The sequence below is a fragment of the Canis lupus genome, chromosome 4 (genome assembly GCF_003254725.2).
Source record: "Canis lupus dingo isolate Sandy chromosome 4, ASM325472v2, whole genome shotgun sequence".
Lineage (NCBI taxonomy): Eukaryota > Metazoa > Chordata > Mammalia > Carnivora > Canidae > Canis > Canis lupus.
The window spans coordinates 37,352,384-37,496,562 of NC_064246.1; the positions used below are offsets into that span (position 1 = coordinate 37,352,384).

The 144,179-nt window shown below is 39.7% G+C and overlaps 2 protein-coding genes, 1 long non-coding RNA gene and 1 other non-coding gene across 7 annotated transcripts; 1 reads left to right on the forward strand and 3 right to left on the reverse strand.

Annotated features, from left to right (window-relative positions):
• Positions 1–6,098: 6,098 nt before the first annotated feature.
• LOC112652038 (U6 spliceosomal RNA) lies at positions 6,099–6,204 on the reverse strand. The gene has a single exon (XR_003131207.1). It is a non-coding gene; the product is annotated as a U6 spliceosomal RNA (small nuclear RNA).
• Positions 6,205–9,014: 2,810 nt separating this feature from the next.
• KIAA1191 (KIAA1191 ortholog) lies at positions 9,015–23,508 on the forward strand. 3 transcript variants are annotated; one of them, XM_025435211.3, is made up of 10 exons: positions 9,215–9,412; positions 10,466–10,573; positions 10,831–10,915; positions 11,633–11,769; positions 13,314–13,492; positions 16,343–16,469; positions 19,459–19,583; positions 21,496–21,602; positions 21,794–21,936; positions 22,044–23,508. In XM_025435211.3, the coding sequence occupies exons 5-10, from the start codon at positions 13,343–13,345 to the stop codon at positions 22,250–22,252; spliced, it is 861 nt and encodes a 286-aa protein (XP_025290996.1). In that variant the 5' UTR covers positions 9,215–9,412; positions 10,466–10,573; positions 10,831–10,915; positions 11,633–11,769; positions 13,314–13,342; the 3' UTR covers positions 22,253–23,508. The 3 variants fall into 3 exon arrangements, with proteins under 3 accessions (XP_025290993.1, XP_025290996.1, XP_025290995.1); XM_025435208.3 differs by lacking the exon at positions 11,633–11,769 and having other exon boundaries at positions 9,015–9,412; XM_025435210.3 differs by lacking the exons at positions 10,831–10,915; positions 11,633–11,769.
• Positions 23,509–23,602: 94 nt separating this feature from the next.
• SIMC1 (SUMO interacting motifs containing 1) lies at positions 23,603–100,937 on the reverse strand. Of its 2 annotated transcripts, XM_025435207.3 has the most exons (10): positions 100,666–100,931; positions 70,033–71,484; positions 66,596–66,828; positions 65,775–65,844; positions 54,824–54,978; positions 48,877–49,029; positions 46,888–47,016; positions 34,053–34,209; positions 33,863–33,947; positions 23,603–24,440 (listed from the first exon to the last, which is right to left on the reverse strand). In XM_025435207.3, exons 1-10 carry the CDS (start codon positions 100,792–100,794, stop codon positions 24,178–24,180), a joined length of 2,826 nt encoding a protein of 941 aa, XP_025290992.3. In that variant the 5' UTR covers positions 100,795–100,931; the 3' UTR covers positions 23,603–24,177. The 2 variants fall into 2 exon arrangements, 1 of the variants encoding a protein (XP_025290992.3); XR_007410194.1 differs by lacking the exons at positions 23,603–24,440; positions 33,863–33,947 and adding an exon at positions 38,838–39,021 and having other exon boundaries at positions 34,072–34,209; positions 100,666–100,937.
• Positions 100,938–112,130: 11,193 nt separating this feature from the next.
• On the reverse strand, positions 112,131–115,093 carry LOC112651662 (uncharacterized). The gene is made up of 4 exons (XR_003130952.3): positions 114,563–115,093; positions 113,205–113,230; positions 112,716–112,759; positions 112,131–112,488 (listed from the first exon to the last, which is right to left on the reverse strand). It is a non-coding gene; the product is annotated as an uncharacterized LOC112651662 (long non-coding RNA).
• Between the last annotated feature and the right edge of the window lie 29,086 nt (positions 115,094–144,179).

Here is a 144,179-nt window from a genome sequence, read left to right on the forward strand (position 1 = left end):
TCTGGTTCTGTAGTTGGTTCTTTATGATTTCTTATTTCTCCCTTCATATTTCCAAAATCCTCTTTTCTTTTTTAGAATAATATTCAAAATGCTTATTTTCATTTGTTGTCCTGCCAAGTCATTAACTCTGGTGTGCCTGGATAAGGTAGTCTTGTATGTTGTCTTTTCTCTTGTTGGGTGTGTGCCTCTCAGGCATCTCTTATCTGCTCCTGTGAGCTCCTCTTTCCTTGGGCCCAGGGCTAGTGCCTGGGGGAGGTGGCATAGCCCAAGTGTAGCTTGAACTATTCCTGGTAAGTTAGGAAGGAGACTCTCTGGTGTCTACACAGTCTACACCTCAAGTTGGTACTGTTCTGAGCAGACAACTGTATCTCTGGAGAACCTTTTTGTACCTCCCTGGACCCAGGTAAGATTCTTACTAGAAGTTGCCATCACCTGCTCCCTGCCTCCCAGTTGCTATAACTTAGCACTTAGGGTACAGGGAGAGGGAAGAGGAGTGGTAGAAGAGAGGCTGCTGAGGTGCAGGCCACTTCACTGCACTGTAATTTGTTACTGACTCCCCCCACTCAGCCAGCACCTTCTCAGCTTATGATAATAATGGTGATAGGAGTGGACAAGGTCTGCCCAGGGCAAGGTGGGGAAAAAGAAAGGGTACATTTGTCTGAAAACCGACAGGGCCTGATTCCCTTCTTGGAGCTCTGTCTTCTTCTGCTCTGGGTTGCCACTGTCTGTATTCAAGCCAGCCCATTTCTGATGGCCATAGGGCTGGCCTCTCCCATCTGCCAGCTTCCCTCTGACTCTCAGATATCTCTCAATCTGTGGCTGGTTTGTGTTGTCTGCCATCTGGTCAGCTTATCTCCATCTCACAAAAGAGAAAATAAACTTGAGAGAGGAAGTGGTTTCTCTAAGATCATATAGTGAATAAATGAGGCAGCTATGATTTGAACCAGATCTGTGTGTCTTGAAAACTATGCTTTCAATATTTTGGATCTCCCTGTACAGATCCTGGAATCTAGGTACACTCATTCAATCAAACTTTTCTTCCAAACAAGAAGGGAAGCTCAAGGGATTGGCTTCGAAGTCCCTCACATGTGTTCTCAGTTGGATTTTAGGATATCTCATTTTCACAGATATAGACAAGCTCTTGAGTTCTACATCATTTTAATTAATCGGCTCTTAATGCTTTTAAATTTAAAAATTATTAAATATGTAAAATAAACCTGTTCAGATATCCAAGTATTGACCAAAACTTGAAGAATTAGCATTTTTGCCATGTTCTTTTTTATTAAAAAAAATTTTGAAGTATAACTAAGGTGCTATTCCTATCTCCAGAGATAACCATTATCCTCAAGTTGATGTGTATCATTCCCACTTATGTTTTTATACTTTCATTACATACATATCAAAACTTTTTTTTGTTTAATAATTTACATAAATGGTAGTGTGGCACCTCCTGATCAGATGGGGACTGGCATGGGCAGTGAAAGGATACACCCGAGGCAGGACAAAAGAGATAAAAGTTTATTGATACACTGCAAGGGAGCAGCAGGCAGGACAGCAAAGGAGAGACTGTCTGCTATGAGGTGGTTGTAAGGGGCTATTGTTATAGGGTAGAGTGAGAAAGTAAGGGACTGTATGGAATTTTCCCTTTTTTGGTAATCTTTGGAACTGTGCCTGGTTGTAATTGGTCAGCTAGGTCCTATGGCTATGTCAAGGTGGGTCGCTTGATTAGCCTGTTTGCATCAGCTCTGTGGTTACTTTGGCCCTCTTGCCTTTTCAAGTTCCCATTGCTCAAGCCTGTTGCCTAAAAGTGTCCTCTATGGGGATGCCTGGTGGCTTAGTCAATTGAGCATCTGACTCTTGATTTTGGTTCAGGTCATGATCTCAGGGTCATGGGATTGGCCCCATGTGGGACTCCTTGCTCACTGTGGAGTCCGCTTGGGATTCTCTCCCTCTCTGTCTGCCCCTCACCCAGCTCACCCAAGCACATGTGCACCTGTGCTCTCTCCCTCAAAATAAAGAAATAAAATCTTAAAAAAAAAAGTGGCCTCTACAGGTAATGTACTATTGTTATCTTTTTTAATCCAACATGATGTTTTTGAGATCAACCATGTTGATACATAGAGATCTAGTTCATTCATTACAAATGTTGTGTAGTATTCCTTTGTGTGAATATATCACAATTTATTTTTTTTTCCTTCTGTTGTTGAAATGGTTGGGTTGATCCCATTTTTGCTATCACAGTGATGTGATTTTTGCGCTCACAGTGATGTGTGTTAGAGGCATCTCCTTAAGCACGTTTGTGAGAACTTGTCTAAAGTATCCTGGGGAATAGAATTGCTGAATTGTTCTTTTTGTGCATCCTCAAAGTCAATATTGCCAATTTGCTCTCCAAAACGGTTATCCTAATTTATAATCCATAATATGAAAACATATTCAGTTTCCATTTCCCCATAACCTTGCCAACATATAGTATTATCAAATTTAAAACTTTTGTAAATCTGACAGAAATGAACTTATATCTCTTTGTTTATTGTTATTTTTCCTATTTGGAGTGGGAATGAGCAACTTTGTATGTGTTTTATATATTCACCATTCAGTTTTATTCTTCTGTGATTGTTCATATCCTTTCTCCATTTGTTCAATTAGTAATTTGGATGAGTATCAGTTTGCCTGTCTTCTCTGTTAGAAGGTCCCTGAGGGCAGGGACTGTGTCATTGCTGTACCTCCAGCACCTAGCATAATTCCCCTCCTTTCAGTATTCATCAATCCTGGTTGAGCAGTTACTGATTGCACCTACTATGTGCTTTCTGTCACCTCCCCCTTTTCCTGTGGGAATGTTTCTTCTATCCCAATCACAAGATTCCTAGGGAAGCTAACATTTTCTTTTCTTTTTTTCAGATTTTTATTTATTTATTTGAGAGAGAGAGAACGCACAAGCTGGGCAAGCAGCAAAGGGAGGGGGAAGAGCAGGCTCCCTGCTTAGCAAGGAGCCTAATGTGGGGCTTGATCCCAGGATTCCAGGATCCTGACCTGAGCCAAAGGCAGATGATTAACGGACTGAGCCATCCAGGTCCCCCAAAGCATTTTCTTTCTTTCTTTCTTTCTAATTTTATTTATTTATGATAGTCACACAGAGAGATAGAGAGAGACAGAGAGAGGCAGAGACACAGGCAGAGAGAGAAGCAGGCTCCATGCACTGGGAGCCCGACGTGGGATTCGATCCCAGGTCTCCAGGATCGCGCCCTGGGCCAAAGGCAGGCGCTAAACCGCTGCGCCACCCAGGGATCCCAACATTTTCTAATGTAACATGCTCCTGACCACAGATGATTGATTGCAGTGGGAGGAAGCACTGACCTAAGCCAGGGCAAGTGTTTGAGACTTTCAAATTGGATTAGAGAAATAGCCATACTCTGGGACACCCAGGTGGCTCAGTTGGTTAAGTGTCTGCTTTTGGCTCAGGTCATGATCCGGGGGGTTCAGGTCACGTTCCCAGGGTATTGAGGTTGAATCCTGCATCAGGTTCCCTACTCAGCAGGCTGCCTGCTTCTTCCTCTCCCTCTGCCACTCCTCTGCTTGTTCTCTCTCTCTCTCTCTCTATATATATATATATATCCAATAACTAACTAACTAGCTAACTAGCTAACTAACTAACTAACTAAATAAATAAATAAAATATTATAAAAAAGAGAAATAGCCATACTTTTCTTGGTGGAAATAAAGCTGGAGCGCTATCAGCATTCATGTTCCCTATAAACGTAGAATAAAGATAACCTGAAGGTTGAGAAAATTTGAGCCTCTGGTTTCAGGTATTCAAGAAGGATTGTGTGAGCTAAACTGGTGGAGTTGAGTTTCTCTCCATTTAACCTAGTGAATTCTGACTAAAGCACTTTACATTTGGATTTTTCCCAATTTTTTTCTTTCAAAAAATTTCAAACCTATAGACAAAAGTTTAAAGTATAGCTTAGTGAATGCTTGTAAATCCTTCATCTAGATTCACAAACTGTGAACGTTTTGCCTTATTGGTTTATCTATTTATCTCTTTCTCTGTGTATATTCAGATACACACATAAATGCACAGATACACACAAAATCTTTGAGAATTAGTTGCAGACATCATGGCATTTTAGTATCAAATATGTCAGAAGGTTCCTAACAAGAACATGCTCCTAGATAGGATATTAGAAGTATCTGGTTGACTGCCCAGGTTCAAAGCCTACCTCCACCACTTATTAGCTGTCTGGCTTGAGCAACTTCTCCAAGTCCCAATTTCCTCATACGTAAGCCAGATGTTATCAAAGAACCTATCTAATTGAGATATAGTAAAAGTAAAATGAGATTAACGCATGTAGAGTGCTAATCATACTGCCCAGTACATCACAGGGTCTGAATAAATGTTGCTAAAGAGTATAAGCAAATCAAAAGGCAGTTCCAATACAAGACACTGTGATAATGCAATGATACGAGAAAAAGAGCACATATGAGGAGAGGCATTAATTCAAGCATAGGGGGCTTACCGAAGGCTCAGGAAATAAATTAAGCAAATTATGCATTGGCATTTGCTGGCTAGGAGAGAGTAGTCTACATTTAAAAAAAAATATTTTATTTATTTATTTTTTCATGAGAGACAGAGAGAGAGAAGCAGAGACGCAGGCAGAGGGAGAAGCAGGCTCCATGCAGGCTCCAGGATCAGGCCCTGGGCTGAAGCAGGCTCCATGCAGGCTCCAGGATCAGGCCCTGGGCTGAAGGCGGCACTAAACCGCTGAGCCACCAGGGCTGCCCCCCAAATTGTTTTCAAATGTAAATGCCATTTTTATGAACACTAAACACTGTCATAAAAGAAAATTGACATAATAATCTCTTGTTTAGGCACTTAATTAAACATTAACATTGATTTTTCATGGTTTAAAAAAAATTTTGGAGGCAATGATTTTACTTTTAAGCACTCAGAGATTTTCTTTGTAAGTCCCTGAAAAGCTCATAGGCCCTAAGTAGTTTACCAAATCCCTCGGGCCCCTTCCTGATTCCCAGGGCTCTAAACCCCTCACTCACATCTTCCACACCTCCCTCTCTGCTTGATTCTTTCCCAACTGCATTTAAATGCGCTAATTTCTGCCATCCAGGTAAGTGATTCTAGCCTAACAAAAATCACACCAGGGCACATTGCAACTAACCTTTCTAACTGTCCCTTTCCTCCTCACCAAAGGCTGACATTAGAGTTGTTTACACTACATCTACTTTGAGATGGCCACTTCCTCTCTTAGCTTTCAGGGAAAAGACCACATTCTGTACCTTGGCCTATGAAGCCCAACTGTATTGGGGGTGCGGACTCCCCCACCCCCCAGCTGTACTTTCTCTCAGTTCTTTTTTTTTTTTTTTTAAAGATTTATTTATTTATTCATGAGAGAGATATATAGAGAGAGGCAGAGGGAGAAGCAGGCTCCATGCAGGGAGCTCAACGTGGGACTCCAGGATCGTGCCCTGGGCCCAAGGCAGCGCTAAACCCTGAGCCACCCGGGCTGCCCTCAGTTCTTAAGACACAGGCTTTCTCCTACCTTTGAGTTATTGCCCTTACCCTGTTGCCTTACTTGGAGCACCGTCTACCTATTTATCTGCCTCTACAACTTGTATGTCTCTGGGCAACCTCCCCTGATCTTCCAGAGTCAGCCCTTCTATTACATAGCACCTGGTGCTATTGCTTCATGACATTTGATTTGTAGTTATTCATAACCATTTATTCATTGTCTGTTTCCTCATGTTAGTTTGCTAGTGTTGCCATAAAAACCGCCATAGACTGGGTGGTGTAAACAACGGAAATTTATTTTTTCACAGTTCTGGAGGCTGGAAGTCTAAGATGAAGATGGTGGCAGGTGTGGTTTCTTTTGAGCCCTCCCTCTTAGACTTACAGTTAATTGCCTTCTCACTGGGTCCTTACATGGCCTTTCCTCTATGTGTGTGCAACCCTGGGGGTTCTTCCTCTACTTATAAGGACACCAGTCTTATTTTAATTTAATTATCCTTTAAAGACTTCATCTCCAAATACTGTTCTGTTCTGAGTCACTGGGTTTTGGGACTTTTGGGAGGACACAATTCAGCCCATAACAGTCAGGGACTGTGTCCTCCTTCCCAGGTATCTCTCACTCAGGGGCCACACTAATCTTCTCTGTATCATTCCAATTTTAGTATATGTGCTGCTAAAGTGAGCACATCCTCACCCAGCTTGGTGTCCCCAAGCTCTGAGCATCATGCCTGACATTAAGTAAAACACAAGAACACATTTTCTATTTAATTAACTGCCCCGACTAATGGTGTGACATTGGCCTGGTTCCTTCTCTTCGATGTACCTTAGCTGCGCCACCTGTATAATATCAGGCTGGATAAGTTGGTCTCTAAGGACAGCCTGACAGTTGGCCCAACTGATCTTTTAATTAATCTCTTCAGGGATCCCTGGGTGGCGCAGCGGTTTGGCGCCTGCCTTTGGCCCAGGGCGCGATCCTGGAGACCCGGGATCGAATCCCACATCGGGCTCCCGGTGCATGGAGCCTGCTTCTCCCTCTGCCTGTGTCTCTGCCTCTCTCTCTCTCTCTCTCTCTCTGTGACTATCATAAATAAATAAAAATTAAAAAAAAAATAATTAATCTCTTCAGTGAAATCTTTCCCCCTCACCACTAGAGGGAGATGTTACTTCTTGTTTTGTTTTGTTTTGTTTTCCTCTGTGGGAACGTGCCATCAACCCTCTTGCCCCAGGGGTATTAAAAGTGGGGTAGCTGAGGCCAAGGACAGCCAGCGGCCAAACTATCAGCAGGGCATTCAGCCCTGGGCTTGAATTTCAACTCTGCCATTTCCTGGCTGAGATATCTTTGCCAAGGTCCCCTTGAGAGTGTTAGTTTTCTCTGCAGCTGAGTGGGCAATGGAAATACCTCATCCGTGATGATATATGGGGCAGGCTTCCAGATAGAGCTCTGAGTCTAGAAACCCCAGAAGTGCTAAAATGCCCCACTTGCTTCCTTGTCAGTAAACAAGTTCTTGTCTGCTGACGGGTTGCTGAGAATGTTGGCAAGTCTATGGAGCGGGTTTGGACTGGCCAGAGAGCGCAGATGTCCAGAGGAAGGCAGGTAGGCAGAACTCTGTCCTGCTGCCTGCCTCCACCCTCATGAAGTAGGAATGTAGGATGCTTTGGGGCATCCAGGGTGGATGTACGAGAGATCCTGATCAATTCTAATTTTTGAGGCTCTAAATTTGTTAAAGTATGAGATGTCCAAGGAAGGGCAAAAAGGCAATTCAGAGGCAAAAGGATTTAGAAAATTAGTTTCATACTAAGTGTATGTTTAAACATATGTAAGAAGGCAACGGGATTCCCTGGTCAGTTACATACAGGGACCCTTGACTGTTGTCTGCCCCCAGACACTTAACCATACAGTCAGACCTCAAGGACCAACTTCCCAATGATGCTGCCACCCCTGAGGAAAAATGTGGCTGTGCATAGAAATGGAAGCAGGCTTGCCTATGAACCAAAACCAGCGTCAGAAGAAAGCACAAAAGGGGATAAAGGGGAACCTTTATTGCTGTAAGAAATCCATCCCAAGAGCTGCAAAAGATGGCCTGAGCTCAAACAGCTCAAAACATACCCTTCTTGGGCCTTGTGGATTCAGTTTTGACTGAATCCTCACCTGTGCAACCAAACCCTTTCAAAAAGTGTACTTGCAAAGAAGGCTTCTAAGGGACACCAGGCTTTAAAATAATCTGCTCCTCAATAAAAAATACAACACACACTTAAGGGGGGAAAACCCTATAAGATTGTGAAGGTTAAAAGTTTAATCTGTTTTTTTTTTTTTTTTGGTGGGAAACAGCCATTTTCTTATATGATGATGATCAACATAATGCATAGGTTCAGAAATTTGTATTGTTAAAGTCAGGGATAAAGTTGTTTTACTTAGGAAATACTTTAGTTTTATTTGGTGATAAAAAACAAGCTGATGCTTATTATTTATGTAATAGCACTAAGTCCTGTTTCTCCCCCCTTTACTGAACTGTGCCATGAAGTCTATCCTCTTGATGGAGGAGGGTAAGGTGTCAGCTTTGCTTCTGCAGAATGTAAAAAATTATATAGCAATGTTTTAAAAGTTCCAAATTAACAGATTCATTTTTTTAAAAGATTTTGTTTATTTATTTGAGAGCAAGTGAGCAAGCGAGCAAGTGATGGGGGTGGAACAGAGGGAGAGGGACAAGCAGACTCTGCCCTCACTGTGGAGCAGATAGGAGGCTCCATCACACAACCCCGAGATCATGACTTGATCCCAAATTCAGACTCGGCTGCTTAACGGACTGAGTCACCCAGATGCTGCCAAAGTAACACTTTTAACACACACACAAATCACACTGCAATGTAATTGTGCTATTCATTCATAAGCTAACTATAGAATCCACAAAAGGCTTGAATTGGTGGCTCACTTAAGCACCATGGTAACAGCACTCAAAGTTTAAAGTTGTAGGAGCGGAGCCTCTCCGGCCAGTAGGCCTGGCAAAGGGCAAATGCAGAACCTTGCCCTGCCCTCAAAGATCCACTTCAGTCCTCAGAGCCCTCGAGATGAGCCTTGATGGCAAGCTTCGGACTTTGGGTAGAAATGGGAGTAGATTTTTTTTTCATCTTCTTTTATTTCCTCAACTTTGTTGCTTCATGATATTTATTAAAAAAAAAAAAAAAAGGAAAAGGAAAAGAAAGAAGTTTTCCTTCAGGGTATGACATTTGACCTGGCACCTCTCCAAGTGTCACGTTCCTTGGTGTAAAATGGAAATATTAGGACCACCTTACCGTGCAGAGAGTAGGGGCTCCTCGGTTGTGCCGTTCCTAAGAACCCTGCCCGACGTAGCTGTTTCTGGAAGAGGGTGCCGGTTCCCTTCACCTATTAGTCAAGTGATTTCCCATCTCTCTGGGTCCCAACTTCGCCTCCGCCCAATGGCTTTGCGGACGTCACTTTTCAATGCTATCTCCATCGGACTCCTCAGCCTGTCACAGACCAATGCACAGGGCTGTGGTAAAGGGTGGCTTTTCCTCAGGGAGATGGCTGGTTCTGCGGACAGAACTGTGGTTCCTCCGACTCACGCTGCCCGGGAGGTCGTGGGGCCTTTCCCACCACGGACTACAGGTCCCAGCAAGTCCTAAACGCCTCTCGGGCCAAATCTCGCGTGATGCGACGAGACCTCGGAAGGCTTTACGGAAAGGCCGCCGGCCGGCTCGGCAGCCCGAGTTCCCCGGTCAGTGCTCGAGGCCTTCGGCGTCGCCCCGGGCACAGCGCCGCTCACACCATGGCTTGGGTTCCGACTGCGCCACAGCGTCTCGTGAGACGTGGGACCTCAGAGCCTCTTTAGTGCCGCAGCTTCGGCTGTAGGCAGCCCCGCGGCAGCGGAAGAACAGGTAACTAGAGGGCCCGGGCCTGGCCCTGTTTGGGGACGCGTCCTCCTCGCATCCGAAGGGGCGCACCTCCGGCTCCTCCACCTCCACCGAGGCGCTGACTCAGGGCCTCTCGGTCCCTCTCCCTTCACCCCTACACAGGCGCAGAGCTCGGTCCGACCGCCCCTTTCCTCTCCTGCCCCGTCTTCTGTGAGGGTCTCCCAGTGGGACTTCTCTCTGATGGCCCCGCGGCGTCCCCCGCACCCGCCTCGGCTTCCTCAGACCGGCCTAGCCCGGGACCCGCACTCCTCGCTCTCACCCCCACGCCTCCGCCTTGCCTGCCCTCGGAGAACCTTTGGCTTGCCCCAGGCCCCGGCCTTAATCTCCTTTTCCTTAGTCCCACGGGTTGGGAGGGGGGTTGGCTCAGACCTGGCCTTTCAGATCCTGGTGGCTTTGTTCTGTATCCCGTGAAGGAGTTGCGTGAGCTTTGCGGGGGAGTGGAACGCGTTAAGGGAAGTGGAAGGGGATGAATGTGGGTCGGAAAGCTTCCTGGGCCCGGAGAATGGCTGAACTTTGGTTTCTTTGATGGTCTTTAATGAAGAACAAACTCGTCCTCTGAACTTAGGTAGAGGGGCAGTGTAGCAAGTTCAGAGTAACTGGGCTTTTTCAGGGCTTTGTTTTAATTCCCCTGAAAATGGAGGTGAAACTACCTGCCTTGCAGATGGGCCACTTATCTGTGACCTTAGGCAAATCACATATACACATCTCCGGGTTTTTAGTTTCGTTCTTTTAAAATTGTAGGGGATAAATAATGCCTGCTTTGCAGACTTGCTGCAAGGGTTAAAACACAAGATAAGCGTTGTATAAAACCTTTATGAATATTAGTGTTAGCAACAGAGAATGAGTGTACCTATTATGGTAAATAGCCCCTTGCTGTTGGTTAAGTAAGTCCTAATTTACTTAAAATGATGTGTGTAATCACTCTTGCAAGGTTGTTGTGAGGAATACACGAACGTAGGGGAAGGTGTTTGGCAGACTCTGAAGGCTGTACCAATGCTGGTTGTTTGTTATTCTTAGAACCTCTGAAATGGATGGACTCTCCTCAAGCAGCTTTGCTAATTTGCAGCCGCTGGACAATGTTCCTCATTAATACCTGTCTGTCAGCATAATCATCATTTCACTCTGGTAAGGTGACCTTTTCACTACGTATAGTGTCTGTCATACCACATGTGTTAAGATCATCCATGGATGAGACTTTTGCCTTTATCCTTAAAAAAATTTTTTTTAAATCTCCTTTGTCGTGTTTGTCACCTATTGGCTCTTTTATGTGTGCTCCAACCTTGTAAACAAGCTATAAAACTCTGTGTGCCTGTCAGAAGAACAGCTTTAGAGCTATTCTTTGGTGTTCACTGTAAGAACATGCCCTTTGTTATTTTTATTAGGTGGCAGGGACTCAGCTCCGAATTCTATATAGAAAACATCTGGATCCCAGTCTTTCAATGGCTTCGAGACAACCAGAAGTGCCTGGTAAACTTAATTCTTTTTGATAAAGTCTTGTTCTGCCCTTAATGTTTTAAGCTAGATAGAAACCACTTTTTTTTCTCAACCATATACTAATAGTTACTTTCTGTCACCAGGCAAGTATTTAAACTTGGTATCATTTAAATTTAAATATTATTAGCCACCCAGCCAGCATATGAACCCAGACCCTAACTTGAAAGAGAACAGTCATTTCATACCTAAGGGTGTGCCAAATTTGTCACTTTCCTGTAGATACCAAATAAGAATTCAGAATAAGTTGTGTAGTTCTTGTAATATGCACCAAAACGATGATACTTATTCCCCTTTTTGGAGATGATAGGGAGTGGGCAGAATGGAGGTCTGGGCAAAAATGACACCAGCCTGATTTAAAGGCATATTAAACCTGGGCAGTTAGGAGAATGCTCACAGCAATGTTTAATGAGTCCTGGGCCTGTGTAGGGCAATACTTTCTGGGTTACTAAAATCATTTATCTCTTTAGTGGGAAGGGCCAGTGAGTTTTAATCAAATCTGAATCACTCAAATTTTGATTCTCAGTAAAGAGATAGTGCCTCTCTCAAGGTCGCTGTGAAGATTAAATATAACATGTGAAAATGTGAGTTAAAAATTAGTGATGAATATATATTTGCTGCTCAATTTTTTGGTCTCTATCTGTAGGAGTATATTTCCTACTAAATTTTAGCTGACTTTATTATTATTTTTAGGAAGGCTGTTGGGATGGCTGCTGGGAGGAGTCTTTAAGATGTTTTGAAATTGCTCCCAAATTAAGTGGATTAATAGAGGAGTTTCCCCCATGTCTCCTGATGTGGATCCATCTCTGGATGTCTCTTACATCATCAGTGTGCGTTTTAGTTTGTCTTTGATTGTTGTTGTGATTACCATAAACTCCCTGTAACCATCTGGGCCATAGGGTTGCACTCATAAGGGTAAAGCTTTGTAGCATGGGGAGCACGGAGTGTTGCATGGAGAGTGTGAGCACTGGCTTAGATCTGTTCTGCAGTCTCCACCTTGCTAACTGGGTGTCACTTAAGACCTATACCTAAGTTTCCTGACCTGGAAAATGGGAAGAATATCTGCTTAATGAGGATTAGGTAAGATGAGGGATGTAGTTGCCCAGCAAGGAAGGGTATTTGGTAATCATTATTTGCTTATGTGTTTGTTTTAATTAGGAGAATACACATACCATAAAATTCCTATTTAAAGTGAACAGTGTCGTGGTGTTTAGTATATTCACATGGTTGTACGACCGTCACCACCATCTAATTCCAGAATATTGCATCACCCTGAAAAGAAAAACTTGTACCTATTAGCAATGACTCCTCATTTGTTCCATCCCAGTCCCTGGCAACCACTAATTCTTTATTTATATGGATTTGTTAGTAATTATTATTAATAGTAATAAAAATGACAACTGCTTGTTCTCCTTTGCTGTTTAAATGAAGTGTTTTTGCCTGATTGGGACTTAATGCCATTGAAGTTTATGTCTTAGAGAGTGATGGTATAATTTTAAGAAGGAAAATGTCATGTTGAAGGCAGGATCTGGACATTGGTTCTGCTGTGAAAGGATTAGGCAGACAAACAAAATGAACTTTGCTCTCTGGTCTGGCAGAACTGAGAGTGCCCTTGAAATAGGGTGCCTGCGTCACTGTGGGACATCCTGCCAGTCAGTTCCAGTGAACAGAAATGGCAGCATCAGCTGGCAGTGTCTTATGAGAGTGATTGTCCCTCACAGTTTCTGTGATGGAAATTGGCTCTGCTGTCTAAGTCATACAGAGTACTTGAAACTAGAGGTGACACTGGATAGCAAATTGTTTTATTAAATATTTCTTGTAACACCACTCTGGTTTTCTTTGGTAGAGCAGGAAGGGATGTCAGAAGATCTGCAGTTGAGCCCCAGCTGGCTACTTTGTGTATGAGCTTTGGCAAATCACTCTACCACTAGGCCTTAGTTTTCCTTATCTATAAACTGGGAGCAAGAACTTCCTATCTTCAGTCCTGCATGAATCGAGAGCCTTGGCATTGCTGTGCGGTGGCTTCTGTGGCATAAAGAATGTAAGCTTTGAAATCAGAGGTTAGGATTTTGATTCCAAACTGTACTTTGAAGTTGTATGACCTTGCTCAGGTAAATTTAAGTTGAACTTTGTTTTTTCTACTCCATAAAAGTGGATTAGGGCTTCTGAATGTGGAAAGCAGAGAATTCAAAGTGTCAGGCAATAAAGAAAGGACTTTAGTCCTGTTACCTTTCCTTGAATGGATTAGCTATCCAGAACAACCTATTGCTCTGTCACAGAAGAGTGTTTCAGAGCTTTCCTGCCTAGAATTGAATTTAGAGATACTAGCATGTTCAATTGCCAAACCCATCCTGACAGGTATCTCTCTTCTTAGCTCTTGAGCCTAGTGGGCCTCTAGGCAAGATGTCCCTGCCTATTGGGATGTACCGCCGGGCCTTCAGCTATGATGATGCCCTCGAGGACCCTACACCCATGACTCCTCCTCCATCGGACATGGGCAGCATCCCCTGGAAGCCAGTGATTCCAGAACGCAAGTATCAGCACCTTGCCAAGGTATCTGATTCCACTGACTGCTTCTGGCAAGCCCAACCTCTTCGTTTTTCTTCCTCTGCTCCAGAAGCCTTCCATGGCTCCTGACACCTATAGAATTGGGCAATTACCAATCCCTGTATGTTTTTAGTGCCTCAGCTGGAGTTGGTGGGCCTTTTTATTCTTGTGAATTCAAACTAGAATGGCCATGTCTTTTCCTACCTGAGACTCTTCTGTGTCATCCCCCCTGTCCCGTGATCCAACCATGCAAATTATTTAAGATTTCTTCAGTGGGTATCTTATGCTTCCAAGTCTTTGTGTCACACTGCTCATTGCCTGAGATGTTTACAGTCCCCATCCTGTTCTCCCTCCCCTGTTTCCATTCCCACTGCCTGATAAATGGTATCCTTTAAGTCTTAGCTCAGACCTCTCTTCTGTGAGGATTTTCCTCCTGTCCCAACACCTCTCCCTTTGAGCTCTCCCCTGTACCACGGACCCCTGTCATAATCCCTACATTATTTTATCACCTCCCATTAGCTTTTTGAGGTCAGGGGCCATGTCTAATTTTGTACCCTCATCTGCAGTATCTAGCAGAGGACCTGGCATAAAGTAGGTTCCAAAAAAATGTTCATTGAATGATTAAGGGAAAAATTGGCTCTTTTGTGAACACATGCTGTGCTTTTCCTCATGCTGTTCCTCCTGCCTCAGATGGCTCTTCCATTGCCATCCTCCATAAAAGATGCCTCCTTCCTAAGCCGCCCCTCCCCCCGCCCCACACACACCTGTTCCTCATTGCACCTTGATCTGCTCTTCAGCCCTTTTGTGCAGTTTGGTTCTCACATGCTTGTAGCAGACATGTGTCCTGACTGCAGGGCCTGTGTCTCTCTCACTTCTGACTCCAGTCACCAAGAATGCAAGAAAGTTGGCACTGTTTGTTGCCCAAATCAGCTAGGCCTGCCAAGTTCTGGTGAGGCCATTTAACCTGCAGCTAGTTTCACTGAACTTTGAACTGGTGACAGCTCAGGGCATGGCAGAAAGTGCACAGTAAGCAGCTGCTTAAGCTGACTTAGATGTGAATCCCTTAAGGGTCTGTGTACTAGCAATGACTTTGAGGACACAGCTTCACGCCTCAGTTACAGTATCTCCCACCCGAGAGATGAAAATACTTTAGATCATGGAGGTGTTAAGTGGGGATAACAAAAGAGGATTAAAAGGCTTGACACATTGGGTGTCAGTAGTGTGACTCCTGACTCCTTGATTAACTTTCACTTGGTAGAGCTATATTTAATCCTTCCTTTCTAGTGAACCCCCTTGGCCTTCCCCACAAAGCTCTCAAAATAGGGAGCTTCTTTCTATGAAAGCATCCCCTACAGCTCTGGGGGGATTCCTTGGGTCAGTTATCTATGGAAATCTGACCTAGTCATTTGTTAAAGAGAAAATATTTAGTGTAGAAAGTACAAGCAGTGCTAGGGGAAAAGGGCTCAGCAGCCTGACTGTGAGGCCGGAGCAGCTGACTCCAGGGACAAGGGCAGAAAACAAGCATGGCTTCTTCTTTTTTTTTTTTTTTTTTAAGATTTTATTTATTTCTTTAAATAAATAGAGCCTTTGGGAATGTGCACAAATGAGGGGAGGGGCAGAGGAAGAGCGTCTTTCAAACAGACTCCTTGCTGATGGCCCAACTTGGGCTTTGATCACATGCCCTTGAATCATATGACCTGAGCCTGAACTAAGAGTCGGATGCTTAAATGACTCAGCCACCAGGTGCCCCCAGCATGGCTTCTGGTAGTGCTTTGAAGGGGCACACCCTTTTCATCCTAAAGGCTGCTGCTTACTCCACTGGGCAAGGGGTGGGCTTCGTTTTCTGGCAAGCCCCAGCTGGAATGGTTGACAGCTTGGAACAACTGCTGTCTCATAGGAAGGCTTGGCTTGACTCCTTACACGCATTCTCTCATGTGTCCCGACTGTCTGTGTCCGGACCGTCAACTGCGCTCCAAGTAAGGAAGCAGAGGCCCCTCTTGAGTCGGGTTATAGCTAAAAGATGCAGATCTTATTTTGTAACAAGGATGCAGCCTTTCAGTACTTTCTTCTGCTCTCTTTCTGTTGGACCATCTTTCTCCTCAGTTTCTTTGGAGAAGCAGAGAACAGAATAAACACAGTTTTCTTCTCCCCGCTCCACCGAAGCATAGTTTCTGGTGTTTAGATTACAGAAGGCGCTATGTCTCAGCTCTCTCATGTGAAAGATGAGGAGCTACTTAGATTTTTTTTTTTTTTTTTTTTTTTGGTTTGACTTGAAAGACTATTACTTGAACTTTTAGAGCAGCAGGCATCAAAGTATGGTCTTGGGTACTAGCAGCATTAGCATCATCTGGGAATTTATTAGAAACATGAATTCTTGAGCACACTCCACCCCTACCCTTCATCAGCTCTGGGGTGGGCCCAACAATCTGTTTAACAAGTCCTCCTATGGGATTCTGATGCTCAGCAAAGTTTGAGAACTACTTAGCAAATGTAGTGATTAAGCAAAAGCCAGCATAGTGCCTGATACCTGGTCGGGCTTAGTAATAAGAGTTTCTTCTACTTTCTTAAGGACACAGTAGCATAGGATAGTGGACAGACAGAGGCTGGGCAGGTAGTAGACCTCACAGCTTCAAATTCTTGCTTTCCCACTTGTACAAATTCATATTGGCATATAACGTCTTTGTATATTGTCACTATGGATAATAGCTATGTCACTGGGCAGAGACAACCAGCCCCCTCCTTCGGATCGTTACGTATCAAATGAAAAATATTTTAGCAACTTCTTCCCCCAAAGAGTAAATTTTGGCATGTGACTCCTCTGCCCTGCTCAAGCGCCTCCTTACCTCTCTTGAACAGGCGGAGGAAGGAGAGACCAGTGTCTCCTCCCCTGCCATGACCATGTCATCGGCCACTGACAGTGTGGACAAGGCCCCTGTGGTGAAGGCTAAAGCTACCCATGTCATCATGAATTCTCTGATCACAAGTAAGCACTTTTCCTCCTCAGAATAGAATGAAGTAAGGGTGGGAAAAGTTTGGGCTTCCTGTAAGCTAGCTGTGGGGGATTCTGCAAACTCCTGTGCCTTAGCAGGCCATGTCCTGACTGTCCTGGCACTTGTCAGCTTGGTTGATGATGCACTGGTGTTGAAGATCCACTTACTTGGAAGATTTGCCAAATATTAAGTATCTCAGTTGATTTAGGTACACTCCTGTTGCTTTGTTGATACAATCTTATTTTCTCACATCATCAGTGTGGCATTGAACAGGTGACTTAACTCTCAAGACAGTTTCCGTCTCCATGAAATGAGAAATCTGGCTGGCAGGCTGAGGGGAGGTTTAGGTGGCCCCAGTGCTTGGTGGCTGGGAGCTGCTGCTGTGACTGTCTCAGGCTCTCCTGGAGAAGGTGACACATACACCAAGGCATCTCACACCTGCCCTGCACTACTACTACTTTTTTTTTTTAAATTGTAATGCTCAAAGTTGTTTCTTCTCTTGGACCTGAGGCAAGTTTGGTGCCTCAAGCATTTTTAGCCTTTTTTTTTTTTTTTTTAAAGATTTTATTTACTTATTTATTCATGAGAGACACACAGAGAGAGAGAGAGAGAGAGAGAGAGAGGCAGAGACACAAGCAGAGGGAGAAGCAGGCTCCATGCAGGGAGCCTGACGTGGGACTTGATCCCGGGTCTCCAGGATCACGCCCTGGGCTGAAGGTGGTGCTAAACTGCTGAGCCACCCAGGCTGCCCCATTTTTAGCCTTAAGAGTGTGTGGTATGTGGCTTTAATGAAACCAGAAATGAGAGCTTGCTTTTTTTATTTTTTTAACTTTTAAAACCTTGTAACAAGTTAACTAAACTTGTTGGTTCTGGAGGGCCCTTCTAGATGCTGTGGGAAGTTAACATCTATTAGAGGCACAGTTCTGCTTGTCAGCGGTAGCTCTGCAGAGCACATAGAGGTTTTCCTTGGTTGGCTCAGTTTTGAAGTCGGGAGCTCTTGTTTATTGGCTCCGGGAGGGCATCAGCTTGTCTTGGGCAATTCCTGGAGAATTCACCTAAAAACCCCAAGTCCAAACTCTTACTTGGACTCTTTTTATTCATACATAAAGGCATTGTTTGACTCAGCAGCTGCTAGCTTGGGAATGTATCGTGGCAGTGTTAGAGAGCTTAGTCATTGTTCACAGTCATAGCACAGTATTAACTTCTTCATTGAAAATATTGTTCATCAGCAGTACAGAATGCTGTAATAGCCCAGTGTGCTACTGTCACTCAGGTACTTGTCTGGTCACTTCCACTTTGATGCATATCTTTATATAATCACAGGTGTAGTAGACATGCCATTCTGTTTTTCTCAACTAATACTACCATGAACTTGGAGGTTGCTCTAGTCTTAAAGAACCAATCACTGCATTTAAAATCCAGGTATTTGTGTACTATAATTCATTAAATTCTTTCCTGCTTTTTAAATTTTCAGGTGGCTACCTAGTAATACTGGAAAACATCTTTACGTGCTTTTTTTTTTTTTTTGAGATTTATTTATTTATGCATGAGAAACACACCAAGAAAGAGAGAGGCAGAGACCCAGGCAGAGGGAGAAGCAGGCTCCATGCAGGGAGCCTGATGTGGGGACTCGATCCTGGATCCCAGGATCACGCCCTGAGCCAAAGGGAGACGCTCAACTGCTGAGCCACCCAGACGTCCCTACATGTTTTTTTCTTTGCTTCTGTTTCTTTTTTTTTTCTTTCTCTCTCTCTCTCTTTTTTTTTTTTTTTTTGCTTCTGTTTCTAATGACAATGAAATAGTTCCTCAGAAGGGGATGACTAAGTCATGATGGACATCTGGTGTCCAGGCTTTTGGTCCACAGCTGCCGCATTCCTGCATGAAGGGGTGCATTATGTAGTGTGGGTGCAGATTAAGCAAACATATAGCTGTCAGTCAGTCCACAGCATGACTGACTTACTGATGTCCGGTCATACTGCCCTAACCTTGAGTTAGGCCTGTCTTTCATGCTAGGTGCGGTTATGGCAGATCTTATACACGAGAAACGTGGGATTGGTAGACCTTGTCTAGTTCACTGCATGTGCTTTGTGGTTTGGATCTAATTGGTATCTCGGTGCCATCCAGCCTAGATGTGACCCGTTTCTCTCTGGCAGAAGTCTTTGTGGAGAATGAGTGTGGTGAGTCGGGCTGAGGAAGCTTTACACGTGGAGAACTTGCACTGTTTCTGAATGTCAGCTGCCTTCTCCATGTTGTATTTCTTTTTTTTTTTTTTTTTTAATTTTAATTTTCGGGATCCCTGGGTGGCGCAGCGGTTTGGCGCCTGCCTTTGGCCCAGGGCGCGATCCTGGAGACCCGGGATCGAATCCCACGTCGGGCTCCCGGTGCATGGAGCCTGCTTCTCCCTCTGCCTGTGTCTCTGCCCCTCTCTCTCTCTCTCTGTGACTATCATAAATAAATAAAAATTAAAAAAAAAAAAGGCACTTTAATTTTAATTTTAATTTTTTATTTTTTTTATATTTTATTTATTTATGATAGACATAGATAGAGAGGCAGAGACAGGCAGAGGGAGAGAGAGACAGGCTCCATGCCAGGAGCCCGATGTGGGATCGAGTGGGATCCCACCCTGGGCCAAAGACAGGCGCTAAACTCTTGAGCCACCCAGGGATCCCCTCCATGTTGTATTTCTAAATACAAAGAAAATGTCAGGGTACAAACAAAAGGAAGGGAAGGAGTGTTTCCCTGGAGGATATTTGTTGCTTTAGGAGTAACCTGTTCTGAGCTTGGTGTGAGGGAAGCTTCCTAGTTAGAGAACTTTTGTACAGGGTTCAGCATTATTGCTGTGATGCTTGTCTGGGGGACCCCTCTTCCTCAGATAGTCAGTGTGGTCTTTTGCTTCTGTAGAGAACCATGAATGTCTGTGTTGACTCCCTGTTTGTGGTAGGAGAGGGGAATGGGCATGACTATCATCTCCTCTGTTCCCAGAACAGACCCAGGAGAGCATTCAGCGTTTTGAGCAGCAGGCAGGGCTGAGAGATGCTGGCTACACACCACACAAGGGCCTTACCACCGAGGAGACCAAGTACCTTCGAGTGGCAGAAGCGCTCCACGTAAGCTTGTTTCTTAGGAACTTTAAAAAAGCCCTCCTCATTCATAACTTAAGACATGCTGTGGCTTAGAAGTTACTGGCTCATTTAGGTGAGGATTGTGGAGAGCAATGGAAAGATTTAGGTGAGCAGTTCAGAACTGGTTTAGTCCCACCATGGTGGCACTTTCTTGAAAGCTCCAGAGCTCTTAGCCTGGTGGTTTCTGCGTATCCATCTACAAAGTTGGGGGTATCTGCCTTATGTCCTTATGGTTAGGAGGAGCGGCTGAGACCCTGAGCTTACACATGTGATGTTTGTGAGCACATTACAAACAATGAAGTGGGTACTTTGTGTACCAGAGTGACCATCTTTGAGGGAGAGAGGAGAATCGGGCAGTCTTAACAGAAGTAATACTTTAGTGGGGAAGGAATATCATGTTCTATGTTTAATTTTTATAATATTAAAATCAAATGTAGAATTGACATGTTTCTGCCTTTCCATTTCCAAAATTGGGATGAGTGAAGAATAATTTTTGATAAAGCTTTATAAAAGATTTTATTTATTTATTCATGAGAGACTCAGAGAGAGGCAGAGACATAGGCAGAGGGAGAAGCAGGCTCCATGCTGATGCGGGAGCCTGATGGGGGACTCAATCCTGGGACTCCAGGATCATGCCCTGGGCGGAAGGCAGGCGCTTAACCACTGAGCCACCCAGGGATCCCCAATTTTTGATAAGGTTAATGATGACTCAACAGTTGTATGAATGACATAGTTTCAAGGGATTTTCTGTAGGAATGGCAGTTGGTACTTAATAGTGCCCTTTGACCTACGAGACACTTGGTTTACTTAATCTTTATGTTAATCCTTGGAGGGCAGGCCGGGTGCTATATAGTATATAGAAGGATGTATCATAATACAGATCTGGTGGCCTGTGGGCAATGATATAAGCCATTGTGGACTGTTTGCTTTTACAATGAGCATCCCAGATGATTCTTTGCATCCTAAGTTTAAAAAAAACACTGCTGTCGGGGATTGGGTTGGGGTTGGTGGCCAGTTTAAGCTCTCAGACAAGACATATACTTCTGGAGAGAGGCACTGTCTTTGATAACTTCCAGGATGGGTGTGAGTTGAATTCTGCAAGTGAGCAGTTCACTCTGTATAATGGTAGAGTTGACTTTGGGCCATTTTCTGCATCTCAGCCACATAAGTAGAACATGAGGATGGCTGAAATCCCAGCTTACATAAATTGATATGTTGAGTATTTGAGAACATGCACATTTGTTTGAAATGTAGCTTGGGCTTACTAGACATGGAGCACACAGACAGTGGAAGGGCCTTGATCTAGAAGAACTGAGAAGGAGATTTGTCTCTCCTCTCCTAGACAGCTAGTCTGTATGTTAGAGGTGTATTTACAGTGCCCAGGGAACCCAGAGTGACTGGCTATGGGAGGAAAAGGGCGGAAAGGGGACAGGCTCAACAGAGAAAGCATTTAGCTGGAGAGGAATAGCAATGCCTGAGTCTTAGCCTTGAGACACCACGAAAGGCTGGGCTTGTATCTGGCAGGAGAAGCAGCTTGAGAATTGGAGGCCCTACCTGAAAGGCCAGGAAGGCCAACAGCTTGAGTTCTGGTTCTTCCACTTATTGGCTGGCTGGGCAAGTGTGGAACAGACGTTTCCGAAAGTAAAAACTAATGTGATATTTAGTACAGAGCTGTTTGAGATATGTGGTAGAAGGAATAGATTTTCTTAAAGATAGAATTTTGTCTAATATGGCAAAATCAAAGGAATATCTGTTCTGTAATCCAAAATTATTCTACCTACTAATGGTTATCCTTTTGCCTGAAGTTAAAGTGGGAACCAAGTTTTTACACCCTAACTAGCTGTTTGATATTAGCTCTCATTTTTGAAAAGTTTCTCTTCTTAACCCATCTGAACAGAAACTAAAGCTACAGAGTGGAGAGATAACAAGAGAAGAGAAGCAGCCAGCTTCAGCCCAGTCTACCCCAAGCAGCAGCCCCCACTCCTCCCCTAAGCAGAAGTCCAGGTAAGCCCTTCCTGTGAGCCTCTCGAGCTGCAGTGTGCTTCTAGGAAAGCGAGGGCTGCATACAAAATTGGAATTTAAGCCTGTGGTTTCAGGGAGCAGGGGAAGTTGACAGTTCCTAGTCTCTTGGCATGAGATGCTTCTAGAGGTGTAGGAAGAGGATATAAGGGTACGCTTTGTTCTTTCTCTTCCAGAGGCTGGTTTGCTTCTGGTTCTTCCACAGCCTTACCTGGCCCAAATCCTAGCACCATGGATTCTGCAAGTGGAGACAAGGACAGAAACTTGGCGGATAAATGGAGCCTCTTTGGACCAAGATCTCTTCAGAAGTCTGATTCAGGTTAAGCCAACTCCTTCAAGAAAACCCATGTGGATGGCATTTTACCATGTATACTGGGGGCTGCCTACTAATTTTGAAATAATTTGCTTTTTGGTTTGCTTCTGTAGGAGGTTTTGCCACCCAGACTTACAGAGGAGCCCAGAAGCCTTCTCCAATGGAATTGATCCGTGTCCAGGCCACCCGAATGGCTGAAGATCCGGCAACCTTCAAGCCGCCCAAGATGGACATTCCAGTGATGGAAGGGAAGAAACCACCACCACGGACCCATAATCTCAAACCTCGTGACTTAAATGTGCTCACACCCACTGGCTTCTAGAGCTCTTTGTATTTCAGGGACTCTGGATAGAGGGTATCTTGTACCCAACTCCCCTTTTACCTTGGCTTTGACATAGGAAAGTTATTTTTGTTTTTAAAACCTCTTAAACTGAGGCTGGAGCTAGAGATATGATTGGCTTTTGAGAAATGTTAATGCAAAGCTTGTCCTTGTTAGAAGAAGCCATTTTGTGTGGTTTAAAGTTAAATAATCCCAGCAGTGATGTATGGGGGATCTCATACCCATTTTTGTATCATTTAACCTTAGACAAGAACTTTGATCATTGCTTACTAGGTAAACAATGTGTTGTTCCAGAACTGAGGCTTCTTGATTTCTTTACCACTGTAAACATGTGCATGGACAAATCATGGAACACAGGTGTTCCCAAACTAGTTGAGACTTTGGTCCTCTTGATTGTACACTTCTGTGTGCTCCAGCCTTGTCAGTTGGGGGACCTCAGATCTATTTGAGATCTGGGTACAGTTAACAGCCAGACTTGGCAGGGACCCCCCCTTCCTGTGCTGAACCAGGGCTGTCCTTGTGTTTTGGTAGGCCTTACAGATCACTTCATCCTGTAGCCACTTCTTACCAGAGCACCTCTTTGGCTGGCGCTGTTGGAGGGATGCTTCTCTTTTATGTGTCACAGAACAAACACTAGTCTTGCATATCCTTTTTTGCACTTTTAAAATTAATTTAACTCCAGTTTGGTTGAAAACTTCCTAAGGGAGAAAATTCAGTGTACTGGTTTCCTATAGATAAGTGGATGTCAAACTTTAAAGTACAGAAAAGGTGGTACCTACATTTAGATGATAGTCTTGAGGTTCATGTGAAACTAGTGTCACCCCATTTTGATTTTTTTGTTTGTTTTCTATTTTGATTTTCTTGTTCAGGCCAAGCATAAAACCTTTTTTTCTGGGAGGTGGAAGAATTTAAAATTTTTCTATATGAAATCATTGTCCCCTGGAAAGAGCTGCATACTTTTATAAATATATAAGTTACTAAGGAAAGGAACTAAGGAATCCACTTTTTAATTTCTCCTCTCACCATGTATATGGTCAGTTACTGTCTTAAACACTGGCTCAAATTCCCACTGTTTTTTTGTTCTGGATAATATCGTGTCTACATGGGAGCCGAGCGGACCTTTCATTGGAAAGCCCTGGAGTCTAAAATGATCAGAATAATTAATTTATTTGTGTCTTCTGTTATGCTTGTATCTCTTATTTGTTTTGACAATAAACTTCTTAAACTGCTTTCTCAAATGTGGATAGCTTTTTTTTTGGGCGGGGGTCTTTTTAAGAGTTCTTACATCTTGCCTACTTAGAGTCATAGAAACTAAGCATGGTAAACTTGGCATTTTGAAAAACCATTGCCTTTTTATTGTATCCTTTTAACATCAAATTATTTGTAACACACTCCATTCCTTTGTTTCTATCCCCCACCCCCATTACGTTAGATCTTAACAGACTGGCCACAAAGTCAAATTCATAGGCAATAGAACAGCTCTACTATAGGATGTTTGTGTTCCATCAGGGAGAAATGAGTCTTTCTCTTCCGAAACAGGTTGTTGGTACCTTGAATGACATACATTGATGTCCAGAATTTGTTCAGCAGAGGGCTTCTTGTTTCACATGTTGAATGGAAATGTTAAACATATAATGCATATAGTAATACCTGTTTCCAAAAAAGTATAAATAATTTATTAAAAAATATATACACCTTGTATATTTAAGCCATATTAGAGAACAGGCTAGGATAGAATATCAAAAAAAGGTATTTACTAAAGCATTAGAAAGTCATTATAACCTACAGATAAATAAGATAGGTTTGGTCCTGTAAGATTTTTAACTACTTCAGCTACTTTTAGAACTTGCAAGTAGTCGGAGATAGAATTCAAGAGGTATTCTTGGTGTTCAGTGCTTAGCAGGGCCTCAGGGGCTGCTCCAGTTCTTGGGCGAAGGCTCTGCATCAGGGTTCAAGTCAGCCGCGTAGAAGAGCAGGAGCTTCAGCAAGTGCACTTTGTCTTGGAGCTGGGGCGCGAGCGGCTCCCCCAGTATCTGGGTCAGGCGGCTGCGGAAGGCCTCAATCTGCCTCTCCACGTCCACCGCTGTGATGTCATCCCCTTGCTGGGGCTTGGGCTTAATCCTTTTGATGATTAAGTCTTTTCGATCAATCACTGAACTCCGTAAGTGCTCTGCAAGAGGAAAAAGTCAGTTGAACTCTTCTGAACTGCTTTTTTTTTTTCCTTTATGACTTAAGTAGAAGTCCAATTTTAGTAGGCAGGGTCTGGGCAAAGACTTGACTGGTGGCTACTGGAGTACAAGCCAAAGGCCATTTAAGTATCTGTGGTCACTCCATTTCTCAAAAGTCCTTTGTTCTTGGCTTTCTGGTCCTCAAATTTTGCATACTAAAATTGTACAGATTATCATTGTCTTAGTTTTTCACCTTTGTGGATTTAAATAATGACCCTAGATTAAACAATGCAACTATACTTCAAGTTGATATAACCATTTGAAAAACACTCATGTGATTTTTTAGTATCTTCAGGGAGATTGATTCTAAGTATAAAAAGAATTGCAAAGAAATATTGAATTAGTTTCTTAGCTTGCTGTAGTGTTGGTCTGTTGTAGTAATTGTTTAAAAAAAACAGTTTTGTATATGTTGTATGATAGATCAAATAAATATATTCATGTTCAAAATAAGGGTATATATATATATTTTTTCCAGACAGCAGGTACTATTTTATTGGGCCTTGAAAGCTTTAAATACAGAAGTGGGGAGGGCTGGCAGGGGGCAGATATGGACACGCTGGCATTTGAGAATGGGCTTATCAGAAGAATCACATAATCAACAGTTGGACAGAGAGCTGGGGAGAAAGGCAATCTGGGATAGAAGTGGGGTGCCAGCTGGCAGCTGGCCTTGGGTGTCAGGATCATGCCCTACATTAGGACAAAGTCTTTCATGTTTCTGATTTGAGGACAACTTAAAAAAAAAAAAAAAAACCCGCCAAATAAAAACACAAAATCAGCTGGAACAAATTGTGGACAGCAGTGCCAGTCATCTCAGAAGACAATGGCCTGCCCTTTGACAATGGCCTTCTGCAGCAGCAGAAGAGTGACTCAGTTACAGAATAGGAAGAGAGGAAGAATTCTGAGGGAGTGGAAATTGAGGTATTGGTATGAACTTGTTTTTTTTTTTTAAAGATTTTATTTACTTATTCATGAGAGACACACAGAAGCAGACATAGGCAAAGGGAGAAGCAGGCTCCCTGTGGGGAACCTGATGCGGGACTTGATCTTAGGAACCTGGGATCACGACTTGAGCCAAAGGCAGAAGCTCAACTTCTGAGCCACCCAGGTGTTCCTGATTGTTGTTCAGGAACAAATTGTTGTTCTAAAACAAATTATGTAATTTACTAGCTCTGTCGTCAGAAGGGTCTAAAAGCTGGTACCCCAGTAGTAATCAGCATACTTAGCATCCAGATCTTGATTTCTTAATACTTTCCCTCATTCCCTACCAAGAGAAACCAGAATTTTTTTGGGAGGAGAGGCTGATTCTAGGACTATGGCAAGGAAATTACAAGGTGAACCTGGAACATCTTTTATAAGAAAGTAAGGGAGTGCTTAAAAATAGTGGGGGGAAGCACTTCTGCGCACGTACACACACATACACACAGGGGTACATGTCAAAAGAACAAGCCAGCCTGAAGAGGCCTCTTATTGGCTACATTTTGGACATGGTCATAAAAAATAATGACAAAAATGGATTATACACATTAAATTTTAAAAAGTGCCCAGTCCATAGTAAATAAAAAAGGGGAGGAAGAAGGGAAAGATCCTTTTTGCAGAAAAAGGCCAGTTAATAACTGTAGAAGCAGTGTATAACTAGAAAGTAACCACTTTCTAATTTACTCTTGGAATAACTGATTCAGGTAAGAACCATCATCAGTGGGTGCTAAAACTCTTAAGTGAAAGGCTGAATAGGATATTCACAGTCTCAAAGTTTCACTCTCTGGACTTATTAATAACGGAAGACAGCAGTGGGGAAATCTGATAGACTCTACCTTAACCAAATGATCACATTTAACATCACCAATAAGGGAACCAAACTGATATTACTGCCTCTTGCTGTCATGTACTGGGAAGGAGTGTAATCTTCAGAGTTCCTGCCGATAGGATTTAACAGGACTCTGATCACAAGAAATAATTAGACAACCCCAATTATGGGATAGGCTACAAGACAACTGGCCTGGATCTTCAAAAATGTCTGTATTATGAAAGACAAGGAAAGGGTGGGAAGTGTGTAAAAGACCAAAGAGCGTACAACAACCGAACACAATGTGTGGTATTTGGAGCCTGGCTCAAAACAAAACCAGCCACCTATAAAGGATATTACTGGGACATATTAGAGAATATTCTATGGAAGATAAATTTGTTGAGTGTGATAATGAATTGTGGTTGTATGGGAATATCCTTATCCTTAGGCCGAAGTATCTTTGGGCATGAAGGATTATGATGGTACAACTTACTCTCAACTATCAAAAAGAAATTATTTAGGTGGATCAATATATAAACCAAATGTGGCAAAATGTTAGCCAGTGAATCAACATAAAAGGTAAATGGGTGTTTACTGCACCTCTCGTTCAACCTTTCTGTAGGTCCAAAAATAAAAATACTGGGGAAAAGTAAAAGAAGTTACAAAGGTCTTCATCCAAATCCACAGATCAGCTCCAATAGGATTCTGGAAGTACAGGGAGTTCAGGCAAAGAAGCACAAGTCATGGAGAAAGCGAACGGATGGAGGAAAGCTCCGAGGACCTGCAGACTCCCAGATGCACCAGCATTCGCTAGCACATCACTTTCTTCATCTCCTCATTTATAACATGGGGACAATGGCACCTCTTCTAGCACGGTTATTAGGACTGAACTACATCTTGTCCAGAAATATGGGAAATACAGAATTAACTTATTTTTAAGCAATATGTAGTAGGTTACATTTTCAAATAATATGCTTAGTATGTTTTTCTTCAACCTTCAGGTATCTTTTCAGGTAAAGTCCCTCTAAATTCATAGCACTGGGCTTAACGATGAAGTGAAAAAAAAGTATAACAAATACACTACAGTGTCTGAAAAGGAAACAGGAAGCAAGACTGCCTTGAGATGTCCTATCAGGGCCCCTTCAACATTCAATCAACAAAAATTCCAGTGAGCACCTACAATGCATCTGGAAGTGCTCCAGTCTCTGAGACCGGGGCCCAACCCTGATGAACTGACTCTAGTTGCGGGAAGCCTAACAGTTAATTAGCCAGCAAAAACAATTACAGTTTTGGTGAGTACAATCAAAGAAATAAATCGGATGCTGTGGTAAACAGTGGTATTGGGGGATGAGGGAAGCAGCCCACTCTAGTCAGGGAGGGTCTCTGAGCTGGGACCTGAAGGATGAGAAGGAGGCAATTGTGCAAAGGTCTAGGGGGAAATGCAGGTAGGTAGTGAGAACAGCAAGTGTAAGTGCCCTGAGGCAGGAAAAAGCTTGTTTTGAGAACTAGAGATACAATGTGAGTGGTAAGGGAAAGCAGTAGCAGATGAGACTGGAAGATAGGCTGGCCGCAGGGCCATGTGGAGTTTGGCCTTTGAGAGCAAATGAAGTATCCGGAGGGTGCCGAGCCTGGAGTGTGCTCTGCTTTACTCTGCTGCTGCTGGAGACTGGGTGTAGGGGGACAAAAACCCTTCAGTAAAATGGAGTTTCTTAAGGCATATGCTACTCTGAAAAATACTAAATGACTTTGAGGAAATGGAAAGAACTGGCTGAAGAGAGGGAACGGGGAAGACTTGGGGTGGGAGCAAAGAAGGATCTGGAGTTTCCTAATGTAATAGGGGACATTCAGGCAAGTGGTGGTGGTTTCCATCCAAGCCTATCCAAGGGGAGGAACTCCTGGCCAGGGGACCTCAGCCATTTTGGTCCAGTTGGCAAGGCCTTGGATTTTCTGCTTCAGTAGGCATGAGAGGTCCTACGTCAGAGGCTACTGTGAACACTGCACAAGGCGATTTATGCAAAGGGTAGTTTGACACAATGTCATGCAAGATGTCAAGATGTTTTGCTTATTATTATTATTTATCAGGTTCCTAGGCATAACTATGATTATTATTATATTTAATTTTTATTTTAACTTAAAAAAGATTTTATTTATTTATTCATGAGAGACACAGAAAGAGAGAGAGAGGCAGAGACAAGCAGAGGGAGAAGCAGGCTCTACGCAGGGAGCCTGACATGGGACTCGATCCCGGGTCTCCAGGATCACGCCCTGGGCTAAAGGCGGCGCTAAACCGCTGGACCACTGGGGCTACCCTAACTATGATTATTATTTTTAAAGATATTTATTTATTTATTTAGAGCAGGGGGATGAGGAGAGAGGGGCAGAGGAAGAGGGAGAGAAAGAACCTCAAGCAGACTGCACGTTGAGTGTGGAGCCCAACGCAAGGCTCCATCTCACGACTCAGATCACGACCTGAGCCAAAAACCAAGAGTCCCACCTCAACTGACTGAGCTCCCCAGGCACCCCCTAAGGGAACTATTATTATTTTATCATCATCATCATCACTATAGGAATCTCCAACCCAACAGTTACACTGAGCTTTTTATCTTCTCAGCAGATTTTTCTCCATTTATGTCCGTGCCAGCAATGGCTGAAGCCTAGAGTCATACTTCAGACTCAGCCACCCAAACCCTGACAAACTGATCTTCAAAGTGCTTCTGTTCCAACCACTACCTTCCCCACTGCACTGCCCACATTCAAGCCACCATGACCCCTCCCAGGACCTTCTCAGTCCTCTGCAAAACTAAAACTACTTGCCATACCTCGGGCAGAGCAACCTTATGCAAAATCACTTTGATGGCTTCTCTTCACTCTTCAAATCAAGTTGACATTCCTTAACATGGCCCAGAAGGCCCTTCATGCCCTATCCATCTACTATTCTAGTCTCCTCTTGTACAATTCTCCCCTTGCTGTCTATATTCCAGTCTACTAGCTTGTTCTACGTTCTTTGGACTCACTAAGCAACTTCTTGCCTCAGGGACTTTGGACATGCTATTTTTTAATATCCTGGAAAACTCTGCCCTATTCACATGGTTAACACTGTTTTTTTTTTTTAAGATTTTATTTATTTATTTATTTATTTATTTATTTATTTATTTATTTATTATTTATTTATTTATGAAAGAGAGATAGCATGAGAGGGGTGTTGGGGGCGAGGGGCAGAGAGAGAGAGGGAGAAGCAGGCTCCCCATGAAGCAGGGGCAGAGAGAGAGAGGGAGAAGCAGGCTCCCCATGAAGCAGGGAGCTGGATGTGGTGCTTGATCCCAGGACCCTTCGATCACGACCTGAGCCAAAAGCACTTTCCCGACTGAGCCACCCAGGAGCCCAACCAATACTTCTTATCCAAGGTGAAGTACCACTTCTTCAGAGAGACCTTTGTGGGTCCCTCCAAAGATAGATTAGGTGCCTTTTTGTACACTTCTCCTTTCCTTGAGCATTTATTTTAATTGTAATTATATGTTATGTGATTATTTGTTTAGGGTCAATCTCTTCACAGTAAGCTCTGTGAGGGCAGGGGTCATGTTGGTCTTATTCGTTGAAGTTTTCCCAATAAGCCAGGCACACAGAAGGCATTTTGTAAATATCTCTTGCCTGGATGAATATATGAATTGAACTCATCTTGTCTGCATCTGCTTTTCTCTCCTCTCTGAACAGGGCTCTTTGTAGGAAGGCTGGGTGTCTCTCCTCAGCGTGAACTGAGGCCTGACTTCTGTGGGCCATCCTGCCTAAGCTGTCTAGCCAAGTGGAATTCAGGAAAAGTAGGTATTTTCTTCCTTTAAATACTGGATGTTTAAATTCCTAAGCATTCACAGTTTCAAAATAAGAGGTATTAATTCACAAGTGTCGGGATCCCTGGGTGGCGCAGCGGTTTGGCGCCTGCCTTTGGCCCAGGGCGCGATCCTGGAGACCCGGGATCGAATCCCACGTCGGGCTCCCGGTGCATGGGGCCTGCTTCTCCCTCTGCCTATGTCTCTGCCTCTCTCTCTCACTGTGTGCCTATCATAAATAAAATAAAATAAAAAATTAAAAAAAAACTATTTTTTTTTAATTTTTATTTATTTATGATAGTCACAGAGAGAGAGAGAGAGAGAGGCAGAGACATAGGCAGAGGGAGAAGCAGGCCCCATGCACCGGGAGCCCGACGTGGGATTCGATCCTGGGTCTCCAGGATCGCGCCCCGGGCCAAAGGCAGGCGCCAAACCGCTGCGCCACCCAGGGATCCCCAAAAAAAAAAAAAAAAAAGTTAAAAAAAAAAATTCACAAGTGTCAGGAGAGCTCATGGCATAAAGCAATTTGCAACTTTGCTGAGGCTCAAACTTGAGCTGCATGGCTATGGAGCTGGGGTATGGTGGGATTGATTCTCTCGGCCAGAGAAGGCGAGCTCAGTGGGTGGCCCAGCATCTCTGCCTCTGTGGGGCTGCTTTGCTTCCTTTGGAAATATTTACAGAAGATGGGGCTTCAGCATATACTTCTCCCCAAGGTCAAGGGTTTGTACAGAAGTAATTTCACCATATACAGAGAGTTTCTAATGAGGGGTTGGAAATTCCTGAGATTCTATCCCTCTAATCTCCCCTAATGATTCCCTCTAGCATCTTTTTGCTGCACACAGACTTTTGGCAGCAGACCTGGGTTGGAATCCTGGCTCTGCACCTACTTTTCTCTCAGCCTTTGTTTCCTCATCTATAAAAAGGGGATGATACTCACCCTACCCTCACGGGGTTATTGGGTTACAAATGTCTGGGTATGCGAACTTACCTAGTCTGTCTTCTTCTCTTCCCCATGCTAACACGTTCCCCTAAGCAAAGCTTAGGCTCCCCATCCTCCTCCCTTCTCTCACCCATGGTACAACTCAGGCTGACCCCAAATGTCTTCCACAATGTCCTCAGACCACTTGCAGAGGGCAGAGGTGACTTAAGAAGCCCTTATGGTAAAAAGCCTACTAACAAGGATACTGACCATTTCAGGGTACCATTTAGCTGTCTTTGGAGGACATTGTTTCCAAACTATTGGTTCTAAATACTTTTTTCTACCTCTTAACTCTCAGTTTCCAAAGAAAGTGGAGAGAATGGTAAGGATAAAATAGCGCTGGAACACACCTCATTTATTCTTGGTTAATATACACTAGTCTAAGGCTTTCCTCTCCCTTGTTAGAAGCATAAAAAGATTCTGGAATGAAAGTGGGTCCCATTTCCATCTTAAGTCACTATTGCCCAAGGCCCAGCTATATTCCCTGGGAAGCAAACCAGAAGTAAATAAGGAGTGTTAAGGTGAACTTTAAGTAAAATCAGGCTGCTTTAATATTAAACTTTCTGTTTGATCTCCAAAAGAACAATTATGTAAACCTTGACGAGGCTACATATAACAGGGAATCTGCCTTTGGGGCTTTGTTCTGAGAAGGACATGTAGCTTTCTTTGAGGGTTCTAAAAAATACACAAACTACACAACCACATATCTCATGGTGTTGACGACACACTTTGAAGTTTTAGTTACAGGAGCCTGAAACATAAGATATTTTGTAGCCTACTCCTGGTGGGCAAAGAAGCAGCCTGAGATTCAACTACCACGGACTGAGTCCTCACTATTTTTTCTCCCATCTGTTAACAATCAGTGTTGGAAATTCTATTTTACTGTCCCCACTTCATAGAAGAAAGTGAGGTTTAGAGACATAAAGTTAGCAGAGTAAGTGGTGGAGTTGGGATTCGAACCCATATCTGTCTTAAATTCAGTGTTTGTTTTTTATTTCTCTACAATAGCTTCCTCAGTTCCAGACCCGAGAGGGGATAAAGGCCATTGTACCTTCCCCAGTGGCATTACTGAGCTAAAATTAACCTCAACATGATCATGGCAAGTAAATATAAAATTTGTCTTATATATACATTTATATATTTACATATACTTATGTATAAATATGTACTTTCCCTCCTACTATTTCAGAGGGAGTAGACCATTGTGTCCTCTACCTTCTAGTACTTCAATCTGGATTTCCTAAGACTGAGGACATTTATTTTCATAAGCCAGGATCATTATCAAAAATAGGACATTAAATATTAGTTTAATACTATGATCTAATCCATTGAAATTTCACCAATCATTTCAGTAACATACTTTATAGCTTCTTTTCCCTGGTTCATGAGCTCATCCAGGATCATGTTTTACAATTAGTATTAATGTGCTTTAGTTTGTTTCTAATCTGGAACAGTTTCTTAGTCTTTTATTTTTTTTAAATATTTTATTTATTTATTCATGAGAGACACAGAGAGAGAGAGAGTCAGAGGCAGAGGGAGAAGCAGGCTCCATGCAGGGAGCCTGACGTGGGACTTGATCCATGGTCTCCAGGATCACACCCTGGTCTGAAGGCAGCGCTAAACCCATGAGCCTCCCGGGCTGTCTGTCTGTCTGTGTTTTTAAGACATTGGCACTTTTGAAGAGTACAGCCCAATTATTTTGTAAAAGGTCTCTCCGGGTGAATTTGTCTGGTGTTTCCTTGTGATTAGATTCAGGTTATGGATTTTTGGCAAGAGCACCTAAGTGATGATGTGTCCTTCTCAGGGCATCACATTAAGAGGAATATGTTTTCTCCCCTAAAAAGTTACTATTCTGGAGGGCACCTGGGTGGTTCAGTTGGTTAAGTGCCTGACTCTTGGTTTCAGCTCAGCTCATGATCTCAGGGTTGTAGGATGATTTCCACTTTGGGCTCCATGCTCAGCAGGGAGTCTGCTGGAGATTCTCTCTCCCTCTCTTGCTCCCATTCCCCCTGCTTGTATGTGCTCTCTTGTTCTCAAATAAATAAAAATAAATAAATAAATAAATAAATAAATAAATAAATAAATAAATAAATCTGCAAAGAAAGTCACTATTTTTCCTTTTAGAATTAATAATTACATCAGTTTTCCCAAGGGCCTTATTAATCTTTGGCTAATAAAATCATTCTCATTTGAAGCGGCTATTCTATTACCCTCGTCAGTATTTACTTCCTGAACATTAATTAGTCTAACTTTCCTGGATCCTCCTTGATCACTGGCTTTGCCTGGGACTTAAGGAAAGCCACTTTCACAGACTTTAGAGTATCTTACAGCTTCTGCAAGATGTATGCTACGCTTTTACCTTGCCACTGATTTGCTCTGGATTTGTATCATATTGACAGATGTTTACAACGTCCATAGCCAATGAACAAATGACCCGACAGACACTCTGCAATGATGGGCCAGGGTAAGATGCCAGGGCTAATCAGGTCATTGCAGAATACTTCTCACGGTATGATGACTTCTGTTTACCTATACAACTTAATAATTGCAAGGACCACTGTATTATCTGCCATAACAAAAATATGTGAATTCTTCTGTTTTGTAGCAGTGATTCCAAACATGCCATTCTTTGTTCCTTATAGCTATAACCAAGGAACGATGCTTTACTTCGGCTAACAAATTAGAATCCCCCACATAACTTCAATTCATAATAATGGCCATTGTGAGACTACCATACAATCTTGTTTGTAAACAAATTACCTCTTAACACATGCTTACCTCTTAACACATGCTGATAACTGGATAACAGGAACTGCAGGTGCTCAACCAGTTCGTCCCAAGTCTGCCACTGGGTTTTATCCGACTGCGGAGAAGTGAAAGCAATTGGTAGGAGGTGCTCTCTTCAGTTACATGCTCAAGGGTGAAGGGGAAGGTGTTCTAGGCCTGACTGAGGCGGGGAAGCATGTACCTGACACTTGAGCAGTGATGTGGAATTGTTCAGAAAGTAGAGGGCCTGGGCCAGAGATAAGGGCAGGCGGGTGGGCGTCTCACAGCTGTGGAGGAATATGATTTCTAACACTTTGCAGCGCAGAAGGTGGCTTTCCATGGTAGTAAAGAACATCTCCCTGTGTGGAGAAGAGAAAGAGGGCTAACCATCACCACTATCACTTTAAGGTAACATATACCACAATTCCCCCTGAAAGCTCTAATGTTTGCCCTAAAACAGAGATAGCTAAGAAGGAATATGATAGATGCCTACATATTCACAAGAAGCTTGTGAAGGAGGCAGAGGTGGATTTGTTCATGAATTAACAACTGCCAGAAAGAGGGAAAAGTCTTTGATACTTGGAAAAGTTTAGGACACATTAAAAAGAGTAAGTTCATATTGTAAGATAATTAATACTGAGAATAAATCTTTCTAAATGTCCACAATGTTCCAGATACTGTTTGGCACAGCAACTATGAAGATACACCAAATAAGGCATTTCTCTCAAAAAGCTGATTGTTGAATAGAGGCAAATGTATGCAGTGGGGACCTAAATAAAATGCAGGGCCAGTGCACCTGTATGTGAGCTGCCTGTGGTGCTCCAGAGATACACACAGGAGAGAGTACATTTGGTCAGGGGACCTCGTGTAGCCTTCTAACGGAGGAGGAGGCATGGGACAGTGGTCTAGCAGGAGCAAAAAAGCTCAAGGCAGGAGGCATTCCACCAGAGGGGGAAAAACCTGGACAAAAAGAAAGAAGTAAAAAGTACACAGCTGTGGGCATTGCAACTTCTTAAATTTCAAGTCTAGGACTTGAGAGTTGCAGAGGGACTCTTGCCTTTGACTTTGTCACTCTGCCTAAAGCAGGGCTTGACCAGCAAAGGTGGACTGGAGCATATTCAGAGTCTCAGAGAAGGAGAGCTACAAAGCTGCAGTTGTGCTTCAGGAAGGTTAATCTAGCTCATTGTTCTATGGTCTTTTTTTTTCTTTTTCCTTAAAGTAGGCTCCACACCCAGCGTGGAAACTGAACCCCCGACCCGAGATCAACACTTGAACTGAGATCAAGAGTCAGTTGCCTAACGGACTGAGCCAGCCACGTGGCTCATTGTTCTAAAAGCAATGTCAGCTTCCCAAAAGAATGTTATAAATCTCAGATGCACAGATTGTATTTCTGGACTTCCTGAAAGTGTTAGCTTATAGGTTTCTTTGTCAGTCCTTGTCAGGTCTGTTGGTTAGAGCAGTTCTGGAAGCAGATAGCTTGTGAACAGATGAGGTGCAGCAATGAGGAACAAAGCTACCCTCAATCCAAGAGGTTTTTCTCCTACAACATCTTGCCCCTTTGTAGTTTTGCAACATTTGGAAAAATAGGAAGTTCTTCACTGCCATTTATAAAAATGATAAATCACAAAGTATCTATTCATTTTTCTTTTCTCCCTTTCCTTTTGTTTTTGCACCAGGTACATATATTATTCGTATAAAAGCAAAGTTTATAAAGCAAAATGAAAAATTTTAACCTTTGCCTTACTATTCAAAAATATTCTTTATTTTTAAAAAGATTTTATTTCTTTATTAGAGAGCACAAGCAAGGGAGAGGCAGGCAAAGGGAGAGGGAGAAGCAGACTCCCTGCACAGCAGGGAGCCTAGTGTAGGACTCAATCCTCAATCCTAGGACCCTGTGATCATGACCTGAGCCAAAGGCAGATGCTTAATCCACTGAGCCATCCAGGCACCATATTCAAAAGTTTTAAAGTCTATAATATTTGTGAAACTCCATTTTATCTCTTTAGTGATTTGAAAATCATTTTATACCTTCTCTGACAAATTTTATTCTTTTTTTTAAAAATTTTATTTATTTATGATAGCCACACAGAGAGAGAGAGGCAGAGACACAGGCAGAGGGAGAAGCAGGCTCCATGCACCTGGAGCCCGATGTGGGATTCGATCTCGAGTCTCCAGGATCGCACCCTGGGCCAAAGGCAGGCGCTAAACCGCTGCGCCACCCAGGGATCCCTATTCTTTTTTTTTTTTTTTTAAAGATTTATTTATTTATTCATGAAAGACACAGAGAGAGAGGCAGACACATAGGCAGGCTCCCCCCACGGAGCCTGATGTGCGACTCGATCCTGGATCCTGGGATCACGCCCTGAGCTGAAAGCAGAAGCTCAACCACTGAGCCACCCAGGTGTCCCTCTTCTCTTTTTTTAAGTAGGCTCCATATCCAGTGTGGAGCCCAACACAGGACTTGAACTCACAACCCTGAGATCAAGACCTGGACTGAGATCAAGAGTCAGATGCTTAATTGACTGAGCCACCTAGGTGCCCCACAAGTTTTCTTCTTTGATGCAAGGAACTCCAAATGATTACACTTGCAAGATATTCCCCAAATTCTTTTTAAGTCCAATTTCTAGTGGCATTTGAGTGGCTCAGTTGGTTAAACACCCAACTCTTGGTTTCAGCTCAGGTCAGGATCTTGTGGGTCATGGGACTGAGTCCTGCATCAGGCTCCATGCTCAGAGGGGAGTCTCAGGCAGACTTATGTGCACTCTCTCTCTCTGAAATAAATAAATAAAATCTCTTTAAAAAGTCAAATTTCTACTCTGTATTTGGCCTATTTCTCTCACAACACAGTTTTCCTATTCAATAACCTTTTATTTCAAACTGTATCTTCTCTTCTAATTTTGTTTCTAGGGCCTGTGTTTGTCTTGCTTTTATAATCCACAGGTGGCAAACTCAGAAATATACAAAAGATAAAAACATAATTTTAATGCATTGGCCATAGTAGGAAATGGAGGTACAATATCTATTGCAATTGATATTTGAATTTCAAAAACAAGATATAGAGGAAGGTCAACATCTAGATTCATAGAACACCTGGTATTGGATTTACCCTCCTGTCATTAACAATTATAAAACTGGAGAAATATATGCAATAACTATTTTCAGGCGTTGGACAAGCTGCTTCAAAGTACTGTTATTCTTTTTTTAAAATATTTTATTTATTTATTCATGAAAGACACACAGATAGAGGCAGAGACACAGGCAGAGAGAAGCAGGCTCCACGCAGGAAGCCCGATGCGGAACTCGATCCCGGAACCCCGGGATCATACCCTGAGCCAGAGGCAGACACTCAACCACTGAGCCACCCAGGCATCCCCAAAGCACTGTTATTCTTAAAAGAAGGGAAACAAAAGTGGTAAACCCCACATTTATCCCAGATTTCTTATGGGGGACATTTTCTAACTAAGGCAGAGGAAAATATGGGCCCCAAACACAAAGCAGTAGGCTTGCTGGGCAGAGCAGAGACTGGCAGTCAGGACAGCTGAGGTGGCTGGAACTTGTGTTGGAGGAGAAGGAGTTTAAGAAATGTGTGTAAAGGGGACCTTGGCACATGTGCAGGAAGAAGCTCAAAAAGCTGAGAAAGAATAGCAACTGGAGGGTTGTGAGCTGATTGGAGATTCTGGAGATTTCCCAATGCTGAGATACACTGGGGTTTCAATGAGCCAGAGTGGAGAGACCTCACTGAACATCCTGGGCCTTCATTTGAGACCCCAAAAGGACTAGCCTCAAGACTCAAGCCCTTTAATAAGGTCTGCTTTAGAAGCACCCTTACAAATGCTAGAAACAACCCTCAGCAGGAAAAAGCTAATCTGCCAACAAATCAATTAAATAGCAGAATAAAACTCAATACTCTTTAAAAAAAACAGGCAGCATTCATAATGTCCAGCAAACAGCAAAAAATTATTAGACATAGGAAAAAGTGGGAAAATATGATTCATAACCAGGAGCAAAATGTCCAGAGAAACAAAGTCCAGTGACGTTAGAATTAGTAGACAAGGCCTTTAGAACAGCTATTATAAATGTTCAAAATTAACCAACCAACCAATCAACTAAGATGTATATAGTGAGTGACTAGGTGGGGAATATCAGCAAAGAGAGACAGAAACTATAAAAAATGAAATAAATGGAAACTCCAGATCTGAAAAATATAATATTTGAAATGGGAAGAAAGAAAAAAAAAAAAAAAAGACCATCAGATAGGCTTAATAGCACACTGGGCACTGTGAAAGCAAAGGTCAGGGATCCTGAACTCTATCCAAACTGAAATAGAGAAAAATGTCAAGAAAAAACAAAGCAAATAGAAAACATCAGAACCTTGCTGATCTGTGAAACAGTGGCAAGCAATTCAACATACATGCACTTGAATCCCCAGAATAAGATGAGAGTTTGGGGCAAAAAAATTATGGTCAAAATGTTTCAAAATTTGATGAAAAAAACCAACTCACAGATTTAAGAAGCTTAGTAAACCCCAAGCAGGATAAATGTAAATAAAATCACACGTAGGTATCATAACCAAATTGTTGAAAATCAAAAATAAAGCAGCCAGAGAAAAAAGACCCATGGACATAGAGGGGAACAATAGTTAGATATTCTAATAACTTTACATTGGTAAACCAGGAGAAAATGGAACATCTTTAAAATAAAGAAAAAAAATACCTATCAACCTAGAATTTACATCAAGTAAAAACGCCATTCCTCATTGAAGGCATAAAAACATTTTCAGATAAAAGCTGAGAGGATTTCTTACAAGTAAACCTGCACTACAAAAAGTACTTTAAAAAGTAAGTTCTTTGGGTGGATAAGAAATGACACCAAATGGAACTTGAATTTTTAAGAAAGAACACCAGAAATGGTAACTGTGTGGGTCCCGTGTATGTTTTTTTTTTTTGTAATACCATCAAGCAATTAACTCAATTCTGGCACTCTCTACCTGAAGACATCATCAGATCCCACAGGTCTCTGGGCTTGGTCCTATGAGACTCCCTCCCTCCTGACTTCAGATGCCACTCTCACATTGAGATTGTCATCTGTGTTTCTGGATGACTGACTGTAGATCAGAGGTTCCCAGGTCTCTCTCCTCAGATTCAATTAATTTGCTAGAGCAGTTCATAAAACTAAAAAAAAAAAAAAAAAAAAAATTACTTACTAGTTTACCAGTTTTTATAAAGGGACAGGAACAGCCAGATGGAAGAGATGTATAGGGTAAGGTATGTGGGAAGGGGTGAAAAGCTTCCAAGCTCTCTGAGGCTGTCATTCTCCCTGTGTTCACTGTACTGTGAGCTTCCAGAGCCCTGTCTTCTTGGGTTTTTATGGAGGCTTCGTTAGATAGGCATGGTGGATTAAATCACTGATCATTTGTGATTCAACTCAATCCCCAGACCCTCTCACCTCCTTGTAGGAGTGGATGGGGTAGGAGTTGGGGGGTTGGGACAAAGTTCCTGGACAACCAGCTCCCACTCTTACCCTAGGGACATTCCAAAAGTCACCTCATTAACATAATAAAAAACACTTTTCTCTCTTCTCACTTAGGAAGTCCAAGAGTTTTAGGAGCTCTGTGCCAGAAATGGGATGAAGACTAAATATATATTTCTTAGTATAAATCACAGTATTGTGGTGTGTAAATAAAAAGACCCTCCCCACATCATCTCTTAAATTTATTTTAAAAACAAGTAGGGGGCAGCCCGGGTGGCTCAGTGGTTGGTTTAGCGCCACCTTCAGCCCAGGGCCTGATCCTGGAGATCCAGGATGGAGTCCCACGTCAGGCTCCCTGCATGGAGCCTGCTTCTCCCTCTGCCTGTGTCTCTGCCCCTCTCCCTCTCTCTGTCTCTCATGAATAAATAAATAAAATCTTTAAAAAAAAAAAAGATGGGTTTATATTTTAATAAATAATTAATTAATGAACTGAATGCTTTCCCCCAGATCATTAAAAAAGGCAAAGATGTCTGCATTTACCACTGCTATTCAATATAGTTGTGGAAGTTCTAGCCAGTGCAAAAAGGCAAGAAGAGGAAATAAAAGGCATAAAGATTCTAGAAAGGGAGAAATAAAACTATCCCTGTTTGCAGATGACACAGTGACACACATCTGTGTAAACAAATCCCAAGGAATCTTAGCACAAAACTATTATCCATAAAAGGAAAAGTTGCTAAGTTGTATTCTATAAACATTTAAAACTTTTGCTCTGTGAAAGATCTTGTTTAGAGGCTGAAAAGACAAACTACAAAATAGTAGAAAATTCTTGCAAACCACAGATCTGACAAGAAAGTAGTATCTAGAATACAGAAAGATTCTCAAAACTCAACAGTAAAAAAGCAAACAATCCACTTAGAAACTGAAAAAAAAGAGACATTTCAGTAAAGTTACACAGATGGCAATAAGCACATGAGAAGATGTTCAAATTCATTAGCCATTAGGGAAATAAAAATGAAAATCATGAGATATCACCATAACCTATTAGAATGGCTAGAATAAAAAAGAGTGGCAACACCAAATGCTGGCCAGGATGCAGAGAAGTGGATCACACATATGTTTTTGGTGAGGATGTAAAATAGTACAGCCAGTTTGGTATTTCTTAAAAACTAAACATGCAATTAACATATGATACAAAAATCATACTCCTTGGTGTTTATTCCAGAGACATGAAAACTTATGTTCAGATGAAGATTTATGTGAAATATATGAATATTTATAGCAGCTTTATTCCTAATAGTCCTAAACTGTAAAGAAATAGATATCCTCAATGGTAGTTAAAAAGAAAAATCCATGGTACATTCCCACCATGAAATACTATTCAGTAATAAAAACTGATTAACTATTGATACACATAACAACCTGAGTGAATCTCTAGGGAATTATACTGAATGAAAAAAGCTAACCCCAAAAGGTTATATACTGTATAATTCCATTTATAAAATATTCCTGAAATGAGAGGTGCTTGGGTATGTAAAGGGACCCTTGCAGAAAGATGCTCAGTGGGTTAAGCGTTTGCCTTGGTCTCAGGTCATGCATTGGGCTCCTTGCTCAGCAGGGAATCTTCTGCTTCCTCTGCCCCTCATCCTGTTTGTACTCTCTCTCTTTTTCTCTCTCAAATAAATAAATAAAATCTTAAAAAAGGATTCTTGAAATGGCAAAAATATAAAAACGGAGATCAGTTTACCTGCCAGGGGTTAAGAAAACATAGGGTGGGGGTGGGTAGTGTGTATGCCTATAAAATGGCAACGTGAGTAATCCTTGTGGTGATGAAAAGGCTCTGTATCTTGGCTTGTATCAATCTTGATATGCTGGCTGTGATAATGCACTATAGTTTTGCAATATATTTATCACTGGGGAAACTGTAAAGAGTATATGGGATCTCTCTGTATTATTACTTATAATTAGTGCAAATACATAATTATGTCAAAATGAAATTTTAATTATAAAAAGCTAAGAGCTGGGGCACCTGGGTGACTCAGGGGTTGAGTGCCTGCCTTGGCTCAGGTCGTGATTCCGGGGTCCTGGGATTGAGTCCCACATAGGAGCCTGCTTCTCCCTCTATGTCTCTGCTTCTTTCTCTGTGTCTCTCATGAATAAACAAATAAAATCTTAAGAAAAAAAAAAAGCTAAGAGCCAATAGGAAAATACAATGAAATAATAGAATACTTAATCCAAAAGAAGGCAGAAAAAGAGGTAAAAATGAACAAAGGACAAAAGAGACAAGTAGGAAACAAAAAGCAAGATGACAGATATAAAACCAACAATTAAATGTAAATAGAATAAGTAACTCCCATTAAAAGGCAGGGATTATCAGCTGACTAAAAAAATCCAGATTATATTATATTTACAACAAATATACCTTTTTTAAAAAAAATTAACTTTTTGTTAGACTCCTAGAAGAGTTGCAAGAATAGTACAAAGAATTCCCAAACACCCTTAATACTTTTCACCAAATGCTTATCACATCTTCTTTATCCTTCCCTCTGTTTTTCAATTTTCTTCTCTGAACTTCTTGAGAGTAAGTTGCAGACATCATGCCCATTTACCCCTAAATACTTCACTGTATAATTCCTAAAACAAGGACATTCTCTTAGATAACTAGATACAATGATCAAAATCAGGAAATTAATTTTATTGCAATGCTATTATATTATCCAAGAACTTTAATCAGATTTTTTCATTGTCCTCATAATGCTATTTATAGCAAAAGAAAATCACAGATTACACATTGCATTCAGTTGACTGTTTTTGCAAGTCCTTTGACTTTGAACTGGGACAGTTCCTCAACTTCATTTTGTCCTTCATGACATTGACATTTTTTAAAAGTGCAGGTCAGTTTTTTTCATAGACTATTTGTCATTTGGGATTTGTCTGATATTTCTCCACAATTAGATTGAGGTTATGCATTTTTGGGCAAGAGTATTGCAAGAATTATATTGTTTTTCTCAGTGCATCATATGAAAAGACATACGATGCCAACTTGTCTTATTGTTAATGCTAACTTTGAACACTTAGTGACTAAGGTAATGCCTCCACTCTAAAGTTATTATTTTCCCATTATAATTAATGAATATCTTATGGCAATATACCTTGAGATTATGAAAATACCTTGATACTCCAGAAACTTTCACCATTTTAATATTCATTCATACCTGAATTAACTATTATGATGGTTGTCAAGTGGCATTTTTTCCTAACTCATTGTTTCTTTTTACATTTATTAGTTGGCTTTCAACTGTAAGGAAGAACATCCCTTCTCTTCCTTCCTTCTTGACAGTATTAGAATCATAGATTCTTATTTTATTTAATAGTTACAGTCTTTTACTCTCAATATTTATTTTGATGCCTAAATTATCCCAGATTTGGTCAGTAGAAGCCCTTTAACCTACCATGTTCTGAACATCCTTTGAACATTTCCTTACTTCCTGGCACAAGATGTTCCAGGTTCATCTTGTATTTTTCCCTACCTTAGCTGTGCAATCATCCTCTTCTTCAAGAAACTCTGGTTTCTTTTACTGTAAATTGGTATTTAGAAACAAATGTCTGGGTACTAGGTGAGCTTATTGCTACTAAGGTGTAATTATTTCTATGTTCTCTCAGTGGGTAGAGGTAGGAAAAAGATGTATGAATACACACACATCTATATCTATTCCTTTATCTATCTATATTTGTTAGAAACCACAAGTTCATACTGATACCTCCAATTCCAATCTAGCACCACAGGGCTCCTTCTATCCTTTCCCCTTTTCATATGTGTAACTCTCTTCTCTGACCATAAGAAACTTGGCTTTCATTATCCACAATACATTTATTTGTTTAATCCTAGAATACACATAAGATAGTTTTTGAATTGTTAACTCATACCTCTGTGAAAAAGAATCTACTAACTAGAGTTCAATATTTATTTACAGTTCGTTTTCTCTTTAGCCTGAGAGTATTTAGTCCAAATACTATGTTTTAAATTACTCGGACAGATTAGTGGTTGCCAGGGATTGGGGAAGATGGATGGTGTGGCCATAAAAGGAAAGGGATCCTTGTGGAGATGAGACAGTTCTGTATATCTGGATTGTGCTGATAGTTACATGAATCTACATGTGATTGCATTGCACACAAATGAGTGCATATAAAATGGGTGAAATCTGTATATGTTCTATGGATTGTACCAATGTTAATTTCCTGTTAGTGATATTGTACTATAGTTATGTAAGAGGTAATCACTGGAGGAAAACAGAGTGAAAGATACATAGGACCTCTCTGTTTTGTTTTTTGCAGCCTCCTATGAATCCATAATTATTTAAAAATAAAAACTGAAAAAAAAGTTACTTGGGCTTGTTCTCCCTCACACCCCTTCCTTCTCTCCAGTTATGTTATTAAAACACAGGTTAATTTGTATCTGTATTCCATCTTAGGCCCTCCCTTGTTGATATATCTTTCAACTCTCTTGTTAACTTATTTTCCTTTTTTGAGAATATAAAACATTAATGTGGTTCCTAAAGTTTTAACTATACAAAGAAGTATACTTGGAAGTATTATGCCACCAACACCACCACTAGTATTACTCTGGCCTACATTTTCTTCTTTTCAGCCCATTCCCAGCCATTCCCTGTACATAAGCAATTTGATTAGTTTGCCATTTATCTTAACTTGCCATTTATCTTAACTTTTTTGACAAATGAGGATAATCATGTACATTTAAAAATTTCTCCCTTCTTACAAAAAGATACATATACTTACTATGCATACTCTTTTGTATTTTGCTTTCTTAACAATATATTTTGGAAATCAGCTCAGTAATTTTGCTCCTACTTTTAATTTTTATTTTTTTATAGCTGTTTAATATTCCACTGGGTAGATGTACTACAGCTATTCAGCCACTGCCCTATGTATGGGCTTTTGGGTTGTTTCTAATATTTTACAATTACAAACAATGCTGTAATGAATATCCTACATATCGTATTTTCATACTGTTAGAAGTGTGTCTTCAGGGCAAATTCCTAGAAGTCAGATTGTTGAGTCGAGAGGTAAATATACACTTAGTTTTGTTAGATATTGCAAAATTCCTGATAGATTTGTACCATTTTGCATTACCACCAGCAATGTGTGAGTACTTGGTTTCTTAAAACTTCTCTAATGGAGTGTATTTATTGTACCTCAAAATTCTATTTGGATAGGTGAAAAATGGTATCTCACTGTAGTTTTTAATTTATATTTCTCTAAATATGAGTAAAGTTGAACATTATAAGAAAATGAAATTACAGATCAATATTTTTTGTAAACACAGATGAGAAAGCCCTTAACAAAATATTAGTAAGTGGAATCTGTCAATACACAAAAAGGGTAACATATCACAACCAAGTACAATTTTTTAATTCCAGAATGAAGGTTGGTTTAACATTAGGAAATTAATCAATGTAATTCATCACATCAATGGAATAAAGAAGAAAAATTATGATTATCTCAATAGATGCAGAAAATATATTTAACAAATTTCAATACCTATTCTTCATAAAAGGACTCCACTCAATAAACTAGAAATAGAAGGAAGCTTCCTCAATCTGATAGAGGACCCCTATGAAACATCTACAGCTAACATTACACTTAATGGTCAAAGACTGAATGTTTCCCCAAAGATCAGGGATAAGGCAAGGATGTCTGCTCTTACTACTTCTCCAACATTCTGTTGGATTACTAGTCCATATAATAAGGCAGGAAAAAGAAGCAAAAGGAATATTGATGGGAAAGGAAGATGTTAAACTTAAATGTTTTTATTTGTAGACAATATGATTGTGTATATAGAAAATCCCAAGAAAACTGAAAAAAAATTCCCAGTAGATATAATAGGTGAATTTAGCAAGGTTGCAGGATTTGTATATACTATCAATGAACCATTGGAACATGATAGGTCACATGGTTATGCATTTGTCAAAACCCATGGAATATTTGTGTAAATTAGTTATACAATTTAATTGTATGTAACGTATATCTGAACTTAAAACAATTTTAAATAAATCAAGGTAAAGGCTATATAAATTATATTCTAGTATAATCTGGGTGATTGCCAATTTGCCCATTCTGAGTTTTAAAATAGGATCAGGCTTTATTTAAATTATTTTTGTCAATGTTAAGTCTAAATGTGTTTATAGTTACCCATTCCTTAGATTTCCCATCTCTCATAAGAATCTGGGCTTAAATGAATGAATGGTATGGGATTTGGACCCAAACGAAATAATCCTGACAAAGTGATAGAGCAAGCATGACATTTATGTACACTTCTTTTGATCTGACTACTATAACATATGGACTTCTTTGAATACTGAACTTGGGATTAAAAAGTCCTGGCTTTAAATATGTATGAATCTAATTAGCTGTGTAACTTTGGATTAATTATTTCCTTATTTTGAGTATTTTTCTCACTTGCTAAATAGGGAGAATAACATCATAGTTTCATGAAAATATAACAGACAATTACAGGCACATTGCAGGGACCCAATAAATGTTTTTCTTAACCTTAGTGGGGTACTTTTATTAAATCTTGATTACAGCACTATTTGATTTGACATTTTATTCTAATAGAAGAACCAGAACTGTATAATAGTCTTAGCTGCCAACTGGGAGTTTAGGGGTTAGGCATGAGAAGTCAGACATAGAGCTGATGGAGATAATTTCCCCAAGGGTTACAATGGCTCTCTCATGGTTATTTCCTGTGCTAGCAACTATTCATGAATTCATATTCATTCATTTATTTTTTTCCTCTAGATTCTAAAATTACTGGTTAAAAGGAGGAATTGTTGGTCCTAGCCAAGAACTCTATTTCTTTATCCCCTCCTAAGGGAAAGCTTTACTAATTCATGCTTAGAGAAACTGAATTTTTAATTCTTACTCTCTGGGCTTTTTCTACAGGTCCAACTGTTGTCATTCTTGGCTCACCTCTTCTTCCCCTAATAGTGGACATGCCTACTTCATTCATCAAGCCTCTAGTGAACATTTATATCAGGCTCTATGGTTGAGGATCAGGGAATAGCTGAACCTTGAGGGATGAGTAAAGTTATTAGCCAAATGAATTAAATAAGAAACTGTAGGCTCCAGTTATGGTATCCTACCTATTTCAAGAACCTATGCCTTAGTTGCACATAATTCATTGAGAACCTTTTTTTTTCCCAAAAGGTTAAAGAGACAGGAACTATCTCTCCACCTCTTTTTTTTTTTTCCCCCAATTTAACTACTGCTCAGAATTTTCTTTTGAAATTCTGTTCCCAGGGGTACCTGGGTGGTACAGTTGGTTGGGCATCTGACTCTTGGTTTTGGCTTAGGTCATGATCCTGGAATCATGGGATTGAGTCCCAAGTTAGGTTCCACACTTAGTGTGGAATCTGCTTGAGACTCTCTCTCCCTCTGCCCCTCACCCCTACTCGCTCTTCTCTAAAATAAATAAATCGTAAAAAAAAAAAAAAAAAAAAAAAAGACATTCTATTCCCAGAACATAAGACAGAAACAAAACTAAGACTCACCTCTGACTCCTCTCAGGAATGTCCAGCACAAACCCAAACATCATCTCAGCAATTTTATTGGAGCTGCAGGTGGGGGTCCTGTCTACCTCTACGGCTATGGACAGCATCCTTTGCAGCTGACACACAATCCTGTGTCCAGAACATAGAATACAAGTGAGTGGGAGAATGTGGCAAAGAGCCACCCTGCTAGTTGAGAGGTCCCCTCCCGTCTATGAAAAGATCTTGTAAAGCACATACTAGGTCAGAAAGAACTACTCAAGCTATCAGCATGCTTTTATTTAGCAATTTCACCTACCTGAATCCCTTTTGCCAGATCATACTATCTGAACCTCTCAGAACTTGTGGTTGAGCTGTAAAAGCAAGCTCCTTTTAAATTCAAAGATAGAAACATTTGATCTTAAGGATCTAGATAGCTTTAAGGATCTAACTTATAACTTCTCTATTTTCCAGATGAAGAAACGGGTCCAGGATGACTATTAGTCACTTGAACTTCTTTGATACAGGAGAAAATACATATTTACCATATGATTTTCCTGTCACTGATTCCTTTACAATTATCTTTTACAAAGTTCAGTCTCAGAACTTCAGCTGGTGGACTTTGACCCTCTCTCCCATCAAGACCTAAATGTGGGAGAAAGCCAGGCTGGTAAGGCAAAAAGAATTTAGGCTTTCCCTCAGAAAGGTGGGCCTGGCCTGAAGTCAGCCTTTTTTAACATGCATTTTTATTTGTGATGGAAGAAAGGGCTCTGTTTTCAGAAAATCTTCAGCTAGTAACACAATAGGTGGGCCAGGGGCTTTGGCATCAGATTCTGCAATGACATTACAGGCTCTATGATCACAAGCTGGTCAACTTTTGAGAAGTTACTAAACTGCTCTGAGCCCAAGTCTTCTCATCTCTAAAACGGGGGAATAATACCATCTTTTTCATGAAGTTATAAGTGCTGTGTAAGATATCTGGCAGATTCACACTTATTAATGGTAAATGGTAGTGCCTATCGTTAAGATCATGATAAACTGACTTTTCAAGGGCCTTATTTTTATTTCTAGCAATATTTACTTATAATAAATAATAGTAATAAAATAGATTATGATAAAGATTTTCTTCTATTGTAGGAATAGTGTCTGCTTCTCTCTTGGATCTATATACTAGGGTTCTAAGATAGCCCTACTTTAGGGCCTCCCCCACCCAGTCAAGCAAGTGCTTTATTGTTCTAAACATTCTCCCTTTAAATACAAGATTCTCTCTTCAATTAGTTAAAACCCATAGGCCTTATATGAAAATTAGATTGGGGCAACTAGATTATAAAATAGTGTTATGAATTTAGGCATAAATGTTGTATTTGAAATGTCAAATGTGACTGGCTTTTAATAGTATGACTGACATGGAATGGTAGGTTACTTATAAGGACAGCTCTGGATCCTAAAATCTTGGCATCTCTCAAAAAATGCCAAAACCACTCTCAAGCCCATAAAAGAAACGCCAAGAATCTCTTCTCAGTGTGGTCTGAGGTAATGGGACCTGCCCTGGTCTGAGTCATTGCTGTTATAACTTGCTAGAATCTGCAGGTTGAATTGCTATTCTTCTCTCAGGACTGGAGGAGAGACATAAAGTTCCCTGAGGACTACAGGCTGCTGGAACACCCACTATCCATGACTTCTCTTCCATCAATGGTCATCTGAAGTGATGAGCAGCTGCAACCCTGCACTGTCACTTAGAATCCAGGAAACAAAATTCCCTAGCTTTTGTTTCACTTCGACTTTATGAACTTAAGTTCACTTAGTGAAGTCCTATTCATCTGAGAGGGAAAGCATCTGCTTTTGTTAAACTTTGGCATAGAATTTAGACAAACTAAGCCAGTCTTTAGTAAGAATCAGCCTATGTTTCAAGAGCCTGTTAATTTTGTGGAAACTTCTTTTAGGAATACTGCTGTTCTTTACTGCAATAAATCCCAACAGCCCTGGGAAAGACAATTTGTGCCTGCTCCTTACAGCTGATTGGTGTTCTTTGTCAGGTTGGCCTGGGGAGAAGGATGGTTACTGCTGGCCTTCAAGATTCCTGTTGCTGAAGAGGTTTGATTCCCATTTGGGGGCTGAGTTAATCCATCTTCAGTTACTACTTTGACCAACCACTTGATAACATCCCTGCAATGGAAAAAAGATTAGAACAAAAAAAATTTAAACTTCTGTCTTATTGTATGGTGCTCAAAACCACAGCCTTAAACCTGGGCTCTGAAGCCCCTAGATTTCTCCAAAGGCAATGAAGAGGGATCTTAGGTGATTTTCAATATTTAAACAAGTCTAATGGAAACCCTACATTTAATTGCAGTAAGCTTATAACAGCTAGCTGAAATATTGACATTTTCCTGAGATTATTGAAAGGTACCTCTGAGGTCAAAGAGTATCCATGGCCTCCTGACCAGGAACATTTCCTGGAGCAGATGGAAAGTCAGACCGGATGACCACTCAGGTCCTTGCTGGCTTTCTAGGATTAGGTATCATCTACTAATGCAAATAACGGAGGTTTAGAGTATGTGCAATAGAGTCATACTATATACAGGGTGAAGGCTCTAAAAGTTAGTAAGGTAAAACCATCTCAAACAGTCAAAATTACTATTGATGATCACTTAGGTATCCCAGGTAAAAATGGTAGATTTAATACACACTTCTAATTTTGTTACCTCCTAAAATCCCACTGATGCTATAGTAAATAATTCTTTTAAAAAATCCACAAGGAATGGGAAGAAAGGAAAGGAGACAACAACAGTGAAATTTTAGAGGATGGAAGGGAAATGAAGTATATTCACAAAATAGAATACTACATAGTGAAAATGAATAAGCTACAGTGATAAGTAACAGTATGGACAAACCTTAGTACTCTATAATATAAAGTGAAAAATAAGTCCCAATAGATTATGTATGGCATGATATCCTTTAATATACAGCAGAAAGGAACTAAAATATACTGTATAGGAACACATTTTTAGATATAAAATTACATAAAAATGGAAAGGAAATGATGCACATTCAATATGTTGATCACTTTGGGTGCAGGAAGGTGCAAAAGTAGGTGATGGGGGATGGATGCATGGTTAGATGCAGGTAATTGTCAAGGTCCCAGCCTTTGATTTGAGGAGTCAATTAAGAGATGCTAATCATAAAATCAAAAGTTACCAATTAACTAAATAAGGCAAGTGTATTCATGCTTTTTTTTTTAAGATTTTATTTATTTATTCATGAGAGACACAGAGAGAGAGAGGCAGAGACACAGGCAGAGGGAGAAGCAGGCTCCATGCAGGGAGCCCAATGTGGGACTCGATCCCGGGTCTGCAGGATCACGCCCTGGACTGAAGGCGGCACTTAAACTGCTGAGCCACCAGGGTTGCCCCTCATGCTTTAAGGATGATTTCTTTTTTAAGAGAGGAAGAGAAGTCAGGGTCGGCACAGAGGGAGAGGGAGAGAAAGAATGTAAGCAGGCTCCACGCCTAGCATGGAACCCAATGTGCGGCTTGATCTCACAAACCTGAGATCATGACCTGAGTTGAAAATCAAGAGTCAAATGCTTAACTAACTGAGCTACCCATGTGCTCCTTCCCTTTAAGGATGATTCTTTTTTTTTTTAATTTAAGATTTTATTTATTTGTTTATGAGAGACACACAGAGAGAGGCAGAGACATGGGAGAGGGAGAAGCAGGCTCCCTTCAGGGAGCCTCATGTGGGACTTGATCCCAGGACTCTGGGATCACAATCTGAGCGAAAGGCAGATGTTCAACCACTTAGCCACCGAGATGCTTAAGGATGATTCTTAATCTGACTTTAGCAAAGGGATGGATTTTATTTTATTTATTCTTTTTCTAAAGATTTTATTTATTCATCCATGAGAGACACACACAGAGAGAGGCAGAGACACAGGCAGAGGGAGAAGCAGGCTCCATGCAGGGAGCCTGATGTGGGACTCGATTCCAGGTCTCCAGGATCAGGCCCTGGGCTGAAGGCAGTGCTAAACTGCTGAGCCACGCGGGCTGCCCAAAGGGATGGATTTTAACTGACTTAGTAGAATTGAGAAAACTGGTTTAGGAAGAGTAGAGCAAAAGCAATAGAGAAAAGCAATTCTATTTAATCCTATTTACCAAAAAAGAAAAAAAAAAAAAAGGAATCTTCACTAAGCTGTGCAAATGGCAGTGTAAGTCTTCTCCGAAGTGAGAATTAAAGGATATAAGGGAAAATGAGCATAATGGTTTGTAAGCTCTTTAAGAAAATTTTAGACCCTAAACTACAGGTTAACATCTTGCAGAGATAAAACAGAGGGTCTTTGTACTAGGATATCAGGCACAGCTGGGAGGCAAGGGCATCAAAGCACAACAGGGGCATGACATAAACATATGCATGCTGGACGCGGAGACTCTTGTTATTTTCCCACACTTGTCTTTCAAAATCTTGGCATCCCAGTCTTTATCCTTTATGTAGAAAATAGGAAGTGTTCTCTGGAAAACCTTTCCAGCCCAACAGGAAAGACCTGAAGACATTGACAAAGTATTTTTTAAGAAATGGTGGGCAGCCTGGGTAGCTCAGCGGTTTAGCGCCGCCTTCAGCCCGGGGTGTGATCCTGCAGACCCGGGATGGAGTCCCACATCGGGTTCCCTGCATGGAGCTCCCTGCTTCTCCCTCTGCCTGTGTCTCTGCCTCTCTCTCTGTGTGTCTCTCATGAATAAAAAATAAACAAACAAACAAACAAATAAATAAATAGGCAGTCAGTTCCACCTACAGGGAAGTGCAGAAATGACAATTCCTCCCATGTACTCGGAACTCCCATCAGCTGTTGAGTCTGTCACCCTTAAACTTGGATAGACTACCAAGGTTTACCAGACATTTATGGAAATATTCTATTATGAGAGATAAATAAAGGTCAAAGTAGCCAAGACCAACTCCCCTCTCCCCCTAAAAAAGCAATTTAGGAGAAAATAAGACTATACAGAAAATAAACAAAAACAAATGCCATAATATCATCAATGATATGAGAATGTATGGGTCCATGAAAGAAGAAAACAAGAATAGAATACTTTTTATTAATTTTAAAAGGGGGGGATCCCTGGGTGGCGCAGCGGTTTGGCGCCTGCCTTTGGCCCAGGGCGCGATCCTGGAGACCCGGGATCGAATCCCACATCGGGCTCCCGGTGCATGGAGCCTGCTTCTCCCTCTGCCTATGTCTCTGCCTCTCTCTCTCTCTCTCACTGTGTGCTTATCATAAATAAATAAAAATTAAAAAAAAAATTTTAAAAGGGGACATAAGAGACAAAGTTAAAAAGTCCTTGGAAATTAAAAACATGATAACAGACATAAAAACTCTATTTTCTAGGAATGAAGGATGTTTCTAGACTGAATGCCCAGTATAGTGGGTGAATATAGACCTACAACAAGCATACTGGGCAATAAGAGGATTCTAAAAACTTTCAGAAGAAAAAATTAGGGCATATATAAATAATCAGTAATCAAAGTAGTTTATGACTTTAAAAATTTTATTTATTTATTTATGAAAGACACAGAGAGAGAGGCAGAGACATAGGCAGTGGAAGAAGGAGACTCCCTGTGGGGAGCCTGAGGCAGGACTTGATCCCGGGACTCTGGGATCATAACCTGAGCCAAAGGCAGATGCTTAACCACCCAGGTGCCCTCAGCTCATGACACCACCCTGGATGTTTCCATAGGGTTTCCCCAGCTGATGAGGTTGGATGTTGTAAGCACCTGATTTAATGTAACACTGTCTTATTCTCATTTATTGCCTACTGTACCTTAATCTATGTGTAAATTCCTTTCCTCTTCTGTTTCTGTTAGGTTTCTAAAATAATAATAAAGTTTCCTTTCTTTTTTGAAACAGAAACATGGCTGTTGTGTCTTTGTTCAGAACAGCACCCCTATGTTTACTGCAGCATTATTGACAATAGCAAGACATGGAAGCAACCTAAGTATCCATCAATAAATGAATGGATAAAGAAGATGTGATACATATACGTATATATACACATACATACATACATACGCTGGAATATTACTCAGCCACGAGAAAGAATGAGATCTTGCCATTTGTGAGAACATGGATAGTCCAAGAGGGTATTATTCTAGATGAAGTAAGTCAGAAAAAGACAAATATGATTTCGTATTATTCATTTCATATTTCATATGATTTCAGATATTTGTGGAGTCTAAAAACAAAATGAACAAAAAACCAGAAACAGACTCATAAATACAGAAGACAAATTGGTGGTTGTCAGAGCATAAGGGATGGGAGGATGAGTAAAATAGGTGAAGGGGATTGGGGGGTATAGGCTACAAGTTATGGAATGAATAAGTCACAGGGATGAAAGGTACAGCACAGGGAATGAAGTCAACGATATTATGGAAGTGTTGTGTGGTGACAGATGGTAGCCATACTTGTGGTGAGCATAGCATAACATATAGAGTTGTCAAATCACTATACTGTTGTTTTATTTTTTTAAAGATTTTATTTATTTATTTATTTATTTATTTATTTATTTATTTATTTATTTGACAGAAAGAGAGGAGAGAGAGCATATGCAGGGGGAGTGGCAGAGAGAGAAACAGGGAGAAGCAGGCTCCCCATTGAGCAGAGAGCCTGACATGGGGTTTGACCCCAGGACCGCAGGATCATGACCCAAGCCAAAGGCCTATGCTTAACCAACTGAGCCACCCAGGTGCCCCTTAAATCACTATATTGTACACCTAAACTAATATAACACTATGTGTCAGCTATACTTCAATTAACAAAAACTCATCTTCGAGGTATAGTTTATATATAATAAATTGCACCAGGTTTTTACTTGAATTTTGATAAACATATGTATACATCTGTGTTACCACAGCCTCAATCTAATATCCATCTCTTGGTGAATCAGACAGCAGGTTTTTCCTCCATCTGAACAGATTTTTCTCATTGATAAAAAACAAAATGGAAGATCTGGCTTGACTTAGAAGCCACAATGCTTATCTTTAAACCTCAAACCCAAGATCATACTCTGCATGGTGTAAAGTAGAAATGGAAGCAACTAATATGACTGGATCAAGTGGGTTTGTTTCTCCTGTCTCCACTCAATCCGATTCTCACAAAGCAGAATAGCTGGTAGAGTTGCTCTCATTAATAAAATGGTTATTTTTCTATTTAAAACCCAATTATGCTATCCCATGCTTTTTGTAGATTCCCTACTTACTGATTTTCTGTCCTATAATCACTAACATTTAAACTTTACGTAAAATGCCGCATCTAGGAAGATGAAAACGGTCATGCAAACTAAGCAGGGAAGCTGGATGATGCTCAAAACAACATGAAGCTTCCTCCTTTTTTCTACCTAAAGTAGTTATAATAGTCAATATCCCATATTGGCCTGTAGAAAACTATTTTTAACAAACATGCAAGAATATATGGGAACATAAATATGAATGGAAGAGTTTCAGTGATGCCGGTACTTTTGTCTGGTGAGGACCTTTTCCATAAAAAGCAAAGGTTGTAGTCCCAAGCGGAAAATTCTGGCCTGAGATCACCACTCTAGAAATCACGTTTATAAGGATATGGTATCTCCCTGCTCTGAAGCTTCCAGAAGCTCTTGCTTGCCCTGATTCTATAAAAGCAGCTTTTATAAGTTACATAAGTTAAAGTTTCCCCCTGGGTCTCCTGAGGGTGTCTGGACAATTCTGAAATACACCAAAGGGCATCTGATGGTCTTGAGTAAAACCACAAAAGTTGCAGTGCCCAACACATAGCTGGTACAGAGAGACTGCCTTTTAGGATCATCTATAGTTTTAATAGCTATCCCTATTACACTATTGAGTGACATAAAGTCTCATCCAGTCAATGTTCTTGAGCCTTAAGTAGCTGCTCACCTGCGCCCCCAACCTCTTGTCACCCCCAGGCTCAGGCGCTGGTTACCTGACATTGTGGGGCTGCTTGTCACAGGACAGCACAGTGCTTGCAATGGATTGCTGCAGATGCTGTCGCTGCCTCCTCAGGATCTGCTGGAAGTCATCTTCCAGGGTCTGGACCACGTAACGCAGAAAAAGGACTCGCCCAGGCAGATTCTGTCCCTATGGAAGAAAAAATGAAAAGTATTTCCTCTCAATTTCCTGAGTATTGGGTTCTCAGAAATACAAGTGCAAGGGAAGGCCATGTGTCAACAATGTGTCTGTATCTAAAATCCTCTCCTGAGAGAGAGCAGGCAGTCTAGGTCATTACAAAAGAGGGAAAATAGGGCAGTCCCAGATCTTGGAGGCTCACGGCTGTAGACTTCCTAATTTTAGGAAATAGATAACCATGAGAGAAGTCAGTCTCTCACTAAACTTGACTATCAGTCTCAGGATAAACCCCAAACTGTGGATATCAGAATGGAGAGACAAAAACTGTTTTCTAAATGACCCTGTTGAGCTGCTGGGTCAGCAACCATGATGTCCATACCACTGTTAAATTTCTAGCAACATGAGCTGATGTATATTGTTATTGCTTAAGCAAGCTGGGTTTTCTGTTACAGGTGAAATGATCATTAGAAAGCCCAACTGATGGAGATAAAGAACGTAGGCTTTGATGGCACACAGACCTTATATATTTATTTTTGTTTGAATTTTTTATAGATTTATTTATTTATTCATGAGAGACACAGAGAGAGAGAGAGAGAGGCAGAGACATAGGCAGAGGGAGAAGCAGGCTTCCCACAGGGAGCCCGATGTGGGACCCGATCCTGGATCTTGTGAGCCGAAGGTAGACGCTCAACCGCTGAGTCACCCAGGTGTCCTTGTTTGATTGTTTTAAACTCATATCCACACCTTATTCAACTCACCCTTCTGAGTCTCAGTGTCTTTGTGATTTATGTGGTGATAACCCTGACTATACCAAAATCAATGTAAGTACCTGTGACACACCAGGCAGACACATACCATTTGTTGGTCTCCCTTTACTGGGAGACAAGTGCTGGGACCCAGGTCCAGGAGCTCAGGCTTTGAAAATTCAAAGGGTAAGGCCCCAAACCATTTCTGGGCTCTTTAGGAACTTTTCAAACACCAGGGAGTAGGCATATATTCTGAGAATATACACTCCTGGACTAGGGTACGATTTAGTCAGTAGGAAAAAGAATGACCATTGTAAGCACAAATGATTTCTTTCTTTTTAAAGAGGAGGTGGGGACGGGATAACTTTGTCTTTCAAATGTGTATATTTTTTCTCTAATCCTTATTAATTGGTGAAAATGATTTCTGAAAAATCAAGTACTTGCACTAGATTTATGATGGAAGTCTTCCACTAACACCATTCTCCACTACTGCTTGCCCCCAGCAGTACCCTCGAGGGAACTTTTAAACTCTTTCTTCTGAAAGTTACTGTAAACATCTCTAAAAAATATGCTATCACTATTTTTTTGATTTATCAACTTTAGACATTACCTATTGGCTTCTGCTGTGCTAGATAAGGATTTAACTCAGTTATGCCACTTCCCTGCTTCTCTTCTAAAATAACTATCTTGATCTACGTTCCATCATCTATAGGTAGTATGTCTTAAATCCCCACTTTTTAAGATAAAGATGTTATAGCAACACCGAGGGAGAGGCAGAGACACAGGCAGAGGGAGAAGCAGGCTTCATGCAGGGAGCCCGACGGGGGACTCGATACCAGGTCTTCAGGATCAGGCCCTGGGCTGAAGGCAGTGCTAAACCACTGAGCCATCTGGCCTGCCCAAGTTTTAGAACATCTTCATAGGGGTGCCTGGATAACTCAGTTGATTAAGTGTCCAACTTTTGGTTTCAGTTCAGGTCATGAGCTCATTTGGTTTCACTCAGTCATGAGACTGAGTCCCATGATAGGCTCCATGCTCGGTGCAGAGTGTGCTTAAAGATTCTTTCTTTCTGTCCCTCCTCCTACTCATGCGTGGTCTCTTGCTCTCTCTCTAAAATAAGTAAGTAAATCTTAAAAAAAAAAAAAAAAAAAAAGAGAACATCTTCATGATTGAAATAAGATCTCCCATACTTGTTTACAGTTAATTCCCATTCCCACCTCTAGCCCCAGGCAACCACTCCTCTACTCTACTGATTTGCCCTTCTGGACAGTTCATATATGCAGAATTATACAATATGTGATTTTGTATATGTGGCTTCCTTTTACTTAGCTTAATATTTTTTGAGGCTTGTCCATATCATAGCATGTATCAAGGGTTCATTTATTTTTTTATTTTTTTAAGGTTTTATTTTTAAGGGTTCATTTATTTTTATTACTGAATAGTACTCCCATGTATGAATAAAGCACATTTTGCTATTCCATTGAACTGCTGATGGACATTTGGGTTGTTTCCACTTTTTGACTATTACGAATAATGCTGCTACGAACATTCCCATGTAAGCCTCTGTTAGACATATATTCTCATTTTGGGGGTATTGGTAATTGGAAGTGGAATAGCTGGGTCATATGATGAGTTCATGTTCAATTTTTTAAAGAAACTGCCAAACTGTTTTCCAAAGTGGCTGTGCCATTTACATTCCCACCAGCAATGTATGAGACTTCCTGTATCTCTGCTTTTGTGGCAACATTTGTGATTACCTATTTTCTTTCTAAATTTTAAAAAAATTATGGCAAAAACATATAAAATTTACTATTTTAACCATCTTTAAGTTTACAGTTCAGTACTGTCAAGTATATTCACATAGTTGTGCAACAGACCTCCAGAACTTTTCCATCTTGTAATATGAAACTCTATACACATCAAACAATAATACCCTATTTCCCTCTCCCCCAACCCCTAGTAACCCACATTCTATTTTCTTTAAAAAATTTTTTTTGGAAATTTAAGTGGGCTCCATGCCCAGTGCAGAGCTTAATGTGGGGCCCAATATGGGGCCTGAACCCATGACCCAGAGATCAAGACCTGAGCTAAAATCAAGAGTTGAAAGCCCAACCAACTGAACCCCGCCCCCGCCAGGCACCCCTATTTGTTTTTGGGTTTTTTTTAAGATTTTTTATTTATTCATGAGAGACAGAGAGAGAGACAGAGAGAGAGAGAGGCAGAGACACAGGCAGAGGGCGAAGCAGGTCCCATGCAGGGAGCCCGATGTGGGATCTGATCCCGGGTTTCTAGGATCACAACCTGGGCCAAAAGCGGTGCTAAACTGATGACCAACCCAAGCTGCCCTGTTTTTTATAGTAATATGATTACTGTAGACACCTTGGGTACATCAAATTATATAGTGTCTTTTTGTGACTGGCTTTTTTCACTTAGTATCTTGTCTTCATTATGCTACCACCCATGTTGTAGCATAGGATGGGAGGATTTCCTTCCTGTTTAAAAGCAGAATTAGTATTTCATCTTATCTGCATATATCCTATTTTGTTTACCTAGTCATCTGTTGATAGGCACTTTGGTTGCTTCTACTTCTTGGCTATTGTGAATGATGCTGCTATGAACATGAATGTGCAAATATCTCTTCAAGACCCTCTTTCAATTCTTTTACATATATACCAATGTGGGAATATATGAAGTGGGAGTGATGGGTCATATGGTAATTCTATTTTTAATTTTTTGAAGAACCACCATACAGCTTTCCATAGCAATTACACCATTTTATAATCCTACCCACAGTGGGCAAGTGTTCTAATTTCTTTATATTCTTGCCACTACTTACTTTCTGTTAAAATTTTTTATTTTAGGGGCACCTAGGTGGCTCAGTGATTGAGCATCTGTCTTTGGCTCAGGGCCAAAGATCTTGCACTGGGCTCCCTGCAGGGAAGCCTGCTTCTCCCTCTGCCTATATCTCTGCCTCTCTCTCTGTGTCTCATTAATAATTAATAAAACCTTAAAATTTTTTTTGTTTTAATAGTACCTATCCTGATGAAAAGATACCTCATTGCAGTATTGATTTGCATTTCTCTGTGTTTAGTGATGCTGAGCATCCTTTCATATGCTTGTTGGTCATTTGTATGTCATCTCTAGAGAAATGTCTATTCAAATTGTTTGCCCTTTTAAAAACCAGGTTATTTTGTTTTTCAATTTTCCCTTTAATTCTGACAGTTCTGTAGTAAAATGTTTAAATTTTGAGTTATAGGAGTTCTTTATATAGTCTGGATATTAAGCCTTTATCAGAAATGTGGTTTCACAATGTTTTCTCCCATTCCATAGACTGCCTTTTCACTCCTATGTTCTCTGATGCACAGAAGTTTTAAACTTTGATGTAGTTCCATTTGTCTATTTTTGCCTTTTTTTGCTTGTGTCTTTGGTGTCATATCCGAGAAAACAATGCCAAATTCAATGTCATGAAGCTTTCCCCTTTATTTTCTCTTAAGAGTTTTATAGTTTTTGGTTTGTTATAGGAGATCTTTTTCTACTTTGAGTTAATTTTTGTACATGGTATTAGATAAGGGTCTAATGTGATTCTTTTGCATATGGCTATCCAGTTTTCCCAAAACCATTTGTTGAAGAGACTATCTTTTCCCCCATTGAATGGTCTTGGCACCTTTGATGAACATCATTTGACCATACCCACAAAAATTTTTTTTGGTTCTCCATTTTATTCCACATGTCTATACGTCTGTCTTTATGAGATTACACACTGTTTTGATGACTGTAGCTTTGTTATATGTTTAAAATCAAGAAGAATGAGTACTCCAACTTTGTTCTTCAAGATTGTTTTGGTTACTCAGGATCCTTTGAGATTCCATATGAATTTTAGGATAGATTTTTCTATTTCTGCAAAATAAATGCTGCTGGGATTTTGATAGGGGTTGTGCTGACTCTGTGGATTACTTTGGATACTACTAACATCTTAACAATATTAAATCTTTCAATCTATGAACATGAGATACTTTATCATTTATGTCTTCTTTATTTCTTTCAGTAATGTTTTGTAGTTTTCAGTGTATAAATTGTTCATCTCCTTGGTTAGCTTAACCCCTAAGTATTTTATTTTATTTTTTTTAAGATTTTATTTATTTATGCATGAGAGACACACAGAGAGAGGCAGAGACATAGGCAGAGGGAGAAGCAGGCTCCATGCAGGAGGCCCGATGCGGAACTTGATCCCAGGATCGGGATCACATCCTGAATCAAAGGCAGGTGCTCAACAGCTGAGCCATCCAGGCGTCCCAGTATTTTATTGTTTTTGATGCTATTGCTAATAGAATTGTTTTCTTAATTTCCTTTTCAGATTGTGAGTATACAGAAATGCAATTGATTTTTGTGATTTTGTATCCTGCAATTTTGCTGAATTTGTTTATTAGCTGTAATTTTTCTGTATGGAATCTTTAAGGCTCTCTTCATATAAGATCATGTAATCTATGAAAAGAGATAATTCTGCTTCTTGCTTTTCAATTTGGATGTCTTTCATTTTCCTTCTTTGCTAACTGCTTTGGTTAGAACTTCCAATACTATGTTGAATAAAAGTGACAAAAGTAGGTATCCTTACATTATTCCTGGTCTTGGAGGAAATGCTTTCAGTATTTCACCATTGAATATGTTTGCTGTGGGTTTTTCCATATGTGCTTTTTATGAGATAGTTTCCTTCTATTGCTAGTTTGTTGAGTGTTTTTATAATGAAATGTGTTGAATCTTGTCAAATGTGTTTTTTGCATCAATTCAGATGATCATGTGGTTTTTGTACTTCATTCTATCAATGTACTGTAATTCACTGACTGATTTTTGTATATTGAACTACTTGTATTCCCAGATAAATCCCACTTGATTATGATGTATAATCCATATGATATGGTGCCAAATTTGGTTTGCTAGTATTTTGCTGTGGATTTTGCATCAATGTTCATAAGGGATATTGGTCTGCAGTTTTCTTCTATTTTTTTTAAAAGATTTTATTTACTTATTTGTGAGACACACACACACACACACACACACACACACACACAGAGGCAGAGACACAGGCAGAGAGAGAAGCAGGCTCCATGCAGGGAGCCTGATGTGGGACTCGATCCTGGGTCTCCAGGATCACGCCTTGGGCTGAAGGCAGGCGCTCAACCGCTGAGCCACCCAGGGATCCCTGCAGTTCTCTTCTAGTGTCTATATCTGGCTTTAATATCATGGTGATGCTGGTTTCACAGAATGAAGATACTTTGTATGATATTGATCTTTTATTTTTTTATTTTTTATTATTTATTTATTTATTTATTTATTTATTTATTTATTTATTTGATATTGATCTTTTAAAATCTATTGGAACTTAATTAGTGGCCTAACATATTGTCTATCATGGAATATGTCCTGTGTGCACTAAAAGGAAGGTGTATGCTGTTGTATGTATATACAGAATACAGAATATTTTGTATATAACTATTTGATCTGGTTGGTTTATTGCATTAATTTTTCTATTTCCTTAATTATCTTCCATTATAGTTATTCCACTAACTACTGAGAGTGGGTCATTGAAGTCTCCAATTATTAATATAGAGTTGTCTATTTTTCCCTTCAATTCTGTCAGTTTTTGCTTCATATCTTGATGGTCTGTCATTACATACATAATTATTTATGATTGTTATATTTTAGAGCTATATTGAACCTTTTAATTAATGTACTGTCCTCCTTTATCTCTTATAATATTTTCTGATTTAAAGTCTCTTTAGCCTCATATTAGTATAGTCACTTGTGCTCTTTTGGTTACTATTTACATGGAGTATCTTTTCCCATTCTTTCACTTTCAATCTACTTATATCTTTAGATCTAAAGTGAGTTTCTTGTAAATAGCATGTAGTTGGATCATGTGTTTTTATATTCCATCAATCTCCATCTTTTGATTGGAGAGTTTAATTCATTTACATTTACAGCAATTACTGATAAGTAAAAGAGCTCAGTTGATAGAGCATGCGACTCTTGATCTTGGGGTTATAAATTTGAGCCCCAAGTTGGGTGTAGAGATTACAAAAAAAAAATGTTTTTAAAAAGCAATTACTGATAAGGAAGGATGCACTTTTGTCATCATGCTATTTGTTTTCTAAATGCCTTATAGATTCATACTATAAATAAATAAATAAATAAATAAATAAATAAATAAATAAATAAATGCCGTATAGCTTTTTTGTTCCTTATTTTCTGAATTACTGTTTTTTATTTTTAGTTGATTTTTTATAGTGAAAGGTTTAAATTCTTTTGTCATTTTCTTTTGTGTATTTCTATTGCTATTGTCTTTGTGGTTATCATCATGATTCCAATTAATATTCTAAAGTTATAATATTCTAATTTGAATTTATACAAGCTTAACTTTAGTAACATATAAAAACTGTGCCTTGGGTAGTCCCGGCGACTCAGTGGTTTAGCGCTGCCTTCAGCCCACGGCGGGATCCTGGAGTCATGCGATCCTGGAGTCTGGGGATTGAGTCCCACATCAGGATCCCTGCATGGAGTCTGCTTCTCGCTCTGCCTGTGTCCAGAATATTCTAAAACTCCAGAATATGTTTGATTCTTTCTGCCTCTCTCTCTGTCTCTCATGAATAAATAAATAAAATCTTAAAAAAACAACTGTGCCTTTACAGCTCTATTTTGGTTGTTGATGTCATATAACTACATCTTCATACAAAACAAATTAATAATTCTTGTAAATGCATTAGTGTCTTAAATTATGTAGAAAGCAAAATATGGAATTTCAAAGTTATAATACTAGCTTTTAGATTAATAATTATGAAACTTGAATTAGTTACTTAACCATATACAAAACCAAATGTTATAAAATGTTACAATAATAGTAGTTTTTATGATTGCCCATGTATTTACCTTTACTGACATCTTTATTTCTTCATATGGCTTCAAGTTACTATTTGGTGTTTCATAATACTCTGCAGGATCCCCTTTAGGCTTTTTTGCTGGGCAGGGCTAGTGGAAATGAACTCCCTCAGCTTTTGTTTATCTGGGGATGTCTTTATTTCTGTCTCATTTTTGAAAAACAGTTTTGTGGAATAAAGGAATCTTGGTTGAGTTTTAATTTTTAGCACTTTGAATATATCTGCCCACTACCCTCTGGCCTTCAAAATTTCGGATGAGAAATCTGCTTATTATCTTACTGAGATCTGGTATGTGATGTGTTGCTTCTCTCCTGCTGCTCTCCCTCATTTTTGAAGGATGAGTTTGCCAGATACAGTATTTTTGGTTGGTAGCTTTTTTTCCTTCAGTACTTTGAATATAACATCCCATTGCCTTTTGACTTGTAAGGTTCTGCTGAGAATCTGCTGAAAATCTTATACAAGCTCTCTTCTATATGGTAAATCACTTTTTTCTTGTTGTTTTCAAGATTCTGTCTTTAACTTTTGACACTTTGATTATAAAGTGTCTTGTTGTGGGTCTCTGGTTTAACCATAGCGGAGTTGAGATTTATAAAACTAAATATCCATTTCTTTCCTCAGATTTGGGAAGTTCTAGGTCATTATTTTTTCAAATAAGCTTTCTGCCCTTTTCTCTCTTCTCCATCTTGAACTCCCATAATGTATATATGGTCCACTTAATTACGTCCCATAGTCCCTTAGGCTCTTTTCAATTTTCTTCATTATATTTTCTTTTGCTCCTCTGATTCAATGATTTCAAATGACCTTTCTTCAAGGTCATTGACTGTTTTCTTCTGCCCATCAAGTCTGCTAGTGAATTATTCAATTCTGTTATTTCGGCTCCAGAATATGTTTGATTCTAATAGTTTTTTGTTTAATACTCTAATTTTGTTCATGCATCATTTTCATGCTTCAGTTAGTTGTTTACCTCTCTTCTCTTTTAGCTCCTTGTACATTTTTTAAAAAGATTTATTTATTATTTGAGAGAGGGAGTGCACATGAGTTGGGTGCGGAGCAGAAGCAGAGGGAGAGAGATAATCCCAAGCCAACTCTGTGCTGAGCAAGGAGCCCATTTCAGGGCTTGATCCCATGATGACTTGAGCCAAAATCAAGAGTTGGATGATTAAGCAACTGAGCCATGCAGGACCCTCCTTGTGCATTTTTAAGGTAGTTTAAAAACATTCTTTGTCATGAAGTTGAGAAATGTGTGTTTCTTTATGGTTGGTTTCTGGAACTTTACTCTATTTCTTTGACTAGGACATATTTCCCAGTTTCTTTGTATGCCTTGTAATCTTTTGCTGAGGTTTATGCATTTAAAAAAACAAATACCCTCCCCAGTCTATCCACTGAGTTTATTAAGGGTAAGATCTTCACCAATTAGCCTGGACTAAAGTTCTGGACTCTTAGGCCTCTGCTGGGTATGTGTTTTCTCTGGGCTTGTATCTGTGCTTTTATCTGTCTTAATTTCCCAAATCGCTTGCTTTTGTTTTTTCTCAGGAGCACATAGGCTATTGTCCTTCTCTTACCTGCCTGTGGAACTACAAATCCCTGAAGCTCTAACATGTGGCAGTGGTCGCTTCACTTTTCAGCAGCTTCCAAATTATCCCACTATTCTCATCGGTGATCTGAATCAGGTGAGACCAAACTGTCCTTTGCACAGTTCCCTAACAAGCCAGGGCACTGGAGTCAAAGTCTACTCTTTTGTTTTGACACTGAGGGGAGACCTGGGGAATATGAGGTTTTCTCCCAGTTGCATCATGCTATGCTGGGGAGGGGAGAAGCATAAGCACACAAAATAACACAAAATTTCCTACTGCTTTCATTGAGTCCCTTCTTGATTATGCATTCTCCTGGGTACCAAAGCTTCTCAACTGATCTCCAGAGTTTTCACAGAGGTATTCTGGTCCATGTTTTTTTTTTGTTGTTGTTGTTTTGTTTTGTTTTTAGCATGGCATCTTTATAGGAGGACAATAGTCTAGAGCTTCCTTGTCTATCATCTTGGTGGTTTCCCAAATCATTCTTAAAGCTCTAAGTTATTTTGCTCCAATCTGGACTGAATGCTCTCTAGGTTTACTATTCACCATAATTTTAGGAATTCTCTTCATTGTTCTCTTGGATTAGATCTAGTGTTTCCTGGATCCTGTACCTCCCTCTTTATTATTATCCTATTCTTTTGACGCATACCTTTAGGTAACCAAAGAAATGGGGTGTGGAGATATTTTTTCAAGTTCCTGCTTGTCTTTATGCTACACTCACACTTGAATAATAGTTTTGTTGAGTACAGACATCTAAATTGAAAGTAATTTGTTCCATCCAAGTGTTGGGGGTGAGCAGACAGAAAGCTGGCAAGTAAGTTTAGGGATCCCTAAAAGTCAGAATGTAGAAAACTTTTTTTTCTGGAATACTAACTCTATACTAGGTGCCATTGTTTATGGCAGATGGTTCATTCAATGTTTTTAGACAATAAATCCTCTGACTTTTTGCCTGAAATTAATTTGGTAACCTGATGACTCAACTTCCTGTACTCAAGAATGGAGAGTTTGTCAGTTCCATCTACAAGCTTTCAACAGTTTTACAGCCTATGTCTGACTCCAACCCTCTTATATATGTTGTTTCTGAGTTGAAAACAAAAACACAACAACTCCGTGCTAAGCAAGGAGCCCATTTCAGGGCTTGATCCCATGATGACTTGAGTGCTCTGCTCTAAGTGCAGATTTCCTCTCTCCTTGGCCGCATATATTATAGCCTGTGGCTTTCTCTCCCTAGCTTCACCAGTCAACACTTACATTTCCTTTAGTTCTTCTAGTTTTCATTCAGGTTTCTTGCCCTTCCCCTTATTTTTGTTGCCATGCATTTATATCTTTCTCTATTCATTGACTATTCCTTTTAATGGTATCTCAAGAAGGAGAGGAATAAGTAAATGTACTTAATTTTGAATTGGAAGACAGCATATACCATTTCAGCAGGAATTTTTTTATGGGGGTGAGAGTAAAAGGAGGGAGTAATGGCAAAGACTTTACTACCAGATTTGCTGTCACACTTGTTTCTAATTAAAACTTCTTGTGCAAAAGATACACCCTCATAATTATTATGTTACCTCTTCCTCCATAACATAAGTGAGCAGCTTCCAGTCCCACTCCACTGTCTTGGCATTAGCTGGATGTAGCCTGAAAGTCAAGAGACATCAATTAGAATTCTGGAGAGTTCAATGAAGAGGGGATGGGATGTAAAAGATGCCAGAAACAAGAAACCTCTTATCCTCACTGCTCTTGCTCATCCTTTGACATGATACTATGCCGTCTGAGGGTAGTGGAACTTCAGTATTTTTTCTATTCACTATCCACTTCTCTTTTGGAAGGCATCACTATCCCAATTTTGCCTTGAAGAAATCAACTTTTTATTACTCTTAGCCCATTAGCTTTATCTACCAGGATCCTAGGATGAAGCCTGTGAAGCATATTTAGCCAATCAAGATATTCTATCTCTCACTTCACAGTGATTGGTTAAAAAATGGGCTCATGTTCTATGTTATGCCAATTAAAGCCTACAAGACTCAATTACAGAACTCTTGTGTGATTATAAAGGAGGTGGATTCTCTCTCTCATAAAAGCTAGAACTAAGAAGACTACTATGTAGACCCTGAAAAGGGAACAAAGCAGGACTGAAAAATGGAGTCTGGTAACCATTCTGAACTGAAATAAGTCTTATTCCTAGGTTTCTAGTAACATGAATTATTAAATTCTCTTTAATCAGCTGTTAAAGTTAGTTTGGATTGGGTTTCCTGACACTTGCAACCCAAATAACACTGACATACTAAGTCACCCTCTCTAATGGTTAGCTGAATCAAGCTTAGGCAAAAGAGAGCTATGCCCTGAGTTCAGGCTCCCTAGGAGATTCACCAACATCTAAGGTTCATACTGTTGAATTTTCATGAGAAGCATATAGGCCTCCTTCAGGACATCCACAGTCTCAGAGCCACTGAGCAGGATTTTCTGGATGATGTGAGCCACAATTTCTCTGGGTGGGTAATGCTGGGGTGACACAAAGTCCATCAAAAACTGCACAGTCCCCAGGGGAAAATTTTCTTCAATGGTGTTTGTTACCATTCTTAGTCTTCGATGAGGAATGGGTTCTAATTTTTGACCCTTACTCTGTAGAGATAAAAAGAAAGAAATTAGGATAGGTTTCTTTTTTTTTTTTTAAAAGATTTTATTTATTTATTCATGTGAGACACAGAGAGAGAGAGGCAGAGACATAGGCAGACTCCCTGCAGGGAGCCTGATGCGGAATTCTATCCCAGGACCCCAGGATCATGACTTGAGCCAAAGGCAGACACTCAACCACTGAGCCACCCAGGTGCCCCTAAGATAGGTTTCTACAGACATAAAAACAAGAGGTTCTGAAATAGGTTAGATAGATAGATAGCAAAATTTTCCATGCTTTTGAAATATTCATAATTAAAAATAAAAAGACTGAAAAGTCTTACCTAAAAACTTTTAATGACATGGGAAAATATATATATTAAGTTAAAAAAATAAGAATTTAAAGTTGTACATATAACATAAAATATTATATTATAATAAAATATAGCATAGAAAAAAAACATACAAAAGAGTCAATAGCTAGCCTAAGTTGATTTTGTAGTGAGGGTGAGAAGATAGTTAGGGGTAGTTATGATACTATATCAGATACTGAAATAAAGAGATGAAGAAAAATGTTTTAAATATGTTTTATTGTTAAAAGAAGAATCCCATTTTGTTGATTTACTGTCAACAGTAAATGTTAAGTTGCTTCCCCTATATCCCCCAAAAGTATGTATGTATATAAAAAGACTGGGAGAGAATATGTGAAAAGTGGTTTTCTATTATCTGGGTGGTGGGTAGAATTATTGATGATTTTCCTTTATATGCTCTTTTGTATTTTTCCATAACTGATATACATTACTTTCATAATCAGAAGGAAAAAAACATTTAAGTTTTTTTAAAAAGATTTTATTTATTTATTCATGAGAGACACAGAGGGGGAGAGAGAGAGGCAGAGACACAGGCAGAGGGAGAAGCAGGCTCCACCCAGAAGCCCGATTCAGGACTTGATCCCAGGACCCCAGGATCACACCCCCGGCTGAAGGCAGGCACCAAACCACTGAGCCACTCAGGGATCTCCATATTTAAGTTTTTGATATTGAAATGTAACAACAAGAATAATTTTTGAACATTTACTTTACCCTCACTTTAATTCTCACAAAACTCTAATAAAAACATACTATTATTATTTCTATTTTATAGATAAGGAAACTGAGATTTAGAGTAAGCATTTGTCATGCAACAAATGGCAGAAGCTGATTTCACACATGGGTGGTATAATTCCAGATCTACCCTCTACATTCATGCTACCTCTAAATAATAAAACCAACAATAAATATATTTTTGTTAAAAATCCCCATCATTAAAAAAAGTTAAAATGCCTATGTATAAAAAGGCAACTGAGCAGGCAATACACCAAAATTATTAACAATAATAAATGCTGACCTATAGCACCATAAATAATTAATTTTTTATATTTTAAAATGTTTTATATTAAGAATATTTTTAAAATCTGAGAATAAGTATTTTTTTTTTTTTTTTTTTTTTTTTTTTTTTGAGAATAAGTATTAAACTTAAAACATCAACCAAAGATTTGACAGCTTATGTATAACAATAAAACAGAGATGGGTGGAATTATCCATCTAGAAAATCTCCTAGAGAAGTCCAGTGAACTTTCTTTATGCCTCAAATCACCTGAGAGTAATCCCTGATATCACTGATCAGAGACCAATACTGTACCTCTTAATGAAAATTAAGAGCCAGAGAAGACAAAAACAAAAAATCTTACTTTGATTACTATTTTATTTGTGAGGCACTTTACCTATATTTGAATCTATATTATTAATTTCTTGCCCACAAATGGGGACAGCTACAAAGTTAATAAATTCTTTAATAAAGTTAATAAATTCTTTTGATGCTCATATACTTATCAAACATTTCTTTAGGCCTTGTATGGTGGCTTTGTGGTTTATGTGTTTACTTTTAAGTCAAATAACTTTATAATATGGTCATCATGATTTATTTTAGAGTTAAACCAAGAGAGACTCAAAGATTTAAGGCCAATGGCTGGTAAATGGCAGCATGGGGACTGGCTAACATCTTCTGGGGGAAAAATGACCTAGTGAAGTATTTATTAAAAGCCTAAAAAAAAAAAATCATAGGAGAGACAGAAAAGATTTACAGATGAACTCTAGATGACCGAGTTTCTTTAAAGTAAGAAATAAAGATTAAGAGGAAAAATCCCTTTTGTTTGGCTTAATTGCCATCTTTTAATCTAAGCAATGTTTACACAGAAAGGGGATGTGGTATTCCCATTTGTATCTACTGGCAGCTTCTCTAGTTGAGCAGTACCTACAAAGCACTACAGCCTTGACTAGGGAAACACAAACTTTCTCAAGTCCCCCAAATGCTCTTTATAATATCTTGATGCATCACTACCTTGAGGCAAATCCACAAGAAAAAATAGGATGAGCTACTGGTTGGGGACAGTCATTCAGAAGAGAGAAAACATATTAGAAGATAAAACAACAGTAAAAATGAGAGGACAAAGGCCAAATCAACATGAATGCCTGATACACACTATGCTGGATTGCTGATTGCTCCAAAAATGCGCATTTTGAATTCCTGGACTACCTCAAGCCAGTCTTCTTAATGTTGAGAATATGGTTATGGATAATGAAAAAATAGCTTCATATTATAGGACTTAGCCACAATTTTTTCCCCTTACATCTGCTAAGAAAAGCATCTGGTTTAGTTCTCAGCTCAGTAAGACCCATCTCCATTAAAATTTTAAAATTGAATTTCCTCCCCAAAAGTCAGAAAGTAGTAATTTTGGAGGCACTGAAGTATCAAGAGTATCACTATCTCTGTGATATGGGAGCTGTAACAAGGGTATCAGGAAGGGAAAGGTAAAGGGATTGAAGAGAATTATTTAATGAAGGCCTATAATGAGCCAGACACTCTAATAGGCACTTTAAGTATGTTATGTCATTTAATGATCCTGAGGTCTGTTCTTATCTCCATTTTACATCTAGGAAAGTTAGGGCTCAGAAAGGTATAGTTACTTCTACAGTGCCAATTGCTAACCATGGGGGTGAAATTCGAACCCAGGTCTGACTCTACACTAGGTGATTCCACAAGAGGAGGAAAGATAAAAATAACGAATTCATCCTGGGCCTGTTCTCTCAGGCATGGACTCCTTTTAGCATACTAACTTCACGTGAGGCCTATACAAACAACACCTAATCCCTAGGGGAAGACATGTTAGCTCACCTCTCTTGTGTCTTTATCTGGTATTAGTGTCTGGAAGAAGAGGTGATGCACCGGAGGTCGTAAGAAGTACTTCAGTCTATGCAGGCATGGTCTGTTGTATAATCCACCTTGTGGTGTTCGTGCTTGTACCTGGGCAGACCTGGGGTTAGCAGGCTCTGACAGTGATCTGTCTTTTCTGGCTGGAGTTTCTGTGACAGAGAGCCAAGGAACTTTCTCTAAGGAAGTTTCAGACTGTGGAGACTGTGGACTGGGAGAGAACCTTGGAGAGGATGGAGCTGAGACTTCCATAGGAGTGTCATGGTTCTGTACATCATTTTGGAGAGGGTAAGGCCTGTCTCGTGGTAACTGAGCCAAGTCTCCAAATGAGTGTGGCATGTCTCCTAGCAAGCACGGCCTATCTCCAGGTGAATGGAGCATATCTCCTGGGAAGTCTGGGACTTCTCCAGGTGAATGTGGCACACTTTCTGGTAACTGTGGTGCATCTCCTGGTGACTGTGGCATGTCTGCTGGTGACTGTGGCACGTGTCTTGGTGATTGTGGCACGTCTTCTGGTGACTGTGGTACATCTTCTGATGAATGTGGCATATCTTGTAAATGTGCCACATCTTGTGGATATGATATGTTTTGAGGTGGGCCTGGTACATCTTGAGGTAGGCCCAGAGGAGAGTCTTGAGGTGGGCACAGTGAGTCTTGAGGTGGGCTGGGTGAGTGCTGAGGTCGCCATGATGAGTCTGGAGGTGGGCTTGGCACAGTCTGCTGAGGGCACGGCATATCTTGAGGAGGGCGTGGAACTGCTTGAGGCAGGTGAGGCAAAGCCTGTAGTTGGCACTGCATGGTTTGTGATGGGCATGACAAGGCTCGTGGTGGGCATGAGGAGGCTCGTGGTGGACATGGTGAGGTTCGCAGTGGGCATGGCAAGGCTCGAAATGGGCATGGCAAGGCTTGTGGTGGGCAAGGCACATCTTGCTGTGGGCATGGCAAGGGTGCCCTCTGATTGCTGCTGCTACTGTTATTGCTTGTTGGGGAGGAGGAGCAAACATCTGAAGATAGCTGTAGGCTTGCCAAGAAGCCAAGGTCACCTTTGAATGTAGTTGAGCTACAATTTGGTTCTGTTGAATAAACAGAGTTCCCACTGATGGATGTAGGGGGTTGTGGACCTTCAAATGTGGTTTCTTCCAAAAGGTCCAAATCCACAGGATCGCTGTTAATGATTCTCCGTGCTGCAGGCCAAGAGCTTCTGTCTACCCGCCCTTCCATCACCTCTTTGCTGGAGAGGCTGGCACATGTCTGAAGATTAGGTGGCTCTTTCTGGGAGGGAGCAACAGGTTCTAGAGTCAAGTCAAGTGTGGCAATAGGTCTATTTTCTTCTTCAGTTCTTGTCAGGTCAATCACACAGAGTCCACTGCGATCCTTTGTCCTTGGTCTGGTTTCTCTAGTTAAGTCAATGAAGTCCTGTTAAAGGATTGTAAGAATATAAAAGGTCAAGTAGGGAGTCTTTGCTTTATCTAAGATTTACATTTGAGCTTTTAAGGATAATCATATTTTACCTTTTCACTTCACTGATAAACATTTTATATAACATAGGCATTAATCTATTTCCTTTGGTCAAAATTTTACTACTGTCAATACTGTCAATTTCTATACCTTCTTAAATTATCCAAATGCCACATGCATATAACTGAGGGCATAGTGGGAAATTTTTTCTGATCCAAAGTAAACAGGGGAGTAGGGAAGATTTCAACCTTAAGTCACAAGAGAAAAAGCAACCTTTGTTTGGAAAAGCAAATACACAGGATAATTTGCAGCAGAAACTAAAGAAGAAGGTAAGCTAACATAAGAGAATCTGCTATGTGCTAAGAACATACTGAGTACTTTCACATATCTTTAATTTCACAATATTCCTATCAGGTAGGCATTATAATTTTCATTATACAGATGGGGAAAATGGAGTTCAGAGAGGTTAGGTCATTACCTAAGGATTATACAATTAAGCCACAGAGACAGACATTCAAACCCAGGTCTGTTTCCTTCTTTCTCTGTAAAACCTCATTCAATATATAATCAGTTTATAGTCAGATATGCAGAGTAATACAATAACAGTTATAAAACCAACAGGGTAAATCTGAGCCCTAACTAGATTAATTACTGGAAAACTTATCTTTACCTCCATTACTTGCCAAAATGATTGGGCAGTTCATAAATCCTGATGATCTAGCCAATGGTACTATAATTAATTTCTGTGCCATAAGCCTGGAACAATATTGTACTCCCTTTTACTCTCAAAGCTGTTTCAGTATGGATGACAAATAATATCATCCTGATTACTGATCAGGCTCATTGATGAACACGATAGGAAATATCCCCTATATGGTATTATTAGAATCAACTGCAGTATTTAAAAAAAAAATTCCATTTCTGATCAGAAGGGCTAGCTAGATACTCTGATCAACAAACCTAATAAAAGCTAGAATGGATACATCTATTAATCTATATAGATATCTAGATAGATAGAGTATATATATATTTATGTAAAGTATATATATATATATGTATATTTGTAAAAACATGGGAGGAGATATAACAAGAATAAAGCAACCAAAAGAAGTGAGTATACCTATATTAATATCAGACAAAATAGATTTTAATGAAAATAGCATTATTAGAGATAAAGAGGCTACTATACAATAAAAGATTTATTTTATCAAGATAAAATAATTTCAAAACTATGCATAATAACATAATCTTCATAGAGCAAAAATAGATACAAGTACAAGGAGAAAAAGGAATATCCAGTCATTGTGAGAAATTTTTACATGTCTTTTTTGATTGATAGATCATGCAAACAAAGAAATTATTATGGATACAGAAGATTCTAACACATTTAACAAGCTTCATCTAAAGGATTCAGAATAGTTATGCACAATTACATGAAATATTTACAAAAATTTATCACATACCAGGAGTCAAAGTACATCTTAGTCAACATCAAAAGATTATCACTCAGACCAAAATACTATTAGGTTAGAATGCAATGCAAAAAAGTAACTAAGACAAACTCCATACAACTGTGAATTAAGAAGTATGACAAAATAACATATAGGTCAAAGAACAAATTATAGAAACTAGAAAAATTTCAGAATTGAACAGTAACAAAAATACTAGATATTAAAATGTGACATGCAGCAAAATAATTGTGTAGAAAAAAATTTACACTTAGACATTTAGAAAAGAATGGAAGAAAATTAATGTGCTAAGCACACACTTTTAGGTAGCAGAAAAAGGACAGAATACACTCAAAGAAAGCAGAAGAGATGAAATAATAACAAGAGCAGAAATGAATGAAACAGAGAACAAACACAGCAGAGAAGTGCAAATGTCACAGGTTTGTTCTTTTAAAAGATTATTAAAATTAGCAAACATGATAAAATTAAGACAATGAAGGCACAAATAACTAATATTAAGAATGAAAAAGGGATAAAATTACAGATGTTCTTAAGATAAAAAAGATGAGAAGATGCTGTGAACAATTCTACATAAAAAAAGAAACAACAACTTGGGATGTTGGATGAAATAGATAAATCCCTGGAAAAATAAAGCTTAGCAAAACTGTCTCAAAAAATTGAGTGATGGGTATGTGGGGAATCATTATATAGTTTGCTCTATTTGTCATGTTTGAAATTTTCCATAGTGAAAAGGTATTTTTTAAGTTGACTTAGAAAAAAGAAAAAAATCAAGATAGCTCCTTAACCATAAAGAAATGAAATCAGTAGTTGAAATTTTTCCTTCAAAAAACTCCAGATCAAACTGATTTTAAAAGGAGAGTTCTGCTAAAAATTCAAGGAACAAAATGATTCTACTTTATATAAGCTATTTAAAAGAATAAAAAATGAAGGGATACCTCCAACTCATATTATGACTTAGCATAAACTTGATCCAAAATCTGAAAGTACAAGAAGGAAATATTATAAGTCAATATCACGTCTGCACACAGACATAAAAATCTTAAATGAAACACTATAAACTAAGTCCAGCAAACCAAGGTGAATCTCCCTAGGAATCATACCTAGTTTAGCATTTAAAAAAATTAATATAGTTTGCCACATAAAGAAAAATCATATGATCATGTGAAGACACCAAAAAGCATTTGATAACACATTCAGCATCCATTCTTTTTTTTTTTTTTTTAAGATTTTATTTATTTATTCATGAGTGACACAGGGAGAGAGGCAGGGACAGGCAGAGGGAGAAGCAGGCTCCAGGCAGGGAGCCAGACGTGGGACTCGATCCTGGGTCTCCAGGATCACGTCCTGGGCTGAAGTTGGCGGTAAACCGCTGAGCCACCTGGGCTGCCCTCAGCATCCGTTCTTAAGAAGAAAAAATAAATGCCACTATTAGGACTTAATTCAGTTCTGATACTACCTGGCATTAGTGTAGAACCAACAGGTTAAGGGCTCAGTCCCACATGACCCCCCCCACCATTTCAAGTAGTTGCAAGTAGTTGGGCCCCTGGTTACCCACCACTCTGTCTAATTTGGCTAAAAAATGGGGGTTCCCATGACTCCCTTCCTAAGTTTTGATAATAATGGTTCACAAAACTCAGAGAAACATTTCACTTTCTATTACCACTTTATTATAAATGATGCAATAATAAAGCCAGATGAAGAAATACATAGGGCAAGGTCCAGAAAAGTCCTGAGTGCAGGGACTCCAGGATCACACCCTGAGCCGAAGGCAGATGCTCAACCACTGAGCCACCCAGGCATCCCTACACTTGAAAATATCTTACAACTTTACTCATCAATCATACCTCAATAAAGCTGAAACTAAAAATAAATAACTTAAAAAAAAAACACATGACAAAAGCCAAAGAAACTGGAAAATATAAGTTGGAGGGACACCTGGATGGCTCATTCAGTTGGGCATCCAACTTGTGGTTTTGGCTTGGGTCATGATCTTGAGGTCATGGGATTGAGCCCCCTGTCAGGCTCTGTCCTCAGCAGGGTATCTGCCTGAGATTCCATCTTTCCCTCCCTCTGCATCTCCCCTCTCTGTGCATGCTCAATCTCTCTCTCAAATAAGTAAATAAATCTTTAAAAAAAATAATGAGTTAGGGACTAATACTACCTTAAAAGTATTTGAATTTTGGGATCCCTGGGTGGCGCAGCGGTTTAGCGCCTGCCTTTGGCCCAGGGCGTGATCCTGGAGACCCAGGATCGAATCCCACGTCAGGCTCCTGGTGCACGGAGCCTGCTTCTTCCTCTGCCTGTGTCTCTGCCTGTCTCTCTCACTGTGTGCCTATCATAAATAAATAAAAAAATAAAAAAAATTTTTTAAAGTATTTGAATTTCTTGGACTGGTACATATAACTTTAAATTAATTAATTTTATTTAATTAAAATTTGGGGCACCTGGGTGGCTCAGTCGGTTAAGTGCCTGCCTTCAGCTCAAGTCAGGAACCCAGGGTTCTGGGCTAGAGCCCCAAACTGGGCTCCCTGCTCAGTGGGGAGGCTGCTTCTCTCTCTCCTTCTACCCACTGCTTGTGTTCTCTATCTCAAATGAATAAAATCTTTTTAAAAATTAATAATATTTTTTAGAGCAGTTTTAGGTTCACAGCAAAATTGAGAAACTTCAGAGCATTTCCATGTACTCCTCTCCCCACATATAATCTCCCTCACTATGAACATCCTGCACTACTATGGCACATTTGTTACAACAGATGAACCTACACTGTCACACCATTATCAACCAAAGTCCATAGTTTACATTATGGTTCATTCTCGATGCTATACATCCCAAGGGTTTTGACAAATGTATAACGACATGTATTCATCACAGCAGTATCATACAGAATAGCTTCACTGCCTGAAAAATCCTCCACATTCCACCTATTCAGCCTTCCCTTCCCACTAACCTCCAAAAACCACTGATCTTTCATCTTCATAGTTTTGACTTTTCAGAATGTCACGTTGTTGGAATCACAGAGCATGTAATCTTTTCAGATTGGCTTCTTTCACTTAATAATATGCATTCAATTTTCCTCCATGTCTTTTCAAGACTGGATAGCTAATTTTTTTTAGCAATGAATAATATTCCAATATCTGGATGTACCACAGTTTACTTATCTATTCACTTACTGATAAACATCTTAGTTTTGGCAATTATGAATAAAGCTGCTATAAACATCCGTGTGCTGTTTTTTTTTTCCCCATGTGTTTCAAATGTTTCAAATCATTTGGGTCAGTACTAAGGAGCATGGTTGCTGGATGGCTAAGAATGTGTTTAGTTTTGTAAAAAGCTGAACTGTCCTCCAAAGTGACTGTAGCATTTTGCATTCCCACTAGTAATTAATGAGAGTTCCTATTACTCTACATCCTCACCAGCATTTGGTATAATCGGTATTTTAGATTTTGGCTATTCTAAAATCCAAATGTAGTAGTATCTCATGTTGGTTTTAACTTACAATTCCCTAATGACATATGATGTTGAACATCTTTTCATATGCTTACTTGCCGTCTGTATACCTTCTTGGGTGAGGTATCTGTTTTTGGCATTTTGTCCATTTTTATTTTATTTTATTTTTTGGTGAAAAAATTTATATTTAGATTTATAGCCGGACTCAGTTTAGATGATCCCAATCTGATCAAGGTGTTGACCTTGGCCACATCAATGTCATAGAGCTTCTTCACAGCCTGTTTGATCTGGTGCTATTGGCCTTGACATCCACAATGAATCCACAAGAAGTGTGTTGTCTTCTATTTTCTTCATGGCTGACTCAGTAGTTAAGGGGAACTTGATGATGGCATAGTGATCAAGCTAGTTTCTCCTGGGGGCGTTCTTTCGAGGACTTGGGTCGTCGGAATGTAGGTGACATGCGGATCTTCTTTTTTTGTTTTTGTTTTTTGCCTTTCAGCACCGCTTTCTTAGCTTTCAAATCTTTCGCTTTGCCTTTGGCTTTGGGAGGGGCAGGGCTTCTTTCTTCGCCTTCTGCACCATCTTCGTGAAAGGGATTTCCCAGGCTCGTTTCCATGGGCTTATAGAGCGGAGTCTCCGTCCATTTTTAAATTGGGTTATTCATTTCCTTATTGTTGAGTTTTAAGAGTTCTTTGTATACTTTAGATAAGTCTTTTATCATATGTGTCTTTTTTTTTTAAGATTTTATTTATTTATTCATAGAGACAGAGAGAGAGAGGCAGAGACACAGGCAGAGGGAGAAGCAGGCATCATACAGAGAGCCTGATGTAGGAGTCTATCCAGTCTCCAGGATCACGCCCTGGGCTGCAGGCGGCGCTAAACCGCTGCGCCACCGGGGCTGCCCTATCGTGTCTTTTTCAAATATTTTCTCCCAGTCTATGGCTTGTCTCCTCATTCTCTTGACATTGTCTTTTGCAGAGAAGAAGTTTTTAATTTTGATGAAGTCCAGTTTAGCAACCATTTCTTTCATAGATCATGTCTTTGGTGTTGTATCTAAAAAGTCATTGCCTGGGGAATCCTGGGTGGCTCCGCGGTTTAGCACCTGCCTTCCGCCCGAAGCCTAGTCCTGGAATCCTGGGATCAAGTCCCATATCGGGTTCCCTGAATGGAGCCTGCTTCTCCCTCTGCCTGTGTCTCTGCCTCTCTCTCTCTCTGTATCTCTCATGAATAAATAAATAAATAAATAAATAAAATCTTAAAAAAAAATGTCATTGCCCAAACTCATGTAGTACGTGTTCTCTACTTTTTCTTCCAGGAGTTTTTTTTTTGTTTTTTTTTTTTTAAGATTTTATTTATTCATTCATGAGAGGCACACACAGAGAGAGGAAGAGACACAGGCAGAGGGAGAAGCAGATATCAGGTCTCCAGGATCACACCCTGGGCTGCAGGCGGCGCTAAACCGCTGCGCCACTGGGGCTGCCCTCTTCCAGGAGTTTTATAGTTTTACATTTTTATAGTTTTACATTCAAGTTTATGATCTATTTTGAGTTAACTTTTGTTAAAGGTGTAAGATCTGTGTGTAGGTTCATTTCTTTGCATGTGAATGTCCAGTTGTTTCAGCACCATTTGTTGAAAAGACTATCTTTGTTCCATTGTCAAAGATCAGTTGACTAGGGATCCCTGGGTGGCGCAGCGGTTTGGCGCTTGCCCTTGGCCCAGGGTGCGATCCTGGAGACCCGGGATCGGGTCCCACATAGGGCTCCCGGTGCATGGAGCCTGCTTCTCTCCCTCTGCCTGTGTCTCTGCCTCTCTCTCTCTGTGTGACTATCATAAATAAATAAATAAATAATTAAAAAAAAAAAAAGATCAGTTGACTATATTAATGTGGGTCTACTCCTGGGCTTTCAAATTTGTTCCATCAAACTATTTGTCTATTCTTTCCACACTGTTTGGATTACTGAAGTTTGTACCAAGTCTTGAAGTCAAGTAGTAGCAGTTCTCTGTTCTTTTCCTTCAAGACTGAGTTAGCTATCTGCAGTCTTTTGCTTCTTCCATATAAACTTCACTCATCCTATTGATATTTATAAAATAACTTGCTAGGATTTTAACTGAAATTGTGTTGAATCTACAGATCAAGTTCATAAGAGCTGACATCTTCATAATATTGAGTCTTCCTATCCACAAACATGGAATATCCCTCCATTTATTTCGTTCTTCTTTGATATCTTTCATCAGTTTTGTAGTTTTCCACATATAGATCTTCTACCTACTTTGTTAGATTTATACTATCTTATTTTTTAAGGTTCTCATGTAAATGGTAGTATGTTTTAAATTTCAAATTCCACTTGTTCACTTTTCATAGAAAATGACTGGCTTTTGTAAATTGATCTTGCATCGACAATATTGCTATTATCACTTATTAGTTTCAGGAGTTTTTTGGTTGATTCTTTTGGGGTTTTTTTCTACATAGATGATTATGACACCTGTGAACAAAGACAATTTTATTTATTTTTTCCTAATCTGTATACCTTTTATTTCTTCTTCTTCTCCTCTTATTGTATCAACTAGGACTTCCAGTATGATGTTGAAAAGCAGTGGTGAGAGGGGACATCTGCCTTGTTCCTAATCTTGGTGGGATGTTTCAAGTTTCTTACATTAAGTATGGTTATCACCTGTAGGATTTTTGTAGATGTTCTTTATCAAGTTGAGGAAGTTCATCCTCTATTTGTAGTATGCTGAGAGTTTTTAACCATGAATGGATGCCTATGTTTGGTTATTTGTTTAAAAAATTTTTAAGATATGTTTTATTATTATTTTTTGGCTTTTTAAGATTTTATTTTAATCCCAGTTAGTTAATATATAGTTATATTAGTTTCAGGTATACAGTATGCTGACTCAACAATTCTATATACTGGCCAGTGCTCATCACGACAAGTGCACTTCTTAATCCCCATCACCTATTTAACCCATCCATTTGGTAACCATCAGTTTGTCCTCTATAATAAAGAGTTTAAGGATCTGTTTCTTGATTTGTCTCTTTCTTCCCCCTTTGTTCAAATGTTTTGTTTCTTAAATTCCACACATGAGTGAAATCATATGGTATGTCTTTCTCTGACTTACTTTGTTTAGCATTATGCTCTCTAGCTCCACCCATATTATTGCAAATGGCAAGATTTCATTCTTTTTATCGCTAAATAATATTCCATTATATATATATATCACATCTTCTTTATCCATTCATCTATCGATGGACACTTGGGCTACTTTCACAATTTGGCTATTGTAAATAATGCTGTGATAAACATCAGGGCACACGCATCCCTTTGAATTAGTTTCTGTATTCTTTGGGTAAATATCTAGTAGTATGATTGCTGGATCATAGGGTAGTTCTATTTTTAACTTTTTGAGAAATCTCCGTACTGTTTTTCACAATGGCTGTACCTCTTTGCATTCCCACCAACAGTTCTTGAGTATTCCCTTTTCTCCGTAAACCTGCCAACACCTGTTTCTTGTGTTGTTGATTTTAGCCATTCTGACAGGTATGAGGTGATATCTCATTGAAGTTTTGATTTGTATTTCCCTAATTGTAAGTGATGATGGGCATCTTTTCATGTGTCTGTTGGCTATCTGAATGTCAGCTTTGAAGAAATGTCTGTTCAGTACAATGTTATCTGCAATGTTATCTGTTCATGTCTTCTGCCCTGTTTTAAATTTAGATTATTTGGTTTTTGGGTGTTGAGTTTTAGAATATCTTTACATATTTTGGATACTAAATCTTTATCAGATATGTCATTTGCAAATATCTTCTCCCATTCAGTAGGCTGCCTTTTAGTTTTGTTGATAGTTTTCTTTGCAGTGTAAAAAGCTTTATATTTTGATGTAGTACCAATATTTTTGGTTTTGTTTCTCTTGCCTTATGAGAAATTTCTAGAAAAAATTTCCTACAGCCTATGTTAAAGAGGTTACTGCCTGTGTTCTCTTCTAGGTTTTTTATGGTTTCAGGTGTCACATTTAGGTCCTTACTCCACTTTGAATTTATTTTCCTGTATAGTGTAAGAAACTGGTCCAGTTTCTTTTACATGTTGCTGTCCAGTTTTTCCAACATCATTTGTTGAAGAGACTGTCTTTTTCCCATTGCATGTTCTTTCCTGCTTTGTCAAAGATTAACTGACCATATCATGATCTCAGGGTCCTGGGATCCAGCCCTGCATTGGGCTCCTGGCTCAGCAGGGAGTCTTCTGGTGAGTCTCTCTTCCTCTCCCTTTGCCCTTCCCCCTGCTTGCATGCATGTGCTCTCTCTAAATAAATAAATCTTAAAAAAAAAAGATTAATTGGGTGTTATACTATATGTTGACAAATCGAACTTTAATAAAAAGAAAGAGGAAAACCATGAAAAAAAAGATTAACTGACCATACATAGTTGTGGTTTCATTTCCAGGTTTTCTATGCTGTTCCATTCATCAATGTGTCTATTTTTGTGCCAATACTATACTGTTTAGGTCACTACAGCTATGTAATACAACTTGCAGTCTGGAATTGTGATGCCTCCAGTTTTGCTCTTCTTTCTTAAGATTGCTTTGGCTATTCAGGGTTTTTTGTGGTTCCATATAAATTTTAGAATTGTTTGTTCCAATTCTAAAGTTCTAAAGTTTTACACAACTTGGAACAACTTGTGTAAAAAGTTGTTAATATTTTGATAGGGATTGCATTAAATGTGTAGATTGCTTTGGGTTATATAGACATTTTAACAATATTTGTTCTTCCAATCCATGAGCATGGACTGTCTTTTCTATTGCTTTGTGTTAAATTTTTCCATTAGTGTTCTATAGTTTTTAGAGTACAGGTCTTTCACCTCTTTGGTTAGGTTTATTCCCAGGTATCTTATTATTTTTGGTGCAATTAAAAATGGGATTGTTCCTTTTTCTTTTTTTTTTTAAGTAAACTCTACACCTAACATGGGGCTTGAACTCATGACTGCAAGATCAAGAGGCATGACCTCCCAACTGAGCTTGCCAGGCACCCCATAAATGAGACTGTTTTCTTAGTTTTTCCTTCTGCTGCTTCATTTTTGGTGTATAAATATGTAAAAGATTTCTTTTTATTAAGATTTTATTTATTCATGAGAGACACAGAAAGAGAGGCAGAGACACAGGCAGAGGGAGAAGCAGGCTCCATGCAGGGAGCCTGACGTGGGACTCGATTCCAGGTCTCCAGGATCATGCCCTGGGCTGAAGGCGGCGCTAAACCACTGAGCCACCTGGACTGCCCATAAAAGATTTCTATATATGAATTTTGTATCCTGCGACTTTACTGAATTTGCTTATTAGTTCTAGTAGGTTTTTTGGTGGAATTTTTAAAAATTTTCTACATATAGTACAATGTTATCTGCAAATAATGAAAGTTTTACTTCTTCCTTACTGATTTGGATGCCCTTCCTTCCTTCCTTCCTTCCTTCCTTCCTTCCTTCCTTCCTTCCTTCCTTCCTTCCTTCCTTCCTTCCCTCCTTCCTTCCTCCCTCCCTCCCTCCCTCTCCCTTCCTCCCTTTCTCTCTTTCCATCCATCCCTTTGTCTATCTGCCTGAATGTAGCTAGGACTTCCAGTACTATGACGAATAAAAATGGTGAGTGGACATTCTTGTCTTGTTTCTTACCTTAGGGGAAAGGCTGTCAGTTTTTCCCCATTAAGGATGGTGTTAGCTGTGGGTTTTTCATATATGGCCTTATTACATTGAGGTATATTCCCTCTAAACCTACTTTGTTGAGGGTTTTTTTTTTTTTAAATCACGAATGGACGTTGTACCTTGTCAAATGCTTTTTCTGTTTATTGAAATGATAATATGGTTCTTATACTTCTCTTACTGATATGATGTATCATGTTAATTGATTTGCAAATACTTAACCACCCTTGCCACCCCGGAATTAATCCCACTTGACAATGGTGAATGATTTTTTTTACTGTATTGCTGAATTCATTCTGGTAGTATTTTGTGGAGGATTTCTGCATCTGTGTTCATCAGGGATACTAAACTGTAGCTCTTTTTTTAGTAGTGTCTTTATCTGGTTTTGGTATCAAGGTAATGCTGACCTCATGGAATGAATTTGGGTTTTCCATCCTTTTCTATTCTTTGGACTAGTTTGAGAAGAATAGGTATTAACTCTTCTTTAAATGTTTGGTAGACATGGACTGTGAAGCCATCTGGTCCTGAACTTTTGTTGGGAGTTTTTGATAACTGATTCAATTTCTTTGCTGGTTATCAAGTCTGTTCAAATTTTCTATTTCTTACTGCCTCGATTTTGGTAGGTTATATATTTCTAGGAATTTATTCATTTTTTTTCTAGGTTGTCTAATTTGTTGGCATATAGTTTTTCATAATATTCTCTTGTATTTCTGTGGTATTGGTTATTAGTTCTCTCTCATTTTTATTTGAGTCACTTCTTTTCTTGATAAGCTGGCACTAGAGTCTATCAATTTTATTGATTTTTTTCAAAGAACCACCTCCTGGTTTCTTTGTTCTATTGATTCAGTTTTTTGTTTTTTTAGTTTCTATATCACTTATTTCTGCTCTAGCCTTTATTATTTCCTTCCCTCTGCTGGTTTTGCATTTTGTTTGTTCTTTTTCTAGCTCCTATAAAGTTGGGTTGTTTATTTCATTTTTTTCTTGCTTCTTGATGTAGGCCTGTATTGCTATAAGCTTTCCTCTTAGAACTATTTTTTGCTGCATCCCAAAGGTTCTGGACCACTGAGTGGGCAGTGTTTGGTTCCTGGCCTGAATGTGGCACATTTTAGCTAGGCATGCTCTGGTCTGTTTGTGAAATAAGACCTGTCATCACTGGCACCAGAACGGAGGCTCTGCAAAACTCCTGAGTTGGGAGACAAGGTGTGAGCAGGGGTTTGGGCCAGTCTTTTGGGGGAGGAAGCCCACTATGCTGGGAGTGAGGCAAGCATGACTGGGTGGTCCAGGGCTGGTTCCACTGGATTGTGGGGTAGGTGGGGCTTGGTGTAAGTAAGTTAGGTAGTGAGTATTGGCATTGCTCTGATTCTTACATGTGGCTCTGTATTTATGTTGAGGGGCAAGGGAGGGATGAGATACCAGCAGTTCCTTTGTTTCTGGAGGGGTCTCTCCGCTGACACTGTCTCTCTGGGATGCACTCTAAGATGAGTGGATAACACCTCACTGTGTGCCCCAGGTACTCTTGTGATTGCTGTTTCCATGCTGTATGTCCACGGATTGTTTGCCTGCCTTCTCTCCAACAGCAGAGCAATGCCCTCTGGTTCTATCCCAGCCAAGCCTGATGACCTTTAAAACTCCATGCTGGTTGCAAGAACTCATGAAATTTGGCCCCTCTTGCTTTCCAAGCCAACTGCTAGCTACGGGATTCATTTGCCCTGTGTACTCATCAGTTTCTCACCCTTCTCTGTGCCCATGGCTCCCTCCCTACTACAGCAGCCACTATCTGTTTGTTTCAAACCATGTCTTTGTACTTACTACCTTCTTTGATGTGGCCTCTTCTCTACCTTTAGTTGTTGTTTGTTCTCCCAGTCTTCAGATCAATTTCTGAGGTATTTAGGATCATTTGATAGTTATCTAGTTGTATTTACGGGATGAAGTGAGCCTAGGGTCTTCCTACTCTTCTGCCATCTTCTCCACTCCATATTTTTTTCTTCCAAGATTTTATTTATTTATTATTTTTAAAGATTTGTTTATTTATTCATGAGAGACACAGAGAGAGGCAGAGACACAGGCAGAGGGAGAAGCAGGGACCTCGGTGTGGGACTCGATCCTGGATCCTGGGATCACGCCATGAGCTGAAGGCAGATGCTCAACCGCTGAGCCACGCAGGCATCCCCCAAGGTTTTATTTAAGTTCAAGTTAGCTAGCATATATTGTAGTATAAGATTCAGGAGTAGAATTTAGTGATTCATCACTTACATATAATACTCAGTGCTCATCACAAGTGCCCTCTTTAATGCCCATCACCCATTTAGTGATTATTATGATGAAATCATATGGTATTTGTCTTTCTCTGACTTTTTCCACTTAATACACCCTAGCTACATCCATGTTGTTACAAATGGCAAGATTTCATTCTTTTTGATGGCTAACATTTCATTGTATATGGACATATTCTTTGCCCATTCATCAATTGGTGGACATTTGGGCTCTTTTCAAAATTTGACTATTGTGGATAATGCTGCTATAAACACTAGGGTGCATGTGCCCCTTCAAATCTATATTTTTGTATCCTTTGGATAGATACCTAGTACTGCAATTGCTAGGTCAAAAGATAGCTCTATTTTTAACTTTTGAGGAGCCTCCATACTGTTTTCCAGAGTGGCTGCACCAGTTTGCATTCCGACCAACAGTATAAGACAGTTCCCCTTTCTCCAGTTCCTTGCAAACATCTGTTGTTTCCTGTGTTGTTAATTTTAGCCATTGTGACAGGTGTGAGGTGATGAGTGATATTAGGCATCTTTTCATGCATCTGTTAGCCCTTTTTGTGTCTTCTTTGGAAAAATGTCTATTCATGTCTTCTGCCCATTTTTTAAACTGGATTATTTGCTTTCTGTGTTGAGTTTGATAACTTCTTTATAGATTTTGGGTTCTAACCTTTTATAAGAAATGACAAATTGCCAGTATCTTTTCCCATTCCATAGGTTGCTTTTTAGTTTTGTGATTGTTTCCTTCTGTGTGCAGATCTTTTTACCTTGATGAAATCCCAATAGTTCATTTTTGCTTTGTTTCCTTTATATTTAAAGATGTGTCTAGAAAGAAGTTGCTGTGGCTGAGGTCAAAGAGGATGCTGCCGGTGTTCTCCTCTAGGATTTTGATGGATTCCTGTCTCACATTTAGGTCTTTCATCCATTTTCAAGTTATTTTTGTGTATGGCATAAGAAAGTAGTCCAGTTACATTTTTCTGTATGTTGCTGTCCAATTTTCCCAATACCATTTGTTGTAGAACCCTTTTTCATTGGATATTCTTTCCTGTTTTGTTGAAGATTAGTTGACCATATAGTTATGGGTCCATTTCTGAGTTCTCTATTCTGTTCCATTGATTTATGTGTCCATTTTTGTGTCAGTACAATATTGTCTTGATGACTACAGATTTGTAATACAGCTTGGAGTTCAGAATTGTGATGCCTCCAGCTTTGGTTTTCTTTTTCAACATTACTTAGCTATTTAGAGTCTTCTGTGGCTCCATACAATTTTTAGAATTGTTTGTTCTAGCTCTGTGAAAAATGCTGGCATTATTTTGATAGGGATTGCACTGAATGTATAAATTGTTTTATACAATATTTGTTCTTCTAATCCATGAGTATGGGATGTTTTTCTGTTTCTTTGTTTCTTCTTTAACTTAATTCATAAGTGTTCTATAGTTTTCAGAGTACAGATCTTTTATTTCCGTTAGGTTTATTACTAGGCATCTTATGGTTTTGGTGGTAAATGGGATGGATTCCTTGATTTCTCTTTTTGCTGCTTTGTTATTGTATTGGTGTAAAGAAATGCAACAGATTTCTGTACATTGATTTTATATTTATATTTTGCTGAATTCATGTATCAGTTCTAGTAATCTTTTGTGGAGTCTTGTAGGTTTTCTACATAGAGTATCATGTTGTCTGTGAAGAGTAAAAGTTTGCTTTTCTTTCCTGCTGATTTGGATGCATTTCTTTTTGCTATTTGATTGCTAAGGCTAGGACTTCCAGCAGGATGTTGAACAACGGTGGTGAGAATGGCCATCTCTGTCTTGTTCCTGACCTTAGGAGAAAAGCTCAGTTTTCCCCCATTGAGGATGATATTCGCTCTGAGTCTTTCATATATGGCCATATTATGTTGAGGTATGTTCCTTCTATCCCTACTGTCTTGAGGGTTTTTATCAAGAAAGGATGCTGTATTTTGTCAAATGCTTTTTCTGCATCTGAGAGAATCATATGATTCTTATCCTTTCTTTTATTAATGTGGTGTAGCATGTTGATTGATTTTCAGATATTGAACCACCCCTGTAGTCCAAGAATAAATCCCATTTGATTGTGGTGAATAATCCTTTTAATGTACTGTCAGATTTGATTAGCTAGTATCTTGTTGAGAATTTCTGCATCGATGTTCATCAGGGATACTAGTCTGTAATTCCTCTTTTTTGTGGGGTCTTTGGCTGGTTTTGGAATCAAGATAATGCTGGCCTTATGGAATGAGTTTGGAGGTTTTCCTTCCATTTCTATTTTTTAGAACAGTTTCAGAAGAATAGGTATTGATTCTTTTTCAAAAAAAGATTTATTTATTTGACAGAGAGAGAGAGCAAGAGAGAGCACACGCGTGTGCACACAATCAGGGAGAGCAGCAAGCACAGGGAGAGGGAAAGGGAGAAGCAGACACTCCACTGAGAAGGGAGCCGACCATGGGGTTCCATCCCAAGAGCCCAAGATCATGACCTCAGCCGAAGGCAGACACTTAGCCAACTGAGCCACCCAGGTGCCCCTTACTAATTCTTCTTTAAGTGGCAGAATTCCCCTGGGAAGCCATCTGGCCCTGGACTTTTTTGTTGGGTGATTTTTGGCTACGGATTCAATTTCTTTTCTGGAAATGGGTCTGTTGAAATTTTCTATTTCTTTCTGTTTCAGTCCCAATATTTTTGTGCCAGTTGATGCCTGACTTGTGACCCAGTATGTGATCTGTTCTGGGGAATGTTTCAAGGGCGCTTGAAAAGAATGTGTATTTTGCCAAATGAAATGCTCTGAATATATCTGTAAAGTCCATCTGATCCAGTGTGTCATTCAAAGACATTGTTTTCTTGCTGATCTTCTGCTTAGATGATCTGTCCATTGCTGTGAGTGGGTTGTTAAAGTCTCCTACTATTATTGTATTATCAATGAGTTTAAGTTTGTTATTATTGGATTTATATATTTGGCTGCTCCCAAGCTAGGGACCTAAATATTTGCAATTGTTAGATCTCCTTGTTGGATAGATATCTTTATTATGGTATAGTGCCCTTTTTCATCTCTTATAACAGTCTTTGGTTTAAAATCTAGTTTGTCTGATACAAGTATGGCTACTACAGGTTTCTTCTGATGTCCATTTGCATGATAAATGGTTCTCCATGCCCTCAATTTCAATCTGGAGGTATCTTTGGGTCTAAAATGAGTCTCTTGTAATCAGCATATCAATGGGTCTTGTTTCTTTATCCACTCTGATACCTTTTGTGTCTTTTGATTGGAGCATTTAGTCCACTTACATTCAGAGTAATTACTGATAGATATGAATTTAGTGTCATTGTATTACCTGAAGGAAAGCCTGGTCCTGTTTCCACCAGAACTGAAGCTGACTCTTTGGAGCACTCTGTGATCAGTAGACTTCGTACATGCAAGGTGACTGCTGGTCTTCTGGGGGAGCTGTTTGGTGTACTGGCTCACAGTCAGACCTGTCCTAGTAAAGATGCCCCTGCAGGGTACAGTGGAGCAGGGTTTGGTGGATTTAGTCTCTAGCCTCTACTGAGGGCACTGTGTTGCTCACTGAAGACCAACTATGCTGGGGGTGAAGGGGGTGGTGGTGGAAAATGGTCTCACCTTGCCCTCTCAGCCAAGGAGAGGAACTCGTGGCTGCCATTGCTCAGGAAGCCCTCACAGAAAAGGGAACAATCTCCCCTCCTGTGACCCAGGCCTCATTTGGATCCCTGCCCTTGATTTGTCTGTGATGGGGCATTGACATGCCTGGTGCCAATATTCTCCCATGTTTTATCTCTGGTGAATGGATAGGATTCAAAATTCCAAATCTTAAAGGACCCCTGGCAAAGGTGCAAATGCACTCCCCTTCACAGGAGGAGAGCCTCCCAGTGCTGCATCCAGTGCCACTGTCCCAGAAAAGCAGTTGCACAGCCACGCAGGTGCCTGGAGTCTATGGTGAAGTACAGCAAAAAGCTGTGACCAGGTTATCTGTCCTCAGCATGTGTCTCTGTCCTCTGCTGTTGAATGGCCTTAAATGGATCCCTTGTCCTTGGAGAGGCAATATACCCCTTACAAAAGTTCTCCAGGAAGGGGAACATTCTCTCCCAGTGCAACCCAGTGGATCCCTATACAGTGCAATCTACTGTCTGCTCCTTGGCCTCTGTTCTTCCTCTATCCAGGAACACTGCTGCCTGACAGATTTGACTCCAGCAAATGACTCATGCTTTCTAATTTGGAAAGTTATTAATCATTGATTCAATTTAATAGATATAGGCCTACTCAGATTGTCTGTTCATGTAGCTTTTGTAACAAAAATCTTAAAGTTTAAAAACTGTTCTTTTCCAAATTAATCTATACATTCAATAAATACCAAGCAAAATTCCAATAGTATTTTTAAAAGGAATGGATGAGATGACTCAAAAGTTCATCTGAAAGAGAAAAAGGTCAAGAATAACATAAAAAATTATAAGGGAAAACAAAAGATAAGTGAGGAGGTGAAAAGGGTTCCTGGATCCAATTTCATTGCATCTGCTGAAGGCTTCCTCATACCAACAAGCAACTCCCAGACACCAGTGTCAGAGAATTCAACTCAACTCTGACACTATCTACCTGGAGATAGAATCAGATTCCACAGGTAAAGAGCTCAGTTCCAAAAACTTCTAAATCCTCTCTAGGTGTGCCACTCTCCCAGCACTTCTGAGTTCACCAACCCAGAAGCTCTCCAAATCTTGTCCTTTGGGTTTTTATGAAGGTTTCATTACATTGTTACAATTAATTAAATCATTGGTCATTGGTGGTTGAAGTCAATCTCTAGGCCCTCTCCACTCTCTGGAGGTTGAAGGATGGGACTGAAAGTTCCAATCCTCTAATCACATGGCTGGCTTCACTGGCAAACAGCTCCATCCTTAGGTGTTTTCTAAATGCAACCTCATTAACATAACAAAGAACATCTTTAAAGTCTCATCACTTAAGGAGTTTCAAGGGTTTTCAGAGCTGTGAGCCAAGAACCAAGGATGAAGACCAAATATACATGAGAAATACATATATATATTGTCATCTGAATAATCAAATATATATATATATTTCTTAAAAATCACAATATCATAGGAAGCTTTGCCCTACTAAATATAAACTGCAGAGCTTCAGTAATTAAAATATACAGAAAATAGGTCCAATTTAAATGAAAACTTAGTTTATGACAGTTTTTCATATAATTGAGTCGATAATTTGACAGCATTTAATGAGCTAACCATTTAAGAAGAGTTTTTCCTTTCAGCAAAATTCTAGAAAATCGGAACGTTAGACTATGAAATTTGGCACAAATCTAAAAAGTTTGATAATACCCCGGTTGGCTACAGTACAAGAAAACAGGTATTCTTATATACAGTTTGTATAAGAATATATGTTATAATCTTTTGGAAGTATAATCTGGTGGCTATGTATCAATCAGTGATCTTAACTGCAAGTATGAAACAAAACAAATCCCCCTCAAAACCCCTCTAATTTAACCACAAAAGGAACTTATTAAAGGTTAATGAGTAGCTTCTAGAATCTAGACAAGTGCCTGAAAATTAAACTTGGAATCTATACAGTCTGAATCTGGTGCTGCAAACCATGTTGCACAACTGAATGCCCCATTATCACAGTCACTGTGTGCAAACACCCCAGCCTATATGGCCAGCAGCACCAGTGTTGTACTCTGCCACCAGAACTGTTATAATTGCTAAATGTCATTGCTGATGCCATCTCACCAAAATGGAGTCCACTGACTCTGCTTCTTCCCATCATCAGCTTCCTATTTAAAGTTTAGAGTAAGTATATCTGACTGGTATCTGAGACTGAAGCCTGAGAAGGTATCTGGCATATCAGCTTATTTGGGAAGAAACAGATGGTATCTCCAAAGATGGGAGTTCCGCAAACACAGTTCTGGGGTTCTGATACTAGGATCCCACAGAGAATGCACTATGTCCACAAAATGGCATATATTAAAATTATAAATACACATTATTCTTTAACTCCAAAATTCCACCATAAGAAATTTGTCCTACAAGCATGTTCTTATGACCATGCAAGAGAGCTCATCACACCATAGTGTGTAATAGCAAAAAAACCTAAAATCTGTAAGGGGCTGATCCAATAATTATGGTATTTTTTAGAATATCAGAATAACATGCAGTTGATAAAATATTTGTTGAATGTATGCTATGTATCAGGAATCATGTTATGTACTAGGAGTACCATTGTAAGCAAAATGAGCAATACTCTGAATGAGGTACTAATATTTTTTTTTAAGATTTTATTTATTTATTTGAGAGAATGTGAGCACAAGTGGTGGGGGGGGCGGGCAGAGGGAGAACGATAAGCAGACAACCCACTGAGCAGGGAGCCTGATGCAGGGCTGGCTCCCAGGACCCTGAGATCATGATCTGTGTTGAAGACAGCCACTTAATCAACTGAGCCACCCAGGTGCATCCTCCCTCCCCACTTTAAAAAAGATTTTATTTATTTGAAAGAGAGAGAGAGCACAAGTGCAGAGAAGGGCAGAGGGAGAGGGTTAAGAAGACTTCCTGCTTACCCCCAATGTGGGGCTTGATCCCAGGCACCATTATTTATTTCTTGGCTCTCCCATTATAGAAGGGAGACATTACTGTAACAAAACTTACCAGGAGTAAAAGATTCCTTAGAAAACCAGTAGTACAAATTTTGTTTCTCCTTGAATAAATAGTTACTGAGCACTGCTTCTGTTTAAGGCATTAAGCTAGTTGATGGGGATATGGCTATGTCCAACAGTGAACTTATATTTGGGGGAAGGGATTGAGAAAGAGAAGATGATTTTTAAAAATATCTTAAAGTCTATGACAGAGTTTAAAAAATAATTTTTTGGGATGCCTGGGTGGCTCAGCAGTTGAGTGTCTGCCTTTGGCTCAGGGCATGATCCTGGAGTCCCAGGATCAAGTCCCACATTGGGCTCCCTACATGGAGCCTGCTTCTCTCTTTGCCTGTCTCTTGCCTCTCTTTCTGTGTCTCTCATGGATAAATAAATAAAATCTTTAAAAAAATTTATTTTATTTAAAAGGCCCCAATGGGTCTATTCTTACAAATGATACACTGAAAAAAACAGAATTATATTTTGCAACTTGCTTTATTCAACTTATCCATTTATATCTAGTATCTCCAGAGGAGGTGCCCTTGGAAACCTGGTAAGAGGTTTGCAAGTTTACCCCAGGATTTTCAAGATTGGGACTAGTAGTGGTAAACCTGTTTTATCAGTTAGCACCTGCTTAGAAGCTAGATTCTTCATCTATCAAATTGGGAAAGTAACAGTACTAACCTTACAGGGCTACAGTGAAATTACATGAATTAATGTAGGCAAAGTACTTGATTAGCATACTGCTTGGCATTAATGCTAGCTACTTTTACTATGTGAGGCTCACCATGATTAACATGCTCAATCCTATGTGGTAACCAGTCATTCAAAATCAGAACACTAGTTCCAGGATAAGAAAGGCACAGGATTCAAAGACAGTTTTATTGATTGCAAAAAAGTAAACCTCATAAAATGAAATTTAAACCATGTTTCTAATTAGGAAGATAGTATTATAAAGATATTAATTCTTTTAAAATTAACTTATAAATCTAGTGTAGTGGTTCTGTACCAGTGGCAATTTTGCCCTTCAGGAGACATTTGGCAGTGTCTGAAGACATTTTTCATTGTTACAAGTCAGGGGAGAGGAAGAGTGCTGCTACTGGCTGGCATCTAGTGGGCAAAGACCAAAGATGCAACTAAACATTCCATAGTACACAGGACAGCCTCCTACAACAAAGAATTGTCTGATCCAAAGAAATCCTGATTTAATGATATCCTTGACAAAATTATTCTAAAATTCTTTTGGAGGATTAAATGGGTACAATCACCAAGAAATTTTTTTTGGGGGGGAAAATAAGGAGATGTAATTGCTCTATTAGATACCCCCCCAAAAAAATACTATCAAACCACAGAAATAGAACAGTAGAATTCTGTCATTGAGAATAGACAAATCAATGAAACACAAAAAGAAAATCCAGAAACAGATATAAGTGTGTAAAATAACTTGGTGTTAAAAATGTGTTTCGGGGGATCCCTGGGTGGCGCAGCGGTTTGGTGCCTGCCTTTGGCCCAGGGCGCAATCCTGGAGACCCGGGATCGAATCCCACATCGGGCTCCCGGTGCATGCAGCCTGCTTCTCCCTCTGCCTGTGTCTCTGCCTCTCTCTCTCTCTCTCTCTGTGACTATCATAAATAAATAAAAATTTTAAAAAATGTGTTTCAGGGCTCAATCAGTTAAGCATCTGTCTTTGGCTCAGGTCATGATCCCAGAGTTCTGGAATCAAGCCACACATTGGGCTCCCAGCTCAGTGGGAGTCTGCTTCTCCCTCTGCCCCTCACCCCATTCGTGCTCTCTCTCAAATAAATACAATCTTAAAAAAAAATGTGTTTCAAGGGGCAGCTGGGTGGTGCAGTCGGTTGAGTGGCAACTCTTGGTTATCAACTCAGGTCGTGATCTCAGGGTCTTGGGATGGAGCCTTGCATCAGGCTCACATTCAGCATGGAGTCTGCTTCAGGATTCTCTCTCTACACCTATCCATTACCCCCTACTCACTTGTACTCTCTCTCTAAAATAAATAAATAAATCTTTAAAAAAAATGTGTTTGAGATAAGTGAAGAAAAAGATAACTATCTGAGAAATTATTCCCAGACAACTGATCAACATCATATATTATAAACTCTAACATCTAGAATGTTTTTCCCATACATATGGAATCAGAATGCATCTAGTTGTTGGTCTCACATTTCATGTATTAGTTTCTTTTTTTCCTGAAAAGCTATTTGTAAGTTGACAGCAAATATTACAATTTGGTACTATCTTAGAAATTTGGCAATACAGTATATGGAAAATGGTGAGCATACTTCATGTCATATAAAACATTTCAGATGAATTAAAGACCTAAATGTTAAAAATGAGATAGTAAAAGACCAATAAAAAGGAAATAAATAGAAAGTAATCTCAGGAAGAAAAGATCTATCTAAACATTAAACAAATAAAAAATCCCATAAAGATAAAAGATGCATAAATACATATATAAAAGTGTAAAGACACCACCCACAAACTATAGATTTCTAAATTTAGTATATTCTCAATTTTAAAAGTAGAAATTGTTTGGAAGTTGACCAAATGATTTTAAAGTTATGACAGAATAAATGCACAAAACTAGTAAAAAAAATTCTTAAAAGATCAATGAAGAGTTTTTTCTGCTTATTATGATTATTTATTTTTATTTTTAAAGTAGGCTTCCAGGGCAGCCCCAGTGGCTCAGCGGTTTGGCGCCACCTGCAGCCCGGGGTGTGATCCTGGAGACCTGGGATCAAGTCCCACGTTGGGCTCCCTGCATGGAGCCTGCTTCTCCCTCTGCCTGTGTCTCTGCCTCTCTCTCTCTCTCTCTCTCTCTCTCTCTGTCTCTCATGAATAAATGAATAAAATATTTAAAAAAAAAATAAAGTAGGCTCCAGGCCCAACATGGGGCTTGAACTCACAATCCTGAGACCAAGAGTCACGGTCTCTACTGACAAAGACAGCCAGGCTCTTCTTCTGTGCCCCTCTTCTGCTTATATTAAAATAGCATGTACCAAGGCCAGAATAGAAGGTCCAAAAATAAACATAAAAATATATAAAAGTTTACCATTTGATAAATGTAGTATTTCTTTAATCCACTGGGTAGAAACGGTAGATAATTCAATAAACAATTTTGGGACAACGAGCTAACCAACCGGAAGTAAAAATATTACTGTTTTAACCCTTTTTTGAAACTAATTTCAGGTGGATTAATAAATTAAATGTAAAAAATATTTTTACAATCTTTTTTTCTTATTTTTATAATTTTAAGAGGAAAGCCTTTCTAAGGAAAAGAGTGATAGGACTGACAACATAAGAATTTAAAACTTCTGTAGAGAACCAAAATAAGTCAAAAGTTTGGGGGGGAATGTAATATGTATGACACAGGGGGCTGTATTAGTTTCCTAGCACAAATTACTGCAAACTGGCTTAAAACAACAGAAGTTTTTCCTCCCACAGTTCTGGAGGCTTAAAAGTCAAAATCAAGCTTTCTGCAGTGCCATGCTTCCTTGAAGTCTCTAGGGAAGAATCTGTTCCAAGCCTTTCTCTTAGCTTCTGGCATCACCAGAAATCCTTGGCATTCTTCGATTTGCAGCTGCAACTCCCATCTTTGCTTCCATTGTCACATGGTGTTCTTCCTCTGTCTCCATGTCTTCTTATACGGGCACCAGTCACATTGGATTAAGGGCCCACCCTACTCTGCATGACCTCATCTTGAATTATAACATCTGCAATGACCTCATTTCCAAATAAGATCACATTTCTGTAGTGGTGGTTAGGACTTCAACATATCTTTTTGGAGGACCCAATTCAACCCATAAAAAGTCTTTAATATGTAAGGTAAATTTACAAAAACACCCCAATAGGAGAACAGGTAATTCTCACATGTACACACACAATCTCTTTTTCTCCCTCTCTCTCTATATATCCAATATATTTACTGGTGATAGAAATGTCCAGGTCTACTACATGCTGAGCATGCTCTGACCTCTGACTTCACTAGTTGTTCCTCCTTCCCTTGCCTTCACCTGAGGTAGTTAGTCACTGTGGTGTGCCCTACCATTAGGTCCAGGATGCTCTTCCTCTTGTAGATTCTTAGCCTAGATGATGTCATTCAGATAAATGATTTTACTACAATCTATGTGCTAATGACACCAAATTTGTGTCCCTAGTCAGAACTTCTCCCCTGGCCTCCAAACTCAGTACAAACAATATACCTTGCATCTCCAGTTGGCTGTTCTATAAGCATCTTAACTTACAACACTTTCAAAACAGAACTCTTGTATCTTTCTTCCAATCTTGTTCCTCCTCCAAGTCTTCATTTCAATGAAGGACACCAACATGCATCGTGGCTCAGGCCAAACCAGGACATCATTCTTGATTACTCCCTTTCCCTCATTGTCCCCATCCAAGTTCCTAAGACTTGTTGATTTTACTTCCTAAATATCTACCAAATCCTTCCAGTATCCCTGCCCACTCTATTCGAACCTACAATTATTTTTGGTCTGGATTACTGCAGCAATCTTTTTTTTTAAAGATTTTATTTATTTATTCATAGACACAGAGAGAGAGAGGCAGAGACACAGGCAGAGGGAGAAGAAGGCTCCATGCAGGGAGCCCGATGTGGGACTTGATCCCGACTCTCCAGGATCACACCCCAGGCTGCAGGCGGCGCCAAACTGCTGCGCCACCAGGGCTGCCCACTGCAGCAATCTTAAAAAAAATGATTTAATTCCACTTTGGTCCTCTTAAAAAAAAAAGGTGACTATACTTCTGGTTTGTTTGGGACAGTTCCAATTTTTACCTGTTGCTTGACATCCCCTCTAGTGAGCAACCCCTTTCATTTGCAAAAGGATTCCCATTTGTATACTAAAGTATAGGGTTGCCTTACCTTTCATTTTTTTTTTTAATTTTTATTTATTTATGATAGTCACAGAGAGAGAGAGAGGCACAGAGACACAGGCAGAGGGAGAAGCAGGCTCCATGCACCGGGAGCCCGATGTGGGATTCGATCCCGGGTCTCCAGGATCGCGCCCTGGGCCAAAGGCAGGCGCCAAACCGCTGCGCCACCCAGGGATCCCTTGCCTTACCTTTCAATCCTATCTTTTCACAGTAGCTAAAGTTACCTTTTAAAAAATGTATATCACATTTTATCATTCCCCTGCCTGAAACTTTTCAAAGATTTCTTATTACATAAGGATAAAATTTGAACTTCTTATTGTGGTCTATAAAATCCTATATGACCTAGCCTATCTACTTCTCATCTCTTAGGACTCTTGTTCACTCATTACAAGCTAAGGGGGCTGTAATTAGCTTTTCCATTCCTCTATTTAGTCATGCCATTTCTACTTCCAAGTCTTTGCTTTCGTTGCTCCCTTTGCTGCTACCTTATTTCCTTAAATCGCATAACAAATCTAGTCTGTCATTTGTTCTCAGGTCAAATATTAACTCCTCAGAGAAAGGCCTTCTTTGAAAACACAATCTAATGTTCCCAATTCCATCCAAGTTACTATTACATTGTCCACTTATTTATTAGTTGTCTATTGCTCATAATTCCCCACTAGAATGTAGGTCCATTGTTACCTTATTTACTTCTGGTCCCCAGGGTCAGAGTATGTGCTTAAAAGTATCTACTGAAAGAATGACTCACAACCAAAGCAAAAATTAAAACTATGACACCTCACAGAATTTGGCTATCATATTAGCAAATATTAAAAAAACAAAAATGTCTATTTTTTTCTAACGCTCTGTATATTGTCTGACATTATATTTATGTGATTGTTTATTGTTTGTCTCCTCCTAAAATAGAAACTCCACAAGGGCAGGGACTTGGTTTTATTCACAGCTGTATTCTCAGTGCCTACAAATGCCTGGCATATAGTAAGTTCAGTAAATCTTTACCAAATAAATTGATAATATCTGGGGGTGACTAGGTAGTAGAGAAAAGGATATGGTGAGAATTGGTGCACAATTTCTGTAGGAAACTTGGTAATATATATCAAAAGGTCTCAAAGAGGGCATATCTTTTGACTTCAACTCTTATTTTTAAGAGGAACTTATCCTAAACAAGCAAATGAACAAGGATAAACAATTACTATTTTTTTTAAAGATTTTATTTACTGCACAGCTCCGGTGGTGCTGCGGTATAGTGCCGCCTGCAGCCCAGGGTGTGATCCTGGGGACCCGGGATTGAGTCCCATGTCGGTTGGGCTCCCTGCATGAAGCCTGCTTCTCCCTCTGTCTGTGTCTCTGCCTCTCTCTCTCTGTGTCACTCATGAATAAGTAAATAAAATCTTTTTTTACTTATTCATGAGAGACACACACATACACAGAGAGGCACAGACATAGGCAGAGGGAGAAGCAGGCTCCATGCAGGGAGCCCAATGTGGGACTTGATCCTGAGACTCTAGGATCATGCCCTGGACCTGGCGCTAAACCGCTGAGCCATCCAGGCTGCCCTAAATAAATAAAATCTTTTTTTAAAAAGTTGCTCTTCATTAAAAAAATATATTGGGGAGGCATGTACTTATTGGTGCAGCAAGAGATAAAAAGTGCATCAAAAGGCAAACTAAAAACCCCACATGCTTAGCCTTGATGGTTCAGTCAGTTAGGCATCTGACCCTTGGTTTCAGCTCAGGTCCTGAGATAGAGCTCCACCCACGTCCAGCTCCTAGCATAATATGGAGTCTGCTTGGGATTCTCTCCCTCTCCCTCTGCCCCTTCTCCTGCTTGCATTAGCACTCTGTTGCTCTTGTTCACTCTCTCTAAAAATGAATAAATTAAATCTTAAAAAAGGGACACCTGGGTGGCTCAGCAGTTGAGCCACTGCCTTCGGCTCAGGGCATGATCCTGGGGTTCAGGATCAAGTCCCACATCAGGTTCCTTGCAGGGAGCCTGCTTCCTCTCTGTTTATGTCTCTGCCCCTCTCTCTCTCTGTCTCTCATGAACAAATAAATAAAATCTTAAGAAAAACCCCACATGTATAGTGAAATTTCATTTTTGCAAAAACATGTATGGGGAAGACACACAGGTATGTATGAATACACAATGGCATTTACAGATAAAACTTTGGACAGACATACTTCAAAATGTCAACATTGGTTTCTAAACTTTTCTCCTACATATATTTCTAAACTTTTTATAATTAGGTCAACAAAAATTATCTGAACACGTTTAGCTTTTATATGTGGGAAACAAAAAGAAATTAAGTATTATGTAAAACAGAGAAACATTTTAGAAACTGAATGAAGACTAGAACCCAAGTTAAGGACTAGGGGTTCAGAAATGTTAACTACAGCATTGGAGATAGTTTTCTGATTTCCTGAATTTAAGCAAGTTGTTTTTCTTCAGTCAATATTTGTAAAAAAGAAAAATAAATAAAACTTGTTTCTTTTATTTCTTTGCCTGCCGAGCTTGAGAAGGTCAAAGCTTGGTTGAGAAATAGCACAAAGTGTATCAAAAGCTATCACTGATGCTAGGCATTTTCCTTGCATTCCCTCATTAAAAAACTTCTAATAGTCCTGCCAGGTATCAACATTTTCAAGTGCAAAAGCTGAGAAAGGAGCCCAAGCTCTCACGGCTGCTATGTGTGAGACCTGGATTTGAACAGAGGTCTCTGTTGACCTCAGGGTCTTTTTTTTTTTTTTTTTTTTAATGAGTATACTTTTTATTGCATTCTTAAGGTATCACAAATAAGTCTGAAAAATCATCTGGCATCTTGCTGTTTCTGTTGCTGGACAACTCAGATCTTATTCATCAGCCTGCTGAACTGTTCCTTTTTCAGAAACATAGATACCATCCAAAAACTTTCTGATATCCTTGTCTTTAACAGTTGTCGCTTGCTGAATCAAAGCAGTGGAGTTCGAAACAAGTTCAATGTCATTTCCTTCAAGAATTAACTCTTCTTTTTGGGCTTGAGATACAGAACAAGCAACACCTGGCCTCATCTGAACCCTGTGAATGTATTTTTTCACCTAAGAAATTTCGGATTTCAACAAGAGAACCATTCTCCTGAATAACAACATTGATGAGGAAGTGAGTATACACTGGCCTCATCTTGTAACAGAAGCCCAGCGTAGCCCTTGATCATGTTCTGTACGTGACCACAGAACGTGCGAACGGTAGCCAAACTGAATGCAGCATCCCTTCTACTGCAAGCCTGCTCCTACTCTTGTACTCACTCTCACTTACCAAACATCCGCTTGAACTGTTCTCTCTCCTCTTCCTTCAACCATTTTTTCATCCAATAAACATTAATTGTGGATCTATTGTGTTCTACACACTGCCATTCACTTACCAAGTTGGCTCACTTCTACTTTGAAAATCTCTTGTCTGTCCATCTCATTTAAATTCTTAATTGAGATTTCCTGAGAATCCTTCAAGCTTGAACCATGGCCACTTAGGACTCTAAGTTAATTGGCTTTGCATGGCATTCATTTTGTAATGAGCACCTACCATTTAGCATTATACCTGGGACACAGAAGGGGCTCCCTGTGGAGACTTAGGGATTGCAAGCTGGCTGAGATCAAAGGAGCAGAAACCAGGAGATATGCATATGAATAAAGGTGTCTTCCTTAAACTCTTGGTTACAGATCTATACAAATAAGAGCAGCATAAGAATTCTTTTATTTTGGGGAGGAGGCTGGGAACACTGCTGTAAGTCTGATGTTGAGTCTTGTGGTAGAGAAAAAGCCTGTCCACCTCCCACCCCTTGAGTACTCAATACTCACTTGTTGAATGTATCACCTTCCGTGAGAGGGACCACCACGGATGTTGTGTTCTCCTTTGTATCCCCCGGGGCCTAGTCCATCTAGCACACATTAGGGGTTCAGTAAATATCTGTGGAGGATTCTAGAAAGGCAGGGGCCATAGATATTTCATTCACCATCTCAGGAAAAAGGACAAAGGCTAAGGGGCTTGAGGGAAAAGGAAACAGAGCAAGAGGTTTCCCTCCCTATTCCTCTAGAGCTTGGTAAACGTTTGCTGAGCGAAATAAATCGCCCTCCTGCACAACTCCAAAATCGGGCCCCTCGTTCGGCTGCCAGGCCCTGGAGCTCCGCCACCATCTGGCTCAGGCTCAGGCCCGCGCTTCCCTCTCTCCCAGCGCAGGCTCCTGTTACCTCCCTGCACACATCTGTACCCACCACAGGCCACACAATTACACGCTCCCGCGTCCCGGCCTGGAGATCCGGGCCAGCCCCCAGGACCGCGACGCCCCCGCCCCCCGCCCCCCGCCGGGGTCCCGCGGAGCCCGCGGCCCGGCCGGAGACCCCTGCCCGCAGCCGGCGCCCGCACCCCCCGCCGCAGGCGCGTCGGACGCCGTCCATGTGCTCAGCCCCCGTCGCCAGCCCCGGCCCGCTGCGGCCAGAGCCGGGAGCCCGGGAGGCCCGGGAGGCCCGGGAGGCCCGGGAGGCCCGGCGGCCGCGGCCCGGGCCCGACGCGCTCCTCTGGCGGGAGAGGCCGGCGGGCGGCGAGGCGGGAAGCGGCTGCAGCTGGGAGGCGCCGACGGGCGGGGGGCGGGGGCGCGCGGGACAGCGGGCCAAGCCGGGGGGCGGGGAGGGCGAGGCGAAGATGCGCGGCCCGAGGGGGGCGACGCTCCGGCCGCGGCGCGGCTTCGCTAGAGGCGGCTCGCTCACTCACCACGGTCCGGCGGGGCAGAGCGCCGGGGGTCCGCGACAGGGCCCGGCGGAGCCTCCGCGCCCTGCCCGAGCGGGCCCCCCCGGAGCTCTCGGAGCCGCTGTCGTCCGAGATCACGATGAAGTCCTCCATGGCTGCGGGCCCCGGCCAGGGCAGCGCGCGGGCGCCCGGCGACCCAGGCGGCAGCGGCGGCGGCGGCGGCGGCGGCGGCGGCGACTTCGGTTCCTGCTGCTGAGGCGGCGGCAGTGGCGGCGGTGGCGGCAACCGGAGCCATCACCCCGCCGGCCCCGCCCCTTCCCGCCCCGAGCCCCGCCCCCGGCGGCCGGCCCCGCCCCTCCCCTCCCGAGCCTGCCCCCCGGCGGAGGGCGGCAGGCGGCGGGCGGCGGGTGCTGTGCGGGGCGGGGGCGCTAGTCCTCCCTTCCTGGGGAGGGAGGAAAAGAGAGCGAGTGAAGCAAGCCGCAGCCGGTTTGGGCCGGTGTTGCGGTGGTGCGTGCGTGACGCTGAGGCTGCGACGGCTTCCTCACCTGCTTCCAACTGACCAAGTGTGAAGCGAGGTGTGAACAGGCCTCTGACCGAGCCCGCGTCCACTGATGCGCCGGGGAGCGGCCTGGAGGGGAGGGGCCTGCCCTCCGGAGGACCCTGTGGAGGAGCCCGCGCTGGCTGAGGGTAGGTGGCCTGGCCTGTGGCCCAGCCGGGCACGGAGGCCCCACTCCCCTCTGCACACGTGCAGGACGTCTGTAGGATAAATTCCTAGAAGTGGAATTACTGGGTCAGAGGTGATGTTTCTGCTATTTTGATGGATGATGCCAATTTACCGCTGCTAAATCGTACCAGTTGGCAGTTTCCCCAACAATCTGTGACTCAGGAATTTACGCTGTGAGATTTAGACGCTTGTCCAGTTGGTAGCAGGATCACATACTTGAAAAAATGCACAGAGAAGCCATGAGGTGGTACACGCCAGGAATAATGACATGTTATGAGTGAGGAAACTTATAAAGATAAAAAAAAAAAAAAGATATACCTCATAAAAGTGGTAGGTAGTTGGCTGGTTGTAGCCGTACCAACAATTAAAATCGAATTAAGTTCTGTGTTACAATAAATGTGCGGTTATTGACCAAAATCCCGTTGCTCACGCTCCAGCAGCTTGGTAATATGTGTCGACAGATTCACTGGGAAAATGTTTTTATCCAAAGATGGATTGGTTCTGGAAGGGATGATTATCAGGTGCTACCTAAGCACTGTTTAGTGCAGTGATTCTCAAACTTTAGAGACCATCACAATCGCCAAGACTTGTTCAAACAGATTTCTGGGTCGCACCCCAGGGTTTCTAATGTGAGCTCTGAATTTGTATTTCTGAGGTAATACAAATTTCCCAGGTAATGTTGATGCTGCTATTCTGGGGAAACCACGCATTGGAAACCACTGGTCTGGTGAGCAAGGAGTCTACTGCCAATGGATTTCAGAAGTTCTGGTCGAATGGCTGAAATCATCCCTGATGTGAAGGGATTCATTAAGTTATCTTCACCAGGGGCAGCCCTGGTGGCTCAGTGGTTTAGCGCCGCCTTCAGCCCAGGGCCTGATCCTGGAGACCCGGGATGGAGTCCCCCATCCGGCTTCCTGCAGGGAGCCTGCTTCTCCCTCTGCCCATGTCTCTGCCTCTCTCTGTGTGTCTCTCATGAAAAAAATAAATAAATCTTTAAAAGTAAATAAATAAAATCTTTAAAAAAGTTATCTTTACCAAATGCCATTAAATATTTGATTTATTTAACTTAACTCCCTGCTTCTTGAAACACCATCTTCTCAAGGCTTCTGTGACTCTATGCCTCTATTACCACTTTTTTTCAGTCTCTTTGGATGGCTCCTGCTCTTCTACTCCTTAAATCTTAATGTTCCTCAGAGAGCTGACCTCCTATGAGAGGTCACATAGGCTACCTTCACACACCTGTCCGTACACAATGTCAATTATTCCCGTGGCTTTATTATTTTTTTTGATTTTTATTTATTTATGATAGTAACACAGAGAGAGAGAGAGAATGGCAGAGACACAGGCAGAGGGAGAAGCAGGCTCCATGCACCGGGAGCCCAACGTGGGACTCCATCCCGGGTCTCCAGGATCGCGCCCTGAGCCAAAGGCAGGTGCTAAACTGCTGCGCCACCCAGGGATCCCTATTCCCATGGCTTTAAATGATAATTTTCATGCCGACGACTCCCTAAGTTTATCTCCCGCCCTGTCCTCAGAGCTCCAGATATATATATCCAAATGTGTATCAAGTCTCATAGGTTTCTCAAGTTGAATATGTCTAAAACTGAACTGTCCCCTCAAAAAAATAAAAAAAAAATAAAGCCTGCTTCTTCTTTGTTCCCTATCTCAATGAGTAGTGGTACTACTAGCCAGCAATTGCTCAAGTGAGAAATTTGAACATTATGCTCGATTTCTACCTCTTTGTCACCAAGTCCTGTCCCTTTATCTCCTAAATATTTTTTACACCCATTCACTTCTTTAGGCTTCTACTATTAGAACTTTAGGCAAGCTAAAATCACCTCTGGCCCAGTCTATGTAGCAGCCTCTTATCTAGGCTTCCTGAACCTATTCTTGCCCTCTTTCATTTCTTTTTCCACGTTCAGGCAAAATGATCTTTAAGAGTATGTGATCAGGGGCAGCCTGGGTGGCTCAGTGGTTTAGTGTTGCCTTCAGCCTAAGGAGTGATCCTAGAGACTCAGGATCGAGTCCCGCATCGGGCTCCCTGCATGGAGCCTGTTTCTCCCTCTGCCTGTGTCTCTCTCTGCCTCTTTTTCTCTCTCTCTCTCTCTTCTCTCTCTCTCTCTCTCTCTCTCTCTCTGTGTCTCTCGTGAATAAATAAATAAAATCTTAAAAAAAAAAAGAGAGTATGTGATCAAACCCCTTTTAGTGGCTTCCTAATAACATAGGTCTTAGCTTAGGTTGCCATAACAAATTGACATAGTCTGGGTTGCTTAAATAATAGAAATTTATTTTCTCACAGTCTGGAGGCTGGGAAGTCCAAGATGAAGGTGCTGGACAATTTGGTTCCTCTCTCTCTGGGTTGCAGATTTCTTGTTATATCCTTATGTGGTCTTTCTCCAGAGGGTGCATGCGGGGAGAGAGAGAAGGAGGAGAGAAAAAAGAAGGAAGGAAGAGAAAATGGGAAGAAGGGAGGGGGAAAGGAAAGAGGGAGAGAGAGAAAAGGGAAAGAGAGAAAGAGTGGAAGGGAGAGAGGGAAAAGGAAAAAGAGAAAAAGAGAGAGGGAGAGCTCTCTTCTTTATAAGGCCACTAATTCCAGCATGAGGGCCCTATCTACATGTCTCATCTAACCTTAGTTACTTCTCAAAAACCCCATCTGATACCATCACATTGGGGGTTAGAGTTTTAACATATGAATTTTAGGGGAACACAAACATAACACTATCAAATTTTAAGTATAAAGATATATATATTTGTAAATTATGTGTTATATTTACATATAGTAAATATATGATTTCACTGTAAGTAAGTTTTATCCTAAAAAAAGACATGGTAAATTTTGTATGCTATAGTGTTAAAGGGTGAAGTGTACTGATGTCTCTAAGTTACTTTGAAATTCATCAAAAATAAGATATACAAATGTGTAGGTGGATAAATATGGATAGATCAAATATATCAAAATGTTAACATTGTCAAATCTACATAGTAGTTAAATAGATATTTAACTTATGTAAATTTGAATGTTTTCATATTATAATGAGTAAAAAATTAAAATTAGAAAATTGAATTATGATTTTCCCACAGTTTTAAAAAGTTAAAAAAAGGGGAAGATTATAATGAACCCCATGTGCCCATCATCCGGCTTCAAGAATGATCAATCTTGTTTCACTTATATCCTCACCCACTCTCTCAATCCCACCTTCCTGAATTATTTTAAAGTAAATCCCAGACATCACTTTGTTTATTCTAGAGACATTTCAGTTTGTATCTTTAAAAGATAATGAATCTTCATTTAACTATTTGTTGAGCACATATGCTGTACTCAAGGGATACAGTAGTGAACAGAAGTACACATGGCCTCTGGTTTATGGTGATTATAGTTTGAGGGGAAGACAAACAATAAACTAGTAAATAATTATAAATTATGATAATAACCAGTTTGAGAAATCTTAACTTGTGAGATATAAATATGAAACACTTTCATTGTTTCTCTGATAACCATTATCATTGTCTCCAGAAATCCTCTTGCTCCCTGACAGTGCATTTCCTTAAGAATATCTAACTCCAGGGGTGCCTGGGTAGCTCAGTTGGTTAAGCATCGAACTCTTGATTTTGGCTCAGGTAAGGATCTCAGGGTCCTGGGATCTAGCCCCACATGGGGCTCTACACTCATTGCGGGATCTGCTTGTCTCTCTCTTCCCCTCGGCTCTCCGCCCCCCCCCTCTCAAATAAATAAATGAATAAAATATTTTTAGAAAAAGAATATCCTACTCTGGTCCCATAACTATGAAGTCACTTTCAGTAACTTTCCAAGTATAATGTTTTAGGCTTGCCATTTTTTTTATTATTATTATTTATGATAGTCACAGAGAGAGAGAGAGAGAGGCAGAGACATAGGCAGAGGGAGAAGCAGGCTCCATGCACCGGGAGCCCGATGTGGGATTCTATCCCGGGTCTCCAGGATCGCGCCCTGGGCCAAAGGCAGGCGCCAAACCGCTGCGCCACCCAGGGATCCCTAGGCTTGCCATTTTAAATCTTTACTATCATATTTTATTCATAGCTCTTCCCATTCTTCTGGTGCAAGTGGACTTGTGATTACAACAGCTTTTAGTGGAGGGGGTGGTAATGTCTTCTCTCCCCTTGGCTCTTGTTCTTCCCAAGTAGGGATGAGGAGGAGGAAGAGAGAATGTTCTCGGCAAGACTGTCCAGAAAGAGTTGTTTGCTCTCTTTCTGTTGGTTGTTGCTACTACAGTAACAATTCTTCAGTGTGTCCAGAGTCCAGATGCCAGCAGTCTTACTTGGACTGGGCACATGGTTGCTCTCTGGGGCCTCCCTTGTGTACTTCCCAACCTAGGAGAAATCAGTCTCAACGTCTTTCTCCCAGATATCCCCACCAGGGCTTGCCAGGGGCAATCTAACAAATAGCCTTTTATTGGTGGGGGATCCTTGTCTGGAGGGGCTTCTTGGGGAGTGCCAGCAAGAAGTTATGGAAATGCAGGCAGCTTTCATCCTGATGACCCCTATCTCAGCGCCAACTAACTCTTTACTCCCTTTCCTTCACACCCAAAGGACATCGGGGACTCGTTTAAGTCAGTGGTTCAGTGACTTTCAGACAAGTTCTCAGCTTGGGGAATGGGAAAAGGTAGTTTGCTGCACTTTCAAATTGTGGGAAGGGAATGGGGTGGAAATAAGTTGAATGGCCCAATCTTAAGCTAGGGAGAAGTAATGGATGGTTGCCATCTACAATAAGTAATATTCATTCATGGATATATGAACTAATTGGAAAAAATAAAATTCTACTTTTATTACAGAATGTATGATATTAGTAACTAACTTTTAAGCATAAAAATAGTAATAGGACTGGGGTGCTTGGGTGGCTTAGTTGGTTAAGCTTCCAACTCTTGATTTTGGCTCAGGCCATGATCTCAGGGTCGTGAGAGCAAGCCCTGCATTGGCCTCCATGCTAAGCATGGAGCCTGCTTAAGATCTCTCTCCCTTCATCTCCTGCCCCTCCCTCCCCAGCTTGTGTCCACACTCTCTTTATCTAAAAAAAAAAAAAAAAAAAAAAAAAGCGATAGGACCTTAGGGGTACAAAAATGTTCTGATTGTATATATCTTTTTCATCAGCCATCTTGCCTAAAATTCAGGAAACATAACCCTGGTTGTGTAATAAGAGTACACTTGAAAAGTACCTTGTCCTTATTTGACAATCCAGATGGAAGAATACTGGCTCTAAAGTTGCTTTTCTTAAAACTGTAAGTAGTGTCACTTACATTTTCTTGGTCATCCTGGTTCTGTCTTGAAATACTCTGTTTACTCAAGGCTTCCAGAATGATGGTGTTTTAGTCAAAGGTTAGTATGTATGTGTATTTTTCTTTTCTTTTTTTTTTACTGAGTGGTTTATCTTATTTTTTTCCAGATTTATTGAGATATAGTTGATATAACATTGTGTAAGTTTAAGATGTACAATGTGATATTTTGATACATATATATTGTGAAATGTCCTTTACCTCACATAATTACCATTTTGTTGTTTTTGTTATGGTGAGTACATTAAAGCTCTACTGTCAAAGCAACTTTTAAGTACAATACAGTATTATTAACTATCATCATCATGGTGTACATTAGATGCCTGGAACTTAGTATTCTTATCCATCTTAAAACTGAAAGTTTGTTCTGTTTGATTAAAAACTCCCCATTTCCACCACCTGCCCTCCAAACCTGGCAACCACCACTCTACTCTATGTATCCAAAAGTTTGATGTTTTAGATTCCACATAAAAATGAGATCATAGAGTATTTGTCTTTCTCTGAATTATTTTACTTAGCATAATGCTCTCAAGGTCCATCCATGTTGTTGCAAATAGTAGGATTTCCTTCTTTTTTATGGCTGAATAATATTTGTGTGTGTATTTCAAGGTGGTAGTTCATAGACTTATTCCCCTTAAGTCATACATTAATCCCATATAAACTGAAAGGCTAATGCAGTCATTTATTCATCCAATGAATACTGTATAGGTATCTCCCACTTTTTGAAAGTTTCACATATACCACTTTGCTTTTATGGAAGACCTACATTAGTATCTGTTTTTGCTAACCAAAATAAATTTGAAGAGGATTTTCACTCTTGTGAAAGAAGGCAAAAAAACATAGTGTTCAGCATTTGTTTGCTGCCAGCTGTTATAAAGGCAGCATGCACCCCAAGCAGTGAGAGTGGCCCTGCCAAGCTCCATCCCCAGGAAATACACTAAACATCTCAGCATTAAGCCACTGTAGCTTTGAACTGTATCTGTGAGCATCTGTGCTTTACTCTATTTATTTTGTCAACTATTAGCAAGATGTGAGCTATGGTAATGGAAAAACCTAAGAGAGGCTATTTTTTTCAGTCTGGAAACACCCAGAAAATTCCATTTAAGTTCATGGTAATTACTTCTTTGCTTTATTATATCACTTCAACTTATGAAAGCTTTCACAGGAGCACTCCAGTTTTGGATGTCAGGAGAAACTTGTAGTATTGAGTGCCTACTGGGTGCCAGGCACCTTGTTAGCACCTGGGGATGAAACAGTGAGCAAGATAGGCATGACTTCTTTCTCAGAGAGCTTAGCCGCCCTAGTTTATGAATGCAGAAAACAAATCTCAGGGGATCCCTGGGTGGCTCAGCGGTTTGGCGCCTGCCTTCGGCCCAAGGCGTGATCCTGGAGTCCCTGCATCTAGTCCCACGTCGTCGGGCCCCCTGCGTGGAGCCTGCTTCTCCCTCTGCCTATGTCTCTGCCTCTCTCTCTCTCTGTGCCTCTCATGAATAAATAAATAAATATTTAAAAAATAAAAAAATAAAAATAAATAAAAACTTACATATGAAAAAATACGTGGGACCCCTGGGTGGCTCAACAGTTGAGCGTCTGCCTTTGGCTCAGGGAATCCAGATCGAGTCCCACATCGGGCTCTTTGCATGAAGCTTGCTTCTCCGTCTGCCTATGTCTCTGTCTTTCTGTGTCTCTCATGAATAAATAAATAAAATCTTTAAAAAAAATACGTGAAAATGTAAATCAAACCATTTCACACCCATTATGATGGCTGTTATTTTAAAAAATGGAAAACAAGTTTTGGCGAGGATGTGGAGAAATTGGAACCCTTGCTCATTGGTGGTGGGAGTGTAAAATGTTGCAGCTGTGGAAAACAGTCTGGCAGTTCCTCAGAAAGTTAGACATAGAATTACCATATGATCTGGCAATTCTACTCCTGGGTATTTTACCCAAAAGCATTAAAAGCAGGGGTGCAAACAGATACTTATCCACCTATCTTCATAGCAAAGTAATTCAAAATAGGGAAGAGGTGGAAATAATATGTGTCCATCAATAGTTGAAGGGATAAACAAATTAGAATTCCATTCAGCCTTAAAAAGTATGAAAATTATGACATCTGCTGCAACATGGAGGAAACTCGAGGACATCATGCTAAATAAAACAAGCTAGTCACAAAAAGACAAGTATTGTATGGTTTTACTTATATGAGCTAACCAGAATAGGCAAATTCATAGAAATAGAAAATAGAGTTTTCAGGGGCTAGGGGAAGGGAGTATGGGGCATTATTTCATAGGTACAGAGTTTCTGTTCGGAAGATGAAAAAGTTCTGGAAGTGGATAGTGGTAACAGTTGCATGATAATGTGTCCATATCCTAATGCCATTGTATTTTACAGTTAAAAATGGTTTGGGGCAGCCCCAATGGCTCAGCGGTTTAGTGCTGCCTTCAGCCCAGGGCAGGATCCTGGAGTCCCGGGATCGAGTCCCACGTTGGGCTCCCTGCATGGAGCCTGCTTCTCCCTCTGCCTGTGTCTCTGCCTCTCTCTCTCTCTCTCATGAATAAATAAAATCTTTTAAAAAATGGTTTAAGAGGGGCACCTGGGTGGCTCAGTCAGTTAAGTATCTGCATTTGGCTTAGGTCATGATTCCTGGGTCCTGGGATAGAGCCCTGCATCAGGCTCCCTGCTTCTTTCTCTCCCTCTGCACCTGCTTGTTCTCTCTCTCTGTCAAATAAAGTCTTTTAAAAAATGGTTTATGGGGCACGTAGGTGCCTCAGTCAGTTAAGTGTCTGACTATGTCTCAGCTCAGGTCTTCATCTCAGGGTTGTGAGTTCAAGTCCTACACTGGGCTGCATGCTAGGCATGCAGCCTACGTAAAAAAAAAATGCTTAGAACTCTATGGGTATTTTACCACAATGAAATATGTGAATATTTTCCTTTTATCAAAAAATTAAACCATTATGGACAATGTTAAAGGCTCCTTTGACCACCTCCTTCATCCTGATCCCAGTTCCCCATCTTCAGTGGTTCTGTGTTTCCTCCTCTAGAGCTCTTCTATTTGTTTGTATCCATATGAACTTAGCAAAATAACATATATTTTTAGCTTTATCCAAAGAGCATGTCTGCTTTAGATGGAATTTGAAACTGCCGTTTGCAGTAAAAATGTTCTAAGCTGTAGAGCTTTCTGCCTTATTAATGGGATTTTTTTTTTGGTGGATATACATTTTTCAAAGGTTGTGATTTTCTTTCATTTTTCTTTTTTTCATTAGATGGCAAGGTCAGTGCTTAAGGAACACTTTTGTTTATGCTACAGCTAGCCAGCTCAGGTTTCTACCATGCCTTAGAGAACACTCTGTCCTTCCTGCTGGATTCCAGGTGTGATCTCCCAGTTTCAGATCACTCCTAGCTTTTCCACTGGACTGCTTTAGTAGGCAGCCTCTCATTGTACATAACTTAAATAATTTTATTATCCTTTCCTCATTTCTATTCCTGTTTCTAATTTGCTGAGACATCAAGTAGATGTCAAAATCTTCATAAAAATTTTGTTGTATCCTCTCTGTTTAAAGATGATACATCCGGGATCCCTGGGTGGCGCAGCGGTTTGGCGCCTGCCTTTGGCCCAGGGCGCGATCCTGGAGACCCGGGATCGAATCCCACGTCAGGCTCCCGGTGCATGGAGCCTGCTTCTCCCTCTGCCTATGTCTCTGCCTCTCTCTCTCTCTCTCTCTGTGTGACTACCATAAATAAATGAAAAAAAAAATTTAAAAAAAAAAAAAATAAAGATGATACATCCTCATTTTGAGAAAATTAAAGCAATTGAGAATTGTTATAAAACAGAATGTGTAACCATATCATCACTTTGATAACATCTTTCTAAACATCTCTGGTGAATACTCACAGGTGCACACAATTTTACACAAACAAGATCATACTATGCACATTGTATTGTAATTGGCTTTCTTAGTTCAAAAAAATATATCCTTACAGTTTGCTATGTCAGTGAATATAGATCTACATTATCCATTTTATTGGCTGATAATAATATTTTTATTTTTATTTTTAAAATATTTTATTTATTTATTCATGAGAGACACAGAGAGAGAGAGGCAGATACACAGGCAGAGGGAGAAGCAGGCTCCATGCAGGGAGATCCAGGGGTCTCCAGGATCACGCCCTGGGTTGAAGGCGGCGCTAAACCTCTGAGCCACCCAGGCTTTCCAATATTTTTAAATAGTACGACATGTTTCTTCTTATTTAATAGGAAAGCACAAAGAAGCAAACAAAAAAGTGTATCACATTCTCTCAACCTTGATATCCTATATTGAACAGTTTGTAAAACTAAAAGAAACACATCTATGGGATTAGAAAAATTCATGCTACAAAAAGTTACAAAATAAAAAGTGAAAGTTTAAAGCAACCCTCTGTTTTCTAGCTCAGTCTTTCTAAGGCCAAATGCCTTTATTACTTTCTTGTGAATCTTTCAAAGCATACAAAATTACTTACATATATGTATTTTCTCTTTTTTGTTTGTTTTTAACACAAAAAAGATCACACTATTACATAGAGTATTTATTCTGCTTTTTTCATTTGATGTATTTTGGGGATCATTCCTTAACTACAAGGTAAATATATTTTTTTAACAGCTGCATAAAGGAAGTCATTTGTTAGGATGTGCCACAATTTATTTAACCAGTTCCCTATGGTGGATATTTGGTTGTTTCCAGGGTTTTGCTTGTTTGTTGATTTATTATGCAGTTTTGATTTTACTATTACCAATAATGTTGCAAGAACATATTTGTACTTATCTTAACAAGGATTGCTCACATATCCATAGAGAAAATTTTAAGCACTGGGGCTTGGGTTAAAAGGTGTATGTGTTTCACACATTGGTAGAAATTGCCAAATCATCATCCAGAAAGGTTGCACCAAATAATACTACAACAAAAGTGTTCAGTGCTTGTTTCCTACCTCAAATTTTTAAGCTGTTGCCAATCAAATAAATTAAAATTGTTATTTTCTAATTTGCATCTACTTATTATGAATGAAGTTGAGATACTTTTCAAATATTCATTGGCTGTTTGTAGTTTTTTCCTTGAAGCTGTTTGTATACATTCACTGTTTTTTCCTCCTAGACTATATTTGTACATCTTTTTCAATAGCTATCAGTAGAATTTGTGTGAACAGATAAGGTATTATTGAGCAAGCTATCAGTAGAATTTGTGTGAACAGATAAGGTATTACTGAGCAAGGTATTACACTGCTTGGATAATTTATTCAACTAGTTACCTCATAATGAATAGTTAGGATGTTTACAATATCCTACTGCAGTTTCAGGCTTCTTGTACTTGCATTTTTGTGATCTGAATCAAACATCCCTTTAAGTTAGATTCCAGAAGTAAAATTGCTGATTTATCAAAAGCCAGATTGTCAAAATTTCTTTAAAAAAATTATTTATTTATAGAGACACAGAGAGAGAGGGGGAGACACAGGCAGAGGGAGAAGCAGGGAGCCCGACGTGGGACTCGATCCCAGGTGCCCCCCTGGGCTGAAGGCGGCGCTAAACTGCTGAGCCACCCGGGCTGCCCCGTTTGTCAGAATTTCAAAGTAGCATTGTTTGGTGGGAGAATGGCCCAAGTCGAGGAGTGGGAGAAAAGAAAGAGGAACTAAATAGGAGCTCCAGATTGCAAAGGGTAATCTGCTCTAAATTAAAATTGAACTAAAAGGCTAATTGGTGATGTTATCATCCTAGCTGCTTTCATCAATAAGCTTCTTAAAATTCTAAATCTCCTCCATTTGGTGCCTGGATCTCCTGGGAGTCTGCAAATTCTGTGAAGGGAAAAAAGAAAAAAGTAATTTTCAAGTGAATAATAGTATTAAAACATAGTTATAAGCACATTTTGAATCCTTGTGGCCAGGCAATTTTAATGTTGACTTTACATTTCTGTTTACAATTGTCTGAGTGGTGCATACTGTTTGAAGGAACATTTGGCATTATGGTAATTCATTAATTGAAACTGAATGGAGGAAGTCGTGGGAGACTTGAGTCAGCTTACCTCAAGGACTGGTGGCCTTCTGTGCAAGCTGAGTTCGAAAGAACCTGTGCACAAAGCAATCCATTAAATTAGAATAATGTAGGAAATGATTTGGGGGAGGATGAACTGCATAAATCTTGTCTTTGTACCTAACAACTTGTTCATTAGCGGTTAGTGTAGTAGAAAATACAGAGCGAAGAAATTTACATTTCTGGTTGGAGTAATAATTGGATTAGGACACCAATTCAGACCACAAATTGCATTCATGACCACAATGCCAACTTTAGTTTTATAGGGGTTATGAGGTGACACTGCATTAAACTAGGCATCCCAGGATTGCTTGGGCAGTTTTGACTGAATATGAGGTTTGCCTTGGTATCTGCAAAGTTAAGAAAGAAATGAAGTAGGTCACACTGATGAGGAAGCAGAAGGCAAGCTGAAGACAAAGCATTAGCTGACATCCCACAAACCAACACCCCCACCATGTGGGGTCTGTGGGACATTCCTCACCTCAGGTACTCCTGGCTTCCCTAAAACTAGGGGAAGGAAAAAAACAAATGGTTAACTAATAGAGATCACAGTCCTGCAAAACAGGAGTCCCTATAAGTTCAACAATGTCTTAGTGATTTACAAGGAAAAAGCATTCTTATCTATAGCCTAACTTCCAGAGACCCATAACTCCATTTCCTGGAGTCCTAACACCACTTTTCCCTTCCTTGAATGTTGTGGGAAACAGAGACAAAAGGGAAAGGAAACAAAATTAAGTTTCTTTATGACCTGCAGCCCATTAACAAGAACTTGTAATAGAAGGAGTTTAAAATTCCTCCAGAATGCTCCCAATTATCTTGATGTTAGTGCCTTACTAGAAGGAAAAACAACCTTAGCTTGACAATAGCAAGGCCCCCAGTACCTTGTAAATCTTCTTTAGCATATGAAAGCCTTGAACACCTCTCTTTTTTCCTTACCGCCCCCAACTCCCAAGTATATAATCAGCCATTCCTCACAACCCCGAGGCAGCAGCTCTTGTCCTTGTGCTTTCATAAAATCACCTTTTATGCGCCAAAGATATTTCAATAATTCTTTCTTGGCCATCAGCTCTGGACCTCACCAACATTCCAAAACTACATCAACACTATTTGTACAACATAATTATCTGAACATTTTCTGCATTAATATTTTTGATAGACAAAATTAAATAGACAAAAATTGGTTTGCTCTCATTTTTTTGTTCTAATATGCATTTATTTGATTATTATGAATATATATGCACACACATATAACATTAATAATGTAATCTATTTTTCTTTTTCCAATGTTATTTTCTTTTGAAAAAAATCCGAGATAGAAATTCACCATTTAAATAAAATTTTTTTTGTCTTTTTTACACTACATGCATATTCAGTTTTACATATTTGCAACAATATTATGGGTAGAGTTTTGATTTCTGCATTTTATTTAACATATACCATAAATGTTTTCCCATTTTGCTAGTCTGTTTTTATTCTTGTTTTCTCTTGCTTCATGCACTTTCCCCCCCTTTTTTTTTGTATACTTTTTATTGGAGTTCAATTTGCCAACATAGCATAACACCCAGTGCTCATCCCATCAGTGCCTCCCTCACTCAGTCACCCCAACCTCCCCCACTCCCCCTCACCTCCCTTTCCATCACTCCTTGTTCGTTTCCCAGAGTTAGGAGTCTCTCATGTTCTGTCACCCTCACTGACATTTCCCACCCATTTTCTCTCCTTTCTCCTTTATTCCCTTTCACTATTTTTTTATATTCCCCAAATGAATGAGACCATATAATGTTTGTCCTTCTCTGATTAACTTATTTCACTCAGCATAATACCCTCCAGTTCCATCCATACCAAAGCAAATGGTGGGTATTCATCATTTCTAATGGCTGAGTAATATTCCATTGTATACATAGACCACATCTTCTTTATCCATTCATCTTTCGATGGACACCGAGGCTCCTTCCACAGTTTGGCTATTGTGGACATTGCTGCTAGAAACATTGGGTGCAGAGTTGCAAACGAGTGAGCAGAAGGCAGTTCGGCCGCGAGAGTGGAGCAATGCCTAAATCAAAGGAACTTGTTTCTTCAAGCTCTTCTGGCAGCGATTCTGACAGTGAGGTTGACAAAAAGTTAAAGAGGAAAAAGCAAGTTGCGCCAGAGAAACCTGTGAAGAAGCAAAAGACTGGCGAAACTTCAAGAGCCCTGTCATCCTCTAAGCAGAGCAGCAGCAGCAGAGATGATAACATGTTTCAGATTGGGAAAATGAGGTACGTCAGTGTTCGGGACTTTAAAGGGAAAGTTCTAATTGATATTAGAGAATATTGGATGGATCCAGAAGGTGAAATGAAACCTGGAAGAAAAGGTATTTCTTTAAATCCTGAGCAATGGGATCCCTGGGTGGCGCAGCGGTTTAGCGCCTGCCTTTGGCCCAGGGCGCGATCCTGGAGACCCGGGATTGAATCCCACATCGGGCTCCCGTGCATGGAGCCTGCTTCTTCCTCTGCCTATGTCTCTGCCTCTCTCTTTCTCTCTCTCTCTCTGTGACTATCATAAATAAATAAAAATTAAAAAAAATAAATAAATAAATCCTGAGCAATGGAGCCAGCTGAAGGAACAGATTTCTGACATTGATGATGCAGTAAGAAAACTAAAATCAGAGCCATATAAAACCTGTACTGTTCTAGTTGTTTTAATCTTTTTACATTGGCTTTTGTTTTCTAAACGTTGTTTTCCAAGCTATTGTATATTTGGATTGCAGAACAATTTGTAAGATTGAATACTTTTTTTTATGTGCATTATTAAAAGTGTTCTGAGTGAAGCTAATTGTCAACTTGATTAAGGAGGATTGCTTTGTGCCCGCCACCTAGTGTAAAATAAAATCAAGTAATACAAAAAAAAAAAAAAAACATTGGGTGCAGGTGTCCCGGCGTTTCACTGCATCTGTATCTTTGAGGTAAATCCCCAGCAGTGCAATAGCTAGGTCCTAGGGCAGATCTATTTTTAACTCTTTGAGGAACCTCCACACAGTTTTCCAGAGTGGCTGTACCAGTTCACATTCCCACCAACAGTGCAAGAGGGTTCCCCTTTCTCCACATCCTCTCCAACATTTGTTGTTTCCTGTCTTGTTAATTTTCCCCATTCTCACTGGTGTGATCCCAGATCTTAGGTATCTCATTGTGGTTTTGATTTGTATTTCCCTGATGGCGAGTAATGCATTTTCTCATGTGCTTCTTGGCCATGTCTATGTCTTCCTCTGTGAAATTTCTGTTCATGTCTTTTGCCCATTTCATGATTGGATTGTTTGTTTCTTTGCTGTTGAGTTTAATAAGTTCTTTATAGATCTTGGATACTAGCCCTTTATCTGATATGTCATTTGCAAATATCTTCTCCCACTCTGTAGGTTGTCTTTTAGTTTTGTTGACTGTTTCTTTTGCTGTCATGCACTTTCCCTTGACCACTGTCATGTAACCAATGTGTTTGTGCAGGTATGTGAGCCCATGTATTTTCCTCCATAACCATGTAAGCCTAGTAGAAAAGATATACAGATACATGTATACACATATAAATAAATTTGTAAAATATATATGAGGTTGTGAGTTGTCATATGCTTATACAGAAGTGAGATCATAAACTAAATATATTTCTCAGTTACATCCTTTATTTATTCATCAGGGCAGCCTGCCAGATCAGTAGCTACAGATCAAAGTTGATTTTTTTAATAGCCACATAGTTACCCATAGTATAGATACACACCTTATTCATCAATAGAGAGTTCCTCCATTGATGGGCTTTTAAGCTGTTCTTAAGTTTTTTGTTATTACAACCAATGCCACAATAAATATTCTCATAGATCTTAGATTGTTAGGATGAAGATTACTAGAACGGAGGGTATGTATATATGTATATTTTTTAAATTAAAAAAATGTTTTTTGATTGGGGGGAACAGGGTGGGAGGAGGGGCAGAGGAAAAGAGACAGAATCTTAAGCAGGTTCCATACCCAGCACAGAGCCAGATGTGAGGCTTTTTTTTTTTTTTTTTTGCCGGATGTACGGCTTGATCTCACCATCTTGAGATCATGACTTGAACTGAAATCATCAAGAATTGGACACTTAATTGACAGCTACCCAGGCACCCCTATATTTTTGGTTTTTAATGTATAATGCCATATTACTTTAACAAGCTGTGTGTGGACCTTATTTGGATCTCGAGTCAAGTAAACTATAAAATTAAGAAGTACATTTATAAGACAATGGGAAATTTGAACACTAGATATTTCATTAAATTAAGAAATGAAAAAAAAAGAAATGGGGGGACTTTTTTAGATGTGGGATACATACTGAAATACTTATGGATGAAATAATTTGCTTCAGAAAAGTACTGGAGGGAGAGAAGTGGATTGAAGTTGGTATAATTATGCCATTGTCTCCTTTTTTAAAAAAATTTTATTTATTTATTCATGAGAGACACAGAAAGAGAGAGAGGCAGAGACACAGGCAGAGGGAGAAGCAGGCTCCACACAGGGAGCCTGATGTGGGACTTGATCCCGGGACTCCAGGATCACATCCTGGGCCAAAGACAGGCAGCTAAACCACTGAGCCACCCAGGGATCCCCTCGTTGTCTTCTTTTATATGTGTTTGAAATTTCCACAATAATAATAATAATAATAACTATAGCAATTCATACTATATAATGTATGAGAAAAACTATTTCCTTATATTTCCCTTAGCACTGGGTATTATTACTTTTTTTTAATTATTACTTTTTTGTTTTTGTCAATCTGATATATGAAAAAAGATATTTGTTGATATGGTTTTTATTTATCTTATTACTATTACTAGGAAGGTTGGTTTTCTTGAGAAGGTATAAAACTTCCTTGTTGGCAACCAATAGCTAGGCCATGTTGTTTCCAAATGAACATAAACTTCCTTGTTGGCAACCAACAGCTAGGCCATGTTGTTTCCAAATAAACAAACAATACTTCTTACAGGTGCCTGAGTGGTTTAGTCAGTTAAGTGTCTGCCTTTAGCTCAGGTCATGATCCCAGGATCCTAGGACGGAACCCCCAAGTTGGGCTCCCTGCTCAGGGGGGAAGTCAGCTTCTCCCTCTCCTTCTGCCCTCCCCTCTTCTCCCTCTCCTTGTGCCCTCTCCCTCGTTCATGCTCTGTTTCTCACAGAAACTAATAAATTCTCTCTCAAATAAATAAATAAATAAATAAATAAATAAATTCTCTCTCTCTCAAATAAATAAATAAAATCTTCAACAAAACAATACTTCTTAGAATATAAATAAGAGGTACACAAGGCCACTCAGTGACCATTTCTGGAACAAGACAGAGAAAGACCATAAAAACCATATAACATCCCCCACTTCTGACTAAACTGAGTCACAGCTTCTCTTTTACCAATGACAACTTTAGCCTTGCTTCAATCCTCATGCTTCCTAGATAAAAATTATTGAGATATACAGCCACTAAATTGCCCCAACTTTCTGACAACCTTCAATCCATAACCGGACCCTACTTCTTTAACTTTTCTGGGAATAATCCAGCACAAGTCTCAATACTATGAGAAGCCTTTCCTGAGGTCCCCTTGCTAAGGCCTCTACAGTTCCTCTGGAGTACTTTGTCCCTTGCTGCAGGAGGGTAAATCTAATCTTCTTTCCTATGGATATGTTCCTGGAGGCTTTTGGTAGTGGGCTTTAAAACAATCTTTTCAAAGTTTATTGTCCATTTGGATTTTTTCTTTAGGACATTCTCCCAGTTCAGTGGGTTGTTCTGAATTTTATTCTTTTGTGTGTGTCAGTCCCATTGTTTTCCTTCCCCATTCTTTTCCAGGAGCCATATGTACTACTCTTTAGTCAGAAGAGGTAAATGATAAGGATTCTGATCACTCTGGGTTTGATGCCATTAGCAAGAATCTTCAGGATCTTATTAATTCACTAGTAATGCTCCTGGGGGCTAAGCTAAGTTGGACCTCTTTATTCACTCCAGACTCTTCTGGTTATTTTCTTGCACGCCAGTCCAGTTTGGCTAATGCTGACAATATGTGTGTATACCATTTATTGCTCATTTCATTAGGTATTAAGGGAGAAAATTCATCCCCTTACTTAAAAGTCTGACATTTGGGCAGCCTGGGTGGCTCAGTGGTTTGGCGCCACCTTCGGTCCAGGTTTTGATCCTGGAGACCCAGGATCAAGTCCCAAGTCAGGCTCCCTGCATGGAGCCTGCTTCTCCCTCTGCCTGTGTCTCTGTCTCTCTCTCACACTCTGTGTCTCTCATGAATAATAAATAAAATCTTTAAAAAAAGTCTGACATTTATATTAGATTTTGCTGTTTACTTAAAAGTTCTGATGTGAGATATACAAAAATTCAATAGTTTTTTTAACTGTTCTTTTATTGATATGAAATATCACTATGTGTTCCTTTTAGTGCTTTCTATCTTGAATTCTACTGTTTGCCTCATTAACATTGTAATGTACACAACATAATCTTTTGTTTGGTGTGCTGGGAAAATATTTTGATATTTAAACCCATGTGTTTTTATCCAATATGTAACTCTCTATTCAGATGACTAGACTCTGAGTCATCCTTTGGCCTCAAGGGAGATTGTCACAATAGAACAAGAATACAAAGAGGCAAATTCTTGACTTGTGAATTTTGAAGCTGGGGCTTGGGTGTAAGGCACACTGAACCAGTTTCTTCTCCCTAGCTCAGAGAAGAGAAGAACTAAGGCATGTTCTGTTTGGTCTATTCTATTTCCTTAGGTGTTAATTCTCTCTTTTGTAGGATGTGGTATCTCTCATTTTTTATGTTAAAACATTCCTCAAATGTTTTGTCATTCTTGGTTGGGTACTCATCTTAATTTTTGAAGTTCCCTATTAGCCCACATGTGAGTGCTACATCTATTTATCACATCTTGTTGCCAGTAATTTCAGGAAAGAATTCAGACTTGCTGCTGGATGTAGAATATTTAATATCTAGAACTAGAACCGAGGACAACCATCTTATTACCATGGACACTGCAATGCCTTGCCTCTTTAGCTTAGGTGCTTATACTGACACTCACTTCTCTTACTGCCAGGTGCTTACAAAAGCTGCAGAGGATGACATTATTTGCTGCCTATGTCTCATTCCTATTTCCCCATATCCCTTGGCTCCGAGGCTGGAGAAACTTCAAGTTGCTCTTCCCTTTTGTTTCAGTTTTTTCCCCCCTCTGGAAATTTGAGGTTATGATTTTCTCTTTTTTTAACACATGTGTTTATGTATTTTTATTTATTATTTTTTTAGTAGGCTCCATCCCCAACATGGGGCTTGAACTCATGACCCTGAGATCAAGAATTGTATGCTATACTGACTGAGCCAGCCAGGTACCCCATGCTTTGCTCTTTTAATCTGATACCATTTGCTCTTCCTTTTAAGAGATTTCCTTATAATTCCAGCAGACTAATATGATTAGCAACATCATATCCTCCCTCAACACTTCTGTGTGATTCTCTATTTTTCTCATCAATTTGATTTCCCACTCTTCTACAGTTATTTATGTCACATTTACTACTCTCCTTAAATTTCTGACTATTCCATCTCCTTTCATACTGTCAGAAGACCTTGCTGTTTTTCACACAAAGAAAATTGAAACCATCAGATGGGAACTCCTTCATCCTCCCCAAGCCAAACTCCAAATGCACCCACAACCACGTCTACCCTCTCCTCCTGCCCCTCCTGTGGCATTAGATGTGCTGTTTCTCATCACATCTAAGGCTAAGCTCTACAGCTATACTCTGCATGCAGTTCCCTCCCATCATCCTCAAACCTTACACTCTCACATGTTCTTTCCCTTACCTGTATATCCTGCTACTCCTTCCCATCTCTGTCCTCCTATGCTCTTAAACATGAATAAGTCTGTCCCATCTTAAAAACAACCACAACCCGAACTTTGTCACTCCACTTTCTCCTCTGGCTTCCATCCCATTTCTTTAGTCTTCTTTATAAACTTTCAGAGAATGATCTACATTAGCAGCCTCCATTTCCTAGCCTCACATTGACTTCTCAACCCACTGTAGCCTGTCCCTCAGTACTCCACAGATATAGTGCTCACTCAAATCACCCAAGGTCGGGATGCCTGGGTGACTCGGTGGTTGGGCACCTGGCTTCAGCTAAGGTCATGATCCTGGGATCCAGGACTGAGTCCCACATCAGGCTCCCTGTGGGGAGCCTGCTTCTCCCTCTGCCTGTGTCACTGCCTCTCTCTCAGCCTGTGTCTCTCATGAATAAATAAATAAATCTTAAAAAAAAATCACCAAAGGTCTGTGGTGGTTTAAAAATATGGACACAAATTCTTTAATGTTCCTCTTTAAGAGTAGAGTCTAATCCCCTTCTCCCCCCCCACTTTTTTTAAGATTTTATTTATTTATTCATGAGAGACACACAGAGAGAGGCAGAGGCAGAAGCAGGCTCCATGCAGGGAGCCCGATGTGGGACTTGACCCCAAGACTCCAGGATCACACCCTGAGCCGAAGGCAGATGTTCAACCGCTGAACCACCCAGGCGTCCCAAATCCCCTTCTCCTTAAGTGTGGGTTATCTATATGTTTATCTTTATGACCATACACTGTCTTGATTTACATAGATCTATAATTCATTTTGAAATTGGGAGCTGTAAACCCTTCAACTTTGTTCTTTTTCAAAATTGTTTTGACTATGCTAGGTATTTCGAATTTTTACTTATTTGAAGATCAATTTATTTATTTGAGAGAGAGAGAGAGAGAGAGAGAGAAAACAAGTGAAGGGGATGGCCAGAGGGAGAGGGAGAAGCAGGCTCCCCACTGAGCAGGGAGCCTGATGCTAATCTCCATTCCAGGACCCTGAGATCATGACCTGAGCCAAAGGCAGATGCTTAACTGACTGAACAACCCAGGTGCCCCTTTTTGAATTTTTTTTTAAATTTTTATTTATTTATGATAGTCACAGAGAGAGAGAGAGAGAGAGAGAGAGAGAGAGAGGCAGAGACATAGGCAGAGGGAGAAACAGGCTCCATGCACCGGGAGCCCTACGTGGGATTCGATCCCGGGTCTCCAGGATCGCGCCCTGGGCCAAAGGCAGGCGCTAAACCGCTGCGCCACCCAGGGATCCCCCCTTTTTGAATTTTTATATGAATTTTAGGATCATCTTGTCAGCTTAAGCAAAAAAGGTAGCTGAGATTTTGATAGGGTTGTATCGAATCTATAGATCAATTTGGAGGAGAATTGCCATTTTAAGATTGAGTCTTCCAATCCCATGAACATGAAATTTCTCTCCCACTTATTTAAATCTTCTTTAATTTCTCTTAGCAGTATTTTGTAGTTTTCAGTGTACAAGTCTTACATTTCTTTTGCTAAATTAATTACCTAAGCATTTTATCTTCTTGATACTATTGTGAATGGAATTATTTCATTTTCAGATTGTTCATCATTACTAAATAGAAAAAGCATTGATTTTTATGTATTGATCTTATAACCTGTGAACTTACTGAGATTATTTGTATCATAGTATTTGTTTATTTAACTGAGTTTTATGTTGGTGCTGGTATGGCTAGTTCACTTAAAAGCCCATCTGCTCTGGTCCTGACAAATTCCAGTGCCATTTCTGTTGTCAGTAATGAACTCCCAGTTGTCTGCATTCTACTCAACCTAATCCAGTTCCAATGCAGAATTAATTAGAGGGTACAGCTCCCCATCTCCCGCTTTTTATTCCTGCTTTTCATCAGGGCTAGAAAGGTGCAGTCTGGGATGCCTCCTACCAGGGAAAGGACTAAGATGCCAAAAGAATTGGTGTTTAAAACTGAACAACCCCTCTGGTCCAGTTCCATACTTGAGGATCTGAGGTTTCTTGGATTTTGTTCTAAGTCCCTACTCCAGCTCCCTGGGGTTGGGGGACTCTACCTAGGACTCCAAGTGTGCAGAATGTGCCTTGTTTTGGTAAGTAATGTTTTCCTGGGGGAAAATGAGGGGCAGCACCTCTTCTGCCTAATCCCTGACTATTTCTTCAGATGGTTCTCTATGACGGGTGGACAGACAGGACTCCCAACTAAGTTGATGCCAGCCTGCAGTGGTTGCTCTTCTCTTTTGGGGGATCCTTGCTTTTTGGTTCCTGGGAACTTCTGCTGATGCTTGGGCAGCTCTTTGTTTCAGAAGTTAGAGATTGTAAATAAACCAGATGGATAGCTGTGGGCCTTCCCCAGGGCCAGGTATTAGCATTGCAAATATGATTCTTCAGTTCTAGTTAGTAAGGTGATGCCCAGGGAGAGAAGGGATTGTGACAATTAAGGAAAGGTTCTTTCTTATTTGTAATTCCCCCCAGCTGGAGGTCTTCAAAACACAGCATCTGTCTTAGAAGGTTCCCTGCTCTTTAATTATCATAATAATTATTATAATCATAATGTGAATTTGAATTTCAGTCACAATCTCAGGTGTGCATAGAGTAATTTTATTTATATTTAATAACTCTTTAATTTCTGATTCTGCATCCTCATTGTGTATAATGGCAGACAACTCCTTGCTCATCCCGGTCCTTAAGTTCAGCGTTAGCACAAGTACAGCCATCTCAGGCCCCTGTGAATAAGAGCTGAAATTTACCTTGCTTCAGTTACAGGAAAAAACAGCTTACAGCTTAATGCCCTTGAGAGCCCCATATCAGAATGTAAACAGAACTTGAGAAATTCTTCCACCCCTTCTGGAGATCCCCTAGACCAGCCCATAAAACTAAAGTGGAACCCACCTTGGGGTCCAAGTCTCTGCTCCGCTGTGTCGGGTATACTTGGACCCAAGCTCGAGCTTGTAAATAAACTCTCGTGTACTCTCATTGGTGTTGGCTCCTTGGTGGTTTCTCGGATTTGCAATCTTAGGCACAAAAATTTAAGCTTTTTCATCATAAGTTTGAAGAGTTATAAAAGATTTATTAACATTCTGCATATATTGATATTTATTTATTTTTAAAAGATTTTATTTATGGACGCCTGGGTGGTTCAGCGGTTGGGCATCTGCCTTTGGCTCAGGGTATGATCCTGGAGTCCTGGGATCCCGTCCCACATCGGGCTCCCTGCATGGAGCCTGCTTCTCCCTCTGCCTGTGTCTCTGCCTCTCTCTCTCTCTCTCTCTCTCTCTCTCTCTCTCTGTCTCTCATGAATAAATAAATACAATCTTTTTAAAAAAAGAAAACTATTATTCCATATTTTTAGATATATCCAAAGAAGTCTAATATTATAGCAGTTTAATTTCATTAAAAATACTTTGATATTTTAAGATGAGGAACAATCTAAAGATGTCTGCTTTCACCACTTTTTAAAGCATTGTGCTTGAGGTCCTATCCAGAGTAATAAGGCAAGGCAAAGAAATAAAAGGGTCACAGATTGGAAAGAATGAAGTAAAACTCGTTATTCAGAAATGAAGACCACCCAAATGAAAATAGGCTATTTATTCAGAATTTGTCATAGGAGATAGCCACTACTACTTGCCTTTGGCAGAGACTCAAAGTCAGATAGGGAGGCTGGAAAGCTTTATAGTGAAAAAAAAAAAGGGAAAGCTTCAAGTCTGCACTGATTGGAGGCTATTGTCATAGGGAAGCTAGAGGTGAATTAACTAGAAGTGGCATCTGATGTGATGGTTTGGGGAGCATGTTTGTCTTTTTCTGATTAGTCTTGAGTTAGTAGTAGTATCAAGAAACAAGGGGCAGCCCGGGTGGCTCAGCGGTTTAGCGCCACCTTCAGCCCAGGGTCTAATCCCCGAGATCTGGAATCAAGTCCCACGTTGGGCTCCCTTCATGGAGCCTGCTTCTCCCTCTGCCTGTGTCTCTGCCTCTGTCTCTCTGTGCCTCTCCTGAATAAATAAATAAATAAATCTTTAAAATAAAATTTAAAAAAAGGACACAAACAGTCACTGATCAAGTTCTGACCATTCTGGATTGATTGCTTCAGAGGTTGTTATTTTGCTTCTTAGAGCAGTTGCTGCAGAGTTTGTGGGTTAGAGTTCTGTTGTCATATATGGTCTATCACATATTCAGTCACTCAGTTAACATGAACACATATGTAGGAAATCCAGAGAAATCTACAAAAACTGTAGAAATCATAAGTGAGTTTATCAAGGACTCATGATATAAGGTCAATACATAAAAATTAATTCTACAGATATATCCATGGAAATAGAAGCAGATGATTGAGAAGGGGAAATGGGGAACAACTGTTAATGGATATGGAGTTTCTCTTTGCCGTGATGAAGATGTTATGGAATTAGATAGTGGTGATGATTGCACAACCTTGTGAATACACTAAAACCACTGAGCTATATTCTGTATTTTTTTTAGCTATATTCTTTAAAAGGGCAAATTTTATGGTATGTGAATTATATCTCAATAAAGAACATTTATTGTATTTTTATATAGTAGCAATAAATTGAAAAAATAAAAAGTATAATAACATCAATAGATATGAAATACTAAGGGATAAATTTATTTATTTATTTTTTTTATTTTTTTTTTCCTAAGGGATAAATTTAACAAAAAATGTACAAGACCTGTACACTGAAAATTTAAATAGTGCAAAATTTCAGAGAAGTTAAAGAAGACATAAACAAATGGAGAAATACACTATATTCATAAATTCAGTACTATTACAATGCCAATTCTCTTTAAATTGATTTATAGAATCAATGCAACCCTAATCCTGGCAGGCTTTTTTTTGGTAGAAGGACAAGCTGATTCTAATACGATTCAGAATAGCAAAGACAATTTTGTAAAAGAAAAGTTGGAGGATAGAGGGATCTGCATACACGCTGCCAAGTTTCACCACTTATTAACTATACTTGATCAAACTTCTTTGCCATCCTGGCCTTACTTTCTTAATCAGTAAAAAGAGAATAATAATAATACCTACTTACATAGGATTTCTGAGAGGATTAACTGAGATAATACATATAAAGCACTTAGAAAAGTACTTGGAACACAGTAGGCCTTCAAATGTATTGTTACTGTTGTTACTGTCCTCTCTGCCTTACCAGTCTGGGGCATTCAGATGTACAGGGGAGAGTCTAGAGATTTAGGCAGTCTCCCTGACCCCTTACCCAGATTAACATCCTGTCCTTTTCACTGCATGCCCCTGTCCACTGATACAGGGGACATATATGGGAGTACTACTCTCAAATGCCAGACAAAAGGTGGTACACATGTCTCATCCTTGGGTCCCCCAGATTTCAATCGGCACTTCATCACCTTCTCCCTCTGCCGTAAACCTAGATGTACAGAAGCTGGCATGGAGCTTGAAGCTACTACATTGCTTCTAATTTCCTTTATTTGTTTTCTACCGCTCTCCCATCTCTGGGACTTTGTAGTCTTAGGCCGGGAAGAAAAACCAGTTTTCCCTGTTTGTATGGCCTCAAAAATAATTTCTGTCCTTTACCTCCTAAACACTAAGAAATGATGCCTTTGTTTTGTCAGTAGGGCAGTCATTAGCATAAGATGCTAATTTTTAAAAATTGAATTGAAAGTTTATATGCAGTGAAATGGTGTTAATCTTAAGGATATGATTCAATGAAATTTGACAACCAACACCCCAATAGAGAGATTTCCATCGCCTGAGAAAGTTCCTTCATGCCTCATTACAGTCAATCCTCAACCCCTTTCTCTCAATAGGCAACCACTGTTCTGATTTATATTGAAACTGGTGGATTTAGATAAGGCAGCTATATCAGATCTGAGGGAGCAATAATCCAACTAATGTTTTGAAATAAACCACAACAAAACTACCACTACATTTACTATGAGCCTTCCTTGATCATTTATTCTGTAAGAATCACTTCAAAAAGCACTTTATGTGAATTATCTCATTTACTCCTCCGGAGAGCTCCGAAAACCAAATCCTATTCTCATCCCCATTTCTCAATGAGAAAACTGAGGCTCTGAGAAGTTAAGGTGCTTGCCAGGTGTTTCACTGCTATTAAAACCCAGAGTAGAGATGAAAATTTTGAAGGAATTTCAAGGCCAGTTGTCATTATGAGGGGGACACAGATCTAAAACTTTTGTATAATTCAGAACACATCAATTTCTAAATTAACAACTAATGTCACTTGTATTTGTTTTAATGCTGATTTCTAAAAACTCCTTAGCATGATTCATATTCTTCAGCAGAGTGTACTCTTTAAATTGTCAACATGGTATCTCATGATGACTGGTCTTCCTCTTAAGGTTTCCTCACATTTGAGGGGCACCTTTAATAGCTCTGTAATCAGAATTATTACCTAACAAAGTATTACCTAACAGAATAGTTAAAGGACACTGTTATGCAACATAGAGATGATATTGCATTACAATAACAAATGTAGAGTGGACAAGTAAAAATTTAACTTCGGGAAATTTTCCAAAGCACATAAAAGCTATAGTTTTTCTTTTTGCCAGCTGAAGGATGCCCAATTTGGTAACTACGTAAGCACAGTATACAATTAACCTGGCTTGCTAGTTTTGAATTATGAAATTCTTGGCAGATGTCTTAAATTGGGGGTGGGATGGGGATTGCATTGCTTCTTTTTTCTGCATATGGTGAGACTTTATTTATATTTTAACTATGGCACTATTTCAATGTGTATCATTTTAATTCAAACATAAAGTAACTGTCTCCTTTATGAAATGAGAATAGGAACAAATTGCTTAGAGAACAGCATGGAGAAACTGACCAATTTTCCACCTTCAGCCAAGTCTGTGATTATTGAACACATTTAGAAATGATTCCTACAATTGAATGGGTAGTGAAATGTATACATTTGCAGGACTAAGAGATTTTTCTGGATGGGACAGTCTCAAATCATTTAAGGATACCTTACAGGAATAGCTTATAAGAGTATTGGAGGGCAGAAAAATGGGGGCAATTTCATGATTTTAGAGAAAATAATCCAAACTCTACTTATATGATGTTGACTTTCTGATATCTGTTATGAGAGATTGTTGAATGAAATGAAAAATATTGGGATCCCTGGGTAGCGCAGCGGTTTGGTGCCTGCCTTTGGCCCAGGGCGCGATCCTGGAGACCCGGGATCGAATCCCACATCAGGCTCCCGATGCATGGACCCTGCTTCTCCCTCTGCCTATGTCTCTGCCTCTCTCTCTCTGTGACTATCATAAATAAATAAAAATTAAAAAAAAATTAAAAAAAAAAAAAGAAATGAAAAATATTTTTACAGGGGATCCCTAGGTGGCTCAGCGGTTCAGCGCCTGCCTTTGGCCCAGGGTGTGATCCTGGAGTCCGGGGATCGAGTCCCTTGTTGGGCTCCTGGCATGGAGCCTGCTTCTCCCTCTGCCTGTGTCTCTGCCTCTCTCTCTCTTTCTCTATGTCTATCATGAATAAATAAATAAAATCTTAAAAAAATTTTTTACAGTATATTCATGTTTTGTGATACTATGCATTCATTAAAAACAGAAAGCAGGTCTCTATGTGATGAAATGAAACAACTTCCAGGATTTATTATTATGTGAAAAAAAGGGAGATACAGTACAGTTTATACAGTATGCCACCATCTGTATGTGTGGGAGTATATGCATGCATGCACCCACACATATGTGACTGTATAGTAAAATAATTTTTGGGGGAGGTTGCCAGAAGATTGGTAGCAATGTTGTCTCTGGGAAAAGCTGATGAACTGGGCAACAGGAGAGGAAGGGACTATTTTTATGGAACATGTTTCTGTTTTACTTTAACCTATTTTGCCTATTTAAAAAAGTGGGCAACTATGCATCTCTTTTGCTTCAATGACTATTTTATAGATAATCTAAGGCAAGCCAATCAGAGTCAATGAAACATTTGCTGGATCTGTTCTTACTTTTTGGTAGTCATCAATCCTTTCTTCAACAAAAAGAGGACAATATTAAATGATGGCAGTTATATATATTTTAATGTCCGTTACTTGGCAAAATGAAAGTTGACATCCCTATACCTGTGCTTTTCCTTTTTTTTGCTTTGTGTTTATATTTATAGTAGCTTTTAAAAATGTACAATTCTATCAGTTTTAGTACATGAACAGATTCCTGAAACCACCATTGTAATCAGTCAACACAGTTCTATCACTTTTTTATGGGTTGAGTTACATCCTTCCTGCCCCCGCTCCTTCAAAGGTAGGTTGAAGTCCTAACCTCCAGTACTTGTGAATGTAACCTTATTTGGAAGGAGTCTTTGGAGATGTAATCAAGTGAAGATGAGGCCATTAGAGTGGGCTCTAATCTAATATAACTGGTGTTTTTTAAAGATTTTATTTATTTATTTGAGAGAAGGAGAGCAGGGGTGTGGGGTGGAGAGCAGAGGGAGAGGGACAAGCAGACTCCTTGCTGAGCACAGAGTCGGGCTTGATCCCATGACATTGAGATCATGACCTGAGCAGAAACCAAGAGTCTGTTGCTCAACTGACTGAATCCTCCAGGCTCTACCAGTGTCTTTTAAAAAGAAGGAAAATATCATGTGAATTTTGAGGCACCCACAGGGTAAGGGTCATGTGAAGATAAAAGCAGAGATTGGAGTTATGCTGTCACAAACCAAGAAATGTAAGGATGCGGCTACTAGGAGCTGGAAGAGGTAAGTAAGCTCCTCTCTTAGTGGCTTTAGAAGGAGCACCACCCTGTTATTACCTTGATTTCAGACTTCTAATCTCCAGAACTGTGAGAGAATACATTTTGGTTGCTTTAAGACAACCAATTTTGTGGTACTTTTATCTGTGTCAGCCTTGGGAAACTTAACATATACCCCCAAGCCCTCCATTATGGACCTCTTTATGGAGATGACCTTCCCTGGGGCCAACCTGGCAACCACTGAACTGCTATCTGTTGGTAGTTTGTCTTATCATATATGTCATATAAATAGAATCATATTGTTTATAACTTTTTGATATGGGCTTTCAAATAGCACACCTTTGAGATTTATCTAGGCACTATTGATATGTGCTGAGTAATGTTCCACTGGACGGATGTACCAGTTTATCCATTTACCTAATCGAAGGACATTTGAGTTGTTTTCAGTTTGGACAATTATGGATAGAGCTGCCATAAGCTCTTTTTGTAAATATTGGTTTTCATTTCTCTAAGATAAATACCCAAGAGATTGCTGGTTCAAATGGTAAGATTGTTTTTAGATTTGTAAGAAACTGCTGAACTGTTTTCTAGAGTGACTATCATTTTGTATTCCCATCAGCAGTGTATGAGGGTTTGACATGTTCTGCATCCTTGTCAGCACTTGGAATTATTATAATAATTCTTTATTTTAGTCATTCAAATAGATGTGCAATGGTATGACATCATGGTTTTAAATCATGTTTAAATGGCATATGATGTCAAGTATTTTTTTTATGTGTTTCTTTTCTTTTTTTTTTATGTGTTTATTTTCTTTTTTTTTTTATGTGTTTATTTTCTATTTGTATCCTATTTAGTGAAGTGTTCAAGTCTTTTGCCCATAAATAGAATTGTTTTCCTTTTGTTTTTCTGGGGAGTTCTTTATATATTCTGAGCATAAATCCTCCTTTCTGAGTATGTTATTTGCAAATACTTTCTCTGAGTCTGTAGCTTGTCTTTTAATTTTTAAACAGTACTTTTGCAAAGACAAATGCTTTTAATGTTAATGAATTTCAATTTATCAGCTTTTCTTTTGTGAATTGTGCTTTTGGAGAAATCACCAGGAATTGTGTCCAATTCCATATCATGAAGATTTTATGGTTTTGGTCTATGATCCATTTTGAGTTAGTTTAGTATAAGATGTAAGGTGTAGGTTGATATTCTTTTCCTTTTATATGGATGTCCAGTTGTTCTAATGCCACTTATTGATAAAAAAAAACCCTATGATTTTATCTTTAATTGCTTTTGTGTCTTAGTCAAAAATCAGGTGGTCATATCTGTGTGGGTCTACTTCTGAAGATATGCTACATTAAAAGTCATATATTGTATGATTCTATCTGTGTGTACTCCTTTGCCAGTACCATTCTGTCTTGATTACAGTAGCTGTATCATAAGTCTTAAAATTGGATAATGTGATTCTTCCAACTTTATACTTGGTTTTTAAAAATTATTTTTTTTTCTAGTTCCTTTGCCTTTCCATGTAAGTTTTAGAATCAATTGTCTATATCTACAGAAAAAAATCCTACTGGGATTTTGATTGGAATTCTGTTAAATTTATAGGTCAATTTAGGAGAATTGAGATCTTTATTATGTTCAGTTTTGCAATTCAGGAACATGATATGCCTCTCCTTTATGTAGGATTTATTTATTTATTTATTTATTTAATTTATTTAATTTATTATATTTTAATCTTTTTAAATTTATTTTTTTAATTTTTATTTATTTATGATAGTCACAGAGAGAGAGAGAGAGAGAGAGGCAGAGACACAGGCAGAGGGAGAAGCAGGCTCCATGCACCGGGAGCCCAATGTGGGATTCGATCCCAGGTCTCCAGGATTGCGCCCTGGGCCAAAGGGAGGCGCCAAACCGCTGCGCCACCCAGGGATCCCATCTTTTTAAATTTATTTCATCAGAATTTTATAGTTTTATCTTGAACATGTTTTGTTAGTTTATACCTAATTATTTAATGTCAGGGAGCTTTTGTAATGATATTTAAAAATTTTTTATTTTCTAGTTGTTTATTGCCAATATATAAGATACAACTGATTTTATTCATATTTTTAAAGTAGCCTCTATACCCAACATGGGGCTCAAACTCACAATCCTCAGATCAAGAATTGCATGCTCCACTGACTGAGCCAGCCAGGTGCCCCAAGTTGTAATTGATTTTAATATGTTTACTGGATTTGGACCCCTATCTCATACCATATACAAAAATTAACTCAAAATGTATCAAAGACCTAAATGCAATAACTCTAAGAATAAAATATCTTCTTGACCTTGGATTAGGCAGTGACCTTGGATTAGGTTGGTTTTTTTTTTTTTTTTTTAGGTATGACACTAAAAGCACAAACAACTAAAGAAAACTAGATATGTTGGACTTCACTTATATCTGATAAGGGTATAATATCCAGAAAAACCAATTGCAGCAACTGTTGTGTTTCAGAAGACACAAATAAGAAAATGAAAAGAAAACCTGTAGAATGGAAGAAAATATTTGGAAATATGCAATTGAATGTATGTTCCCAGAAAAATGAATGCTTATGGTAGCATTATTTATGATAGTCAAAAGTGAAAACAACTCAAATGTTCACCAACTGATGATTAAATAAACAAAATATGTAATATCCATGGGACACAATGGAATATAATTTAGCCATAAAAGGGAATAAGCACTGATATCTACCATAACATTGATGAATCTCTTTTTTTTCAAAGGTTTTATTTATTTATTCATGAGAGACACAGGGGGAGAGAGAGAGAGAGAGAGAGAGAGAGAGAGGCAGAGACACAGGCAGAGGGAGAAGCAGGCTCCATGCTGGGAGCCCAACGTGGGACTTGATCCTGGGTCTCCAGGATCAGGCTCTGGGCTGAAGGCAGGCGCTAAACCGCTAAGCCACCCAGGCTGCCCACTGAATCTTGAAAACGTTATGTTAGGTGAAAGAAGGCTATATATTGTGTGATTCCATTTATATGAAATGTCCAGATAAGGTAAATCCACAGAGACAGAAAGTAGATTAGTAATTGTTGAGAGGAGGGAATGAGGAGTGACTGTATCAGTAAATGGTTACTTGTTAATTTCTGAAAGTGTTTTTTTTTTTTTTTAAGATTTTATTTATTTATTCATGAAAGACACACAGAGAGAGACACAGGCAGAGGGAGAAGCAGACTCCATTCAGGGAGCCCGATGTGGGACTCGATTCCGGGTCTCCAGGATCACACCTCCGGCTGCAGGCGGCGCTAAACCGCTGCGCCACCGGGGCTGCCCCTGAAAGTGTTTTGAAATTAGGTAGTTGTGATGGTTGTACAACTTTTGAATATATTAAAAGCACTAAATTATATACTTTTTTTTTCTTGAATAGATGAGTGATTTATTATTGATTTATTTCCAAAATTTTGTTTACATTCTAGTTAGTTGGGCAGCCCGGGTGGCTCAGCGGTTTAGCGGTTTAGCGCCGTCTGCAGCCCAGGGTGTGATCCTGTGAACCAGAGAACAGGCTATGGTTCACAGTGATTTTGTTGATCAGGTGCTCCTTGTGGTGGTTCTGGCAGCAATGGGATCCTATCTCAGGACCAGCAGTCAAGGTTCAGTGGCCCTCTGGAACTCAGTGACTTAAAGCCCGTCCTATAAGTGTTTAGGATTCTGAGCTGTTCTACATCCACAGCAAGATGTGAGAGTTCCTGGCATAGGGTATATGTTGCCATTGAGCCTTCCTGGCCTTGGAGTCCTTGAACAAAATGGTCTGTGTCTTCTTGCTGGACCAGGACCTATCAGTTAGCTATCAGGGCTCAAGGGTGAGCCAGGGAGAAGGGAGATAGAGAAGTGTATTGTGGTGGTGAGGAGAGAATGGTGGTACAGAAGAAGATGGGGTGGGAATGAGGAGAAGGAAGGAGGAGGAATAAGGAGGGAGAAGGTGTTTGGATGAGGAGAGGGGAGAGGATAGAGACTGTGGTGAGGAGAAGGATAGGGGTGAATAAGAGGGTAGGACTGAGAAGAGTGAGACAAACACAGAGCGGGGGTGTGTTTTCAAGCTTACTAAAAACATATAGCCAGGTCAATGAATTTATTACCTAAGATTAACTAAATTTATTTGAGTAAAAAAAGAGCCCACTTAAAAATTATTGAATAAAGAGGGGTGCCTGGTTGTCTCAGTTGTAGAGCATGTGACTCTTGATCTTGGGGTTATAAGTTCAAGGCCCACGTTGGTTGTAGAGCCTACTTTAAAAAAATTATTGAATAAAGAAAAGTGTAGCTGATAGTGGATAGGACAAAAATTCTGAAGATGATGTGTGAATGATTAATGCCTGTGTAAAAGAATAAGTGGTTTTGGAGTGAAACTTCATTACATATTTTTTACTCATCCATGTAATAGTTTTGACACTTTGGCTAATCTCTCTCTTTTTTTTGGCTAATCTCTCTTATTTTCCATTTCTCAATCTGTAAAATGGGGTTAAAATGTGTCTGAGAGTATTGTAAGGACTGATGGGCAAATTTATAGGTGAATGTACTGGACTTCTAGTTGTGATCCATAAATGGTAGTTCCCTTCTACTGACTAGGACTATCTTGAATGAATCTTTGAAGGAGATAGGTCTGGTCTTTTCCCTAGGCTAGCAAAGTCAACTTCTTTTAATTTATAAGTTTCTCTTCTATCACTGTATCCCAATAGTAATTAACTTTAAATAGGAGAATTTTAAGTTTAATTTAAAAATTAAAAATTTTTATGTATAGTTTGAGGTTTTTAAAAAAAGATTTTCTTTATTTATTCATGAGAGACAAAGAGAGAGAGGCAGAGACACAGAGGGAGAAGCAGGCTCCACTCAGGGAGCCCAATGTGGGACTCTAACCCAGGACTCTAGGACCATGCTGTGAGCCGAAAGCAGACACTCAACTGCTGAGCCACCCAGGCGTCCCATAGTTTGAATATTTTAAGACTATAACATTTCCACAAACAGTAAAGCCACATTGAAAAATAAAAGTCTGAGAGAATTCTTTTGTAAAATGAATACTGTTCTCTCAATTTTCCATTTTCAAGTTCTGCTTTGTTTTAGGTTTTTTTTTTAAAGTGAAGCAGAAATATTTTGTTAATTCTCTAAATTACATGAGAAATATACTTGTTTAGGTTTATATATAGGAAAAAGATAAAAAGAAATACACATGACTAGAGATGGTCTATATGATGACACCACAGGTGAGTCTTCATTTCTCCTACTCTATATTTAAAAAATGTCATCATTATGGAAGAATTCAATTATTAAAATGTAAAATATTTTACATAAATAGCTTTCCTTGATACCTGATACTTTCCAAACCCTTTGCTCCCTCATTACCTGGTGGTGATAGTCATAACATAAACCTGTCTTAAGGAATCAAATTCTTTTTTTTTCAAAGATTTTATTTATTTATCCATGAGAGATACAGAGAGAGAGGCAGAGACATAGGCAGAGAGAGAAGCAGACTCCCTGATACAGGATTCCATCCCAGGACCCCGGGATCATTCCCTGAGCCGAAGGCTGACCCTCAACCACTGAGCTACCCAGGCGTCCCTTAAGAAGACAAATTCTTTCATGCTAATGCTGGTGAGGTAGTAATAAGGAAAATAAAGTAAAAATGCAGGGATCCCAGTATAGCCAAAACAATGTTGAAAAAAAAGGACACAGTTGGAGAAAAGATTTGGAATTTATGGTATATGAATTTTACTCCAATAAAAAAATGTAAAAGAATGCTTGGGTGGCTCAGTTGGTTAAGCATCTGATTCTTGATTTTAGTTCGTCTTGATCTCTGGGTCCTGAGTTCAGGCCCTACATTAGGCTCCATGCTGAGTGTGGAGCCCACTTTAAAAAATATATAAAAGAAAGAGTTAACCACTGTGAAGAATACCATTCTAGCATTGTCCAGCCATCCAGATATGCAGCAATTTTATGTAACTCTTTATTCATGTAATAGGGATACTCTCCTGCTGCTCTGTGGCCTGTTCATCTCCCTAGCAGTATGTTTTTGCTTCTCATGGCAATGGCTACTGAGCTCTACTGTCAATTTTAATGGTTACTTAAAATTCCATTGACTATACCAGAATGTACTTAAAATTTCCAACTAATAGATGGTTTCTAATCTTTACGTATAATAAAGAATACAGCGGTGATTATCCTTTATGTACTTCTATTTTACTCATGTGATCATCCTTTTGAGTAAACCACTAAAGTGGGATGGGATTGATGGATTAGAGTTGTTCATATTTTATGAAAGACTAAACCACCTTGCAGAAAGGTTATTTCAGTGTATGCTCTTAGCACCACTGGATGAATTGTTTTCCCCATGCCATCTGTGTGCAAGTTTCTTTTAATTATCTACTTCACTTAAAACATGTAAATGTGACTAATTCACTTACAATATTTTAGGGATATTACAAATATAGCTGCATTACTTTTCAAAAAACAGTTCAGCATGATACCTTTAATATATGATTTTTTTCTATAACCCAAGTTAAAACAAAAACAGTGTTCTTATATAAGTAATAACATGAATGTCAATTACAGCATCATTGAATAGCATAAATGATAGCCTAAATTTTCATTAGAAAGGGAATAATTAAATAAGTTACAGTTTCATCCTATAGTATGAGGTACCAAAGAATGAGGAAGAGTTACAGGTATTGAAGTATAAGATCGGCAAGATAAGATGACTGAATGAGAAGAGCAAGTAGCAAATCAATGTGTTGTGTGATGTGTTCCATTTAGACAAAAAATACTAAAACTAAGTGATTAGAAATAGTCCTTGAAATATATACATCAGGCTCAATACATTGGGAGCATGAAGTGGATAGAGGATGAAAGGTACATATGATATCTTATTCTTGTATCAATCTTGTGCAATGAGCATGTCTTTATATGTTAAGTAATAGTAATAATATTTGCTCATTGTAGAACATTTAGATATGCTGACAGATATAAAGAAGAAATTAACAATTACCCATAGATCTACAACTCAGAATTGAGTAAGGAAACTGATGGGACTCCATTTTGGAAATGCTCCATCTCTACTGTTTCTCTCCTAGGCCCCATTTACTCATGTTCTGTATTTCACCTTGCATCTGAATAAGCCAAAGAAGCTATGTTCCCACTCCAAGGTGGATGCAAGAAAGTTAATCATTCTCTGAATTTTGTCACAGGCCCCCATACACCTGATAACTTCTAAGAAGAACCAGATCCTGAGCATATTACAGAATATTAGCTTAGAACAAACCTTTGTCAACACTGGCGTCAATACCCCCTAATTTTGGTGACTTACGGAATAACACCTATTGTTCACCTCACATTTGCCTTGATTGGATCCTACCCTGGATTCCTGAAAGAACACATATCCTGGACCCCTTCTAACCCCAAGCAATGGGGAGACTTCTCCCTTTCTGAGTCACCCAGCCATTTTTTCTGCTATAGTCTATCACTTACATTATTCAATAAACTCTACTCTCACTTCTTCCTGGCTTGCATTTGATTCCATCCTATGTGAAACCTGGTTTCCTCTTGGCTGGTCCTGTGGGACCTGCTTGAGGTCCTTGGACCTGGCCTGCCTATATCAGAATCATTAACAATTTTAATATATTTTAATGCATTTTTTCTATATATGTTTTTTTATGTGGGAGGTATCATATAGTAGATATAATTTTATATCCTGCATTTTTTAACAGCATACTGTAAGCATTTTTCTATTTTAATTTTAATCGTAATCCTGATATTGATTAAAAAAACAGCTGAAGGAATAACAGCTTGGGGAAAAGTCATATATTATTTCAATGAATCAAAGAAATAAAACATTGACAAAAAAAAAAAAAAACAACCAATCTATTTGTAAGGCAGTGTGGTTTAGTGGAAAGAATTAAATCCTTGGAGGCAGATGAAACTTATTTCAAAATGCTGGCACCATTACAAAGTATGACCTTAGTTAAATCATCTATTTATTTATATAGTGAGATTGAAATTAATGCTTTACCAAACACTAATTAGAGAAGACCTGGATAAATATGGAAACATATTGTGTTCATGGACTGGAAGACTCAATATCGTTAATTCTTCCTAAATTGACTTAAGGATTTAAAGCGATCCCAATCAAAGCCTCTGAAAGCTTATTCTACAGAATGAATATTTATACTCTCAACTCTCCTACAATTCATATGTTGAAATCTAATCCTCAGTGGGATGGTATTTGGAGGTGGGGCCTTTGGAAAGTGATTAGGTCATTAGTGTGGAACCCTCATGAATGGCATAGTGCCCTTACAAAAGAGACCCCAGAGAGCTCCTTTGCCTCTTTTACCATGTAAGGATACAGGGAGAAGACAGCCATCTGTGAAACTGCAAGCGGCTCTCACCAGACACTGAATCTACAGGTTCTTATTAGACTTACCAGCCTCCAGAACTGAGAGAAATCAGTTTCTGTTGTTTGTAAGTCACCCATTCTATGATATTCTGTTAAAGCAACCCGAAAGGACTAAGACAGCTTCTTTGTAGATATAGCTGATTCTAAAATTTATATGGAAAGGAACTAGAAAAACTAAACAGTTTTGAAAAAACAGAGGATTTCACTACCTGTGTTAAGATATACTGTAAAGCAGCTGTGTTGACAGCATATTGGTGAAAGGAAAGTTATATAGACAAATTATATATATATATATATATATATATATACATACATATATATATATATATATATATACACAATATAAAATCATGAATAGAGCCAACCGATTTTTGACAAAAGTGCAATGGCAGTCCAATGGACAAAGGACAGTCTTTAGCAAATGGTGCTGGATTGATTACTCACATGCAAAAAAGTGAGCCTCAACCTACACCTTATGTTGCATACAAAAATTAACTCCAAATGGATGACAGACCTACCTGTAAGACATAAAACTATAAAGCTCCTAGAAAGAAAAATCGCAGAAAATAATTTTCCTGTTGGGTTAGGTAAATATTTCTTAGATGGTGTAACATAAGCTTGATCCATAAAGTAAAAGTTGATGTATTGGACCTAGTGAAAATGAAAAACTCTTGCTTTGCAAAATAACACTGTTAAGAGAGGTAGAAAGCCAGACCCGTATTGGGAGAAATTATTTGCAAACATACATAAGAAAATTTATTTGTGTCTGAAGTACTTAAAGAACTCTCAAAACTTGGGCAGCCCCAGTGGCTCAGCGGTTTAGTGCCGCCTTCGGCCCAGGATGTGATCCTGGAGATCCAGGATCAGTCCCGCGTGGGGCTCCCTGCATGGAGCCTGCTTCTCCCTCTGCCTGTGTCTCTGCCTCTCTCTCTGTGTCTCTCAGGAATAAATAAATAAATTCTTAAAAAAAAAAAAGAACTCTCAAAACTCAGCAAAACTTAACCAAACCAATATAAAAAGTGGGCAAAAGATTTGAACAGACTTTTCCCCATAGAGGATATAAAGACGGCAAACAAACAACTAAAAAGACGCTCAACACCACTAGTAATGTTTAAAACTACAATGAAAAAAAAAACTGCAATGAAATATTCATACTCATTAGAATGGCTAAATTAAAAAATACTGACAACATGAAGTGCTGATGTGGAGTAACTGGAACATTCCTATTTCTGGTAGGAATGCCAGATGGTACTGCCATTTTGGAAAACAGCTTGACAATTGTTTCAACAAGTTAAACATATAAGTATTATATGACCTAGAAATTCTACTTCTAGGGATTTATCCTAGAGATATGAAAACTTATGTTCACACAAACATCTGTGTGTGTGTGTGTGTGTGTGTGTGTGTGTGTGTGTGTAGCAGAGTAACTTAAAGTTGTCAAAAGCTGGAAACCACCCAAATGTCTGTCAATGGATAGATAAACAAACTGTGGTATATTCACACAGTGGAATACTCCTTAGCAATAGAGAGGAATGATCTCTTGAGGCACACAGATACATGGGTGAATCTTAGATGTGTTAAGTACGGAAAAAACCTTGTCTCAAAAGGTTACATAATATTTTATTTCTATGACATTCTGGAAAAGGAAAAAATAGAGGCACAGAGACCAGATGAGTGATTGCCAGGAGTTAGAGTTGGAAGTTTGAGTACAAAGGGCTAGCCACAAGGGAATTATTTCGTTGGGATTATTCTATATCCTATCTGTGGTAATGGTTATAAAAATGCATGCATGTTTATTTTTTTTAATTTTTTAAATTTATTTATGATAGTCACACAGAGAGAGAGAGAGAGAGAGGCAGAGACATAGGCAGAGGGAGAACAGGCTCCACGCACCAGGAGCCCGATGTGGGATTCGATCCCAGGTCTCCAGGATCGCGCCCTGGGCCAAAGGCAGGCGCCAAACCGCTGCGCCACCCAGGGATCCCTGCATGCATGTTTAAAATCTCACAGAACTGTACATGAAAAAAAGCTAATTTTGCTGTTATTGCAAACTGTTTTACTGTTTGCAATTAAAAATTTAAAAAGAAAACTGCCTTGCTAGGTTGTCATTGGTGTTCAATAAAATATAATTTATCTGATTCATAAGGGGTGCTCAACAAACATCAGCTGCTATTACTGTTTTCCCAGGGACTAGAGAATAGGGATTCAGAGCATAGGTTCTTAAGTTAACTGGCCTACATTCAAATCTTGTTCTGTCACCTACTGGCTTATGACCTCTCTGTACCTCAGTGGTCTCAGTAAAATGCAGTAATGTTGTATCTATCTTATAGGGTTATTAATCAGGTTAAGTCAGTTATGTAGGCAAATATTAATAAATGTACATTTTTCTTATTAACATAATTTATTGGTTTTTCTATATTGATTTCCATAAGAGACAAGCAAGAAATGTAGTGTGGGTCTCTGACCTTGGCATGCATTGGCACTGCAAAAGGCCTCTGCTGGCATTTGCCTATGATGACAAGATAGTAGGTATGACAACAGCCGGGAAGCAAGAACTGTGAAACTGTTTGGGCTTCCTATGGATTCCTGATAAAAGGACCTGATGTAGGGAGAGGAGGTGCTGGCAGAGGCCTTCCCTTGTGTATTTGAACTGTTCTCTTGGAGTTGGTAAACATCTTAAGTATTTATGAATTGACTGCCTCAGTATCTTTTCCAGGAGTAGGAAATTGCCAACTTCCTATTTCCCCAGCCTGAGGGAGGCCCCTAGTTTAAGAATGGTGGCATAAAGTTACTGTGGGATGATTCATTGGCTGTAGCATTAGGTTCTGATTGAGGACCTCTTGAAATTCTATTCCAGGGTTTTGAGAGAGTGGTTTTATTAGTGCCTCTGACCTCTTTCCTTAGGAGTGACTTTGTTGGGCTTGCTATTGCTTACATGTGTCAGAATTTAGTGAAGTAGGTAGGGAAGGAGAGGAATAGTGTGGAAGTTTTAAAATTAAAAAACATATTCTAAAAATTTTATATATCATAAAAATATATTATATATAAATTTAATAATTATATGTAAATATAAAATATACACAAAATTTTGAGAATTGAACATTTAATAAAAGTGACCCAATTCTAAGGCTTTTAAAATTATGTCATTACAGGGAGATTTTGTGGTTTTGCATTTTTGAAAAAGTTTTAATATTTATTTATTTATTTATTGAGAGTGGGGAAGGAGGAGGGGCAGAGACAGAGGAGAAAGAGAATCTTAAGCAACTCCATGCCCAGTGTGGAGCCCACTTGGGGCTCAATCTCATGACCCTGAGATCATGACCTGAGCCAAAATCAAGAGTCAGACACTTAACCAACTAAGCCACGCAGGTACCCTTACTTTTTTTTTTTTAATATCAGAAATAGAATTTAAAGATTACTATAATTCTATCATTAATGTTGTAACCAAGAACTCTGTGGAATGTGTGAAATGTGCAATGAAATACATGGGCAACAGCAATTCTTAAAAATTAGCAGTTGTATATGTGTGTTTTTGTATACCAGGCTTCATTCTATAAAGGGTTTGTGGTGGCTTATGACAAACACTGAGAAAAGTAATAAAATATAAAATCAGGATAAGACAAATATAAATTAGAATAGAAAGTCAAGACTAGGGCAGGCAGAGAAATTGAAGAGAAATATACAAAGAGTTAAGGACCTAATTGAATGATTGGATTAAAATTTGGCTCAGGGCAGCCCTGGTGGCTCAGCGGTTTAGCGCCACCTTCAGTCCAGGGCCTGATCCTGGAGACCTCGGATTGAGTCCCACGTGGGGCTCCCTTCATGGAGCCTGCTTATCCCTCTGCCTGTGTCTCTGGCTGTCTGTGTCTCTCATGAATAAATAAATAAGATCTTTAAAAAAAAATTGGCTCAGAAAAATGAAATAAAATAAAAATCTGCCTTTAGTTCCCCTGGCAAGGTGAAGAGGGTATACCATTAGCTAACACTGCTTATTAAAAAGAAAAATATGGCTGGCCCAGTCAGTGAGGCACGTGACTCTTGATCTCAGGGTTGTGGGTTTGGGCCCCATGTTGGGTATAGAGATTACTTAAAAAAATAAAATCTTTAAAAATAAATACATAAATAAAATAAAAGAAAAACACATGCAAGCTCCTAAGAGAAAGCAAAGCTTTTGTTAGCTCTTATGTCCAAAAGAAATGACTCATGTAGGTTTGTTTGTTTTTTAGTATTTTGGCATAAAAAAGAAACCAGAACCAAAATGTGCATCAGTGATGTTTGTAGAAAAGTTTGAAAAGGAAGGTAAGAAAAAATAAGACAAAAATCATCTGTAAGGGATGCCTGAGTGCCTCAGTGATTGAGCATCTGCCTTTGGCTCAGGTCATGATCCCGGGATCCTGGGATCAAGTCCCACGTGGGGCTGACCGCAGGGAGCCTGCTTCTCCCTCTGCCTCTCTCTGCTTCTTTCTTTGTGTCTCTCGTGACTAAATAATAAAATCTTAAAAAAAAAATCATCCATAAACATAGCTCTATGAGATAACCACTACATTTTTATGTATATCCTTTTAGGACTTTTCCTGTGCTCATATTTCCATATAAAAATATATATTATTTTGTTTTATCTTCATAAAAATATTTTGAGGGGTAGAGAAAGCAAAAGCAAGTATGACAAGATAAATCATGTGAAGTATTCAGTACAATTGTAAGTAATATTGTAGCCAAAATGTAAGCAAACATCCAGTAACTGCTAATAGACAATTTTCATTTATCGGGCATGTCTTATATGCTTGTACTGTAATAAGCACTTTATATAAGCCGCTACCTAGTTGTCTCAACAGATCTCTCTCAAACTCAATTATCACCACCAAGTATAGCTTCAGGGAAATTAAGTAACTCAAGGTTATACTGTGACAGTATTTAGGATCAAGTTTGTCGAAAAGTCTATATTATTCTTTTTAAAAGATTTATTTTTTTGAGAGAGAGAGAGCATGGATGGGGTGCAGAGGGAAAGAGAGTCTCAAGCAGACTAACCACTGAGTGTGGACCCTGACACTGAGCTTGACACAGGACTCAACACGGGGCTTGATCGCATGACCCTGAGATCGTGACCTTAACTGAAATCAAGAGTTGGATGCTTAACCAGCTGAGCCATCCAGGTGCCCCCAAAAGTCTAAATTTTTCTATTGCAATGGGCTAAGCTGTCTCTGCAATTATGGCCATTCTCATTTTACAGATTAGTAAACCATGGCTCGGAGGCATTGACTTTTGTCCTAGGTTAGTGAGCTCTGCAGCTATATCTCCAGTTTCTGCTCTGAGAACAGCTCCTTCCCATCTTTCCTGAAGAATGTTGTAAACAAGCTCGCTACTACTTGATGTTGGCAGTATATTGCTGTTCAGATGCCAGGGGAGCACTAATTCTCATGATTTCTGTGAAAGGCCAATGAGAGAAAACTGGGATGTATTGGTGGTTGCTTTTGCAGTTATCCACCATTCTAACGGCTGCTGTTGCTCCATTTCTGTATATATCTCCTTGGCATTGGGAAATGCAAAGGGTCGGGATCCCTGGGTGGCTCAGTGGTTTGGCACTTGCCTTTGGCCCAGGGCGTGATCCTGGAAGACCCGGGATCAAGTCCCATGTCAGGCTCCTGGCATGGAGCCTGCTTCTCCCTCTGCCTGTGTCTCTGCCTCTCTCTCTCTCTCTCTCTCTCTCTCTCATGAATAAATTAAAAAAAATGGAAATGCAAAGGGTATAACCAAATGAGAGTTGGTTTTGCTTATGTGCAGCAAGACAATTAATAAAACAAAACAAAACTGACACTAAGCTTTTGCAGTGCAGAAAGATAGGCTTACTTACTGGTGTGGCACTACCTAGGAAAACAGTCCCAACTCCCCAATGGTTTGCAAGTAAGAATTTGTAAGGGCAAAAATCAAGGGTAGGGGGCTTGGGGTTATGGGTTCTTCTGATTGGTCAGAGATTGGGTAAACTTCAAGATTGATTGGCTTGTCCTTCTAGTGCTGGTCCATTTGGCTTCATCAAGATTGTGATCAGATGGGCAGCCTGGGTGGCTCAGCGGTTTAGCACAGCCTTCAGGCCAGGGTGTGATCCTGGAGACCTGGGATTGAGTCCCATGTTGGGCTCCTTGCATGGAAGCCTGCTTCTCCCTCTGTGTCTCTGCCTCTCTGTGTCTGTGTCTCTCATGAATAAATAAATAAAATCTTAAAAAAAAAAAAAAAGATTGTGATCAGGTGGTGAGTGTTTCCTTTTCCTGGTCTGAGTTGGCTGAACATCTCAGCAACGTGTGTCAGTGATGTTATCTTTGTTAGCAAAAGCAGTGGCCCTTTGCCTTGTGACTGCAATGAATGTACAGCCTTTTTCATTTGTTACCTCCTCAGGCTACATTGTCATTATCTTAAGCAAAGCATCCTGTGTTTTTCCCAATAATCTTTACCTACAGGCTATGTGGCTTTCTGCAGACTTAATTCTGTTAATT

Coding starts and splice junctions, on each gene's coding strand:
- SIMC1 (XM_025435207.3), bottom strand. CDS start 100,794: ATGGAGGACTTCATCGTGATCTCGGACGACAGCGGCTCCGAGAGCTCC. Junction 47,017..48,876: donor ACAAAGAACACCAATCAGCT/GTAAGGAGCAGG, acceptor TTCTGGACACAG/GATTGTGTGTCAGCTGCAAA. Junction 24,441..33,862: donor TTATCAGCATGTGTTAAGAG/GTAAGCATGTGT, acceptor TTCCTCTTGCAG/AGCACTTACGGAGTTCAGTG.
- KIAA1191 (XM_025435208.3), top strand. CDS start 10,888: ATGGCTTCGAGACAACCAGAAGTGCCTG. Junction 13,493..16,342: donor AGTATCAGCACCTTGCCAAG/GTATCTGATTCC, acceptor TCTCTTGAACAG/GCGGAGGAAGGAGAGACCAG. Junction 19,584..21,495: donor GAGTGGCAGAAGCGCTCCAC/GTAAGCTTGTTT, acceptor CCATCTGAACAG/AAACTAAAGCTACAGAGTGG.